The sequence below is a fragment of the Centruroides vittatus genome, unplaced genomic scaffold (genome assembly GCF_030686945.1).
Source record: "Centruroides vittatus isolate TY-2023 unplaced genomic scaffold, ASM3068694v2 contig_958, whole genome shotgun sequence".
NCBI lineage: Eukaryota > Metazoa > Arthropoda > Arachnida > Scorpiones > Buthidae > Centruroides > Centruroides vittatus.
The window spans coordinates 692667-794168 of record NW_027122637.1 but is presented as its reverse complement, the minus strand read 5'-3'; the positions used below and the strand labels follow the sequence as shown (position 1 = coordinate 794168).

Sequence of the window (101502 nt, the reverse complement as noted above, 5' to 3'; positions counted from 1 at the left end):
CAACTCAAATTAATATCAATCTTTTGTTATCTAATGATGATGATAGGATTGTTGATTTCAACAGCAGATTAAACAAGTAATATAAAAAAAAATTTTTTAAAGTCACAATTCCTACTTAGGTCAACAAAGAAAAATTTTATTCTAGTTACTTTTTATTAAATAATTACAATTAATATAAATATCTATATACATATGCTAAATATCTTATATAAGAGAATTTTTTTTCTCCCATATAAAATAAAATTAATTTAAATTTAATTAGTGAATTAATATTTGAAAAAACTGTATTAACATCAAGTGTCATCCACTACAAGTTTTAAAAAATGTATTTGAACTTGAGTGGATGAATAAAAAGTATTTTATTAACGATTGAAAATTTGAACAAGATATATAAATATATATAGGGAGAGTGTGAACTAATAGTAGGAATTTAAAAAACTGCTCTGCATTTATATAATGCCTATTTGTTAATCCAAATTATCATATAGCATAATCCAAATTATTTAACACTTTTTTTTTTTTTTTAATTACATTTCTATATATCTAGCAATAATTTGTTTTAAATTTAATTTTCTTTGAATATTAACTGAAAACTTTTCTCATATTTATTTTATACATTATATTGATTTTGCTATTTAAATTAAAACTTTATAGTGAATAATTGAGATAATTCATATATTTAATAAATATGGGAGAGAGAAAGTAAATGAACCAAAGATATTAGCTATTTAAATATTTTATAAATATAAGAAACTGAAATTAATTGTTTTGAGTATATAGTAAGATACATAGAAGTTTGATTTAGAATATAGCTACTATTTTATTTATTTTCATATTTAAGAAATTAATTTGAACAAATTAAGTAAGATTTTATGAAATTTCAAATTGTTGGCTAAACTGTTGCAAAGAAAAAATACGTTAGTAACGAACTATTGGTGTTGATTTCATTTTTTGGTCGTCTAGAGAAGGCACACCGGTAACAGGTAGAACATTTTGGTAAGAAAAAATATTTCTTATGTTATTAAAATAACTTTATGCAAAATTTAAAATTGGATTTCAATCAGTTTTCATCATCATCAGTGAAAAAAATGTAATCAACATATTACAATATTAAATGCATAGAAGTAATCACAAAAGTGTCTTTTTTTAAATCTTAATGTCCTTTTCACACTTCAGGAACTAACTGTTTTTATGGCAGAGTCAACCTTCCTTTTTAGGCTACTCTTCCACCTCAAGTTAGTTTCCAAAGTGTAAAAAGGATGTTAAGATTTAAAAGAAGACACTTTTGTGATTACTTCTATGCATTTAATATTGTAATGTATGAATTTTGTCCTGGCATGTTTTAATTATAGTTTTTTAATTCTAAATATAATCAACATGTTTAAATTAAAATCATTATCAGATTTAAAAAAAATTCCATTATAACTTTAAAATTCAATATATTTGCAATATTTTTGAAAAACAGAGAATAAATAACTGATTTTCTAAATAAAATAACACTTTTTTCCCTAATGTTGCAAAGATATTCTAGTAATTTTGTAGCTGCAAGTGATGTAGGAAAAATTTATTTCCTACATTTTATTCTATAACTTATAGTAAAAATTTGTGTTGTTAAAAGAGAAAGATTGTAATGTAATCAGTTTCAGAATATCAGTTAAAAATTCACTTAAAGAAACTTCATAAGATATGACATTTGTTCAATTTAAATTTTATAAATATGAAAGTAAGTAAAATGATGATGATGATGATGTAGATTATTATACTTAAAACAATTCATTACAAATTATAATATATGTGACATATTTCACATATAAGATGTACATACATACATGCATACATACATACATACATACATGTGTATATATATATATATGTATGTATGTATGTATACACAAATACCATCCACTAGAATCACAACACAAGTACAATTTATTTATAAATATGGACATAATAAACTTTCTAGTATATTTAGAAAATATCTGTAGAGACTTGATTGTAGATACAGTACAAATGATGTTATGTCTTGAGAGTAGCGAATTATATCGAACTATCGACACTAACACTTTAAAGAAAAAACATTATTGGGTAATCACAGTTATTTATGTATTTAGTCTTGCCAAATAATATAATATATTGTATAATAAGATATAAATTTTAAATATATATATTTGTAAATTTTAATAATTAATTGTATTGAATCTATAACATGAATGTTGAAAATGTACAAAAGATTTCATTCAGAAATGAATTTTTTATTTATTATAACAAATTGCTATTGTTTTTATTGATATATATAATAGAAAATGTGAAAATATTTAAAAATCAAGAAATGAATAGAATATAATAGAGATGTGCCATGTTTTTACTGTAATGGAAAAATATATAGAATAACCAAGTTTTTTTTTAATTTTCTGATTTATATAAAATATTGAAATTTCAAATAATTGGACTTCCATTGTTAAATTACAAGAAATTGTATTATAAAGATATTGTTGATTTATAAATAAAACTATAAATAAATTTTATAAAATATAAAATAGTGACTTTAATTATTTCAGTTTATCATTAACTTATCAAAAGTATTTTTAATAAAAAATTGTTTTTACAATTGTTTAAAATAATGGGTATCCTACTGATCATGAAATTACAAAGCAGTAAAATACCAGTATCAACATGCCATTTTGACAATATTGTTAACATTCCAGTAGTAATCACTCTGTTCTGGTGTTTACTTGAAAGTGAAATGGTACAGTACCTCTAACAGTTTATTATATGCTGTATATATAATTATGACATTGTTATTATTTTTTAAAATAAAAGTAAGCAGCAAAAATTCATAGAGTAGGGTATCTTGTCAAGACTACTGTTTCATTTAAAAATACAAATTCCCCACACACCTTCTGTGGGATTCAGGTTCAGAGCTGGATGCTGGCCATTTCAAGTAACAGGTCTTAAACTGTCAAGAAAGTCATTGACAAGTGTAGCCTATGTGCGCAGGTATTATTGTCAGGATAAACAATTTTTTTTAAAATAATGCATATATTATTAGCCTATGTTGGCATTTTCATGTTTATATGAAAGATGTTTTAAAACTCGAATTTATCATCGAACTATTTCTAAGAATTTCCTATCGCCGTGAAGCCTGCCGGTAGCCGAGTGACTAAAACCACCAAACGGTTAAGTCATGGGTTCCGCCTCGCCAGGGGCTGGCACGTGAATTTTTTTGGGTTTTTTTTCACATGTCTAACACTTTATGGAAAATTTGTCCCTGCTTAAGTCCTCTGTTTAGCATATCGCCCGTGTGCTGGTTTATACTACCAATCCAACCAATCCAGTGCAATCCTGTCGTGAAGAATCTAGATTCGAGCGCTTATCCTTCCTGGCAGAAAACAAAATCAATTGGGAGTCTGACTCATGTCGGATTGCTATGCGAAGAGTTTATTAGTCTGTAATAAATGGATGAAATTTGGCGACAGCAAAAATGATCAAAACGCTCAAAGGAATCGGAACCCATCGGATTTTTGTAAATTTTTCACCAATGGCCTATGCATGGAATTATAATACTGGAGCGGCAGCCCCTGAGAATCAAGTGAAGCTAGTATATGTATGCGCAGGACGGAAGTCGCCATTTTGAATGTGGAAGAAACGGTATGTTCGTTGCTTAAAGTTGTAATTCGACGAGCATTTCTATTTTTTATTTATTCATTTATTAAGGTTTTTGATTGACTTGAAAGCTTCGCGTAAGTATTACTCACCTCTTTGTGCACTAGATAAAGCTTTAAAATTAACAATACGAAATAAATTTTATATTTAATAAAGAAAACGTGTTTTAAATTTATTTTATTTAACTGACACGACACAAGAGTTGCAACCCAAATAAAACGCGCCGTGTAGCAGTACTATATGTTTACTATATTTGTAAATTTACATCTTTATTTTTATTTGTTAAATGCAGAAGAATGGCGTAAAGTTGTGCTGCCTACAGAAATCACAGGACTTATCAAAAACCAAATTTTAACGTAAATTACTGCCTTCGGTATGATTTCGGGCGAAAACATTTAGCATCTAAAAATCTCTTTTGATATATAAATCTCGTCGTAGAGCTAAAATTTTCATTCCTGACAATTTCTTACAATGCCACAAAAATTAACTTAGCCAAAACATTAGATATTGCAAAAATAAAAAAAAATAAAAAAAATGAATTTGAAAAATATTCTGGGAAAGGATATCATATTGAAAAATAGCCTTGATATTATAGTTCGGCTGAACCACATCAAATAAAAAATCTTGAGATGTTTAATAAGGTGTAATTCAACATCCGCTTAGCAAACACCTCCGAGTTGGAAAATCAGGTAGAGCATCAAAAATTCTAACAAGTTGCGTAACTTTCCCGGCTATTATGAGATTTTATTTTATTAAAAAATAACTTATATTATTAATTAATAATAATAATAATAAATAAATCTTTATTGATTTGACTTGCGTCTTTACAAGGGAGAAAAAAAAAAGACAAAATAATTGGTACGTGTATATACTGCATTTATGTTATATTTAATCATAAATAAAATTGTGTGTAGCGCCATTTGTTATGAGATTTTTATTATAAAAATCTTTTAATATTAATTATTACAAAATTTCAGAACGCTTAATTTTGAGGATAGAGATGAGTTTGATTTAAAAAAAAAAAAAAAAATTGTAAACGCTAATAACGAGTAAAATCGTCATTAAGTCCGATCCTTCTCGAGATATTTTACGTGAGTTCTCTCTATCTTCCCACGTTCTTGAACTTTTACCACCAAAATTTAATAGCCTTCAATCATTGCATCAATGCCCCTTATATACAAACTACCACGCCATATTTCCTTTCTTAATCATTACTCAATCCTCAGATATTAAACGAAATAGACACCAATACACACACACAACTGTAGAAAGGAACTATTTTGCATAGTTACTCTCTCCACTCTCTATAGTTACTCTCATCACAATACTCGAAAAAGATACAAGCTACTTTAAAATTTGGACCATCACTCCTTCCTCTGATTTCATCCCCCACAAATTGTTAAATCCTTTGATTTATTTGCACCAAATTTTGCATAATTACTCTCTGCCCCGCTGCGGAAAACATACGCTAGCTTATAACAAGGACAATTCAATCCTCTTGAGTTCCCGGCAACGCTGGATTTCTTTGATAGTTATATATGAAGGGTTATAACTCAATTATTATTTTAAGTTCCAATTTAACAATAAAGATTTTTAACGTTTCCGTACACAAATAGCAATAACTGAAGATAATTTATAAGTAACGTTAACTTTATAGATTTCATTTTTACGTAAAGGCAATTTTAGTAAGTTATTTCTTCGAAACTTTAAATAAAGTTTGTTAATCGATACTACACTATTATTTAAATATTTTATTTGTATGTATAACAGATCTCAATACGAATATAAACCCTTTTAAAGTGGAATTTGTATAATGAAAATAGTATGTTTGCTTATGGAATTAGTAATCGGCTAACTGGATGAAACTAGTCCATTTTTAAGATGGCCGAAGCGGCCTAATGCTCCGGGAATCTGGGATCGAATCCGGGCAAGTAATCTCAGGAAGTTTTCCGGGGATAGTTTCTCCCAGATACGTAGAGACCCGTCCATCACCGACCGGTCGATCTCGTTATGGACCTGGTCGAATCCATGATAAGCGTGGTAAAATAAGTCCTTTTAGCGCCCATGAGATGGAAAAAAAAGTCCATTTCAAAATTGAATGGTTGGTTTCTCTAAATAATAATACACCTATCCCTCGTTTTACACGGTATTCAAAGAAAAAAAAAAAAAAAATGTAGAAAATAAACTGGCTATGATCAAAAGGAACAATTTTTAACTCTAATCTACATCTATATTCCAATCCACCTTAATTATATGTTGTTGTTGATATTTAGGATACTAGGTGACAGTTTTATTTCAATCCGTCAAATAGTAACCGATAAACCGATATAGGGTATTCCTCCATACGCATGAAGTTGCATTCATTGCACATAGTTTTAAACCAGAAAATTTTAATTTTTCATATTCATAAGTAACAAACGATTACATTATTTTTAATTACATTACATTACACAATTACATTACATTTTTATGAATCTTTCAGATTTTATTTTATGTTCCTTCGTACTTTGTATTTAATTAATAAAAAAATATATTTTTTTCCCTTTCAATATTTTTGTTTGATTTATGTACCTTTAAAAAATTGAAAAAAATTCATAATTAATAAACAACGAAATTATGTGTTTCTTGCATACTTTTCGATTTACACGGTTTTACATTCAAAAAGATACAAATTCGATTTACACGTTTTTCTCAGGAACCTATCTTCCGTGTAAGTCGAGGGATAGGTGTAATATATACAAGTTATAAATCTGTTAAAAATGTAACAATAATCTATATATCGAGTTTATTTTCTAATTTTTTATTTATTCAATTGTCTTATAATTTTTACTCTTTTTTGATTTAAAATATATACTGGATCGCCTAAAGGTAAACGATTTTATTTTGTCATCGATGAAGTTGGCAACTTTAAATAATAAAACGATTTCAGTGCCCCTAGTGACAATGTGTGGTGATTAGACTTTTCGTGGTTGTCGTTTATTCGGAAGCCCTTGAAAATGGATACGGATGCGAATGATTTAGCATCTATAGAAGTTTATCAACAGCAGCTTCAATTAGTGGAGAGTGCTTTAAGTTCTTGTCAAGACGACGAACAGAGAGATGATTTATTAATGCTTAAATCAAATTTGATCGAAGTGATACGTCTCAGTAAAGAAAGTATAGGATTGAACGAAGAAAATTCTTCCGAAAAACAAGATGTAAATAATGAAAATCCTTGTCAAATGGATATTGAATATATGAAGTTTCAATCCGAAATGGCAGAATTGTGTGGTGATACCGAAGGACCGGACGAAGCTCAAATAAACGAGGATGAAAAGCTAGACGAAGAGTTGACGGAAACAATCTCGAAACTGGAGGGTGGGAAATGTAGAGCTCCGTTCAGTCAAACGTGGGGTGAAAAAGACTATCACAATGCAATTATTTTATCTGTCGAAGCAGAAAATTTGGAATTACCCAAAGAACTTGTGGTTAAAGTTTTATTCTGCAATCCTATTTGTGATGCTATGAAACCTTGTCCTTATTTCTTGGATGGAAGATGCAAGTTTTCGGATGATAAGTGTCGGTACTCGCATGGTCACGTCGTAAAATTGTCGGAATTGCAAGAGTTTGTCGATCCCGATTTTACTACTTTAGAAAGGGATTCTCTTTGTCTCGCTAAATATTCGAATGACTTGTGGTGTAAAGCGAGGATAGAAAGTTGTTTAAAAGATCATAAATATCTCGTTAAATATTTACAATATAATGATACTCAGACAGTTAATGTAGAAGATATTCTTCCTTGTTTTGATACTTTGATCGAAGATAGTGAATTGCAAGACAGTGATGATGATTTTTGTAAATCTTTAGAGAGTGAAAATCGGCCGGAAGATTTTGTCAACTGGAGACCTATCGATCCGACGGCTAGACAGTTTGGCGAATGGGAAAAGCATACAAATGGATTCGGTTCTAGAATGATGGCACAGATGGGGTATGTTTGGGGTAGGGGTCTTGGCAAAAATGGAGAGGGTCGTACTGAACCCATTGAGGCGGAAGTGTTGCCCAAAGGGAAATCGTTAGATAAGTGTATGGAATTAAGAGAAACATCTAAAAATAAAGACTGTTTTTCTATAATAAAAAGAATGCAAAAAATTCAAAAGAAAAGGGAAAAAGCTATAATTAAAAGATATAAAGAAACAGTTCCTAAAGGATCTGTATTTGATTTCTTAAACAAAAAAATTGGAGTATCAAAAAATGATGTGAAAACATTGAATAAAGGTCAAGAGATAATGAAATCTAGTGACAAGAATTTAAATGTGCAATCACTCAAAATAAATGAGGATATCAAGAAAGCAGAAAAAGAACTCATTCATCTCCAGCAAGCATTTAATAGAAATAAAGAAAGAAAATATAGAGTTATGCAACAGCAGTTAGAAAGGCGTATTGAAGACCAAAAAAATACAATATTGAATCTCAAGGAACAAGAAAGAAACTTGTATAAGGAACAAAAGTCAAGAAAAGACCATAACAAACTTACTATATTTTAAAACTAAATAGGAAATTATATTATCAGAAAATGATGCTTCAATTACAGTATTTAATGAGCATCACTAAAATCAAATTTTAATAACAAAAAAATTTATGTAGGATAAAATCTAATGTATTTACTTTTTATAATCTATAAACTCAATAAATTATGGATAGAAAAATTTCATAAAATATAGTAATATTTAATGAGAATTATGTGAAATATCAACCACACTAAGTACAGTACCAATAAAAGAAGAGTTTTGAGAATGACACAAATGATTTGAGTCACAAATAAAACATTTTCTAAAGCTAAATTTTAATTTATAAATTAAATGTAGCAGTTTCAGAAAAGTTTGTTAATTATATTCTATAGATATTTAAGACTTTACCATTAATCAAAACATTTCTTTTAAGACATTTTACACGTAAGATGTAAAATTGTATTCTTTTATGACAAAAGTTTTAAATTTTTAAATATGGGAATTGATTCAAAAAATTGGCTGAAGAAAATTCACTAAATTCTCTTTGCATAAAATTTGTTGAGAAATTTAAAATATGTATTATGATTGTTGTCCACACAATTATTTTCCAATGTATTTTTTTATTGTAACCTTATGCCAGATTATTTCCAGTTCATCTCTCACAACTTTGTAGTAGTGTATACTTTATTTGCAGGTTGAGTTGTGTCTAACTTTAAATTATCATTATTAAATTGTAAATACAAAAAAAATTTTTGTTGTTTAATTGTTACTCGTTCTTCTGACATCCTTTAGTCATAGCATAAATTTTGCCAACAAGTCATACAAGATAGACACCAGTATTTGACTATTTCAACTTCATTATACAAGGGGGATAGAAGGCCCAAATACAAAATGCATTTTGGGCCTTCTACCCCTCGGTCCTTTATTACATATCTTTGACTGTTTATTAAAATTATGTTAGTGACCACTGGATGTTCAACTTTGTATTCATAAGATGATAAATAAAATTAAGTTAACATAAGGCTATGATAAAATATTTCCTATTAAATTAAAAATGCACAAAAAGGGTTATGTACTGTACCTGTATAAAACTGAAAAGTTAAGTTTTTATAAAGGTTGATTAAAAATTAAAAAAAAATTAACAAAAGGTTATGATCAAATTTAAAAAAAAAACTAAAAGATGTGAATAACTGTGTAAAAATAAACATAAACACTATAAAATGTTGATTGAAAAAAGGAAAAGTTTTCATAATAAAAGGACATTAATCACTTTAAAAACTTCACTACACTGTATATTCATCACCAAATTTATATTTACAGATACAGTACATTATAAAATGGGGTGGAAGGGATCTACAATGGGCTTGTCTAATTATGTATTAATGGCTGCCAATCTCACTAATGACTATTCCTGTGTTTAAATTCATTCTGTTTAATTTTAATGATTTCTAAATGCACAAAGTTTTCTTTTAATATGTATATTTTTCAAGAATTTTAACATCATTCAGTGAGACCTTGTAACCCTTTTGATTACAATGTATGGTGACTGTGAAATTGGCATTTGTTCTTACCTGCATGAAGATGTTCTATAATCTTGGTTTTTAATGTTCTTCCTGTTTCACCTACATAATATTTTGGTTGACAAGTATACAAAACTTTGTATACTACATTGTTATTGCATTATGTCTATTTTCTTGTTAATTGATTCTTTAGTTTTTAACATGTTTTTATATTATTAAATGGGGCAAGAACAGTATTGTATGTTTCTAATAATTTTATCTTTTCAAATACTATAGGAATATAATCAAGCTTTTTATAGATTACTTGTATTGGTGGCATAATTGGTTGTACTATATTACAAGAGATATTGTTATTTTGTAATGCCTAATACTAATAAATACCCTTTGATGTTAAAAACTATTATCTACAATATTACAAAATTTGCATTTTGTAATATTTAACTTATAAAACAGACCAGTGCTGTGTGTACAAATACTTTTTTGACATGCAAAAAATGCTATTTTACAGATATATTTCCTTGGATAAGGTAATAAATAAAATGTTTGCAGATATTAATTGTAAAACTAATTCAATGGTTAAATTTATTTTGTTATAGCTGCTTTGTAACTTTACTTATGCAAAATAATGCCAGTGTGCAAATACTGTTTTTGCCCACTGTATTTTTTAAAAGACAACTCATAAGATCTCTGGACAGTGATGTCTAAAAAATTTAACATTCCATTATTTTCTTTTTCTAATTCAAAAATTATTATGGATATTAGTATAGTCGAGTATAATTTGGGGGTTGATTAAACCTTTATTGTAAATAATAAAACTGTTATCCACATTTCTATTGTAAAAAATTATACTGAAGAGGTTTTTTTAATTATTTGCCAATTTTTATCATGCATAATTCTGCAGGTTTGATCCAATGCATAAGTCCATGAAGATACCTTCCATTGTCTAAAAAGCTTTGTTACAAATAAAATAATCATCATCTAAAATAAACTGTACCAGTTGAATCATCCATTTGTTAAATAATTGGAATGTAACAAATGGATGTAACATGTACTATTAATTTCTTTATATATAGGTGAGTACATATTTTTATCCAGACTCAACATCCTGCTATTTTCATTTATATTGAGCTTTTTAAGGTTTTTAATGAACTGATCTGTATTCTTCATGTTATTTTCTGAGTTGTTATATTGATTTAGTTTGGTTTTCATAAATTTTTCTAAATTCTATAATATAATACATAGAATTTTGTGTCAACTAATGGTTTATATGCTGTTTATTTTATGTCTTTACTCTGATATTGAGTCTGTGTATTCTTAAATTATAACAGTAATTATAGTCTAAAATTATAAATTAAAATCTATTCTTAAATTATAGTCTAAAATATTATTAAAATCATTTATGTTAAAAGTTGAAAAAAAAAAAAGAAAATTAAGTATTTTTTCTAAATTTTTGCATATTTTCCAGTAGGGATTTCATTTAATTTGTTATATTGATGTGATGAGATCAAGTTTTGCATTTATATATTTTTCTTTATTCATTGTTACTATTAGTTTTGTTTTATCTGCAGATAATCTGGTTTTATTTGCATTATAATTCAATATTTGTTAACTTGTGTTAATTATATCAAATTTAAAAAATATACTAATATTATTTCTATTTTTTAGTTTTATCTTCACCTATAATGTTTGTAAGTTTAATTCATAATTGCTCTTTATTGTTTGTATTTACTTAATATATACTTTAAGTTAACTACAAAATCCTTAAATTTTAATGGTTCAACAAAACTTAATTGTAAGTCTTTATTTAAAAATGTTTTAACAAAGGTTTGTATTATACAGGTCTACAAAAAAATCAAAGTGAACACTTTTAAGTGTGATTGTTGTAGAGTAATGAAAGTGATTTGCATAATGACGTGGGTGACGTTTGAATCATAGAAAGTCTAGCAAGTGCATGTGACCAGAACAGTTTCCTTATTTGCTATTTTGTCCTAGATAAGTGATAAAACAATTGGAATAATTAGGACTCTTTAAACGTGGGTGGTCCTTCAAACAAGTTGAGAAGAATTTAAGGATGAAAAGACAATGTATTTGAGGTCTGTTTTTGCAAAAACAACATATGTCAAAATTGGACGAAAATGGGTTTTCATTACATCTGGCAACACCCTAATGATGGGTGACTTACCCATGAAATATGCAATAGCAGCAAATGCTAACAGAGATATTCTACATGAAAGATTTTGAGGTTTTACAAAACCACAATGTCAGCAGGTAATGTCAAGATTTATTCACAAAAACAGTAATTATTGGGAACATTGTTTTTGTGAGAAAGGTTGATTTACAAGGTGGCCAAGTACATTGAAAGGTATTCTGGATTGCAGTAATATCAACATCATTTGAAGATGTCTGATATTGATGGGTGTTTTGCAGCCAAGAAAGAAGAGGAAAGAAGATTCCATATGTTTCTAAATTCAACACTTATATCATCAGTGTTCTCCATTGAGTCTCTCTGCTAAATGATCTGATGTCATGTTTTGTAGAAAAAAGAAACTTTGCATTGAGAAAGCACTTTTCATGATTTCAGTATTTTTTCAGTATTTGCTAAATACTATTTCTGAAAGTAGTAAGAGACGTACGATGTTTTTTAAATTGAAGGAAGAAATGTCTTCATTTTCCTTCTTTGACCAGACCAGATTAGAAAATGTATATTGGAGTTAAAGAATAAGAACTAATCTGGTCACCTTTTTAATTGTGGTGTGCTAAGTCCTGATTAATTAATAGCCAAATTGGTAGCTATATTAATAGATTGTATCTTAAAATTCAAGGATTAAATATTTTTCTGTGTCATAGCCAAATTGGACCATCACAGTGATAGCCAAATGACATAATTAGAATATTTGTCTAATATGTATTATAACTGCTGTGTAATTAACATGTAGGAAAGTATTGTAATGCAATAAAATTTGTATAAAGAGATTAATAGTAACAAAAGTGACTAATTGTAATCTCTGTCCACCTCTGCTAAGTTTATGAAATGGATGAGAACTACAGTAATAAAATATTTATTACATTAACATACATTTGGGTGACATATTATGCATGTGATAATTTCCATAAACTATTAGTAAATAATTACATTTGATTAAAAAAAAAAGATACTCTAAAAACAATGTTTAGAGTTATACTTTTCGTGTAGAGAACAATTTTTTTTGTATTTTTTATCAAAAAGATATTGTCTGTGAGCCTTTGCAATATTTGCACTGAGTTATTCTGGGCATTAAGTTTAGTTCAAGATTATGTACCAAAATCCAAGTAATTGAATATACTAACATCCTAAAAAAATTCCCTTTGAAGCTATTATATTTCTAGATAATCCACAAATTAAAGAAAAAAGCAACATTATAGTTACAAACAAACATGTATTTATTTGTATAAAATATGTACTGTACATAAGCATTTCCAATAAGTCCTTCCTAACTTGAAGATTTTCTTCTTTCATTTTTTTTGAAATCTCTTCAACATTTCTCTTCTCTTTCTTCTTTATCTTCCACATACTTATTGAACCATTTGGCAGTTCTTTCGATAATCTTGCCTTTTTGAAACCTTGCTTATCAGATGATGTGGAGGGAGAGTTATGAGAAGAAAAAGTTTGTTACAGAAGTTTTAGAAGAATCATCTGGAGAATTTGATGATGAAAGCTGTTGGGAGCAGATAGAACTAGGAAGAGAAGGCAACAGTGTATCTGCTTGTGGGGATATATCAGTTTTATGACCATATTTTTCATCTAAAAGATATGGCCAGGCGATGCAGCCTTCACTCTTTCTAGCCCTGTCTTTGTTTTTCTAATAAGTCACCACCAAATTTCTCCACTTCATAACACAATCCTCTGTGATTAAGTTATAACCTTGGGATTTCAATATCCCATATTTTACCCATAAATTTCTGGCTTTCCAAAAATGATTACTAATTTCTCAGTGATTGGCAACTGACAATCTTATCATGGCATCTGTCCATATATCTGTAACATTGGAAATAACAAAAAATGTCCTCAAGAATAACTACAGATATCCCTTGATGAACACTGTTAATTAATCCCTCAATGCTGCTGTGTATGTTAATCAAATACAGTGGTACCTCGGTACTCGACCAATCACTGTACCACTGTATTTGTATTAAAATACACTCAGTATCACTGTATTTGTATACAAATACAGTGGTACCGAGTGTTCACTGAGAATATCATTTGCTTTGGCAATGGTTTCTTCATGTTGGGATTTTGAAGCAGAGAGTTTTTTGATTATTATCATAGATATAAGTTTATAACATTATTTTCTTTAAATCATTGAGTTTACAAAATACACACATCATGAAAAGATATTCATTTTAGCTCATTGATTATTCTAGGATCCTAAACACCCAGATTATTTTAATTCAATTCAAAGAACTAGTCTCTTGAACAAACTCATAAAAATTATCTTACTACTGAACAACTTATTATTATTTAAATAAATGACATTTGATTTCTTATGCAATTATAAACTGTAATTACAGTTTATAATTGCATAAGTTTGTAATGTAAAGTTTTAAAGAGAGTTAAGTTAAAAGTTTATAAGATATCATTCACTAATAAAAAAATTATTATATTAAAAAAATGGAAAAACCTTAGAACTACACTAAGGAGTTGGAAAAAAAAAAAAAAACTAAATTAACATCTGGATCAGCAGCAAATGCTATTTATTCATCCAGAGGGCATCGAGGAAATGATCATCTGTGACGAAAGTGCAGATTCGCTTGCTATGGAACCATTGCAAGAGGTAAGTAATAAACAAGTGAAATTATTATTTAATAATAATTCATTTCTTAAAAACTCTTTAAATATCAGAAATAAACACACTTGAAAAGTTAATTTACAAAGGCAGGTTACAATGTGGACTTTACAGATTTCAATAATAATGTTTCTGTGGATAACTCTTCGTATGAACCTTTATTGAACAAAAAAGAGAAAGTGTACTTCAATTTTCTTGAAAACATTTGAGAAGTTGAGAATTCTGTGACTTATGAGTAAGTTTTGTTAAACCTTTCATGATTCAATGGCAGCATACCTTATTCATAATTGCAAAATTGCTGATTTGCATCCTAATGAGCAAATTACTTTTTACTTAAAATAATTGTAAATTACATGGGTTTATACATTTTGTTTGTTTATTTTGTATTAAAATTTGCATTTTCTTCTTACCAATTCCAAAAATGAATTTACATTTGTTTTTAACAGATTGAAAAGTATATTACATTTGGAATGTTAAAATATGAATAATTTGACATTTTAAGCAATTAAATTATAAATCAATTTTTAAACTAACTCCCTGTATCACATTAAATTGTTATACACGACAGTAAACAATCATCATTCAATGTCACTTCTATAGTTTATTATTGTTTATATCACAAAAATATTCCCTTTTTCATAGCTAATAAAACAAGCAGGCTGTAATAGTAAGTTAAAGTTAAACTGTAAGTTAATAAAATCATAAACTATAAAATAATTAATTATTCCAGTTTTAAAAGACAGCAATTCCAAAAATGAATTTTCAAAGACAAACTGTACTGTACATGAGAATGATGATACACTTTTCTTTAATCACACACACATAGCAGGGATTTTCATTCATTATACAAACTGTAATTAATCATGGCTTCTCTCCCAATGAAATTAAAGACCTTATTAAAGCAGATGTTGATGGGTATGAACAGGGCTGATCTACGAAAAAGCAGAGCCTGGTACAAAACTGTTGTGCAGAATCTTTTAATAATAGAAAAAAATAGTTTCAAACAACAAAATAATATTTTAATGGTAAATGTACCCTCCATTAAACAGATTAGTGAAAATTAGTTAAATTAAGGAATAATAAAATGATCAATTTTTAAATTTCACAAGAGTTTGATCATGCAGGATTGGAGGGCCTTGTGTGGTTGTGCTGTTTGCAGTGCCCTCGGGCTGGCTCTGGGCATGAAGCAGGACCAAAAGATGATAAAAAAAGCTAATCAGGCAACTAAAAGGAAAATGTGCATAGTAACTGGCATAAAGATTGCCCCTATCATAATGGATCAGGAAAGAAGCAATGATGTTACTTTAACTCAGTGTTTTTCACCCACCAGTCCACGAAAAATATTTGATCATACTAATGCTGATGCAGCTGATTATGGGTGACATTATAGTAGTTATGTACAGTAACTCTAGATAAGCTTATATAAGCATAATAAACAAACATAATTCATGGTCATGTATAATTTACTGGTCCACAATGACAAAAAGGTTGAGAAACACTGCTTTAACTGTTATTCATCTCCCTTCTATCATGCACTGACAAAAAAAAGATAAAACAAATGGATATATGGATAATGCAGGCATATAAGCTTAATAAAGAAGAAAATACTATTTAATACATAGGACAGACATACAGAATGCTATGGCAGTGTTATGTATTTGTTATGTATGTAAACCTCCAGAGGATAACCCACACCGAATTGCCCCTTGACCTAGTTAGGCGACCCCGCACCTCTGACCTTTGTCTTTGTCGTGCTTCTTTGTCTTCGGGCAGTCGTGCGTTAGCTGTTGTAACACTTAGACCTGGAGGCACAAACGTTACGTTGTATTACCCGCCGTTACGTTCTATTTTAATAAAGTTGTTTATATACGTTAACAGTAATCGTTTATTTTACGGACACAACAATTGGCGACGAGGATAAAACTGATGACAAGGATAAAATTGGCGAGAAGAATAAAATTGACGACAAGGATAAAATTAGCAACGAAGACAGAAAGGATATAAAAATGAGTGAACTTACGGAATTAATTTCAACTCTAGATGTGTTTATCAAGAAACTACAGAGTCAGTCAGCGGAGACAAAACCAGAACTATCAGTTCAACGAGTTCTCCAAACGCAAGCCTTAACCTTCGAAACTTACGACGAAACGTCCGAGACCTTTGAAAACTATTCCCAACGACTGGATAACTTTCTCAAAATCAAAGGACTAACCGGAACTGACGCCATTACTGAAGAAGCTAAGGTAATGATATTAATCAATTGTCTTGGACCGAAACATTATCAGCTACTGACCAACCTAACGGCACCAGAAATACCCTCTAGGCGAACCTTTGCTGAATTAATGAAGTTACTACAAAATCACCTAACACCCAAACGAAATATCCTAACAGAACAGCATAAATTTTTGTCCAGAGTACAACATAATGGTGAGTCCATTTCAAATTACGTGACTTCTTTAAAACAACTCTCGAAAAGCGCAGATTTCAAGTCTAGTTGTAACAATGCGGACTGTATAAAATCCGTCATAGATTTAATGTTAAGAGTACAATTCATACGTGGTTTACGAGACGCCGACATCCGTGAGAAAATTCTACAACAAACTGATCTAACCTTCGAACAGACGCTAGAAATTGCATTAGCCATAGAAGCTTCCAAAATCGAAAACGACGAAGTATATAAAAGTAACCACCTTGTTCACAAAATTACCAAAAATACTCAAATAAAACGACGCTCACACCCCCAAATACAACCGTCAAATCGGAACAAAAGCAGAATAGAAGGTCGCAGTGGAAACCCACTTATACTCCACGAACTCCATTTAGAAGGACTATGCTTACATTGCGGGAAAAACAACCATAAATCAGTAAATTGTAGAGTCAAAGACCAGTTGAAATGTGAACGATGTCATAAAAAGGGCCACACGGGGAAAGTTTGCATATCATTCTTAAGGAAACAAACGTCAACAATCAACAGGAATCATAACGTCCACAATATTAATCACGAACGTGTAATTGACTTTGATATAAACAGCGTTCTAGATATATTTGTTAATACAACAGGAACCGATGACAGACTCCTCACAGAAATCTACGTTAACGGTAAAAAAGTCCGTTTTGAATGTGACACTGGCAGTCGCGTCACTCTCATCAGTATCGACGAATTCAATCGCTTACAATTGAACGCACCTATAGCAAAAACGGAAGTGACTTTTCGAAGTTACACAGGAGATATTTTCAAACCTCTAGGAGTAGCAAAAGTGAAAACAAAATATGATGATAACTACAGTATAGAGGACTTGTATGTCGTTCCCTTCCAAAAAAATGCAATAGTAGGAAGAGATTGGATTCGGAGCTTAAGGATTGACATCAATGAACTCAGTCACACAACTACAGTCAACAACATTTCGTCAACAGAAGCAGAAACATCCATTTCAAAAATCATAGAACGCTACTCAGATGTATTCACTCCCACAGTTGGCCAAATACCTAATTATATTTGCTCGTTAAAACTGAGAGATGGTGCCAAACCAATGTTCTTAAAACCACGCCCAGTTCCATATGCATTAAAGGAAGAAGTGGATAAGGAACTAGATAAATTAGAAAGTGAGGGTATCATCGAAAAAGTGGATTATTCAGAGTGGGGAACACCCATAGTCGTTATTCCAAAACCCAATGGGACAGTACGAATTTGTGCCGACTATAAGGTCACAGTCAACAAACAGTTGCACGACTCACGCCACCCAATTCCACGCATTGAAGATATTTTCAATAAATTACAGAATGGATCTTATTTTTGCACGTTAGATATCCACAAAGCTTATCTTCATCTATCAGTTGATGATGACAGTGCGAAAATACAAACAATCTCAACACACCGTGGAACCTATCTAGCAAAACGATTATTTTTTGGAATTAAATCTGCACCAAACGAGTTCCACAAGTTTATCGACCAATTCACCCAAAATCTTGAAGGAGTGGTGGCTTATTTTGACGACATCATAATTCAAGGAAAAACTTATAAAGAATGCATGAACCGTTTACTGAATGTCTTAGACAAGTTGAGAGCTAATGACTTACACGTAAACATCAGTAAGTGCAAATTCTTTGAAAGAAAAGTACAATATTTAGGACATATAATTAGTGCAGAAGGACTACAAAAGTCTCCAGACAAAATAAAAGCCATCCAGGATGCACCTCGCCCGAGAAATGTGGAAGAATTACGCCAATTTCTAGGACTTGTTAATTACTATTCCAGATTCATAAAGAATGCATCAGACATTTTATATCCATTAAATCAACGTTTAAAGAAAAACGCTCAATTCCGTTGGACAGCAGAGGAGGAAACAGCTTTCATTCGTGCAAAAGCTGAGATTATCAGTGATAGGGTACTAATTCCATTTAACTCTAAACTACCAATAACATTAGCAACAGATGCCAGCCCATTTGGACTCTCTGGAATATTGTCACACCAGATGCCAAATGGAACAGAACGGCCTATAGCATTTGCTTCCAGATCTCTCACATTTGCCGAACAAAACTATAGCCAACTGGATAAAGAGGCCACTGCTGTGTACTGGGCTTGTAAGAAATTTTTCGATTATATCTATGGAAGGAAATTTACTCTTATAGTCGACAATAAACCCATGATGACGATACTACATCCCGACAAGAAGCTACCTGTTTTGACAGCTACAAGAATGCTACGATACGCGCACTTCCTTTCCAACTTCGATTATACCATCAAACATAGGAAGTCGATTGAACATACAAATGCTGATTACCTGTCACGGAATCCTATACCCATAACAAGAAAAGAAGCCCAGGCAGAAGACCACGATGATACTTATCACGACACCGTTGTTAAACATATCTCAACTGCAACTATCACCGCCAAGGACATTCGAAGAGAATCATCAATTGATAAGGAACTATCACAGATCAAAAATGACATTGTCAATGGCCATATGTACGACCCAGAAATATCCACACACAACGGAATTCTGTTTAGAGGACACCGTGTAATTGTCCCAAGAAGTTTACAGCCAGCAGTCCTGCAAGAGCTACACTCTACACACGTAGGAATCGTTCGAATGAAGGCTCTAGCCCGAAATTACTGTTACTGGCGTAATATTGACTCTGATATCGAGAATATGGTTAAAAGTTGCAAAGAGTGCTGTGACATTAAGAAAAACCCAACAAAGGCCCCAATACACAAATGGGAAACGCCTACAAAAAACTGGCAACGTATACACATCGATTATGCAGGACCATTTATGAATCATTATTTCTTTATTGTTGTTGATGCCAAATCAAAGTGGCCAGAAATATTCTATACAAAGAAAGCACCAGACACATCCATCACAATTCATTTTCTACGTGAAGTCTTTGGTCGATTTGGTCTACCTGAGATTTTAGTAAGTGATAATGCAAGTATTTTTAAGTCACAAGAATTTCAAGAGTTTTGTTCGAGAAACGGAATCCGTCAAAACTTAATTGCACCAGGACACCCAGCCACAAATGGCCAGGCTGAAAGATACTGTCACACCTTAAAAACACACCTCAAATGTATGAAGTATGAAAGTGGTACTCTACATCAGAAGCTCCACGAACTACTATTCCGGTATAGAGCGACTCCCTTATCTAACGGGAAAAGTCCAGCAGAAAACTTGTTAGGACACAAAATAAGAACAAAATTAGATCTGCTCAAACCTCAGGCACAAGCTTCCCAAAGGAACGTAACCGAACAACCGAAATTCTACAAATTTTATCGTGTGGGAAATCGTGTACAATCCCGAAATTACACAACGTCCGGCCCTTGGAAATATGGTATTGTTGTTGAACGACTAGGTCGTGTACATTACTTAATTGAACTCGACGATGGATACGTAATTAAAAGGCATTACGATCAACTACGCCCATGTGAAATCAACAAACAGACAAATCCTATTCAAATAAGATTCGACTTCAACAAAAAGGAAATTGACAAGTGTAACGACATAGCTAACAGTAGAGACTCATCCCCAGCTAGTGCTAGTCCACACCCAAGCACAATTAGCTACGACGAAGGAACTGTAACGACTTTACCCAACAAAAAGGAGACAATGACGAAAACAACTTCCGAACAGCCCCTAGAGAAGGAGGAGGGAGAGTCTAGCCGAACGATGACAAACTCAAATGAATCGGAGCCTCGACGATCAACGCGAATACGAAGGCCAGTACAACGCCTAAATCTGTAAACGAACAAATTTTAAACATTTTATTAAGCGTGGGAGAATTGTTATGTATTTGTTATGTATGTAAACCTCCAGAGGATAACCCACACCGAATTGCCCCTTGACCTAGTTAGGCGACCCCGCACCTCTGACCTTTGTCGTGCTTCTTTGTCTTCGGGCAGTCGTGCGTTAGCTGTTGTAACACTTAGACCTGGAGGCACAAACGTTACGTTGTATTACCCGCCGTTACGTTCTATTTTAATAAAGTTGTTTATATACGTTAACAGTAATCGTTTATTTTATGGACACAACAGGCAGAGTCTTAGGGAACATTATGACTATACAGAATAAAAAGCACATGACACAATAAACACTAGATAAGGAAGTACAGGATTTATGGAAAAGCCACAACTATTAACCAACTAACAGAACAGTGCTAAATACAATATGGTACAATATAACTTTTTTCACACAAAATTAGAGTAATTAATGCCCATGACTCTTTTTTATCTTAGATGGACTGCCATTCTAGACTCTCAAGATAGTTCTTTGAATAAAAAAGTTACCCTTTCTAGCTTTTTCTAGAAGCAGCATCAAAAGGCAGCGGTGAGATATTTGTTAAAGGTCATAAAGTGTGGCGGTGAGTCTGTGTATAAGATTATATTTAATACTTGTACATCTTAGCCCAGGATTATTTTAATTAAATTCAATAATGAATTTAAATATATTTAAATTAAAACATGAAGTAAACATAAAAGTATTATCTTGATTTTACTTTGTTTTATTTATTTTTGTATAATTATAATTTTCAAACATAAATGTATTCATTCTAAAGAGCTTTGTAATTTTCCAGCTGATAATAAATTTTTATTCAGAAGCATTTTTGTTTCTTTAAAAAGTCATTTTAGTTTCTGAAGTTAGCATTTTTTCTCATCATTCAGTAGAGAAAAGTTTTTTAAAAAACTAAACATAATATACTAAAGTTGATGTTAAGTATTATGATTATCTGCAATATCATTCAAATACGTAAATTTTATTAGTTTCATTTAATGTAATTATTGTTATGAAAGTTAGATAAAATCAAAAGTTTTATGATAATTCATGGTTAATTCAATAAATTTATAATTTCACTCATATAATAATAAATTTACTGCATAGGCATAGCATTAATTTTTAATTGATTCATTTTAGGTGGAATTCCTCTGTTAGGATTATGTGGTATTGTTTTTTCAATCATTTTGATGCAATCAATAATAGGACAGACAGAGAGACAAAGAGTACATCCTGTGCAAGCATCTGTCACCTTAGGAAGATGTGTTTCTGGATCAAAGATGATTGCTTGATAACCTGAATCATTACAAGTCATATAGCATTTTCCACAATTAATGCACATCTCCTAAAAACAAAACATTGGTATAAAAATTACATATTATAATTCTATAATAGAATACAGTATAATCCCAATTTATGAGTGTCCTAGTCCAAGATTGGTTTATTAAAACAAATTTTAGCCAACAGTGTGTTCTGAGATGATAAATGACATTTGGAATGCTGTAGTCAGAAGCCGCTGAAAAAAAGTTAATTCACCACGGAGTTAGGAATTTCTTATTGTTTGTGTTGGAGAATACTGAAAAAGAATTTAAACATGTTTCTGTATAAAATATAAAAATTAATTCTGGCCACAAAGTTGAAATAAGTGGCATTCGATAATGACTTTTCTGACCTCATTGAAGAATGACCAGAGATCTTAGATAATCTGTTCTGCTTGGATGAAGTTTATTTGCATTTAAGCAGTGATAGTGATATCAACAAGTAAAATGTTTGATTTTGGGCAACAGAAAATCCTCTTGAAGTCTTCGAGACAATCGTATCGAGAAAGATTTGGTTTGGTGCGTATTCTTTAAGCATGGGATTATTGAGTCCTCCTTTTTTGATGATTATTTGACATTTAATAACTGAATATGTTTCAGGAATTATTCATTCATATGTTAAAAAGAAAACAAATTCCAGTGTGAGGCAATGATTTCAACAAAACAAGTGCATGGCCCTATACAACGGAAGAAGTCCTCAACTTCTTGCATGGTAAAATAAAGTTATCACAAAATATAAGGGTTTGTAAGGTAAAACTAAAGTTTACTAAACTTCTCAACCATATTAGAATGAACGGTGTTTTCCTCAATGACCAGAGACTGGAATCTGTCATCAAATTGATCATGTTTCAATTTCAATCTCATTGCCTTCATAATATCAAATATTTTGTCTTGTAAATGGGAAAGATCGCCAGAAAAAAAAAACTGGTCACTGTACTGAATTCTTGTATATCAAGTAATCGTAAGTTTCACAAAAACCTTTCACTCTTTCTCTAGCAGTTTCTTAAGTCCATTAGGTAGGAGAACAAACGTTTTCGGCCTTCTTCAGGTACTATAACATTGGAATGTCAGTTAGCAGATATACGAATGGTGTCATTGTTTACAAAAGTTTCTTCTTTCTTATGACGTTGTAGTTTAAAACAAAAGTTTAAGAGACAGACATGGATAAAATTGAAAACAAAATAAAGTAAAATGAGTTTAACGACTGTAAAACAAATGACAATTGCCACTAAGATTAAAAAATTAGATTAAAAAATTAGATTACATTTCTCTCAAGTTTTTTTCTAGTTATTTAATCTAATTTTTTAATCTTAGTGGCAATTGTCATTTGTTTTGCAGTCGTTAAACTCATTTTACTTTATTTTGTTTTCAATTTTATCCATGTCTGTCTCTTAAACTTTTGTTTTAAACTACAACGTCATAAGAAAGAAGAAACTTTTGTAAACAATGATGTCATTCGTATATCTGCTAACTGACATTCCAATGTTATAGTACCTGAAGAAGGCTGAAAACGTTTGTTCTCCTACCTAATGGACTTAAGAAACTGCTAGAGAAAGAGTGAAAGGTTTTTGTGAAACTCATTTAAAGAAGCTCTAGCTTTCTATGTATGGATTTTCAAGTAATCATAAATTGGGATCACACTGTAATAAATTTTTAGATTTACCTCATCTATTACAGCCACAACTTGTTTTTCTAAATCCAAATCTTTAAAGGCTCCAATTTTAGTGATAGCTTTAGCTATTATATCCTATTTTAAACCAAAAAAATAAGTTAATGTTTATCATAAAATTGTTTTATTTACAGTATATATGTATATACACATACCTTAATTTTTGGCACTTGTCTGTTGTTAATTTTTGAAATCTTTGGTTCAGAAACAATTTCATTTAGTAAATTAATGTTTTCCTTTTGTCTAATAATTAAATTTTCCTTCTTTTTGAGATAGGGTCCAAAATTTGGAAGATTCTATATGTAAAAACATTTTAAAATAAATAAATAGTTTCATCTTCTATAAATTCAAACTGCTAATAGGTTAAGAAGTCCTATTGTTTTTATTTTGATAAAACATTTTTTGAGACAAATTGTCTTATTGAGATGTACAGTACTAACTGTCTGTTCTGATTTGAACATATTGTACCAGCATTCTAAAGCCTTTAGTTAAATTTCAATCTTACTTGTTCAATCCTATTCTTCCAAGGATTGAAATTTTAACTTAAGGCTTTAGAATGCTGGTACAATATATTTAAATCAGAACAATTTTTGATCTGATGCTGAGATAATTTCTCAAAAAAATGTTTTATGAAAATAAAAATAATAGGACTTCTTAACTTATTAGCAGTTGGACTTATTTTGTTAAATTAAAAATTTATTATTTTTACCTTTCCAATTAAATTTGATAATTTTGGAACAGGTTTTCCTTTTTGATGTTGGGGAGTAGGAGGTGATTGTCCATCCCAGTCTGACATTTCTGGTATGTTTTGAAGATACAATAAAGCCTTAAGACCAGTTATGTAATCATCTATAACTGTAAAATCTTGATTCTGTATTGCACTGCATACCTATTGTTAAATAAATTCTTAGTTTGTTTTTAAACATTAATATAATACAAATAATCAACAACAGCCAACCTGTAACATAATTATAACATTTATTAACATATTAATTAAACATTAATATAATATATAGTATGATAAATGAAAAAAATCATAATACAGTATAACCTCTGAACAATGGACATTGTTGGGGCCGAGGTTTGTCCATTACTTAGAGGTGGCTATATTGTATTTTAATCTTGTCATTATAAAGTGAAGAATACAATAGATTACTAAAACATCAAATTTTCATTACGAATGTGAAAATATCAAAAAGTATACATAGCATATCTGATTAAAATATATATATAGTATATTCTTTCTTTTCAGATGTAAAAATCACATTTTAATTGAATTCTAAATAGCAAATAGATTGTATAGGATATTTTAATTAAATGGAAACATAAAAATTATGACAAAATGTAAACATTTATTAATTAATTGTTAATTCATCAAAAATGACCTGAGTGGAAGAAATGAAAAAGAAAAATGAAACTGTTATTATGAACAGAAGGGGTTAGGTGATGAGAGTTGAAATGTCAAGTTACAAAGGTGATTTGCTAGCCACTTCAAGGGGTAAGAAATGTATTTGACATTCTTGCATTTATAATGTCATTTATAATATAAGTGACTAATAAAAATCAATATAGGGATTTGTCTGCTTTATAGTTAACAAGTAGGTGTAATTTTTTAACATTTTTGCTTTATTCAATAAATGATTTATTAAAAATTACTTTAGCCACCACAAAACTGTTAAGATACATAAATGATGTCATAAATGCAAGAAAACTGAATATCTTCCTACACTTTAAAGTGGTTAGCAAATTGCCTTTGTAACACAATATTTGAACTTTCACCAAATAAATGCTATTGTTGTAACCTTAAAACTTTTTTATTACTATTGTACTACAGTTCTTGTCAAATGAATGAATAACTTTGGAAAAGTTTATGCTTTCTTGGTACCATACATTTAATTCCAACAATAAGACAGAAGTTTAACAACATTAAATATGTATGACAATAAATGGTGATTGACAACTTAACCAGATTAGTCTACTCTAACAGATAATGAATATTGTTTGGCTTTTTATAACTAGCCTTCCTCCCCTATTCCTATTTTAAGCCAATCTTTATTCGATACCTACAGTCAAACTTTTTCCTCTGAAAGAGTATTTGAACTGATTCTTTGTGTTAGTTTTAAAATATTTTGTGTGATTAATTCTTTCAGAATATTGAAGGCAGGACTTTTTGTGGGACTAAGGTAGGTTACAGATGACGGCATCTGCTATTTAGAGGTAAATATAACAGATGTCTTATTTGAAGGGTCTTTGGACTGTAAAAATGTCCATTAAGTAGCGGTGTCCATTATTCGGGAGTGTCTGTTAATGGAGGTTTCACTGTATAATTTTTTCACTGCTGAAAATGGAAATCCCAATACCAAGGAAGAGTTATACTAGGTAAACAAAAATTGCACATACATGAATATTCTGTGATTGACATTGATATGAGTTTTGAGAATATAACTTACAAAATGTATGTGCAGCATCACATAAAAGTTCAATGTCATCCATCTCAATACCCACTGTAGTCACCACCATGTTGAATGCAGTCATCCAAATGTGCATGCATTCAATCATAGTAGTGCTGGATGTCATCCTGTTGGATGGCGTTCCACATCTGCTGCACCTGTAGGGTCAGATCAGCAATAGTTGTTGCTGGTTGTGGATGAGTCTAGATCCATCATCTAATCATATGCGAAGATAAGCGTGAAATGAGTTAGAAAGATATGTTATAAAATTAATATCTTTATTTCACATACAGTAAAACAATTCTTTGGAATGCCAGCTCCTCTCAGTCCCAATATACAAGTATATAACCTGAGCAGTACAAATCTAGATATAACAGGTCATTATTGACTATTATCGCAACATTACAAATTACCGAATATGATATATTTACAACAAATATACAACAAACTATAATTAGGCACTTACTCTCTTCTTAGATTTAGTTAGTTGTAAGTAGATGGAAATCAGAACTAGTAAGGAGAGAGGAAAGCGGGTACCCAATTTTCAATGGAGATCTTAGGGTGGTGAATTTTCAGAACTTTTCTTTCTTGGGTTGATGGATGGTCCTGGCTGATCGTCTTGGTGTTTCAAAGGTCCCTCTTGACTAATATTCTTTCTTAAGTCTTCTTCTGTCTCTATACACTGCCAAAATGCATTAGAGAGCACACTTGGTCTGTCTGTTCCTATAAAAGTCCACACCAAGAATGACCCTCATTCTCCCAACATAGCCCTCAGGACTTCATTCCTTTCCTTTGTTCTCAGGATTAGTTATCACCACCCAAGCATAATGAGTTAAAGTAAGAACATTCTAGAAAGGATAGACAATGAAACAAAGAAAGAAAGAAAACTATACAAAATTATTATAAATATATATATACAATATGGCAGAATGCCACACGTCATGCACATACTCTATTGGTGAATGATATTGAGATCTTGCTGGCTGGGGTAACATGTTGACATCTTGAAGAGTATGTTGGGTTGCAGCAGCAGTATGGGAATGAGCATTATCCTGTTGAAACTCCCTCTCAATACTATTCATAAATGGTAAAACAACAAGTTTGATTATCATTCTGATGTAAGCATTTGCTGTCATTGTGTTTGGGATAACCACCAAGGGGGTCCTGTTATCATAAGAAATCCTTTCCAATACCATAATGCCTGGAGTTGGACTGGTAAGTTGATGATAGATGCTGCTTACCAACAGATATTCTTCCAGACATCCTCCTCCATGTGAGTCCATGACAGAAACAACTTTTGTCTGTGAATACTATAGAATCCCATTCTGTACTCCAGTGAGGTCTTGTGCAGCAATATTGAAGACACATCTGACAGTAGACAGGAATGAATGGCAGACATGCCACAGGATGCCTGGAGCAGAAGTCACTCTCTAGTAGACTGTTCTGAACAATTCTTGTGGTGACATTGAGTACCACTGCTGCTCAAATTTCTGCCACAGATGCCCTTCAATCCACCAGGGACATTCTGATTATGTGCCAATCTTCTCTCCCCAGTAGCCTGAGAGGATTTGGACCTCAGTCTTCTGGTAGTAGTGCCTTCTCCAGACCATTGATGCCAACAGTTGTACACAGCAGAAATGATTCAACCCATTCTTTTTATGATCTCATGAAATAAACATTTCCTCTTGTAGCCTACCATATGGCTTTGTTCATACTAGGTTAATTGCTGATATACAGTTTCTTGTCATCTTTAAGGCATTCTTTACATTGTAGCTAATGTCACTATAGCTTTTCATAGTGACACTAATGCTTATAGCCACACATCTATTGGAAACTTCTAATTTGAATTTGCTATGATACTGTATGTGCATTTTGTGAGTTGTGATATTCAAACTGCAATCAATTTAATAAAATCACATATATAAATACTCTGTAATTTTCTTTCACCTAGTAAAACTCCTCTTCAGTGTTGGGATTTCCATTTCTGGCAGTGTATTTATAATAAACACGTGTTTGGTAATTCTCAATTTAAAAAAATGATGTTCATTGTAAAACCAACAGAATTCATAGTAAGAATGCAATTTTTAGTAAAACAAAAACTATTTTTGATTTATTATGAATGATTTTATAAGAATAAAAGTTTTTGCAATTAAAATGCTTAAATTGCAGAAGCATTAATAAATTTTAGAATTTATTAAAAGTAACATATCAGAAAAATGCATTAACATTTGAAAAGCAAATACACCCACAACTGCCATAAATGATTGGGTTAAATTTTGAATAACTGTTTACAGGAATAAATTTGGTACTAGAGCTAGGCATTAGGTGCCATCTCTTGTTAAAACTAGTAATTATAATAATTTAATTTATAATAAACTGGAAGAAAAGAATCTACCCGAAGTGGGATTCGAACCTGCAACTTCTATTTACCGTGCAGATGCGTTGCCAGTTATGCTACCCGGACCTTCCTTCCAATCTCCTCTTCCAGTATATATAAGCCTAAGACATAACCATTGATGGCTATTACAGTGCCAACTGGGGACGCACCTGCTCCCATGGCCCGCAACATCCACTCAAGGCATAGGCTTATATATACTGGAAAAGGAGATCAGAACGAAGGTCTGGGTAGCGTTACTGGCAATGCGTCCGCATGGTAAGCGGGAGTTGCGGGTTCAAATCCTGCTTTGGGTAGATTCTTTTCTTCCAGTTTATTCTAAATTAATTAAATTATTATAATTGCTAGTTTTAACAAGAGATGGCACCTAATACCTAGCTCTAGTACCAAATTTATTTCTATAAACAGTTATCCAAAATTTAACCCGATCATTTACGGCAGTTGTGGGTGTATTTGCTTATGTTATTGGGTTTCATTTGTTGTATTATTTAACATTTGAAATTTAAAAGAAAATGTTCATTAGATATTTTTTATGCAAATTCATTTAATAGTGTTATATTTGCAAAAAATCTTTTGGTATTAAAAATCACAAGAATAAAATAACAATTAAATCAAATTAATCACTTTTTAGTGTTTAATTATGAAAAATTAAATTTAAAATTAGATTAATATTTGCACAATGACATGTTGTTCTCTTTTCCTAGTGCTTTTAAGCTAATTATTTTAAACAAGTAGTACGGATGCTGGCTTTATAAGTAGTTTATTTTGAAGGTACTTTAAATATTTGTACTACTAATTTAAAAGAAGTTAAATTAAAAGTTCAGTTTATTTTTGACTTTATCATATATTTATAAATAAAGCATACGAATTGTTCCTTTTAGCAAAATTAATTTTTATAAACAAAACTATAATGAAACAAAAATATTTGCATATTATATAAATATTTAATTTTTAGGGAGAGGGCGTATCTCAACCATCAAGACTGTTGGCGACTTTCATCAGGCACTTCGATATCCGCATTAAGTTCAAGTGCTGACCATCTTTGATTATCTAAATTAGTAAAAAGGCTATTATCTCTTTAAAGTAATACGACCCGAGGAAAATTAATATTAACAAAAATGCAATGATCTCCAGCAAAGCATGGAAGATCACCTCTAAATCGAACTAAGCCAGAGGACAAAAGAAATCAACCACCCTCAACAACTTCCAAGCTCATAACAGACTTTAATCTATACCAGGACAAAAACTCACAAGAAGAAACTACAGAGGTAGTGAATCCCAGTCTGAATCTATTACAACAAAGCCCTCACAGTTTCTCAGGTAAGTCAACAAATTCCTCTACAAATTGTTAATGAAATAAACTATTTGGGAATCACCTTTGACTGGAATGTAACCTTTAAAGCACATATTTCTAAAATTAACAACAAAGTAAAGCTATCGATAAAAATAAAAGGTTATGTTCTACCTTGAAAACTCATATGAAACTATATAATTCTATAATCAACCCAATTATTTTCTATGCAAGTCCTATTTGGAGTCTGGATTACTTATACAAACTGGAGTCTTTTCACATTTATTTTCTGCATAAATTATTCCACTTAGAAAGAACAGTTCCTGGCTATGCTCCTCAACATGAAACAAATTGCATTTGGTCCTATCCTTTTTTGTTAAAATGAATAATTAAAATCTATTATAGACTCAAATTTAAAAGTAAATTTAAATAATATAACTTTCTTATACCATAAAAATATCAAGCAGAGCAGTAACTTAAAATTCAAACAGTTATGGCATCATAAGCTATGTAAAATTCTAAACTCATTTGGCATCTCAGAACTACTATTCAAAGACAATATCCAAGATTGGAAATATGGTTACACTTTTATTGGACTCTGCTGTATCTCAATCCTTAAACAAAGATCAACTCTCTTTAAGCCATAGTAATTACCATTCCTGGTATACTGTTATATTTCAAATTCCTTCTACTCAACCATATATGTCACAATCACAGTCAATTAATTTGAACATAAAATGCTTAATAATCCAACTTTGCCTTAATAAATATTCTCTCTTTATTAATAATATTTATTTAATTTTTCAAATATCCAGTGTGTCCTGTGCAGTTCTGAAGATTTCTCACCATACCACTTATTATACAATTGTCAAGAACTTATAAACTTGCATGAACAATATGAAATTGTAACTCGCCTCTTGAATTTAAAGCAAATCTGAATAACCTCTATAAAATGGACATGTATAAAATATTCAATTACTTTGTTAAAATTGTGGAAAAAATACAACAAAATTAAGTCAATGTTCCAACTAAATAAAAAAAAAATCCTTTGCAAAATCTAATAATTCAATATAACTATTCCTAATAAACTTGTATGTGTCTTTATCGCTACAACATAAGATTTACTATAAAATGAATGTACGGATCTGTTGACTGTAATTGGTTTGCATCTGTTATAAAATTTCTATAAAGTAAAATTGTAAACTAAAATTATTAATATGTATTACCCCCTGTAACAGGGAAATTATTCCCTTTTGCTAATAAAGATGATGATGATTATTAATAATAATAATAATAGTAAAAAATATATTTAATTTTTAAGTAAATCAGATAATATTTTATTAATACTTGCAAAACAGAAGCTCCACAATAGATAAATTGAAGCCCAGCTTCAGCAGAATCAATACCTCCAGTAGCAAGTATTGGAAAACCAGGAAGAACTTGGGAAATGGCTGAAACTGCTCTTAAAGCTACTGGACGAATTGCATTTCCAGAAACTCCTCCATATGTTGTTCGTTTTTCTAATCCAACTGCTGGCCAAGGACTAGAATCATTTTTTAAACCCATAAGACCAGATAAAGTATTGGTTGCTGTTACTCCATCAGCGTTACCTAAAATAATTTTATCTTTTTAAATATTAAATATAACATAAAACATATTTTACTAATTTTTGGTTTTTATATCATTATTATTTTATAAATTGTTAAAGATGCTTGGGACAATAATTAACCTGAGATTAAAATACTTTAATTATTTATAATATATAATACATCTGTTATTATATAAGTTATCACTCATATTTTTATAGTTTTAAATTAAATTTAAACAATTTATAAAAAAGAGAATGTGAAAAAAATTGTTGTTAGTAAAATTACAGAAAATAAGATGCTATAATGATTATTTTTTTATTACCTTCATAAGCAGCTCTTGCTATTTCTACAATATCTGTTACATTTGGAGTTAACTTTACAAAAAATGGAATTTTTACAGCTTCTCGTACCCAAAGGCTAATATCCTTAACTAATTCTGGTTTCTGTAAAATAAAAAATATTTTTACTTATTAAAAAGATAGATACTAATAGAATGTATGACTTTATTTAATAAAATATTTATTTCTTGAACACCAAATCAAATTATCAGAATTAATTTATTAAACATTTAATTTGATTACAGTCAAACCTGTTTTTATGCGGGGGATAGGGACCGCATTAAAAGAAACGCATAAAAAAAAATCCCACGAAACTTCACGAATGGCTGTAAATAATAGTTTTCGCAACACAATTAAAAAATATTTTTTTTTATGCGGTCCCTGTTGACCGCATAAAAAAAGTCTCGCATAGAAAATAACTCAAAACCGTACGAAATAGAATTTATTGACAACAGATGTCAGCACTTGACTGCATCGTCTGGTCTATCGTCTGTTTTACATATTTTTGTCCAGGTGGTGTTTTGTTGACTTAAAAAGTAAATTATTTCATTTTTCGCATATTCATGCAATAATATTACTATAATAAGTGCATTTATGCTATAATAAGTTTATTTAGCTATGATAAGTCAACGTGAGACATGACGAATCGCACGAGACTAGTCGCCAACTATACCGCACAAATTAAAAATTCGCATTAAAAAAATCACACAAATAAAAATCGCACATAAAAAGAGCGCATAAAAACAGGTTTGACTGTATATTTTTAATTTCTTAAATATTCTCTGATCTGACATTAATTTGAAAAATTAAAATTTTTCAAATTAATGTCAGATCAAAGAAATTTGTGTTAAATAATAATTTTGTAGTTAATACTTTAATTAATGTTCTTAATAATTTTTGAAAAGTAGAATCGATGAAAAAATAGCCATATACAAATGATGCATATTAATAATCTATTTTAATTAATATTAATACTGTAATATTTAATATGCATCATAATCAAAGAAATTTACAGCTTATGTCCTAAAAGTTCATGGACTGGTTTGGAAAAATATATTTATGTAATAAAAAATTTAATTTCTTGAAGAAATTATTTGAAACATATTTAATCTACAGTAATACAATTTATTTCAATGACCATAAAACTTTCGAAAGATTGCTAAAAATCCTTCTTTGAAATAGCCTGCAGAAAGTTGTTGTTTTTTAAATGCTTTTAAGTTATTAAAACATATCTCTTTCAGTTGCAGATTCAGTATAGGAAAGGAAAAATAGTCAAAAATGATAAATCAGATGAGTAAGAGGTGATTAAAAACAATATCATTTTTGGATGACAAAACTTTTGGATATACTGTAAATGAGGGTACTATCATGTGAGAGTAAACAATTGCCTTTTTCTTAATAATATGAGTAAACTCTTCTCATTAAACACTTCAAAACTTCCTAGTTATATCAGAAAACATTAGTTAAATGAGCAATTATTTATTGTGACATCATCACAATGCCAGACTGCAATTTTTAATCATAGCCACCTCAAATTAGTGGTTGCTTGCCCCTGTACATCATACTTTTCCTTTAACAAGAGTTGTGCTAGGTATCTATTAACTGATTTCAGGGGGAAGTTTTGAATTGAAATAACATGACTTCTGGTTTACATCAGAAGTTCATATATAGTTAATTGGGGCCTCCTGCCTCTAAGGATTTCATATCTGGTCTGAAATTTCATCTATCTCCATTCTTGAGATTAAGGAAAGACAGATGACAGTGGGAATTTATAGGTCTACATTTTTTCAAATTGCAGCACAATAATGATAATACTAATCAACAGATGGAGTCAATGCAAAGAACTATCATACAATATTAACAACATAAAAACACGTAAACAGATAATAAAAATATCTTCTTTACTCACCATGTCCAATCACCAGGAACAAACTATTCTCTACAGCAGAAACGATCTTTCTCTAGAGGCTATGCCTCGGCCAAATTATGTAAAACAGTCTAAAATGTCCACAGGTGACAATCCCTTCACAATTAAAATTATAAAATGTCTTCGTAAAATAAGGCTGGCTGAAATACAGTATTAACAATGTAAAAAACATGAGTAAAGAAGATTTTTATTATCTGTTTACATGTTTTTACATTGTTAATACTGTATTTTGGCCAACCCTACTTTATGAAGAAATTTTATAATTTTAATTGTGAAGGGATTGTCACCTGTGGTCATTTTAGACTGTTTTACATAATTTGGCAGAGGCGTAGCCTCTAAAGAAAGGTCGTCTCTGTTGTGGGAATAGTTTGCTCCTTGTGATTGGACATGGCGAGTAAAGAAGATATCTTTATTATCTGTTTATGTGTTTTTACGTTGTTAATACTGTATTTCTGCCAGCCCTATTTTATGAAGAAACTAGTATACAAGCTCCATCTGAGCTAGTATTTATCATTACAATTGTCACTGTTATAAGTTTATTAAATTCAGTTTATTGCATTACTAATCTGAATTTTAATATACTGAATGAAATCATAAATTTAATAGTTATTTAGATCACCAACAAATGAAACCAGCTTTTAGGCCCCTGATTGATATAGTTATCCAGTAGATTTCTATCTGGAAAGTTTTGTGGACAGAATATATATTTAAATATGTTTTGTATTGTACAAATACAAAAATAAGATATTTCACAAGATAACCTTTACAAAAAGGCTTGAAAATAAGTTGATTGCAAGAAATGTTTCACATACTTTATGAAATGTTAAATAATAATAAGTATTTTTGAAATTATAAACTTTTAAGAATTAAGGAATTGTCTATTATAAAAATTCAATCCTAATTATATTCATGATTCATTTTTATGCATCTATTCAACTCTTCAATGGTACTTTTCCTTTTCTATCAATTATAAATATTTAACATACAAGAGTAATTGTACTAACTCAGTTAGTACAATTACTCTATTATTAAAATTTTCAAATTCTTATCATCTCTTCATGAAACAAAATTGAGAAAAAACAGATATATCCAACATTCTATTTCTTAAATATTTGATTCTAAATAAGCAATGAATAAAAGTTAAAGTAGTATTAACTTAATAAAAGACCCAAAATAAACTTTTAAATGCTTTCAGTACAAATAAGTATAAGTAATTCTTTAACCTTTCTGTTTTATTATAGTTTTTATAATGAAATAATATATCAAAACTGAAACATTTTATTTACTTACAGAAACATTTGTGTAACTGGATTGATTTTTGGTAATGTTGGAATTTAATGGTTTCATGTGTTTTTTTTTTCCAGGCTTAAATCCTGGCTTAATTTTTCCAGAAAGAATGACAGGAAGTTGCTGGAAACTAATTATTATTATTCTAATACAACCCTCATGAATTGATTTAGCGTGCTTTGGTTAGTTAATTTATAATTTTAAAAGACTATGAGACACATTACCAAAAATTGGCTCTAGTCCTATAATATTTAATTGACTTGCCACTGTTTGTTTTGATTGAAATTATTGGCATTTAATTTTTTTATAAGTTCTAACACACATTTAATACATTAGTTTTATTAACTTTTAAATATAGTAAATGAAAGTAAAGTAATGCTTGCAAAGCAAACAAAAACGAAAAAAATTAAAAGATTTTACATTTGAACACTTAAGATCATGAAACATTGTACAATGTACTGTACATTATAATCATTATAATGAAATATTATTAAATTATATTTTTATTTTAGTATTCACTTATTGAAATTGTAAGTTATATAACCAATCCATTAATACATATGTAAATAGCACTTTAAATCATGTTTCTTTTTAAAAAAATCTCTATTATAGAAATGCATTCTGTAATGAGGAGGGAATGCATTTCTATAATAAAGAGATTTTCCTAAAACTAAATAACAGTCTTCTTATGAATCAAAAGCACTCTCTTCTGAGATACTGCACAGAAATTATTGTGAAATTGCAAATGAAGAACTAAAACTAACAGTAGATTTAATTAATATTATATCAATAGTACAAAACTGAATGAAACAGTTTAAATCTTTATAAATAATTAATTTTTATCGATTTTGCATCAATTTTCAATTAAATTAAAAATCAATATTTCCAATTTAATCTGTGTTAAAAATATTTCACAAATTTTTCCACAATTTCAATCCTGACAAACCATTTATACTATACCTGACCACATGCAAGACCCATTCCTCTTTCTCCCATTCCATGAGGACAAGACAAATTTAATTCTAATGCATCAGCACCAGCATTCTGAAAATAATTGTAAATAGAAAAATATTTTGATGTGTCATAATTTTATAAATTACAAAATCTATGTTTAAAATTACACACTCAATTATACTCAAGTTTATTTATTAAAAATCTTTTAATAAAGCAGGCTGTCCAGGAGCTCCTCTACTTACGAATGTTCAATTTACAATTTGACCGTATGTCTAAAATTTAAATTTCACATGAATTCTGAAGTTCTCTTGCCAGTTGTGGGGTAATGTTGAAGTCAATTTTTAGCCAAAATAAATTTTTAATAAATAATTAATTGATTTATGTGGATTTATTTCTATTGCATGTTGTCATTTTTCGTTTTCATGTGAATTCTGACATTCCATCGCCACTGGTGAAGTGGCATTGAAGATATTGGATTAGCAGCATTTTTCGCTATTGTTTGCAATTTTTATAAACTTTTACCATTAATATTTCAAAAATGCATCCAAAACATAATAGTAAATCTAGCAGTGAAGATAAATGCAAGAAGTGTGGCTCCATTACCATGGAAACTAAATTTGATATAAAACTAAGTGCATTAGGTGGGAAAAAAACAAGTTTAAAACAACTGTTACTAACCAGTTGCATTAACACTAACAATACATGATTATTCGGTGTATGAATGTTCTTTCTAGATTAAATTCAAGGTTTTGTCATATATTTAAAATTAATCTATTTGTAAGTAGAGGAGTGCCTGCATTACAAAATTATCTAGCCATTTATCTTTAGCTACATAATTTTATATAGAATATATCAATTTTAGAAAGTTTCTGTAAGGTAATTTTCATGATTTTAAAAATGAATCTCAGGCAAAAGGCTCTTAGTAAATATAGAAACAAAAAGCAGTATTTAAAAAAAAAATGTATTAATACTATTTCATTAACATTGAAACAGTTGTTATAATTTTGCCATTTAAGATATAGTGAAAAAATTAGGTAAATATATTTATCTTTTTACATATCAGCAATATTTGCCTATTATAATGATCTACTCTACTATTTATTTTATTAAAATAAAAGTACATTAATATTAAATATTGCATAATTTAATATTAATGTTCTTTATAATATATCTTGGATTCATAATCAAAATATATCAAGCATATGGAGATTTTTTTAAATTATTCTTTTTCTTAATAAAGGATTATCAAGGATTGTCAAAGAAATAAGATTACAATATGTGATATTGCATCCGATATGTGAACTCCATTGCCACCAGGTGGAGCTAAGAAAATTACAAAATGCAGTTTGAACAAGTGCCTATACCTTTTTTCTGTTCTGGCTTCATCTGCTACGAACTGTGTAACTGTAACTGTAACTAAACTTTGTTGGTGATAGACAACCACAGTTATATTGTAATTATTTTTCATGTACTAACTGAATAATACTAGGATTCATATTTTTTGTACTTTTACAAATTTTATTAATATTAAATTTTTATAACCCATTAATTAAATCAAATTAACATTTTACCTCTGCCATTTTTGCTAGTTCTGTCCAATCATCTTTATTGTATGAGCACATAATACTTGCTATAAGTATCTGGAAAATTGTATATAAAATTTATATGTTGCAATTTAATATCAAATTATTATTTTGATGCAAAAGTACTTTTGAAGGAAAATCTCTTTTTAGTTCTGATATACTTTGACACCAATATTCAGCTGTTTTTTCGCTAATAAGTTCAATATTAAGAAATGATCCTTGACCCGGTCCAAACAGATGACCCGACGTTGTTCCTTTTACAATACGAGGAGAAACATTTGTTGATAAATCCTAAAAGAAAAAAAATTTAATTTTAAAAATATAAAAGTTATAAATCCAAAAATTATCCATGTTTTTAAATAATACATCATAAAACAATATAAATGTGAAAAATAATGATATATCTAACTTTTAACTTTTATATCATGTTCACAAAATTTTAAATGCTTTTAAAAAAGACAAATCTGAAAAATAAAATCTATATTTATTCATTATGCATGTATTGAACAGGTATCAAATTGATTTTATACAAGATTTTTTAAATATTTGTTTCTGATGACTCCAAATATTTTTATGGGGTATTATGATACTTAAAATGTGTTAACTTTTAATAATCACCTAAGTATTGAAATGTATACAAATATTTTATACCATTTTTTTTTTCATGATATCTAGAATTTTTCTTAAATTGATGTCAGTTTTAAACATAAATATCTATATTTATCGATACAAATAAATAATACAGTAATCATAATAAATTTTTATTACTATAAATTACAAATAACTAAGTTAATTAATTTTAAATAAAATCTACTCTTTCAGAATTACAAAAGAATCAAAGATTAAATTAACTAATAACAATAATGAATTTCAGAACCTTAAATTAAAGCAGAAAATAAGAAATTAGAAATAAAATCAGTATTTACATTACATTTATAAACATGTTTAGAACAAATGTAATAATTTTTATGGAATAATTACATAGAATGTGGGACTAATCATTAAACCACCATATAATAATAAAATTTACATGTGCATTATTTACTGATACATGTAGTTGAAAATTTATGACTAAACCGAGAGTAGGATAGATTTAAAAAGCTTTATGTATATAATATTTATTCAGTTTCTGTTTAATAGAAAAATCTGAAAAATAATATTATCTTTTTGATTCACTAACACAAGGTGTGTTACCATTTCAACACTTAGCGGTATTTCATCTTTATTTAGTTGAACTAAATAAAGATGAAATACTGCCAAGTGTTGAAATGGTAACACATCTCATGTTAGTGAATCAAAGAAATTAAGACAAGAAATTCAAAATCAAATCAAAGAAATTAAGACAATTCAGAAGATTAAAAACATTATTTTTCCTGACTTAATTAAAAATCATTAAAATTAAAAAGATAGCATTCTATGCATAGTGCCAAAGTATTTTAGTACCCAAATAAAACACAATTATATTCAATTACTGATTAATAAATCAAAAAGTTAATTTAAAACACTAGACTTTATTAAAATATCTTTAGAAACTCAAATTATAAACTAGAAATGAGCTTGCAAAAGATAACATACAAGGCCGTATCAACAGGTCCAATTGGTCCTTCTATGGCCAATCATGTTTGCTGTCAACATTATAAATACAATTCTAATTTCAAATCACTTACTAGCTCATGATACTGTCAAACCAATATCTCCCCTAACTCTGGAAAATGTAACAATAAACACTGTGCATGTACTGTACAGTACATTCATAATTTGATGCTGCATGTTTGGATTTGTCATTGGTGTATGGTAGGGATTATTTTGTACTATAAAAATATATCCATTCTCCCTAAATCAACAATGTAATCCTTTTATACAATTTCATTAAATGGGCACAACTGTGTATTACAAAAAAAATTTCTTACAACTAACTTAAAACTAACTTATAACTATAGAGATGAAGTGGAAAATTAAAATAGACAAAGGAAAGGTAAAAGAAAAGGATACCTGTACTTGGTTGATTCCTTTTTCACACAGACGATTACTTTCGATGATTCTCAGTGAAATTTCCTTGTTTGTCCTTTTTGGGGAGGTAAATGTATCCTTTTATCAGGGATCAAAGAAGAATGTATTCATCAACAATTAATCGAAGCTTCAGGATTTTTGTAGCCTTCAAGAAAGTCCCTTGCTATGGTCAGAATCAACCTCTCCTCTCCACTGTCTCGCCCAGTCTCAACTCTCTTTCCTGGTCCGAAAACAGTTACCTCTCCCCTTTAGGCCCATAGGCATTTTTCTCCCCACGGGACAGTTCAGAACATCAATCATCAACCAAGTGAAGTAGAAATGAGGATAAAAGAAGATTCTAGAAACAGGAAAAGACAAGAATTGAGGACAGAAGCTACAAACTAGAATATTCTATTAAAACTTAAAATTATGGCATACAGCCACATAGAACTTGGTAGATCAACATTTCTGAACAAACCAAAACATGAAAAATGCTGTGCAATTATTCTTTCATAGGTAGAGCCCAACATTCTATGCACAAAGAGGTGGGTTGTGTATCATATCTTTAGAGGGGATGAGCTTAATGAGTAAAATCTTCATTAACATTTACAATCTTTTTATAAAACTCATCTCGACCCTCAAAATTAAGCTTTTTGCCATTTCATAATAATATAAAAAAGGTTTTTATAACAAAATCTCATAACAGATGGAACCACACAATTTAATTTATTATTATTAATATAAAAGTTATATTTTTAATGAAATCTCATAACAGCCAAGAAAGTTATGTGAAGATCCTGTAGTGTATAGACCTACGAAATGAACAGAAACAATCTGGACAAACAGACAAAGGAAATTTTAATTTTTCTTTTGACAGTTCACAATAAACCACTGACAGTCACGCGAGTATACAATAGTCCACGAGAGGCAGTACACAAAAAAAAATAACATTTATTATTATTGTTTTTTCATGTGATTAACAATATACAGGATTCTTTCAGATTTCAACTCTTAATGTTATACAATATCCCAAACTGGGGTGAGGAATTGAGTGAATACAGAACAAAAGAATGTACTCTCATGACAAATAAGAAAAGACAGACTTGTAATTTTACGACTAACTTACACTAAATTATAAACTAAAAAGGAAAGGAAGAATAGCAAGAAGTTTTAGTATGATAGAGGAGGTTATAAGGAATACCTGAGTTCTCTGTTTGGTATTAACACTTCTGGTGGGGAACCACTCTAAATTGTTTCTTGCTGATCTTTTTCAGATCTCTTTGAAGATTCTCCTTATACAAGGGACATTGTCTCTTTCTCTCTCTCTTTACGTTAGCGGGGCCCTTTCTCTTTCTGTAGGCCGCCATCTCTCTTTGTCCTTCTAGATGACGAGCAGGAGTGTAACCTTCGCATGTCTACCTTCACCGAGAGTCTGACCCAAGAATGAACCTTCTTATCATTCTAGTAGCCTCTAGTAGCCATTTCACTTCCATTGTTAATGTAGTTCGTGGAAAGGGTTACCCCACCCACAAGAAGGAATGTTAATAGAAAATTCGAGAAAACAAAGGGAGAACAAAGAAAGAAAGAAAACTTAAAATTAAACTTATATCTAATATATACATTAATATGGCATATTGCACACCACTTATCATACAATTCACCTTCCCATTCATTCGTCTTTTCAAGGGATTTTCTGCATACAACATAATAAACAGGTTGCCAGTTAGCTACTTACATTTGTTTCTTTCCCAACAACTTTTATTTCACCAACAAAGATAACAACAACTGAGTTTACTTAAATACTAATCTTGAGATATGCATGCATTAAAAGGAAACAAAGGGAGATGTATAAGGGTAAGTTATTGAAGCAGAGTAAGAAGAATGATATAAGGGAGGGAGTTGTGATTCGAGATGTGTTGTTTGTTAGGTTAACAGATTTAACTTACTTGAATGCAACAAAAAACTAATGTCCTCAGATGACACTTCCTTCTAGTATGTACACCTCTGGTACCTATTCACTCAATATTCAATAGTCTGATGGGGACAGATTCCTTCATGGTGATCTTCTCATAGCTTCTGATCACTCTCACTAGTCTACCTTCCTCCAATCGATGCATAGCTGTCTACTCTTCCAAATGCTCCTGCTCCTCTCTCCCAACTTCAGATGGGAAAACAAACAGGAAGAAAACAAAAAAGGTGTCTCATACACAACCTCCCAGCATTTTTATACTTTCTGGGAGGATATCTTTCCTCCCCCACATGACTCCCATTGGCCAATCCAGATGCCAATTTCAAATAGGCCGTTGAAAAGGTGATAGCACAAAATGAATGAAGGGATAGAGGGGAAAAAAGGAAAATATACATACATTGGGAGCAGTACACTTATGCAACTTTTTGTTGGATTTTTTAAATCATTTATTCATTCAATCAATATAAAATTTTATTTTCCTATAGTAAGAAAAACATTTTCTAATTTGAAAAAATAATATAAACAACAAAATTTTTGCACATTTTGCCAATATATGAAAACATGACAATCAGAAAAAAATTATTGCAACAATTCTTCTAAATATACCAAAATAAAAACTAACAAATCTATCTTTAGTAAGGAATAGTAAATAATATTGAATCCCTTGGTTTTAAGAAATATTTCAATTATTGTAAATATTTATTTTTTGAATTAAATCATTCTCTCTACTACCTCTACTAGAATAAGTTAAAAAATTTACAGAAAATATATCTTTAAATTAAAATTTTATTTTAATTATTTACCTTATCAAGAGAAAATGTCTTTGTCAAAGCAAATCCCCATCCTGCTTCAAAAGCTCGACGAATCATCGGTGAACTAGTTGTTGGTGGTGCACTGGCCAATCCAAAAGGATTTTCAAATTTTAAACCACACATTTCCACACTTATATCAACTAAATCAATTGGAGTAAAGAATTTTGGAAGAGATGGTTTAAAAGGAACGATTTCATTATGTAGAGACTGTAAAATAATAATAATAAAATTTGATGAAATTTAATATTCAATAAATAATACATAGTATATATAAATACAAGTATTCCTTGTACAACAGGGTATTCCTAGAACATTTTGAGGATTGGGGAAATCCCAACATAAGATTTCCCCAATTTTGTTCTAACGTGGTTTTAGAATTGGAGATAATCTCTTATAAAATGTCACAATTTTTAAGTACAACCAATAGCACAGTTTCTTTTTTTTTGTATGATTTTTGCCATAATACTTCTCAAAATTTTCATGTTATTTCATTTAATACTTTACTGCTTTCATAAATGTGCATAATGATTTGTTAACAATTTTGATAAAATATTTGTAATATGTTAAGAAGAGCATTTCTAATGTTATAATTTATGTTTTCATACAAAATTTGGTCTTCTAATTAAGAATCTTATGAATTTCTTTTTGAATTATAACTAATTAATTTATGTTAAAAATAAATGTTGAAAATTATAATTTCAAAAATTAATTTAATGCTGAAATATTCTCTTTCAGAAATACATATTCATTATATAAAATTGTATTATATATGCCATCATTAATTGATTATATGGCATATATAATATTAATTTTATTTCATAGTTCAAATAAAATTTATAGGACTATATTATTAATAAATGTTAAAAATATAATATGTTTAATAAAAATAATAATTTTAATAAATATAATTAAATTTAAATAATGAAACTTGAAAGCAATAAAAAGTATATTACTAACCAAGTTTCAATGTTATTTTAACTCTTGTCAACTTTACCTGTAAAAATCTATGCATATACCATGATGCAATTTTTCCATCATTAACTGATTCAACTGTTGTCTCAGTTATTCCTGTTATATCACCACCACAGAATACCCAGGGTTCACTAGTACACATTGTAGAAAAATCTAATTCTGGAAATCCATTTTCTTTGAACTTCAATGGAAATAGGGCTTCTAAGACTAACATAAATCAAATATAAAAATTTTTATTAATAAAAGTCTATTTAAACTTCTGATACGAATTTATAATTTTAATAATACAGAGAAATAATCTGTTAATTTAGGTCCTTTGGTTATTATTAAAGGACTATAATAATGCTATTAATTAAATAAAACACTACACATACCAACAAGAAAAACTGCAAGAAAGCAAAATTTTCATACATGTTTAATGGGTATCATCAGCCTAACTTCTAGCCTGATGATGCCAGTTAAATACATGAAAATATTTACTTTGGTTATATGTGTTTAGATAATTAAATTATTTTATATGTTTTAAGGGTAGGCAATTAGGCCAACATCTTGTGCTAATAATTATACTAAAGTAGTATTAGCTTTTTAAACTAGGACACAGACACAATTATGTTCATTTAATAAAAACCTTTTATTAAATTACCATGATAAGAACAAAAGTACTACACTCTACACTGTCCAAATGACAATAGATAAAAACATGAATTGGAGCTCTCACTTTCTATACAAGTATTGGTTTTAAATATCAACATTTGTCAGAATATCTCCAACAACTATGTAGAGTGTAATATTACACATGTATAAAAATGAAATATCTTGTATTCCAAACTTACTGTTATTATGAAAATGGTTAAACTTTATGAGTTTTTTATTATTTCTGTGTCATATTTATTTTCTTTTCATTCATAAATTCATAAGAGTAACAAACATGATATTGACATAATCAGAAATAATGATTTTTTTATGAAATTTTACTGTATAGAATTATGTACTATGAATTTGTTTTCTTATAAAACAAATAAAAATAAATACATTTATATTGTTTTAAGAAAACAAATTCATAATTTCCATTAAAATGTACTGATATTAATTGTTAATAACTTATCTGCCATTCCTTTTATTACATTTTTATTAGATAATATACATATTACTTTTATTTATTAAATCATAATTTTAATATAATTATAAGCACTCATAATTTCTTTAAAGTTTAAAAAATATCTATGGTATATATGTATATATAGATATCAAAATAATGGATAGGTAAACAGAGCACTTCTGTATATATATTTTTGGGGGTGATCTGTTTGAATGGGGATAATTTGAAAGCTAGTCTATAAAGAATATATTAGTTGTGTAAGGTTCAAATTCTGCCACAATGGTGAAGTAAGGAAAAAGTTTCATTGAGTAGTTTTATCATGTGACAAAAGTAAAAAATGGCACTGATCATGGATTTTGATATAGAGAATTTGAGTGTGATGGCTGTTAAATACAAGTCTTCTCATGTTTATGGATTCAGGAAGGTGCGTAAGCAGGGTGTCAAGAGAAGCTGGTGATTTCCCCCATGCCCAGAGAAAAGTTAGGGGAATGTAGTGATCCTAACCTTATAAAATTAATATTATTTTTTAAGTCTTTAATAAAATAGCATTTTACATATTTGATTTCATCAAAAAAAAAAAAAAAAAAAAGAATGTTAAAGAGGCCTGCTTTACTTCCATGCTCCATAGGCACAAGATCTTAACAGTCCTGTGCCTAAGTACAATGTATAATGTGTAAGCCTTTGAAGAAACAAATTAATCATAAAGTCGCACTTCAGTAGTCATAAGCATGATTCTGAGAAATAAGCCCATGTTTCTGCTGCATTTGTATGTAGTCCATTGTCCTTAAGAGTTGACTCTGCCATACAAAACATGCCAATGCATTGTTTGATGTTACCTGAAAATGTACCCATAGAGCTTGTAGACCTACATGGTGTAAGGAATATGAGTACATTTTCAGGTAATGGTGAACAATGTATTGACATGTGTGCACCAGAATCAACTCCAAGGACAGTGCCATTTCATTTTTGTCAAGTGATAAAACTACTCAATTAAACTCCCATCTTACTTTCTTTTTGTGGCAGAATTTAAACTTCATACAACTGTGAGGCCACAAATTTTTAAGAGAAATTGTAAAAGTTAACATTAATCATTTTTTCGACATGTAAACATCCTCAATAGAAAAAATGGAAAATCAGATTGGAGGTCACTGGTTGTAATAACACATCAGTGGGAAAGTTGACACTTAGCTGTCAAGAATGCTCCGTCATCATCAACATTTGACGATCATGTGACCCCTTTCCCACGACAATGATATAAAAATGAGAGCTACCAGAAGCTTGGGGCAATCACATTTGGAAGTTATATTTTATGATAGTGCCACCTCAACTCTCGGACCTCCATACAACAGACCTGATTCAGTCCTAGGAGAAGACATCGAGGAATTCTACAGCTTCCATGCACGCCTGATCATCGCATACTGCTCTCCATATTCATCCTTAGAGATATTTCGAGGCTACACTTTGTAAACTCTCTCTCCGATATGCAGAGTAGGCACACGACATAGCTTACAGATTAGTCACCAATTTTGTGTAAATAATATAGCTCATAATTGCATTTAACCTTAGAACTTATATGGCCTCCTGTAATCTAGACTTAGTTATTCAATAAATGCTTGTTTTATTTGTTAAACCTCTCTCCTGTCACTCCAGAAACATGGACATCTGCCAACTTGCTCAACCCCCTTGCCACTTGATTTAAACCCATCCAAAAGACAAAGTGAGTTTTACCAACTCGACATGTTAGTGGCAATTAGGGTACTGACCCTGTGCTATCGTATTCTCACACAACTAATGTGTTTATTATGACAGCTTTCACGTTATCCAACTCAACTTTGTATATCCAAGATAACTAATGAATTATTTTTTAAAATATGACAGAAATTAAAATTAATAGTTTTTTATTTTTATATTTTGTAAAATAAAAATATTTTATTGGATTCAGTAATCTTGCAATTATATTTAAAATTATTTTGGAAATAACAACTTGATAAATCTTCTGTTCAGTTCTGAACAATTCTTCTTTAAAAATTTTAAAGTTATTAATAACTGATTTAATTAAGTTGTAGCATTATTTTCATACAAAAACCAACCTTTTGAATCATTAAGAGTAGAACCAAATGCGGAGATGATGTAGTTGGTTTTCAATTTTACAACTTGTTCTTCATCATCTACCCAATTTCCTTCTTCATCTTGTTCTGTTCTGTGAAATTCAATTGCCACAATATGACCATCTTTTTTCAAAACTTGAAAAGGATTAAGAAATGGCAGAAATTCACATTTTTCTTCTCGTGCAAGGTCCATCTAATTCAATATTCATAATCAACATTGTTATTCAATAAGGAAGTTAAGAAGTAATTTTAATTTACCTCTTCAGGTACAGCTCTTATATTAGTAAAACCTTTTCTGAAGACAATGTATACTTTTTTAGCTCCACATCTTAATGCAGATGTAGCACAATCAAATGCAGTATCACCAGCACCCAGCACAACAACATTCCCAGAAAGTTTTGGCAAGGCATTTCCACAGTTACACATACCTGTTAAAATTAAAGAATGTCATTACCAAATAAAAATAAATTAGTTTCAAAAAAATGCTTTAAGAAAGTTTTTTTTTATAATCATTTTTAATAATTAAAAACAATAATAAAATTTGTTTTTAAGAATTAAATTAGAAAGAGCACCCAATTATCTTATGAGTTGGCTCAAATGATAATAATGGAACTGTGCACATTGGCTGGCATAAAACTTTCTTAATGTAGTAACTGAAGTTTTTAACAGATAGTGGTATTATGATCATAAAATCAGGGCTCCTACCAACAAAGAAAGAAAAAGTAGGATAATTTTAAGAAAAGCAGTATTTCAGTATCATATTTTCTTTAAAATGTTAAAAGTGCCACTGACATTCAATTCTTATAATTTTTTTTTTTTTAATTTCAACTTTCTTCTTAATTTTTAATGCTATCTGAGTAATTAAAGACTGAGGAGTAATTAGGTAGTTGATATGCATTTTAAAGAACAATGAGCAATTATTTTATTGTGACATTGTCACAATGCTGGGCTACAATTTTAATCATATTTTTTAATTTATTTAATTTAGAATATATGCTCTTCACCTTCAAATTAGTAGTGTCTTGCCCCTGTACATCATACTTTTACTTTAGCAATTGAGTTGTGCCAGTCATCTATCTAACTTCTTTCAAGGGAAATTTTTGAATTGAAATAACATGATTTCTGGTTTGCATTGGAAGTTCACACAGTTAATTGGAGCCACCTGCCATTAAGCTTTCCATACTTAGTCTTGGCTTTCATTTATCTAACTCCATTCTCGAGATTCAAGGACAGATAGTCAGACGGATAACAGTGGGAATTTATAGGTGTACAATTTTTTCAAATTGCAGCCCAGTAAAATTTCATTGAATCGAGTCATGTTGATTCATAATCTTTAGTTAAAAAAAAAAAAAAAACAAATTTATTCTTCAGATTCATTATTGACATTATCATCATAATTTCATCATCATCATGTTTTGTATTGTCACATTCAGCTTCTAAGATATAGAGCACTTGCTCTATCTTAGAAGCTAAATGTCTTATAAGTCATCAAATATAATAATTATAAAGTAATTTATAAAATTTACTATAGATTTTATAAAACATACCATTAGTAAAACATTTATAAAATTATATTGTTTACTTACAGTATGTGAACTCGATTTTTGTGAAGCAAATCACCCACCAACCACCCACTATATATTGCAAAAACTTGTAAAAGAAAATAAAAACTAAGACAGGTTTTTATCCTGTACGTTGTGTTTAAGTGAACAGTCAGAAAATTCCCTTAAAATGCCATAAGTTGTTATATTATTTGAACCTCATATATGTAAAAAATTCCAATAAGCAAACATTCCAATTTTCTCCTGGTGGTCTTGTACTTCTTAAGTGTGCTATAATTTTCCTAATTATCTTGAGACAATAATAAGTGCCTGGTTGATTTTCTGTTGTCAAATTTTACTCCTGGAAGCAAAGTTAAGTGAATAAAACTAGCAAGAGTGCAGAATTTTCTTAAGTCTTGAAAGTGAAATGAAAAGCAGTTGTGTTTGTCACATTATAGTGACAAACACAACTGTTATGATATTTTATTAAAAATATTTTTATAGTGCCACCAAATGTTACCGGAAAGTTATGCAACTCATTGCTGGATTTTTAATCTAATCTACAGAATTGCAATTATATCTACTAAATAGTAACAATTCATTGTTAAATTTAAGGATTTGAAATTCACACTTTTAAAGAATGTTATAATTTAATTTCCTTTCTGATGAAAGACATCTAATAAAAATTTGTTTTGACATCCATATTTCATAAGTAAAGAACTTAATGAAATAGAAAAACTATACTTCCTGTGTTATATTTGTAAATATATCCATATTTTCTATATCTAATATAAATAACTAAATCAAAAACTAAAATAAAATAAATTAGACAAACGTTAAGTTGGACTGAATAAAATGAGATAAGATAAAGTAAATTATAAAATATGAAGAAAAGTAGAATGAAGGGTTGAAAAAGTTCTTAGTTTTTTATAATTCTATCTAATTTAAAAGAAAGAAATATTACAGTTATTGTTTTAGAATTCAATTTAAATAATAAACATAACAAAAATAAATTTATATTTCTTATTTTTATTAATTTATAAATGGCCTACCTGGTTTACTTGCTCTTGCAACCATAGGAAGAAAATCCTTTGATGTATAAAATCCTTCTTTTATTGAGAGTTTTTCAAATATTGGTATCTTCTTTGGTTCTGGTAAACCTAAATTAAAAACAAATTTATATGATTTTAGTTGTAGTTAATTCAAAATCATTCATTAATAATGAAATAAATTAATGAAAATGAAATCTAATTTTTCAATGATTATATATGAAATTTCAACAGAGCTTTTTATATAAATATAAAATTTTTTTTAATTCAAATTTTAATTTTTTAATTATATATAATATAATATAATATAATATATATATATATATATACACACACTGAATTATATATATCATCCTTAGTAGAAAACAGCATTATATTCATATTAATATATAAGGAAACAATTACACTCATCTATTTCTGAGCTTCAAAATAATTAACATTTGAAAAAAATTTACCCTTTCCTAACATTTTATAAGAACAGTTGTCAAATTTTATCTTTTGCAAATCAATTTTAATTGATATTATTAAAAGTTATACATATTTTAATTATTTTACTAAACTGTTTACTTTAGTTCTAACTTCATTTCAATAATTTCGATAATTTGGATATGATATAATGGATGAAAAGAGAATAAGTGTTTGTTTGATTAAAACTAATAATAAATATTCATCCTCTCATCATTCATTATATAATGTCCAAATTATTAAAATTCCAAATGTTACAAAATCTTCATATGATAAGATCATTTGTTTTTCATTTAAAAAAATCAAATTTTACTCAGTTACACAAGAACATATTATTCTGATGTTCTTATATAGCTGTGACAAGTATATAATATCAAAGCAAAAGTGCATTAAATTTTTTGTAATGGGACATTGAAATTGCAATTTATATAGTGATCTCATACATTCTTAAAATTAATAATATTTTATGCTATTTTTGAGTTTTTAAATCAAAACAATATTTCTGGAAGTTTAAAGATAATTTTAAAAATATGCATAATATTTTCAAATTCAAAATTTCATTCTCAGAGCTTTAAATAAAAATTAAAGATTGATATAATCTTTAATTAAAGATTAAAGATAAAAATTAAAGATTATATCAATCTTTAATTTTCATTAAGAATTCTGAGTATGAAGGTTTGACTTCAAACTTAAGAATATTCTTTATTATTTTTAGGCCTATACCTTCAGAAGTTGCAATATTTTGTTAATGATGTTGTTATAAAGCAAAAATAATTAGTTTATCAAATCTAAAATCAGCTTTTAGTCATCTTTGATAAACTAATTCTAGATATATAAACATATTTTTATATATATATAAATATCTTTTCACTTTTGAAATTTCAAAATATTGAAAAACATTTCCAAATAAATATTATTCATAAAAAATATAAAAGCTCATAATTTTGCGGCCACATGATAAGAATGTCATTAATATAACATGCCTACAGGTGATGCATTGGCTACCTTGCATTTCAACTTAAAATTGACATCCACTTTGACTGTGCACGCCTCATACATAGCATAACATAAGAAACAACTCAGGTATATGGAGCAGTTGGAGATATACAAGGCCACCAGAAAAATGCCACTATAAACTTTTGTGACATAGATTTCTTCCACCCTGCATGGAAATCGATCTACAAGTTGTAATCTTACAACCCTCTCCCCGTCCCTCTCTCTTTCTTATGTCACCCCTCTCAACATGTGTATGGTAATTCCTTTTGTTTTAACAGCTGTGGTGATCAGTTAGCCTGAATGAAAACATTAGCTTACATTTTAGCTGTCTTACATTTTTGTACTAGATATTGATTTATTTCATCTTGTTTAGTAAGTTATGATGTCACCACTTAACCAAGCCATACCATTCAAGTTGGATCAGTGTTCCCACAATGTGGTGCTAGTCAGGGCCGGATTTACATAAGGGCATTTGGGGCCTGTGCCCAGGACCCCCACAAAATAAGGGCCCCCACAAAACTAAAAAAAAAATTATGTTTAAACATAATTTTTTTTCTATTACCGCGACAGCCTAGTGTGGCCTAATCTTGAGGGCAACAGGCAGAGAAAACCAAATCCGGGAAAAAACCTATGAAACATCGGAAAATTTCGGGAAAAAACTTTCACATGGGTATTTTTCAGTTAAATTAAAATAATTAGTTTTACACAATAAAATATATGTATGTTTACAATAACCTTATTTTTAAATGAAATTTACAACTTCCTAGTTCAAATCTAATTGAAAGTACAGTATTTTGTGTAAATTTTCTAAATCATCAAATTTGCCTACTCTTAAAGGGGGGACCCCACCGAATTTGTGCCCAGGGCCCCTGGATGGGTAAATCCGGCCCTGGTGCTAGTTGCACTAGGGGCTAATTTGGCCCCAAAAAAAAGAATGTGGCATTGGTAACATACAATGAACAAATACGTAACTGCATAAAAATAGTTGCCTAGAGCAATGGACAAATCATTAGTTTATTTTATATTCCCAGAATAGGATAGAAGTCATGAATTTTCTGTCGTTTGTTGATAATGAAATTGGAGCCCCTTGGGATTAGGAAAAGGGCAACAAAGATGAAAAGGAGGAACATTCCCCAATGTACAGGCATCCCTGGATCAATGTTTCTCAATCTTTTTCTCATCACAGACTAGTAAAATTATCCATAATTTTACATGGATTAGTAATTATGTGTGATTATGAATTTTGCTTATATGCATATCTTACTGTTACTGTATGTAACAAAGTATATACAATAACTCTGGATTACTATTTATTAAATGTCACCTGTAATCAGTGGCATAGCATAGTGGGGGCGGCATGGGCGGCCCGGTCTGGACGGCACTTTTAGGGGCGGCAAAATTTCACAATAAATAATAATAAAATCTTGTAAAAATTTGAACCTATACAATACACAATAATGATGATTGTTCTTGCTGAAAAGTTCTTTACAATTACTGTATATTTTAGTCTTTTAAATTGAGATACCTAAATAAGGGGGCGGCTGACAGCCACACTATGCCACTGCCTGTAATCAACTGCATCAGCATGATCAAATATTTTTCTGCAGACCAGTGAAACTTTTTGTGGTGTGGCAATTGAGAAACACTGTTTTAAATGATATTGCTAAACTAGTTAGTCATTCCTGAGCGATAGTAGGGCATGCATACATTTTTATAAGTTTTAATTTTGAAAATCTCCTTTCTGAACTTACTATTGATACTGGCAGTGTTACAAAAATTATCAGAGCAATAAATACATTTAGAACACTATTTTCTAAATTATTTTTCATGTGTATGACAGGATTGGACATGTAATGAAGTATTTCTGGAATTTGTCTTGCTATTATTTCTGAGAATATATAAATTAAATTAAAATACTAAATATATTTATTTACAGTTTTGATATATATTATATATATCAAATAAAATTTATTTAATATTAACTTAGACCATATTTTTCTAGAATTAAAAAAGCAACAAGATTCAATGATTATCTTTTCTTTGTTTATGAATAAAGCTGGTATTTCATATCTTGGCATCCTGAGGCAATCATCTAGGTTGACCTAATGGTAAAAGCAGCCTTTGCTGTATCAAAGCACAAAAATACACCCCCTTCATAAAATAAAACTACTTTTATTAAATTCAACTAGGAATAGTGAGTGTAACATGAATTTGTTAATGAATGAATAAATTTATATTTGCATTAAAAAATTTTTTTTAATAGTATCTGATAAGTAATCTGTGGACACCTGCCATCAAGTTGTATCATAATTATTTATTCAAGTAATGAAATATTAGTTTTATTAGTTAATAAAGCACTTTAAGCAAGGATTTTAATTTAAAAGTATTGTTTATATTAAATATTGTTTCTACTTCAAAAACTAATATTTCAGTTCTATGTATATTATACCAAAGTATTGTACTAATATTGATGTATAAATTCATCAACATTCTAATATATAGTTTTTGTAAAATTGTAATATAAGAAGGCTTACCAATTCCAACAAAAACCACTTTAAAGCCATCATTCTTTAATGAAATTAAAGAAAAGTCTCTGCCTAATGTTTTATTAGTAATAATCTAAAACAATAAAACTAGATTAGTTGATTGATATATTTAGTAAATACTGTAGTTCCTCAATTCTTTAAATATACCACAAAAAATAAGTAAATATGCAACAAATAAACTAAAGATAATTTTTACATTTACATTACTTAATTTTCTGTGTTTATGATAGAAAATCATTTGAAATTATATATTTTATTGAATATTACTACATTTGGAGAAGTATATAAAATATTTTTACCTTTACACCAAGATCTTGAACTAATTTTAATTCAAATGCTACGGCATTAAAAGGTAATCTGTATTGTGGAATTTCTGTGGAACTAGATTAAAAAGTAGATATTTAATGAAATATGTTAAAAATTTTAACTGTATTCAATAAAGATCATCTATTTACATCTATCAACTAAAAACATTCTAAATGTATTTAAAAAATACACTAAATTAAAATTTTATCTTTCTATTCAAACTGATCATCTCATTATCATTTTTTATAATTTTAAACTTATTTATTATAATAATTTTAAGCTTCTTTTTATAATATACTTATATAAAAATAAATTAGAAAAATAAAATAAATTATTTAGAATTGATTTTTGTTGTTATTTAAGCAATGGCATTTTACTTGTAATTATCAGAGAACAAATATAATTGATTATTACATTTTATTTTAATTAAATTAAGAAAATTAATTTTAAATAACTATTATGATAATACCTAAGACCACCCAGACAATCACTTTTTTCAAATATTGTTATATCTGTGTAACCTAATCTTGCAATAAAAGTAGCACAACTCAAGCTTGCAGGTCCACATCCAATTAATGCAATTTTTGAATTATAACTAGTGGAATTCACAATGTCTGGAGATACTATTTGAGGAACATTCATTTCTTTAAAAACCTAAGTAATAATAAAAATATAAAAAATTATTTTTACCAACTAATTGCATTACAGATTGAATAAAGAATTTAATGTTTCTAAAATATAAATATTGAAAATTTATAAATTCATCACATTAATAATATATTTATTTAATGTGATGTCTGTTTTCATAACTAACATATAAAAATATTATAAAGCAATATATAAAAATCATATCACAAGTACATATTGTGATATCATTCTAATGCCAGGCTATAATTTTTAATCATATTTTAATTTAAAAAATCATATGACTTATGGTCCAGACCAGAAGTTTGTATACAGTTAATCGGAGCCTTTGACCCCTAAGCTTTCCATATCTGGTCTAAGTTTTCTTCTAAATAACTCCATTCTTGAGACTGAGGAAGAATGGATGGACAGATGAATAGATGAACAACAGTAAGAATCTATAGGTCTGCAATTTGAAAATTTCAGTCCAATAAAAACAATCCTAATGAATCAAAATTTTGAAAAGATTGCATTTAAAATAAGTTTTGTTCCTATGAGCATCAAAATTCAAAGTTAAAAAATAAAATAGTTTGATATCAATTTTATTACCTCTGTAGCAAAATGTTGTAATCCACCAATATTGATTGGTCCTTCTTCTGAAGCATATAAATTGCAACCACCTACACACAGATCACTAGTTGGACATACCATACCACAAGTAAGTCCTAATGGGTTGTCAGAAAGTATGGCTTTGGCAGCTCCATAATAATTCTGTTATAATGAAAATAGCAAGTAAATTTAAAATAGCAAAGTTTTACTATGTGTATGAAGTGTTAATTACACTTCAATCCAAAATTCATAAATTATGTTTTTCTGAAAAGAAAAAATAAAGATATTTGATCAGTTGTAACTGGATTTTTTGAGTGACCAGAGAGACCTTGCAAGAATTTGGCTTACAGGGTATATTACACAATAAATTATATTGTGATTCCCCATAAAGAAGTTTAAAACCTTAGTTATGATAGTTTTGAATATATTTAGATTATTATAAATAAAAAAATTTTATAAAATGATTGTGATATCATTTTACTGATTTTCTCCTTTATAATGTTATTTATAACATTTATTAATCATTCTTTATAAATATTTAATTTTTAAATAATATTTATTAATTATACTAACTTACTAGCAATTCAAATCAAGAGGTCCAAGAAAGTTCTCTGTTCAGTTAAATGTTTTTAGGACTGTTATGTTCCATCTTCAGACCAATTGAACATAACATTAAGAACAATGTCCCAGAATTCTGGAATGCTTGTTCTTAATGTCATCATATCTTATGTTCTTTTTCTGTTCTTACCGTATTTATATTTAGACGTAAATATTTTAATATAAATTTATAAAAAGTTTGAATACTTACTTTTGTAGAAATACTGCTAATAAAAGCTTTTATATCAATTTGTGTTGGGCATCCTTTTTGACAAGGTGCATCAGCACATTTCAAGCATCTATTAAATAAAATTAACTTCATTAAGTAAAATAGAGCTTTTTTATATATTGCAACTTTTCTTACACATGTGTATTATGTGTAAAGAAAGTAATGATTTAATGCTTTAAATATAATATGGAGAAATAAATTATTTTTATAAGTTCACTAATCCTTAAAATATAAAACAGACAAGCTAAGTTAAAAGAAACAGATCACATTGAATATAGCAATAGCATACACAAACTCACTATTAAATGATAAAAGTTTAATAAATTGATATAATTCACAATTTCAAAAATATTCTGATTTTATATTTAATACTTCAGTGATTAATATTGTTTTAATTAAACTTTCAAATGTTGAATTTGTGTGTGGGTATCAAGCATAAAACTAAACATATGGCTCGGTATAGTTGCATAAGCTGTATTAAATTTAGTATAATGACATGTTTTTCTATTCTATCTTGTTCCTGAAAACTTTCATGTCTTCACCAAAATGAAAGTTCTACTAAAAGACAGTGACGTAGCAAACATAACTGGCACCCAGGGCATGACACTTTATTGGCGACCCCTCCCCCTCCAGAAACACATAGTTTGTCTTGGAGACCATTTGGGCGCCCCTCTGCGAGTGGCACCCGGAGCATGATAGACCCCCTTGCCCCCCTCGCTACACCACTGCTAAAAGGTCAAAGATTCAAATCAACAGAAGACTGAAAAAGGGTTATGTCAACTGCACTTAAGTGGCACCTTAAATGCAGTTGATATAACTGAATTAAAGGATACTTAAAATGATTAATGCTACCATTCTCAAACTTTCATTCCACCCCATCCCACCAAGAAAAGTAAAATTGAATGACTTTTTAGTTAATAATAACATTCATACTTTTTAGACTTAGTATGAAAAATATAACATTTAAATCAGACTGTAAACATTTGCAAATTTTAGTTTCATTTAGAATTTAAAATATTAAGTGGCAAACAATATATTTCTATGGGGAAGAATATGGATTAATATGTAAGGATAAGCATAAGCTTGTGCAAAAATCCATCATTTCCATATAAAATACAGCTGGTGAAAATGAAAATAAAGGATAAATTGCATCCTTTCTTGATTCAAACAACATAAAATAAAGAACTGTCCTTCAACATAAAAGATGTCTGGCCAAGGCCATCTAGAACTGGTACATGACCCAGGGGTAGAGCAGGCCCCTTTAGCCATTTTTTTTTTTAAACAAATGAAATACATAGAATGATGTTTCTTTATTAATAAAAGGCAGTTTTAAAGATATTTTATGTTAGTAAAAATAACATGAATTTTATAGAGGTAGGAACCACTACAGGGCCCTAACTTTTTTCTGGATCTGGGGAAAAAATCTCCAGCTCCCCTCTTGGCAGCACTTTGTCTGGCAACCTTAATAACTATCAAGAAAATAATGCAAAATGGGCTGTATGACTGTGGTATGAACACTGGCAAAATATATAGCTGCAGAAGATGCTTCTTTTGAAGGTGGTCTTCTGTAAATATTTGTTCTATTAACATAATAAAAGATAGCATCATAAAATAAAGCAGACTTTGAATTAAGATATTTATATGATTCATTAAAAGAAAACCAGTCATCAAAGGGGACAAGCCAGCCTCATTAGGTGTCAATCCCAAGTCCAGGTAAATGGTGAGAGTTGATGTCAAGAAGGGCAACTGGCTGTAAAACTAATTGGAATAATGGATAAACCAAAGCCAAGATGTGAGACAAGATGGAGAGGATTTAGGAGAGAGGACACCCTGAAGAGAAAGTAGAGAAGGCAGATTAAAGATGGAAATGCTTACCCCATATAAATATGGGAAAAAGCAAAGACAAAGAAGATATGACACATTAAAAGTCATCAATATGATAAAAGATATAAAATAACAGGTGACATAAGTAATAAAACAAATTAATTGTTTTAACCAATAAATTTAAGTAAATTTAATTTATACATTAATAATTTTTTCACTTTTTAAACATTAATTAAGATATACCTTGCAGCCTCTCTAAGTGCTCCTCTTTCACTTAAAGTTGTGTGCTTTATATCATCAAAATTTTTATATAAAGATCTGTATGACTAAAAAAAATATTTAAAAAATAATTTATTTTTGAAATATAGAGTTTAAATTTATAAATTTCAGAAAATATTCTTAAGTATTGTATATTGATATTGAATTCTCTTGTAAAATTTAAAAATGTTACTTACACTGCATCGTTTATCATGATTCCTTTTCCAATGAGTTTTTGCAATTTTGGTTTTGGCTGTAGGTACAACATTAGCATATTTTGGTGTTTTTGGATTGAGAGCAAGAATACTCTGAGAACAAATTTTGTGAGTACTTTAAAATTTATTACAGTTATATGCTATAGGCTATTGTTTTTTTAATGAAAAGTACAAAAAGTTTTAATCTAAATTATTTTATAAGCCTATATAAATTAGTTTTATAAATTATTACCACTAATTCATTTCATTAAACAAATAATTGTAAAAGATAAATTTAATGAATGACATTTAATAAATTGATTACCAAAATTATTTACTTGAAAATTACATAATTATGGTAATCAATTTCACCAATTGTAATCATTTGATCCTTTCAAAACATAACTCTAGGCAACAAAAGGGCCTTTGTTAGAGCATTGTTTTTAGTTTACAGTATGTTTTGGTTTACCAAAAAATAATAAATACAGCTGGTATCTGATATATATATCTATTTGACTGGTCCTTTGTTGTGTTTGTGTTTGAGATCCCTGTTTTAGACAATAACAGCTTCAATTAATATATCAAGTTAATTATTTCATAATTAATTTATAAATAACTAAAATAGGGTGTACTATAGATTACCCCCTATGGAATTTCAGGACTTTGATTATATATTGGAACTCAGGGGACCGAAACGAGTTCAACGGTACCCTACTTTTGGACCGGAGACGAAAAATAAACAAGTTATCATACTTTTTCACTTACCATACTTTTTTAATGCTCTCATGAAGACGGCACCATAGTTGCTAGTACTGCCATCTTGCGGTAAAGTCTGCAAACCATGACGGTCGGAGAGCTACGGCGACTTCCGATCATCGCGCGATCGCCATTTCGGTTAATGTTACTTATGGCAGCGAACATGGCGGCCCGACTGACCTCTCGTATGGGCGCCACCACACGCCGCCATGTGCTAAACTAGTGATCGATTCACGGTAGTTCTTGAACAAAGTAAAAAAAGAGGGGAAACGTCTACTAAAGGCAATTTTAACGGCAAGCGACGGGACTCCCGATCGCGATAGCGAGGCCGACTTAGCGGAGAGCGACGCGACTCCCTATCATCGCGCGATCGCCGAAAAAAGTATGATAACTTTTTTATTTTTCGTCTCCGGTCCAAAAGTAGGGTATCGTTGAACTCGTCTCGGTCTCCTCAGTTCAGATATATACTCGAAGTCGCGAAATTCCATAGGGGGTAATCTATAGTATCCCCCTAAAATATAATATAAAATATTGCAAATATGTTTTTCACATTTCTAATTATGAAGCATATTAAGTAATAGTAACCAAAATTACCTCAATATCAGGTGGATCTTTACTTAATTCGCTTCCACAAGGCATTATCTTCAATAACGTTCTAGAAAAAATTGAAGGCGTTTATTTTTTTATCTCTCTAAATAGATTATTATTTTAATCAAGAACGAAAGCGTTTGTTATAAGTTTAAAGGTCTAATTCGTCTTTACATTACGTAACTTGAAGAATGAGTCATTTATTTAAATTAATTTTAAAATATTTTTTATAATTTAATGTCGTAATTTGTTATTTTTGTTAAATTCGAGTAATTTAAGTAATTATAAAGGTTTACGTGTCTTGAGATTAGCGAGGTTGAGGCCAAAGTTTTAAACGCGAAAACCTGTACGTCGGACGTTCAGCGCCGCTTTCCTGTAAGCCTAGAAGTTTGACAATGGCGTTTGGAAAGTCAGTGGAATCATGCTCGACATTCCAAACGCCACTGTCAAACTTCTACGCTTACAGGAAAGCGGCGCTGAACGTCCGACGTACACGTTTTCGCATTTAAAACTTCGGCCTCAAGCTCGCTGTTACAGTGGCGTAGCGTAGTGGGGGCGGCAGGGGCGGCCCGCCCCGGGCGGCACTTTTAGGGAGCGGCAAAATTTTACGATAAATAATAATATCTTGTAAAAATACCTAAATAAGGGGGCGGCGAAATTTTCCTCCGCCCCGGACGGCTGACACCCACGCTACGCCACTGCGCTGTTATGTCTTTGATCTAGGCCAGCGATTCCAACCCGGGGTACGCGTACCCCTGGGTTGGGAATCGTTGGGAAAAAAGTTAGTTATTATGGCAGAAAAAATAATATATTATGTATCACAAATTAATAGTATTACAAAATTATTAGGTAAAAATGTTCCTTGCAACAATCACAGACTTTATTATACATTTCAAATGCAAAAATAGAAATAAAAACTTATGCTGCCGATTGTACTGTACAATGCAACAGATCAATAAATGTTGTGCAGTCGGTCAATAGTAGTGGGGATACCATTATGCGTGATTAGTGATTATGCTACGGACTTTTGATGGTGGGGTGTGTTACCGTTATTATTATTATTATCTTTCAACAATATCCCCACGTGTTGTTTGAAAAAAGTATTTTTTTGTTTATAAAAAGTATTTTTTATTGTTAGCAAGGAAAAAGAAGACATAGCTAGTTTCTCCGGATTTTCTCTACAAGCGGTAATTTTTTTCATTATTTATTCAGTATTTTTATTATTTTGTTATTGGCAAGACTATGTCATGTTTATAAAATCGTACTGCCTGCTGTGTTACCAGCATAGAGGTATAAAGGAGTACATGTCAGAAGTTGCAATTTGGCACAGAGTATTAAGTGCCCAAATCACGTGCGCAAAAAAGAAAACCAGACTTGTAGGTACTCAGAGGACCGAGAACCGAGTCAAATAAAATTCAAAATGGCGACACTCTCTACAAACAGGAAGTGCGCGAGATTTGCGCATCTGTTGCTCGGTGGAAATGCCACGGGGGTACGCTAACGAAAAAGGTTGGGAACCGCTGGTCTAGGGCAACATTTCTCAACCACCGGTCCGCGGAGAATTTTTACCGCTCTGCGTTAAAAACTTTTCTTATTAAAAAAAATGATAATAATAAACTTTTCATTTATTAAATTATGAAAAAAGATATTTTATGCGAATTTCAAATTTACGTAATTTATGTTTACCACGGCACTGAAAACAAATTCGGCAGAAACTTAACGCTTAGCAAACATATGATTTGGCGAATATAGGCAGTGTTTTCAACCGTGGCGACTTGTCGCCACAATAGCGACTTCTAGAGGGACATACCGACGTAGCGGCGACTGCAAACAAATCAGCCAAAAATAGCGACTTTTAAATTTTTTTTTATTTTTGAGAAATATAAATTTATTTTTATAGTTTTCAAATTTACAGACTTTACTCTGCTTTATAGCACTCTCTGGCAACGACTAATATTATTACAATAGACAAAATTGTAATTCTAGATTTTTCTACTGTGTGCAAAACTAAAAATCTGTAAAAGCAAAATTTTATAACAAAAATAAATCTGATTTATTTTTGTTATAAAATTTTGCTTTTGCGAACAATATTAGAACATTCGATTTTCAAATTCGATCTTTCTTTAGAAATACTTAGTTTGTTGATGAAATTACTTTTTTTTTGTGACTATAACGTAATAATCTTAATCTTCGCTATCGTTACTTTTGCTTGAGCAACGCCGGGCCTACATGCTAGTTTGTTATATTTTTAATGGCCGCCGCCATCTTGAAATATAAAAGTATTCTAGAAATGAAGAAATTGTTTATTTTTATATGGATATTTCTTGTAGAAATTTAAATAGCGAAACATTGCGTAACGTAAAAAATGAAATATTTTTAATCGTAACGTTCGACAGATAAGAATTTGTTATATTTTTTTATTTGCCGTTTCCGTTTCCGTTTTAAAACGGTTTCCGTTTTAAACGGAAACCGTTTTAAAATGAAAAGTTATTTTTTACGTTATTTTTTTTAATACATGTAAAAATTTCTGTTGCGTAATGTACGAAACGAAATATTCTTAACCACAGATAAGAATTTGTAATATTTTTTATGAACGCCGCCATCTTGAAATAGAAAATTTGCTAGAAATCACAGGATATTTTCTATTTATATCGATACTTTTTATAGAAATTTAATTAGTCCGCGTAACGTAAGAAACGAAATATTTTTATTCGTAACGTTCGACAGATTAGAATTTGTTATGGTTTGAATGGCCACCGCCATCTTCATATTGAAAGCATTCTAGAATTTTTTTATTATAAAATAATATTATGAATAATGTTGAAATATATATTTCTATTGTTCCCTTCTTTTTAATATATTTTTATAAATTTATTAATTTTTATATAATAATAAATAAAATTGTTACATGTGCAAGAGAAAGTTCCTAAATGAAGAAAGTTATTATCTCCTGCAAATACTTTAAAGAGTTTACTTTATATAGCATGTAAAAAGCCCTTTTTCGATTGTTCTGTCATTGCAGAATAAGCTTTAAAAAATAAAAATCATTAAAACGAAAATAAATTCAAAATACGCATTGAATTAAAAATAATCAGGTATTTTTACTAAATCGGCTTAATCGTTTGCGAAACGCAACAATATCGGCAACAATACATTTTTCCATTGTTTCACTTTCTTTGTTGTAAGTGGGCGATTTTCGAATGAGAAAGAAACTTTTGCGATTTTTTGCTTTATTTCTTGAGAATAATTGCTTCAGATATAAATGTGAGTAATATTTTGGCAGATTACACAATATATCGTACAAATATTTTGATAAATATAGAATTAGTTTTATAAAAATAGCAATATTATTTATCGAAACGTTATACAGATTAGAATTTGTTATAAACTGGCGGTGTCCATTGGCCACAGCCAGTTTAAAGTTGAAAGTTCGCTAGCAAATAATAGTTATTTTTTTCGAAGTTTTTATGTTTCTTGTAAAAGTATTTGTAGCGTAACGTAAAAAACGAAATATTCTTTACGTTACGGTAAAGAAAATTTCGTCAGATAAGAATTTTTTATATTTATAATCGCCGCCGCCATTTTGAAATGAAAAGCTCGCTGAAAATTGAAAGTTATTTATTTCTTTATTTTAATATTTCTTGTGAAACTTTTTAACGTAACATTGCGTCACGCAAGAAACGAAACATTTTTTATCGTAACGTTAGACATTCCAAAATTTGTTATATTTTCAATGTGCGCTGTTATCTTGGAATGGAAAGATCGATAAAAATTAAAACTAATATTTTTCGCTATTTTCATATTTCTTGTAAAATTTTTTTTAGCGTAACATTGCATCACATAAGAAACGAAATGCTTTTCATCGTAACGTTCGACAGATTAGAATTTGTTATATTTTAAATGGCCGCTGCCATCTTGAAATAGAAATTTTTCTAGAAATTTGAAGTCATTTTTTTCGTTGTTTTCATATTTCTTGTTGACATTTAATAGCGTAACGTGAGAATAAAAGAAATTTTAATCGTAACGTTTGAAAATTAGAATTTGTTATATTTTTAATAGCCGCCGCCATCTTGAAATAGAATGTCCGCTAGAAATTAAAAATTATTTTTACGCTATTTCGATGTTTGTTGAATTAAAAATAATCAGGTATTTTTACTAAATTGGCTTGATCGTTACGCGAAACGCAACAATACATTTTTCCATTGTTTCACTTTCTTTGTTGTAAGTGGGCGATTTTCGAATGAGAAATGAAGCAAAAAATCGCAAAAGTTTCTTTCTTGAGAATAATTGCTTCAGATATAAATGTAATATTTTGGCAGATTACACAATATATCGTACAAATATTTTGATAAATATAGAATTAGTTATTATTATATCGAAACATTCCACAGATTAGAATTTATTATACAGGCTCCACTGCCATCACTTTACGACCAATTGAGTTTCGATCTGCAATTCCGGGAATTCCCTTTCTCAGCTTCAGTGTCGGATGGTGACATGCGCACTTAGCGTACTATAATAGTCTTATAGTACTTTTTTTTTTAAACTCTTTCCGCCCTGTGGGCACTAAGAGGGCCTCTTTTAGTAGGCCCATTATGGGTTCGGCCAGGCCCACAATGGGGCGACCGGGTAGTGAGGGACGGGGCCCGACATATCCGAACGGACCACCCCCCGAAAAATTCCTGGGGATTTTTCGACCCGTTCGGATTCGATCCCGGGTCCCCCAGAGCGGTAGGCTGCCACCTTGACCGCTCGGCCATCCGGCGCCAGTCTTATAGTACTATAATAGGCTAATAGCATACTATATTTGTCTTTTTATCAATAAATTTGAAGTTTGTGGCATAATTTGTATAACTTTACAATGATCCTATATTTCTGACGCAAGCTCCTCGCTTAACGACGTAGTCGTCGGATCGGAACTTGGTCGTAAAGTGAGGAGTACCTGTAATTCCATTGGCCACCGCCAGTTTAAAGTTGAAAGTTCGCTAGCAAATAATAGTTATTTGTTTCGCTATTTTCATGTTTCTTGTAAAAATATTTGTAGAGTAACGTAAAAAACGAAATATTCTTTACCGTAACGTTCGACAGATAAGAATCTACATATATATTCGAGACGAGTTGATAATAATAATAATCAGCGCAGAGCCCAAACGGTAAGGAGTTGAAAGTTGAAATTTGGTACACAGGGTACGTCACGAGAACGCACACTAAGAAGGGATTTTTCGAAATTCCTCCCCACGGGGGAGAGGGACAGCATTAAGGCTTAACACTTCCATCAACAATGGAACCAAGCCTTACTGTTACGTAATAATGGAAGTGTGACGTAACAATGCAATTGTTGAAAGCGACGTGCAAGACGTTTATAACATAAAAAGAACAATTTTTTATGTTATAAACATATTATTGATATCAATATATACAAATTAAGTGTTATGTAAAAACAATTAAATCAGGTACAAAATTTTTTTAATATTTTATATATTTATTTTTTTTTTTTTTTTGTATTTTCTCACAATCCATCCTGCTAAATATTGTAATCCATCATTTTTTAATTCTACATTTTCCTGAGATATCTCACATAAATCATCATCATTTACATTGCATAAATTTTCAGATATTCCTTGTTCTTTAGAACTAGACATATCTGAAACTTCTTGCAGTAAATCTGCCTCTTCAAACATTTCATTTATTAAATAATTTTCAACTATCTGATCGTCTGTGTTTAATTTATTTTGCAATATTCCTGGTGATTTGCCTAAAATTATCATTCTTACTCTATATATTACTTCGAGTGGTCTAGGATGATCGCATAAACCACCTCGAGTTTGAATCTGTGAAAATAGGTTTTCTAAAGAATCCTGATTTACTTTACATGTTAAGATATAATGGTATTTAGGAAATTTTGAACTAAGGTCGAAAAATAAATCTTTGATAGATTTAATAGATATAAGCATTCTTTTTTGAAATGTTTGAAGTGATTGTTTAGATACAGAATAATTGAAAGTATGAGATGTGTAAGTATTATCAAGTATATTATTTTGTTCAGTTATGTTAATGCCATAAGCACATTTGGAGGGATAATCAATTTTGTAATGAAAATTGGGTGTTGAACTATTCATAACATCAAACCATGCATTAACTGATGATATAAATTCATAAGCTGCTAAGGCATTTTCAGTTTTAATATATCTTTTAATAGCAATAGCTGTAGAGTTAGAAAATAGTATATATTATTTCCATTAGATGGATGTATAAATTTAGTATTGAATATATTTATCCCTAATTCCTTCCATAATCCTATATTTTGTCCACCACAGTCACTAACAACAGCAACAACAGTAAATCCTGCATCAAAAAGTTTTGAAATAACAGTAAATAACAGTTTTTTTTTTTTCATTTTAACATCAAAATCCAAGTAAACTGGTTGTTTCCATGATGCAAATAGTCCTCTTGCCATCATTACTAAAACTTGATTATTGGGTCCAATAAATTTATCCTTCACTTTATCATATTCATATATAGACTCCTTACCTGAAATATCAGTAAAATGTTAAAACAGAAAATTAAAATAATTATTGAATTATGTGGTTTTATCAATATGAGTACAGTATATACAGTATTTACCTTCATCTCATCAAACTGAAGAACTAAGTTTTTCCTCTTCTGAAAGTTCAAAGCCTTTAATTTTCATGATGTTTATAACATCATTTAATATGCCTTGACAAAGATTTATTTTTGAAGCCCATTGTCGAAGTGTCGAAACTGCAGGTAACGGGATATTCATTTGATTTCTTAAGTATAAATATGATCTTATGCTTAAATATCTCAAAGTAAATGCCAAATTCATATCTTCTTTCTTCCATTTAATTTTCTTTTTTCTCTCCAGCAGATTATATATTTGTGTTTCTGTAAAGGTACCTTTCAATATTGATATAACAAAATCTTTTTTTATTTTTTTCAATTTTTCATGTTCTTTTTGAATGATGACAGTTTTACTTTTCAACAATTTCAGATTTCTTTGGATTGCTTGCATTCTTATCTCAATATGTTTAATCTTCATTTTTAAAATAGAATTTTCATGTTTAAATTTAAAATTAAGATCTTCTAAAGTTTTACAATTGTTACATTTGTTAAGAGATTCTTCTGGTTTATCCTGTTTATTTACATCTAAAAGTTTTTCTATCAGGTTTTTTCTTTCTTTTTTTTTAATAAACGATTCTTTCTTTCATTTGACTGCTTAATATTTTCATTTTCTATATTTCCTAAATTTACTGTCGGTAAAGAAGTTTTCTTTAGTTTAGGTCTTGCCAATAAACCTAATAATTCGGCTTTTAAATTTCTCTCAAAATCATTTTCTGTGAAATGATCAGAGCAAACATGACAAGAATCAGGATTAAATTTATCTTTTCTTTTACAATTATGGATCCATTTTCTCCTTATTATTGGATCTTTAGGAAATGTAAAATAACTAACTTTCCTGTTTAATAACTTTGTTTTACAATAGCTTTTATTACAAGTTGCAACAGCACATGTTGCTCTTGGCATCTAAAAGAAATAATAATAAAATTTAGGTATTTTTTTATTTTTCCAAATAAGTCTAAGTTTAATTAAGATATAATATTCTAAAGTGGTAAAAAGTAGTATTAACATTTCTTACATAAAAATTATTATACGAATAAACAACACTACAATAAATTTATACTAAATATATAAAACATTTTGGTATTTTGCATTTCTATAGACATCAACGTATTTTCTTTTTAATTATATTTATAATAGAGACATACATGCTAGACATGTCCAAAACACATCGAATATATGAAGGGCAACTCATTTAAAAAACGCTATAAACAAAAAATCATAGGACTACTTACCGACTGTGCACCGCCATCGCTTTAGCTTGTTTTGGTCGTGGAGCTACACATTGGAGGGCGGACGCGCACACAGCGTGTCACGTGACCTGGATTCGACTTCAGTCGCTCACGTGACTACAACTCTGACGCGTTTCCAGACAACTTTTTCTTGTGGCGGAAAAATTCGTTCTGTTTGCACTATACCTCGCAGGCGTCACGTGATAGAGTAAAGACACCCTACGGTGCCCACATTAATTAATAGCGGTGGCTCCGCCGGGCCGCTGTTTGTAGACATTTGCGAACGATGGTGAAAAAAAAGAGACGTCCGTAATATCGTGATCTATAATTTTAAAATATGCGTTTTTAGAGAGAAAATTTAAAAGATGGGTTCCAATAGCATCCAAAGTAGCTGCGAAAAAAACTCGAGACGACACTTATATATATTGACGTGCGTTTTCACAACTTGTAAATTTTCATTCATAAAACTACATAATGGACACAAAAACCCGCGTGGACAGCCCGCGGACCAGTTTGATGAACTTTGCTTAGTTACGCTTCCGTAACACCGTAACATTCTATAACGAAATTCACAAGCTAAGGTTTGACAACGACGATTTATTTTTCGAGATTAACTTGTTAAATAGAGGACAATCAAATTACTTTAAAATTCAGATTAAATGTTTATAACTATAAATTTATAAACACGTATGTTTTACATAGCCTAACTAATCCTTTAAATTTAAAAACGTAAAGTTATATAACAATAATTTATATGTAAGATGTGGATCAATAGGCTACTACATAAAGACTTTTCTGTTTGGTAATGTTTTGCTTAAAAACAACAGACGCAACACGCGTCAGAGCGAAGTTCTCACACCCAGTTTTTTTTTCCATTCCAATACCTCGCGGACCAATACTTTTGTGAATTAAAATAAAAGTAATGATAAGGCGGATCACAGTTTGAGTACGTCCAGTTAGACCGCGAGCGACTTTCTTTTAATTTCTTTTATGAATCGCATATTATAAAATAAGTTATAGTTATCATAAACAAATCAATTTATGATTGATAATGTTAAAATTAAAGATGTATAAATGAAATAAAAAATGACGACTTCCTGAATATCGTGTAATTCCTATTCGACTGATATAATAAGTCTAGTTTAGAACGTGGATAAGAATATGCCGACAATAAAACTATTTCGTTACTAAACGGTACACCTTTATATTTCACCTAAAAAAGATAAAAGTAATAGGAATAAAAAATCTAACCATGGACTAGCCCAATGAATATTGTAATTAATATCTTTGTTTGGTAAGATACAGCTTCACTCACGGGAACAATGCATAACGAAATTTCATATCGGTGATCGAAAAAATTACAATTTTGGCTAGGAAAAGGTGGAAGGAGTAAAACTCACATTTTTATTTAAATATCATAAATAAGCAAAGTAATTAAAAACTATTTCAAACATGTATTAAGTGGCAGACAATACACGACTCGAACGTAAGAAGTTACACGATACTGTTTGTTATAATCGTGCCGTCAAACCAAGAAAGCCAAATCAAGATGCCTTTCCTATTAGTTCAAAATCAAAATACGTATATGATACTTTTTTTATTTCAAAGGATGACAATGACGAAGAGAAATGACTCGTCAACACAGAATTATTTTTAAAAGAGCGTCTTTTTAAAAACACGTTATTTTATAAAGTTTAGTTATTTAAAATGCGCAATATAGATCTTTCTCGCTAGACTTATTATACTATCAATTAGAAACAGGACAAGCTTTAGAAAATCACATTTTTTCCCCTAGAGTATGCATTTTTCGAACTTCGAGTCCCTTATCAACTCTGTCATGTAACTGTTTAGTTGCACTGTTACAAAATTTGTAAAATTTTTTAACTTACATGGTTATGAGAAGCACAGAAATGGTGACGATTGATAAAATACAGATGATAATTATTAATTTATAGGTATTTGTTATCGCAATAGTTAAAATGTTAATGATTTACAAGAACAAACATGCTCACGAGAATTACGTTTTTCTGTTATTCAGAGGTTAACTAAAATCCCATTCGAGGTCTTGCTTAAACGCATTCCTAAGCTTGTAAATAAAATTATTTTTATAAAATTTGACCATATGGGAAGTGTTTAATGTGAACATTATATTGTAATTTATCTTCGATCGTTACGTATACAGTATTTGTTGTCAGTTAATTCTTTGATGAAATTGGTATCAGAATATTGCGGGTGTAACTCGTAATAATAATATCGTCTGCTTGGATTAATTAAAATATTTTCTTTTGAAATTATTTGGAAAAATAAATTTGTTTTCTTACACCCCATAGCTACCTGTCAATCTTCATTACAGACCCTTTATAACGTATGAGTGGAATCCTTTGAAGGTCCACTGACAGTTTTACAAGTTCTGGGAATTTGAACTCGACTAATTAGACGCGTAAAATGTGTAAAATATTTGTAATACATCAATTTCCCAGCTTAAGGAAGTATGCAGCAAAAATTCCAACGTTATTTTCTACAACTTTTGCATGTGAATAGTTTTTCGTAATGAATTTAGTAAGAATTAAAACAAGAAACCGGCTAGCAGACACATCGAAAATAATTTAAAACTAGCAGTGACTAATATTTAACCAAATATTTCTGATATATTACGTTTACATCATTTCTAGAAGCTAAATTAAGTACAGTATATGTTTATTTATTTGTTTATTTAACTAAAACGACACTTATGGCCATTGGCCTTTTCCAAGTGTCAACAAAAATACATATACAGAAAATAAACAATCAACAAAACAAAAAAAGAACAACAAAAATAAATAATACACAAAATTAGACATCGTTCAATTTTTTAACAACTTGTTTAAATTGCCCATAAGTTCTCAGATCTTTATATCCTTTTAAAGAATTCCAGTTATACATCAGTTGATAGATCGGTGCATTTCGCCAAAACAGTGCTTAACTCTTGGTAGAATCAAATTCTTTATTCCATTGACAGTTATAGTTAGAGGTCCTAAAGTGTTTATTTAACTTATCACTTATATAATAAGTGATGAGTTAAGATTAAGAATAATATTAGCTAGAATCTTATACTAAGCTTAAGATTAAGAATAATAACTAATAACTAAGCTTCTTAACTGTAATATAAGCCAAACATTTATTTAAACTTCAAAAAAATGTTTGAAATATGAATATATATAAGATTCTTTCCTGCCAGCCAGAAGCAGTATCCCATACGGAAATACCATATCGAAGTTTGGGTTCCATACAAGCGTGATATAAACGCAAAACAGTCTCAAAATTTATGAAACTCATTATTCTTTTCAATATTCCAATAAATCTAGATAAAGACAATGTTAGATTATTTATACGATTGTTCCATCGTAATTTATCATCAATTTCAATACCGAAATATTTTATGGTATTAACTCTTTGAATACGTTTATTATTAATTCTTACTTGTATATCATCTAAGTTGACTTTTTTGTTCTTATTTGATAAATAAATATATTTTGTTTTATTCTCATGTATTCTAAAGTTATTATTCACTATATATTTAATTAATTTAGCCAACAATATATTATTATTTTCGGGAATGGTTTCTATAATATCGTTTATAAAAATATTAAAAAGCGGCTATGCTAATTTATAATTACATATTAATAAATAATTGTGATTTACTGGCATTTCTTTTTTCTCTCGTTTGGGGTTCACGTTAGTTCAAAAGTTTTTAAATACGGCCGTTACATAGAAAAAGGTTGCCCATCCCTGATTATACTAAATGATTAAGTATAAGAAGCGCGTATCAACATATTAAAGTACGAACTTAGTTTTATTTTATTTCATTCATTTAGAAAATACCATTTTAGTAAACTGAAGAAAGTACATTTACTTCAGAAGGAGAAATCTTATTTCAGATAGAAAATGGTTAAGAAAATTTATTGAAACATAAAAATAAATACATTTTAAAACAGTTTTAGACGTTACTAGTAAAATTTCATTTCATAATATAATACTGTAAATATTCTTCGATACAACTATGTAAAATTTTAGATTAACACTGTTTTATTTACAAGTTTAATAAGGGCGCTTTCGTGGATATCTGATTAATCACAATTAAGTGTTGAGACTTTGAAAGCCATATTATGTGTGAAATATAATTTAAACTCTTGCGAAAAATTTAATGACATTTTAAACGACAGCAATCTACTAAAAAATTCACTCGACTGAGAAATATGCGAAAAAAGAAGTTTTTAAAGATTTATAATAGTATATAAATTTATTATATTTGTAAATTTTACATACATTGAAATTTAAAAAAAATATAACAATACAATTTTTGCGTTCTTTGATAATAAAATTTTGATCTAGAACAATTTTTTTCAAGAAGACAACTTCCTACTCCCCCGTCAATTTTGTCCCGCTTCACAAATGTTAAAATCTGGTCACCTTAAAGAAAATACAACTTAAATTTAATTACTTTATACTCTATTTACACTCATTCTGAAATAGATCCCCTGCTGGACTGTAAATGGTCAGCTACTCCTACCTAAAGAGAGAATTACTGTCATGTGTGTCATATGTACTGTACAGCTAGAATAGTGATAGCTGAAGAAAATACTTTAATTAATCCAAGCAGACGATATTGTTCCTTGTTCATTTAGTATAAGGCCTACAAGTTTACTAACATCATTAAAAAAAAAATATTTTTCCCTCAATGTATTCTCTATGTTTTGCTTACGAGCAATTCATGAAAATGTGTCATTTTTGTTATTTCCTGAGTCTACACAGTACAAGAAAAATTTATCTGCGCAGTTTTCGAAATGGACTCGCATTACGGTGCTTGTATATGTAAATATTTATGTAAAAATGAATTATGTAACATAATACATGTTTTGCGTTACTTAATGCTGTGTTTGTATTCCTTTCTTAAACGTTTAACCGTTAACAGAAATATTAAAAATATACACTACTTTTTCTACAAAATTTCTTTTAAAAGAGTAATTCTCTAGAAAAGATTTAAGGATGCTACAACCACAAGTAAATTATAAGATTTTACTGTTTTTTTAGGATTGATTGTCGCTTAACGCGTTCAGAAGTCTTTCATTTATCCGACTTTATTCGACTCTAAGCAGTAGGAAAAATTTCCAAGTTTAAAGATTTGTTTTTAAGCCGGCGTTACTAAAAAATGAATAACCAAACTTTTTTAGATATCGAGCACAACTTTTACCAGGCAAACGTTTTCGTTACATTAGGCATTAAGAATTCAGCCAAATATCTAGAAAGGTTACGTTATTCGTTCTTTAAATACATCCGGGTTGGCAATTTTCTGTCGACTACGTTACTTCCGATTTCTTTCAATATGGAATCATTTTTGTATACCTTTTGGTGTTAAAAGCTGCAGATATTTGCGTGTTTAATTGAAAAGTCTGATAAGAAATAAAATTTGTGCGATTCATAAAAGAAATTAAAAGAAAGTCGCTGGAGGTCTAACTGGACGTACTCAAACTGTGATCCGCCTTATCATTACTTTTATTTTAATTCACAAAAGTATTGGTCCGCGAGGTATTGGAATGGAAAAAAAAACTGGGTGTGAGAACTTCGCTCTGACGCGTGTTGCGTCTGTTGTTTTTAAGCAAAAAATTACCAAACAGAAAAGTCTTTATGTAGTAGCCTATTGATCCACATCTTACATATAAATTATTGTTATATAACTTTACGTTTTTAAATTTAAAGGATTAGTTAGGCTATGTAAAACATACGTGTTTATAAATTTATAGTTATAAACATTTAATCTGAATTTTAAAGTAATTTGATTGTTCTCTATTTAACAAGTTAATCTCGAAAAATAAATCGTCGTTGTCAAACCTTAGCTTGTGAATTTCGTTATAGAATGTTACGGTGTTACGGAAGCGTAACTAAGCAAAGTTCGTCAAACTGGTCCGCGGGCTGTCCACGCGGGTTTTTGTGTCCATTATGTAGTTTTATGAATGAAAATTTACAAGTTGTGAAAACGCACGTCAATATATATAAGTGTCGTCTCGAGTTTTTTTCGCAGCTACTTTGGATGCTATTGGAACCCATCTTTTAAATTTTCTCTCTAAAAACGCATATTTTAAAATTATAGATCACGATATTACGGACGTCTCTTTTTTTTCACCGTCGTTCGCAAATGTCTACAAACAGCGGCCCGGCGGAGCCACCGCTATTAATTAATGTGGGCACCGTAGGGTGTCTTTACTCTATCACGTGACGCCTGCGAGGTATAGTGCAAACAGAACGAATTCTTCCGCCACAAGAAAAAGTTGTCCGGAAACGCGTCAGAGCTGTAGTCACGTGAGCGACTGAAGTCGAATCCAGGTCACGTGACACGCTGTATGCGCGTCCGCCCTCCAATGTGTAGCTCCACGACCAAAACAAGCTAAAGCGATGGCGGTGCACAGTCGGTAAGTAGTCCTATGATTTTTTGTTTATAGCGTTTTTTAAATGAGTTGCCCTTCATATATTCGATGTGTTTTGGACATGTCTAGCATGTATGTCTCTTATTATAAATATAATTAAGAAGAAAAACGTTGGTGTTGATAAAATAAAGTAATACCAACATTTTTATATTTTGCATTTCTAAGCATTTTACGTAAATATGCATATTTTAAAAAGTTATATTAATTAATAATAAACAATATTTCTTTTTTACACCTCGAGTTATCTTAAAAGTGTCACCACCCTGTTACGGGGCCAGCTTATTATTTGTAGTCGTCGTTTCATCGTGCAGATACTATTTTTATACATGCAGAAAACTATTCTTAGTATTTTTAAGTATTTTAGTAATAAATATATTTTATCCGTAACCATATTCTGTAATTTCTACAGAACGAAGAGTAAAGACAACAACAGATTATCAAACAGTTCTAGGAACACTTTTGTTACTTCCGTACGATTTTTATCGACATAATTATGTTTAATAATAGTAATAACGATAGATATATTTACCTTCGAAGATTGTGCAGTGTTTTAACACTGCATAAAGTAACAAAAATAGTGAAATTTCAAAATTTTCTTCCCTCGCTTACTGTGGTGAAGCAGTCGCTCGACCACGGATCGACTAGGGATGACGTATATCCGGAATCTGGCAGGAAGTGGCTAAATCGGCTGTATGAGCTAACCTTATATTCTAGGACCTTGGTTTGCACGTTTCTTTTAATCTTGCAACAACTCCTTTAGTAATACCGGTCACGGTAGGTGCACCATCAGTTGCGAGACAAACCAACTTTTCCAACGGTAACTTATACTTCTTCAAAACTTCCATAAGTGCGTCAAAAATATCAGCTCCAGTGGTTGTATTATGCATAGGAATGATTTCCAAAAGTTCTTCACTTATTTTTAAATTAACATCGCATCCGCGAATAAAAACGGCCAGCTGAGCGATATTTCGAATATCTGTACTTTCATCAATTGCAATAGAGTAGGCTTGAAATGTCGATATTGTTGAATTGTGCCGATTTCTCAAATTATCGGCTATTTCATCAACTCTGCTAGCTACAGTATTTCGACTTAAACTTACACTTTTACATTTTTTTTTTTTTTGTGCTGGACATAATACTTCCGCCGCTTTAATTAAGCATTCACTAATAAATTCCCCTTCGGTAAATGGTTTCGATCTGCTCGCGATTAAATGTGATAATATATAACTAACTTTTACAGCGGCTGTATTGTCTTCAACAATTTAGTGAATACACTTTGTTTTTAAAGGAGTGATTTCAATTCGGACAATTTGTCTTCACGAAGTTTTGCAACGTATTTCTTACCTTTTCTTACTCATTGTTCTTGAAGTTAGTCAAATTTGAAATACCTCTTTTCAAATTAAACGAAACGTTTATGACAACTATTGGCGTTACATGAACTTACAAAGTTTACGAGATTTACAAATCACAAAAATTACGACGTTTACAAAGTAGATTCACACAAACAGTCAAAGTTCCAAAAGTCACTATTCCTGAACAGATCCGTCGAAAAGACACCTTGCGACGTATACTTCGGATACAGTTACTAGGAACATTCCTCCCGCCACTCGTCACGACAATAGTAGACGAAACACCTTACGGTAGAGCACATAAACATCTGCCTTGAAGTTCCAGCAAAAACTTGACTTTCGCGCCAAAACCTTTCCTTTTATACGGATTGTAGCAATCGCTGATGGACCAATCAGCGCGTAGCAGTCTTCCACGACGTCCGCTCTCGTACGATGTTCGCCGGCCAATCATCGTTCGTAGATTCAAAGCCGCGGCCGTTATCCAACCGTCTTTCGTAGCGTCGACCAATTTGAATTGGTTGGACGAAATACGGAACGAACAAACACAAAAAGGACGGGAATCGTACAGTTCAAAAAAGTTCAAACTTTCCAACTTCAAGCGTCAAAGCTTGATATTTAAAAATTTTTAAAAAGTCTCGGCGGGCCGCAACCCATGTGTTGGCGGGCCGCGTGTTTGACATGCCTGCTTTACATGATCGAGAGAAGATTGAATGAGATAAACCCCGAGAAAGATGAGCCGTTTGGTTGGGACATTACATTACATTTCCATTTGATTCTTAAAATAGCGCAGATAGTTCCTTCACAGATGTCTTACAACATCTAGCTTCGGGTGATTTCTCTGATACAGATCTGAACATTCTTACGACAAGAAATCGAGCCTACTTGATCTGAAATTCGATAGCTATCAGGGACCTTTCATCTATGGTAATCTGTTTTCAATAATCCCCAGAACACGTTCTTCGAACGATGGCAGTATATTGAGATCTCGTAAACAGTTTCCCCTTACCTTAGCATACTCTTAGGATTAACTCTTCCAAAAAATCGATGTAGAGAAAAAAGAGACAGCTATCGGTCTTACTTATGTTACATTGAGTCGAGTGAAAGAAATAACTGACTCAGTATTTTTAAAGAGTTACAATAAAGATCGCTAAGAGTCAATCTGTAAGTCCAAGGCCCGTAGTGAAAGCCAGAATTTCGTGAGACGTTGGCATAGCAATTAATTAATGGCTTATTCTGATTTTATATTTGTACAGTACCTTTAAATGATCCAATAGAAATCAAATATATTGTTGAGGACGAATGATTCTTTGTTTCTTTTTTCTTTCATAATCTAGAAAATAAAGGTGCAAGCAGCTTCGTTCCGACTACACGCTGATACAGCGTTACTTAACTAGTTTCTTATATTTATAATTGTTGCCGTTATTTCGAAATGAAAGGCTTGCTAGAAATTGAAAGTTATTTATTTCTTTATTTTGATATTTCTTGTGAAAATTTTTTAACGTAACATTGCGTCACGTAAGAAACGAAATATTTTTAATCATAACGTTTGACAGATTAGAATTTGTTATATTTTCACTGGCCGCCGCCATCTATTTTCATAATTTTTGTAGAAATTTAATAGCGTAACGTAAAAAAATAATTTTAATCGTGACGTTCGACATATTAGAATTTATATTTTTAATGGCCGGTGCCATCTTGAAATAGAAGGTTTGCTAGGCATTAATAGTCATTTTTTTCGTTATTTTCATATTTCTTATAGAAATTTAATTAACGAAACATTGCGTAACTTTACAAATGGAATATTTTTAATCGTAATGTTCGACAGATTGGAATTTGTGGTATTTCCAGTGGCCGCCGCCATTTTGAAATTAAAAGTTTGCTAGCAATTAAAAGTGATTTTTTTTCGGTATTTTCATATTTTTTGTAGAAATTTCTGTAGCGTAACGTAAAAACCGGAATAGTTTTAATCGTAACGTTCGACAGATTAGAATTTGTTATATAAATTTAATGGCCGCTGCTATCTCGAAATAGAAAGTCCGCTAGAAATTAAAAATTTTTTACGCTATTTCGATATTCGTTGAATTAAAAATAATCAGGTATTTTTACTAAATCGGCTTTATCGTCACGCAAAACGCAACAATATCGGCAACAATACATTTTTCCATTGTTTCTCTCTTTTTGTTGTAAGTGGGCGATTTTCGAATGAGAAAGAAAGTTTTGCAATTTTTTGCTTTATATTTTGAGAATAATTGCTTCGGATATAAATGTGAGTAATATTTTGGCAGATTACACAATATACTGTACAAATATTTTGATAAAAATAGAATTACTGATCTAGAAATTTATCGTTGAGTAATCATAAGGTTCTTCAAGTTGAGTAAGAGCACAGAACTAGAATAAAAATATCCATTTAAAGATAAATTTCAGTATTTTAAACTGATTTGTAATATTCCAAAACTGTTTAAAATATAAAAATTTATTTTGCATTATTATTTTTCCTATTTATTATCAAGGCGATTGGCTTTATTCAAAATTTACTGTATTCGTCGTCTGTGTATATTCTAATATTGAGTCTTACTGTCAAATCTGCATTAACTATTCTTATGGATGAACTTTCAATAGTTTATTTTATTTGAATGTTTTTTCTGAGCTTTTATTAATGAAACCAAGTTTAAAAAAGTAATGTTTGGGAACGATCGACCGTATAACAAAGCTTTAGTTACACCGCTGCCATTCGAACGCCCTCTGGCGGCGTCCCGGACTAATAGTATTATTTATGTTTCGTTGTGTTTTATAGCCTGTAGCAATTATGCACGAACCTCACATGTACATGAATATTTGAAAATAATTTTTAAATAAAATTAGTATAAACATAATAGTATAATAGAAACAAACAAAAAAAAAAAAAAATTAAATAAAAAGGGGATTCTACGCAGGTAATCCAACCCACAACGTTCAGGCCTGGAACCTGAAGTTGGACGGGCGCGCTGCTACGAGCCACCAGCCAATCAAGAAAAAAAGTGACAGTTTGAGCCTTTTAAGTGATTGTCCGATTTTCAACTTTTAGTTTTCGGCGTCGCATTTCATACTTGGTACATGTCAGTCGTTAAGGATGCAAAATAACCTAATCGAGTTTGATCCAAATCAATGACCTCGACGTCAAACCTCTTTACATATCATTTATAAAAATTTTTTCTGAATATTACTTCTGTTTCTTAAGCTGTTCCATGAATCGTTTTCGAAGTGACACACGTGAATATGTAGCTTGAGAACTGCTATACTACTGCTTTTTAAACTCAGACCGTAACGATTGTAACGTGTGTTGCTACTTCCGGTGTTTTGTAGCACAAACTTTTTATACATCGTTTTTATAATTTTAAAGTTTAGACTATTCACAAAAAATAATAAAATATTTTTGAGTCCATCATTAATCCTTTAATCCAACCACAGGAGTTACAGCAATAATGGTTAGAAGAATAAGCTTCTTTAAAAACAAGTAAACGTAGGTAGAAAATTTACAAAGTTAAAACCGATCTAGTGTCAGCCTTTTATTGGCGTTTACTTGTTTTTAAAGAAGCTTATTCTTCTAACCATTATTGCTGTTACTTCTGTGGTTGGATTAAAGGATTAATAATGGACTCAAAAATATTTTATTAGTTTTTGTGAATAGTCTAAACTTCAAAATTATGAATAAAATATCCTGACTCAACATGAGAATTGTACATCGTTTTTGTTTGAAAGTTATTTTTTTTCGCTATTTTGATATTTCTTGTATAAATTTACATAACGAAACATTACGTAACGTAAGAAACGAAATATTTTTAACCGTAACGTTCGACACATTAGAATTCGTGATATTTTTAATGGTTGCCGCCATCTTGAAATTACAAGTGTGCTAGAAATTAAAAAAAGTTTTTTTGCTATTTTTATATTTTTTGTAGAAATTTTTGTAGCGTGACGTAACAAACGAAATATTATTAATTGTAAGGTTCGACAGATAAGAATTTGTTATATTTTTAATTGCCGCCGCCATTTTTAAATAAAAAGGTCGCTAGAAATTGAAGGTTATTTTTTTCTTTATTCCGATATTTTTTGTGAAAATTTTTTAGCGTAACATTGCATCACGTAAAAAACAAAATGTATTTAACATCGTGACGTTTAACAGATTAAAATTTGTTAGATTTCCAATGGCCGCCGCCATCTTGAAATTACAAGTTGGCTAGAAATTAAAAGTTATTTTTTTTGCTATTTTCATATTTCTTGTAGAAATTTTTGTAGCCTAACGTAAAAAACGAAATACTTTTTATCGTAACGTTAGACAGATTAGAATTTGTAGTATTTGTAATGGCTGCAGTTATCTTGAAATAAAAAGTTCACTAGCAATCAAAAATTATTTTTACGCTATTTCGATATTTGTTAAATTAAAAATAATCAGGTATTTTTACTAAATTGGCTTGATCGTCACGCGAAACGCAACAATATCGGCAATAATACATTTTTCCATTGTTTCATTTTCTTTGTTGTAAGTGGGCGATTTTCGAATGGGAAAGAAACTTTTGAGATTTTTTGCTTTATTTCTTGAGAATAATTGCTTCAGATAGAAATGTAAGTAATATTTTGGCAGATTACACAATATTTTGATAAAAATAGAAATATTATTCATCGAAACGTTCCACAGATTAGAATTTGTTATAATTCCATTGGCCACCGCCAGTTAAAAGTTATTTTTCAGCGTAAGGCCGCGACTCCACTAGCCGTAAAAGGGCCGTAAAACCCCTCACCGTAAAAGCTTTTACGCCCGAGCAGGTCGTAAAATATCATGGTCACGTGATTAAAAGCTTTTACGGTGAGGGGTTTTACGGCCCTTTTACGGCTAGTGGAGTCGCGGCCTAACGTTTAAAATTTTTGGTAAAAATTTTTTTAACGTAACATTGCGTAACGTAAAAAACGAAATTTTCTTTACCGTTACAGTAAAGAAATTTTTTATCTTAAGAAATTCTTATCTGTTCGACAGATAAGAATTTCTTATATTTATAATTGCTGCCGCCATTTTGAAATGAAAAGCTCGCTAGAAATTGAAAGTTTTTTTTTTCTTTCTTTATTTTGCAGTGGCGTGCCGTGACATGACATTTGATGATAGGGAAGCTGTGTTTCTGTAAGAAGCCGACTTTCAGGGGCAATCAATTAATTGCACGTCAGGGCCCGTTCGTATTCGTTTGTTCGATAAGCCAGTAAAAACCGTATACTTCTTTAAATGTATTTTTAATAGATTATCTGATGTACTTAATAAATAAAAAAGTTCAATATAATTACCTCCGTTATTAGATTCAATAAATTTCCTATGCCCTCTAAATGCCAATTCTGGCTTTGAGAAAAAACATAAAACATCTATTAATTTAGATATATCTATTAATCGTAATTATCTTGTTATAATTTTCAATATTTATTTTATATTGTCTACCAATGTTAAATTCTATTCCTCTTCGATTTCCAAATTGCTTCAATTTTACGAAAGAATCGTCATTCGTCATAAATTTTATCGTCAAAATGTCGAAATTTTTTGTTGACGTATTTATATTTAATTTAGGCATTGGTCTTTCTCTTTTAATAATGTTTTCTTTTTCATTATATGGTCTTGAGCCAAAACTTTTTTAAAATAAATTTTTGAATCACTAGCCACGATATAAGGGCTAAAATTAAAATTATCAGAAAAACTTACTTGGTAAAACAAAGTGTGGCGAATATACATACCTAGTACAAAAAATTCTTCAATTGTACGAATATACTTTTAATGAAACTTATAATTAAATATAACTTTGTGAAGAAACGTACTGTACATAAAAATAACAAAATATTCTTTACTTTTTAAATCTTAAGACAATCCACTTAGTGAAATACTGTAGCTCCCTACGAGTGGCTAATGAATGGAATCAGAGACAGTCCAGGTAGGTGTGTCCGTGCCAAATCCCGAGGGTGCCGATACCGGTCAATGTCAAATGCCTCTTTTGTCGCGTCACTAGTATATATCAAAGGACGCGACGGTTTTGTTGTAGATTTTAAACGTTTCTCACCATAGCTGTAAAAATCTAAATATGTTAAACTTAACAGATTGTCCGTCGTTCGTTTTCTAACTAATTCGTTTTAGGATCGAGTGTTCACGGAAATTTCCAAAATTTACAACTTTTCGGTCACTCTCATTGAACTGGAGAAATTTGTCTTTATTACATCTAATATTACGAAGAGAGCAGACCCCACTGTACTCGGCAAGAGATTGGTTCGGTTAAGCTTCTGTTTAAGTAAAATTTCGGCTCTTTCATCGGGGTTTTATTTATGTTTCTAATTCCCTAATCGCTTAATTATTTAACTACTTCTTAAATAGAAATAAGTCGAAACCGGTTACTTTGTACTCGAATATCTGTAGTCTTGGGAAAGAAGTGGAAAGAAATTTTTATGACAACCGATACATAAATCGTAAATTTAAGGAAAATAAATTCTAGAGCTTTTTTTGTACCATTGTACGTCTCATTTATTAAATTTGGTTGTAAATGATGCAGCCAAAGTAACAGTTAATTTTTTTATCACTGTACTAGAATTGTACACGTTTTTTCTGCATCCCCTTACAGATGGGACATACTAAATCGTAATATCACCGGTTTAACATTGAAATCCGTAAGTAATATAAGATGGGAGAGCAGAATAAACGCGGAATAAATGTATCAAATATTTTAATGGATTTTTTTTAAAACTCCTGTCAACTATACAGAACTATCATAAAAACATGCCAGTAAATTCCTATCGGTTGGGTTAAGTTATAAATCTAGTCTACGGTGGGCAACCCTTTTTATAACATGGGCCAGAATAAATTTTACGTTTTTTTTCCGCGGGCCGTAGTAGTTAATTGACGCTTTCTTGTGACTCGTAATTTTTTTAGTCTGCAAATATGAAATAAATAAATAAAAAGTTAATTACTACATTTATTTCTCTTATCGTTTTCGAAAATTACAAAGAATTGGAAAAATAACTATTAATTAGTTATTTTTCCAATTTAATAATCTATTAAAGATCTCGCGGGCCGGATAGAAACTTTTCGCCAGCCGTAGCTGGCCCGCGGGCCGGGGGTTGTCCGCCGTTGATCTAGTCTGCTCATGATTCACATAATCAGGCGAGGGTGGCCGAATATCTAGCAGGCGGCTAACAGCCCACAACCGCTCTGGGATATAAAGTCGGACTCTTTACGCGTGTGTCGCTTCTACCAGCTAAACCGTGACGTTGGTGCTCTGTAAAGCGCATGCGCCAATGCATATAATCTGGCTGCTTGGAAGTTGACAGGCAGGTGGCTAACAGCCCACAACCGCTCCGGGATATAAAGTAGGACTCTTTATGCGTGTGTCGCTTCTACCAGCTAAACCGGGTGAGGTTGGTGCTCTGTAAACCGCATGTGACAATGCCTATATAATCTGGCTGATTGGAAACTGACCCGGTTTCGACACTCCTTCCGCCACCGAATCATTCGAATATACAATAGCAATCTTATCGTTTTTTTCACATGTAGTATAGAAATTTGTAAAAGATACATAATGCAGTTATAATAAAATATTAATTTTAATTAATGCAAAGTACGTTAACCCTTTCCCGGCCAGGTACCGATCTATCGTTACCCTATTCGTTTAGCAAAACGGCCAGGGTACCGATTGATCGTTACCCTGTTAACAATCGATTTTTATAAAATTTATTGACAACAGATGTCAGCACTTGACGGCATTGTCTTGTTTATCGTTCATTCTACATATTTTTGTCCAGGTGGTGTTTTGTCGACTTAAAAAATTTTAATTATCGGTTATTTTTTCTTAATTTTTCATTTTCTGATAATTTTTTATTTTATTTTTAGCATATTCATGCAATAATATTAGCTATAATAAGTTGATTTATGCTATAATAAGTTTATTCAGCTATAATATGTTAATATATCGTAAATATTTAAGTTATGACCTTCAGTTCTGATATTTTATATATTTTTTTTAATTTTAATTTTTAATTTTTTTTTAAATCTAAAATATTAGCAAATGTTACATCTATTGCTATTGGTAATCGTATGTTTATTACAAAAATATATAGTCTTGTTTGATATGAAATGAATAAAGTATATTAGTTAATTATATTAGATGAAAGCAGAATAAAGTTCAGATTTCAAACAAATGTTTGATATAATGTGCGATAATTTCACAACGAATAAACGTACGTGCATAAATGTAATATCAAATTGTACAGAACAATATTCTACGTCATTCTTGCTCAGTGACAATAAGAATAAAGTAACCAGACAATGTTAATTTTGACAAAAAGTAACAAATTTTCAAGTTTGAATGTCAATTATCATATATTATTTTTTTTTTCTCATAAATTTTTCAAACAAACTTTATTGAAAAATGTCGTATTTAAAACTAACTATATTGGTAAATATATGTGATTTTTTTCATATGAATCAAATAATAATTTAATTTTTGGTGAATTTTTAAAATAATATTGCCTGATTTACCTATTTTGACCTTGGCCGTTTTACAAAATAAGGGGGCGTGGCAGACGGCAGGGAAAGGGTTAAAATATGAAAATTTATATGTTATAAAATACAAGGGAAGGTCATTGGAAGGTGGAATCGGCGCTTCCATCGCTTCCAATGACGGCACGCCACTGTTATTTTGATATTTCTTGTGAAAATTTTTTAGCGTAACATTGCGTCATCTGGAAACAGGGAAAACCCAATTCTTGCATAGAATATAGAATACACACTTCTTTTTAGCTTCTCATATCTTGCCTATGTTCTCTGTACATCTCATTAGAATTATTTCACACCCTACAGGTATTCCGTTATTAATTTTATAAAATTCTGCCTCTTAATATTCACTTAATTTTAGATTTAAGCTTACCCCTTTTTTATTTTAACACATGTTATACTGCCCTAATGTGTATAAGTATGGAACCAAAGTATTTTTAGTCCCAATTTCCCCTCCTTTTTTCAACTACGTGTATATCTTCTTACGAGTCATGTTGGTTTAACTGTCACTATCTCAGGTAATTAAGTTTATCTTATAAACTATTGTACGCGTATCCTAATTTTTTCAATGCATTCTGTAAATTTGTAAAGCTGTAATTAATTTGCTGATAAATATGTAATAATAGGACTGAAGAGGGGCGTTAAGCCCGAAATGCATATCCGTTCACACCAATAAACCAACCTTATTCCTCTGAAAGTGTTTCCTGTGTGATATGTTCTCAACGACTAGATTGTGCTAAGAAAATACGTATAATAGAGAACAACAAGCGACCAAGATATAAAGAAAGGGATTAAAGGTCAATTGATAAATAAAAGTAGACTGTTAATTCTACTTCTACATATAAGCTACTAAAGTGACAGAGATATGCTGGGCCGTGGTTCTAGACACCAGCAGAGCAACACTTGCATGGGGCAGCACATTTTAGGGAGGGGCCTTTTTATGCTCTCTCTTGAGTGGTAAAGGGCCTTAAACCACAAAAAAAAAAAAAAAAAAAAAAAAAAGCACATTTTAGGGTGTAAAACTTGATGGCCGAGCGGTCAAGGTTGCTACCTTGACCGCTCGGCTACTCGGCAGTTTGTATCGCGAGATGGCTGTAATGGTTTAAGAGCAAGACATTTGAGGCATTTAAGCGTGTATCAAATGGATTAGCTTTATTTGCATTAAACAAATTAAAAGTAGATTTTATATTATTTGAGAAATTTCAAACTAATCCTCTAAAAATAATTTAATTTGTATAGGCAGCTACCAGGTAGTAATTATTAGGCCTATATTTCACTTGATAAATTAATTGAAAGTGAAAAAAAAATTAGAATTCAAAATCTCTGATGTAAAAAATACAATAAAATGTTTAGAAAATTCTCATCCTCAAATCTCTTTAGATGCTTTTGAAGATCTAAAAATTGAAATTTTAGAACAAGTTAATAAAAAACTTGCACCACTTATACTCTATATTGCAGAATATGCTTCATTTAAAACTAGCCAAAATGTAACATGTAGTGACTGCATTAATATTCTAATTAATACTGATACAATTAAATATGAATTTTCAGAGGAATGTAGATTAATAGATGAACTGGATAGCGATTATTTAAAAAACTAACAAGCTCCTTTAAAAGTAAATAAAGAATCTGTATTGATGTATTTCAAAATTAATTATAAAAAAGAAAAAATATATTAAGGTAAAATCAAACACTATAAACTGATTATTGACTTGATATTAATATTGAAATACAGAAATTAAAAGCAAATTAGGTAGTAAATAAGGACAAACTTAAGGTAACACAACTTTGTCTCCCACTGCCATATAATTGAAATTGCACACTACATTCACAAACATACATTGCACAAAGCGTGCGGCACGCCAAGTTTAAATTTGCATTTCCGTCAGAAATTGATTCTATTTTAAGTTTTATTTAAAATGTTATTTATTCGATTTTTTCCAGTTGCTTGAGTTCCGGTTAACGGAGAGTCTACTGTATTCGTGTTTTTAATATTTTTTTTTATAAATTAATTTTCAGAGTGACGAAGTTTTTAAATCGTCAATTCATTTCCCGTCTAATTTGCCCACTTGCTTCGGAATTTATGCTCGTAAGCTGATAAAATGGCTAGCATTTTAAGTAGCTCCAACCTACCTAAAATATTACTTGCCATATCACAAGTAAGTTTTAATTTTTTTAATTTTTAATTAAAAAACTGTTAAAGATTTAAATTGATTTTAAAAACAAATTCGAAAACGCAGAAAGTTTTATTAACTACAAATTCGTCATGTGAAAATTTGCAGTTAATAAAAATACTGTTTTTGAATTTTTTTTAAATTAGTTCATTAATATATAATAATGATTATTATTATTATATTAAGGCTTATAATTTTATATTAATATATTAGAAACAGATAAATTATTAACTCATAATAATTAGAGGAAATTAAATATATTTTATAAGAATAATTAATTTGTCACTCATATTATTTGAAAAATCAGCTTTGATATTTCACAATTTCATAATCTTTAAATAGTTATCTCTACCTAAAATATATACAATATATAATTTATAATATATATGCATTTTAATTTTGAAACAATTTTTAACAGTTGATAAATATAACTATTTTTGGACTAATTATTTCGATCCTAATTCATCCTCTCCTGATATATTACCTTGACGCTAATGGAAAGTACGGTAAAGCAGACTTCTGTTGTTATGCATTCCTTGCAAGTTTATATATTGCAATAGCTTTTGTAATTGTTTCATTAATTCATACTATTTGTGGAATAATCGGAAATATCGAATGTGACAAAATAAAAAATTTGGTAAGTTTATATTAATTAATTTAACTTTAAAATTTTCAATTCAATAGTATACAGGGTGTATACAAAAGCATTACATCAGACGATATCTTGGTTCGGCTGCGTATTAGCTAAATACAAGTGCAAAAAGTATAGATAATAGGAATTTGCTGGCATAGTCATTACAAGGCTTTGATCTGCGAAGTTTTGAAATATTTCTTGAGTATTTTAACCGATAAAAGTTGTGTTATTCCAATATTGAAACTGTACTTTAAACTAAGCAGCTATTTTTTATATGAGCCGAAATAGGATTTGGCTCTGAGAAGGGGATAGAGGGTGCACGATAAATATGCCATCAAATACCGATTATCTTTACTTTCGCCCTTGTATTTATCTAATACGTAGCAAAAGCAAATATAGTCTTTAATGTTTTTGTCTACACTTTATAAAATATTATATACTATATATTTGAAACACAAATTCTTACTGAACAACTCATTAAAACAGCATGTGCTATAATATACTAGTATTTTTTATTACTTAAAAGTTTTAAATATAAATTCTTTAATAATTTAAATAAATATTTTAAAAATTATAGTATATTTTCAATACTTCACTTAAAATAAACAGAAAAAATAATTTAATTAAATTTATAAAAATTCTAATTGTTTAATATATTACAATTTAAGAAAATTAATAATATTTATGTTTATTTACAAATTTAAATTAATCTTTAATTTCAAACAAACAATTGATTTTAATTCGATTTTAAATATTTCAATAATATATTATTTATATTGATAAATTTTCTAATTTATAATTAAATATTTATAGATGCTGTTTGGTTTTGCGCTATTAATTATCTTAAATTTGTCTGCAATAATTTCCATTGCTGTAGAAAACGATTTAATGGTAAGCTTTGTTAAATATTGAAGTTAATACAGTTAAATTTCGATATCGCGCCATCTTAAAAAGTGCAACTCTCGTAAACTACCAAAGAATACTTATGAATGTAACTTTGCATAAATATTACAGAAGTCTTCCATTTCTATGAATTTCTAAATGTACGATTTTGCATTACAAACGACATTTTTATTACCAACTTTCAAACTTCTAAACTGAAAGTTTTTAAATATAAATCTCGTTGAATGAGATACTTTAATTTAGCTCCAAACTCGGTTTAGTGCTAGCTGCAGAAGCAAACAACAATTGCGCTAAATCGAAGTTTAGCTATATACAGGTTGAAGGCTTTAGATTATGAGAAGTCCTTCGGAAAGCATGGACTTTCCAGTCTGTTTTGTAAAATTTAAATATATAATGTGAATTTCTTTTAGAGAAATGTATATAAAAGGACTAGTTTGATACGGAATCCTGGACCGAATTTATTCGAAAAATTGAAGTCCTCACTCAAATAGTAAGCGCGTTTCGTTTTTAAAGCTTAAAGTAATAACCTCCCCGTAATAGAATCCGCGGCTATTACTCAAGGATTTCTGAAAACTTGGGAAGCAACTTAAAATTAATAAATACCGTAACCTATATAAGTAAGTATCGTATTTACCTTCCTCGTGGCAATAAATATATGGGCTAGTTTCCATTAGAAAGTCCTCCTGGAACGCAGCTCTCTCGGACAGCGCCCACGAGTCGCGTTGCCAAACGATAACTACCTTCGATAAATATACGTGCGCCCCATTCATGGTGCTCGAGGGCGCTGTGCCGAGGAAGCTACCATCCAGGAGGACTTTCTATCGGAAACTAGCCCTTATTTAGGTGTTTAAAATGTGAAGAAAACCGGAAAACGTCATGTCGTATTTAGTTAACAAACTTTAATAGAAAACGAAATATGTAAAATGTAAATTATAATACACAATTAAGTGTATTTTTAAGTAGGCTATCAATATTTTCTTATTACTGGTGTATAAAAGTGACATTCATTATAAAGAAAGATGCCAGTTGCATTTCAAGTATAACTTACTTTCAAAATCACACTTTTATCAATAAATCTTTAAATACTTTACTGATAACAGACATCAAATGGTTTTGCTATATGCGGAAATGAAATAGTAACCGCTCACCAATAGTAACCACAAAGAAAATTGCAATTTGAAATAGTAATCGAGGAAAGTGTTTGAATAAAATCGGTACATATTTGTGCGTATTTGAGCCCTTTAAAGACCAGGTTCTAGGCAAAACCTAGGTTGCCTATGCGTTAAACTTCCACTAAATGAGTCCCGCACAATTTTCTTAATAGTCATATAAAATATTCATTAATGTTTGTACAAATATTGAATGAGTAGCTCGTATTAAATTCTCTTATGCACAAAATAATTAAGATCACAACTTATATTATACATTTATGTTGGTAATAAAAGTAAATATTAATTAATTGTGGATTATAAATGATTATACTCAACTAATTAATATCGTTCTAAGTAAACCATTGAAATTACTACGTATATAAACTATAGAAGTTACATTGCATCTTTTGTTATTTGCAAATTCGTTGTTTGTTAATTATTGTTGTTTATGTCATTGATATTACTTGTAAATTTTATTTCAAAATAGTGATCTGTAATGCTGTAATATAAACAGAACAACTAGTTATACCAATTATTTTTGCAGCAAAATAATGTTTTGTATGGTAATGTTGTGAAACAATGCCAGATTTCCAAACTAAATTATAATTATAAATTTACTATAGATCGTAGTAGAGTTATAGTTGCAATTTATATCAGATATTTTATCATATTCATTGTTATTCTGGCATGTTTGTTTTTGATTTGTTTTAAATTTTGGATGAAGAAGGACACAGAAATCCGAATTGTATACAAAGATAACGTTAATGTATTGTAATAGAAAATAAATTTGTATGCCTAATATCTGTGTTTATTAATCTATGTCAGTTTTCAATGTGATAAGCTCGTACTCTGATAGCCATGTATTTATACACTTTAAGGTGAAATATTGAATAGTCGTACTGCGAGCTAAAAGCTATAAACACAAATAGTATGGTTGAGATTACAAGATGATCTCAATTTATTCTATAACTACTTACTATTGAGACCTGGTGGATAATTATTGCTTTTAGAAAGATGTTTTATTCAATAACATTCTTTTTACAATAATAATTGTTATTGGTAACTATCACTTATTAAGGCTAAAAGCTAATTGTCATTGTGAATAGTGTACTTTGGTGGTCAAGTAACAACTGATGAGAAGTGGCTCTAAATGTATATTACTCGAAAGAATGTGTTGTACATTAAAAAGTTAAATAAAAATGGTTTTGAAATCTGATGTAGATAAACTGAATTGCGAATTGTTTCACAGAATAGTCATTGTGTTTCGTATTGTCTATTTATTCTATTATATTTAAACTCTTCCTGAGCAGATAAAAAGTTATTTGTTTTTCTGCCATGATGTTGAAAATGATAAGGTATACGCTCATATAAATTTTTGCTACGTTTAACAAATTTATCTTTAACCCATAGGCATTTTGAAACAGTGATGTCTTTTGATCGGTACCATATGGGTCTCAAGAAATAAATTATTTAAAAATTTATTATTATTTTTTTATAGATATATAGTATTACTTATTTTTACAAAATAAAGAACAATGGCTATTGTTAAGCATTTTATATTACAATAACGCGTAAAAAATCAAATTGTGGGATGATCTCTGGACCCCTGTGAATCCTGGACCCGGGGAATTTTATACTATCATCTTCCATCTCGTCGTCCCTGAATACCAGAAGAGTCGAATTCCATCTGCAAATATAAAAATTGTTTAAAAGTTTTTCTGGCATCAAATTTTTTTATTTTTTATTTTTAAAAAGAAAAATTTATTACTTTTTTTTAGAAAAGTAACCGATTACATCCGGCTAATATTGCTAATTTTTAGCGTCTTATTAAGAAAAATTGATAATGAAAGAATGACTTTGCTAGTGATCCATATTTAATTATTTGCAGGTGTAAGATGGTAATGTTGTCATCACTTTTGAATTTTAGTCGATAATAAAATATAATTTTGTTAATAAGTCGTTTTAAAAAGAAAGGATAAGACTATATATGATTCGTTTCGTGGCGTATGGCGTAACCGGGTATCGTTCTCTCCAAGTGAAAAAGTTTGCGGAGGAAGTATATGTGAAAGCTTTCTGGTTTATATAGTCTAAGCCCCAGATTAAACTTGCATAATAAATGATTGGGTTGATTATCGAATTATAAAGTTTTATGTGAATAAACAAGTTTGAAGTTTTTAAAAATAGAGCACAAAAATAGCAAGTTGTCGATGGCTGATTTTACTTTGTTGTTCAAAGTGGATACGTGTGCTTTAAATGTAATATTCCAGTCGAATGTTACTCCAAGGTAGTTTACTTCATTTACTGTCTGCAGTAGATTATTTTCCAGATACAACATAGATTCTTTTTCCGAGATTTTACTATTATTGCGAAATATAATAACTTTCATTTTACTGGGATTTATTGTTAGATGTATCGATTTGAAATTTAGATTTAACTGGTTGATTTTCCTTTCCAAGGAGATTTTTGTAAGAGCCACAATTACCAGATCGCCTGCAAATAGGACATAATGGAAGATTCTATTGCCGATTTCGATACCGTCAGTAGGTTCTTGGAAAAGATGAATGGAACTCTAATATACTTTTTGATAGTATTCGTAGGTGTGCCCGTACTAAAAAAATCATATAAACATTGATTCAATTGTTAATTCTCTTTTCACAAATGAAATCTGTAATAACACCATAAACATAGCTTTATTTATCATGAAGAAAAAAAATTATTTAAAGTTAGAACAGCGCTTTCCAACGTGCTGAAGGTACTTGTTTAGAGATTACACACAGCAAAACATATCTAAACAGCGTTGATAAAATAGAAGACACTAAACGGGATAGAAAGTGACACATACTTAGAACATTACCTAGCGACTATATCTTGACTATTTCGTTTTTGTCCCTATTGTGCTTGAATAGTTGTGAGTAGACGCTTAGAAGACTTCAGAATGTTTTCGATATTTAATCTTTAGATTTACAATTTTTACCAATACGACCCGTCCAGAATTTTTAAAAATTTTTAATTTTACAGAAAAAATTTCTAATACTTTTTTCGTTTTTACAAACTTATAATATTAAAAAAATATATGTTGTTAAATAATTATACTGTACTATATTAATATACTGTACTTAATTTACTTAGGCTTAATATTTAATAACTTATTTATAATAATAATTTGTTGAAGTTATCATTAATAAAAAAATTAATCATACACTGCATGTAAAATATACTAGTTTGAATATATATAGCTATTACTATAAATTATTTAAATTGTTTCAGAATGAAAAGCAATTAAGCGATGTAACACACGAAGAAATAAATAATTACATCTATTTTAAACATTCTATCTTTTTGGATACTTTGCATACTCAGGTAAGTCTTATTTTTCATTTTTTTTTCTTTTTTTGCATTTTTTCCGCCCAGTGGACACCAACAGGGTTTTTCTTTTCATACTCATCGTGGGTTCGATTGGGCTTACAATGGGTCGGCTGGGTGGTAGGTGGTAAAGGCGGAACCCGATATATTCGGGACAAACATCCATTTAGATTGCTGGAGTTTCGCCCAGATTCGATCCCGGGTCTCTCAGAGTGGTAGGCTGACGCCTTAATCGTATAGTGGTTAGTTAATATTCTCAGTTTATCGACTGAAATGTTCATAAACTAAGAATATAGACTATATTTATATTTATAGACTTATATTGAAGGTTTCACGTCAATTTATTTTTGTACTTTTTTTTTATTAAACTCTATTAACAATTAATACTACTATTCATGATTTTAAAATAATTATTAAATTTGATTAGAAATACGACGTTTTTAATTTAAACTTTTGACAACCAATTCACATTTTAAAATATTTTTTATTGTTGTACTGAACAAATACATCGCAATCTCACTGGATACTTTTGACACCACAACTTCTGCAGAATAAAATGAAATAAAATAAGGCCTAGGCTTAATTAAACCTATACTAAACAAATTAAAAACTACTCAAATTGATGAATATAAGCATATATTAATTAAGCAGGGGAAAACTTGTCACTAACTATAATAAAATGCAAGTTGAAATCATGTCTCAAATAAACAAGTGATTGAAAATAATTAACATACCAGCTCTGTACTCTCTAAGCTCCCATGCAGTTAACGTTTGCCTAACATTAGAGAAAATGATATAAAAAGTTAAAAATCTATAAAATATATTAGTAGTAAGTATATAAGTAAATTAAAAAGTAGACAAATTTAATTAATGTTAATGATAATAATACAATACAAATGTTTGACGAAAACTGTTAAAAGTCCGGCTTTCCAAAAATGACTGCTTATAATAGGTAGAGAGAGGCCTTATATACTTATAGGTTGCAAACAGTAGTAGTTGATGCCATGTTTAGGCCAGAATACCGTAATGCGATGGTATAAATCGTAATGTCTTCGTTTCAAAATCAATATTTTCACATTTTTATTCACAAAAAACTTTCGATTTTTTGAAACGTTTTTATAGGCTAATTAGTAAATTTTATATTACATGAAATTTCTAATAAACATTAATGGATAAACAAAACTTATCTATCAAATATATTTTAAATTCTAATTTATATCAACAGTTAAATTTTTATTTAATGTTAATAAATATTTTAGTGAATTTTCATATAAACTGTATTGTTTTTAACAAGAATGACTACGTTAACTGAGACATTTTAATTCGCTATATGTTGACTTTTTTAATCAAATAATATAAAAAGTAGTCAATAAATCACTTTATAAAATATTCATTTTACACTTGCAACGAGTTCTCTCATTGCTACACTTTTACTAGCTTTAGAACCACTTTTTGAAAGCTTTTTAGTTTATGGTTTCATTCGAAAAATGACAAAATTACTTAAAATTTGTTTTTAACATCATGACAATTTGGAAGGTAGTACTCATTTTAAATTTTCTTTGAAGGAAAGGAAATATTTTACATTTTCATAATTGATGAAGTTTACGAAAATATTTTTCACACATTAAAAGCATTTCGTAAACTACTGTTGTAACTTGTGTGACTGTTGTAACTGGAAGTGACGTCACGAAAACTTTAGCTGCGAATATCTCGCGGACAGTCACAATTAGAGATATGATTCTTTTGACTTTTTGCTTGTCTTGGGAGCCTAAAATTCTGGGGATTCATTCCAATTGCATCATTGAATCCTACCAATTATACACAATGTCCATAAATTATTCATTGGATTAAGAAATTCGAAAAAATCCTGAAAAGATATCAAAAAGTTTTCCGCTGTATTTTATTTTGTAACTCAAATATTTTTCTGTTTTTTCTTTTTTTTTTCTTTCTTTTGGAAATGATTTAGAACATGACGATTATTAGTACACTTTTACATGGGCATCGTTAGTTGCTCGGATAATAACTAGCCTATACTCAATTTCTTTTCATATATTCATAAGCATTTGCGAGGTCACAGTGCCAATTTCTTGAATAATACAGTCTCGCAATTCTGTTAAGTTGTTTACTTTTGTTGTGTACACTGTTCGTTAGGTAACCCCAGGAAAGGAAATCCAGCGGCATGACCACGCATAGATGACATCTATACATAAAAGAATTTTTCTTTGCATTTGTAGCAACATTGAAAAATCGCTTTTATCTAGCATTATGGCAAAAATGGCCGATGGATTTATCAAGGTGCACTCATTGTAAAGGGTGTCCATAAATTGTTCATCGGATTAAGAAATTCGGTTGAAAAATATTTTCTCAATATCTTTTCCACATTGAGAAAAGATTTATAGCAATTTATCCGATACTTTGTTTAAATCTTGTCCCCATGTTCTGTATTATAAATAAAATGAAATCCGATAGCCGTCAAATAAAATATATGGCTGCTATGGCAATTCTCGCGTGAAATTTCAAAAGTCGCACTAAACTGTTTGTTTAAATTCTTGGCTCAGACAATTAGCGATTTTCAATGCTATCTGGTGAAAAAATGGATTAGCTCCCTTAAGGCTGCGTTACACGCGCGAAAAGAAGAAAAAACAGGCGAAAGAGAAATCAGAATCCGCTCTCGCGATTGTGAAGTTCCAAAAACGGATTGACATTAGACATTTATTATAGTTATTTGGTAAAATGAAACTGGAAAAATCGTCCATTGTTAAAAAACAAGAACCGATCAAAGATCGGATTACTCGTGCTAGTCATTTGAAACCGCGACGAAAAAAAAAAAAAGATGAAAGGTAAAAATGCTTGATGTCAAAAAGAATTGTAATGATTAATAGTAGTAGACGAGTGTCCGCCAGTAGAGATGGACCTTTGACAAGTCGCTCGTATACGAAATATTAGATCATTGAAATTAGGAAAAAGGGAAAGGTTAATAATGAAAAGGAACATCGCGTCGAATCATTAAATTTCAAAAATATCTCAGACTAGACAACAATGGTGAAAATATGAGCGCAGGTTTCTAAGTTCCATCAAATCTTTCCATCCAGCGTTAACGGAGGGTGTCAAGTAGATTCTTCGGAGCGGCTCTTTCTCGTGACTCGAACAGGGGTCGTTTTTTCTCTTAGAGACAGGCGAGGGACCAATCGAGAAGCGGGAAAGAGGGGGACAGAGGGGGGCTGCAAGGACAGAAGACTTTTTCTCGGGAAAACCAGACGAAAGGGTGCACCTGCATACGGTCGTCAACGTACAAGGACATTTTTTTGTTCGTTCATCGTACCCAACAGATAACTTGTGCCACTACGAACAAATCGCCACTGACGATCTCCGAATCTCCTCACCTGCTGCTGCCCTGGGGCTTACAGTCGAAGACGACGGAAAAACGCCCTCAAGAAACTGGGACCCTTCGAACCTGTAACTGTTTGAAGAATACTGTACTTGGTGTAAGTTGTCTTATATTAAAATAAACGGATTATTGTGAGATACTTGTCATCTATGTCTCCTCCACCACACCCACACGCGAACGACCCTAGATCATCCGGACACGGGTTAACGATCCCCCCTAGAAGTCGGCGATCTTACACGATGCCATTTATGTAGTAGAGGGAAACGGAGTTCTCTCGCATTACACGCGAGAAATGCACGAGTTTCTGCCATTCTCGAAAGTTCTACCTACTGAACTTTCTCGCGTATTTCTCTCTCCTTTCCTGAGTTGGCGCAGGCCAACATTTCGGTAGCTTCGCTTCTGCTCAACGAAGTCAATAAAATGGAGCACGGCAATCTGTGGAAGGTGAAGAAAATGGTCCTGGAAGTCGCGAAAAAACACAGGGATGCCATAAATAAAAGGAAGAAAATGTTAATAGAATAGTTTCGTTAATTTTTCTTTAACTTTATGATATTTTCTTCATTGAACTTTTCTTTTCTGCTTTTGCATGAACGCAGCTTAAAACACAAAAAATAAGCAAAAAATATGAAATTAATATAAATGAAAAACTATTTTAATTACAATGCTTTCAATAGAACGATTTTAAATTTTTGTTTCTATGCTTTTAGTAACCTTACTAACATTCTCTAATTCTGTTCGTTTAAGTGAATATAAGAATCATTTGTTAGATAATAAATAAACAAATTCATTTAATGTAAAACACTAATAATTATTTATTTCTTTGAATAATAAATAGTTTGATTGTTGCGGAGTGACTGGTTGGGAAGATTTCGTTATAGAAAATAAAAATCTGACACCAAAATCATGTGTAAGTTAATATTACCTTCATAACGTTTATTTTTCATTCTTATTCATTTATAAATTTTGAAATTCTCAGAGTTTATCTTATTAAATATTTCATACACTTCTTTTCCGTAATTTTAAAATTATATATATATATATATTTATTTAATTAAAGTTTTTAATAAGTTTTATTATGAAATTTTTTAGATAGAGCCTCATCTAAATACTGGATGCATTACAGGTTTAACTTTTTTCATCAAAACTAAACGCAATGTTTTAGTTTCGTTTTACGTTTTATTTATAATTTTTCAGGTAATATCTTTAACGGTTAATATCGTAAAAATCATTTAAATTATAAGATTTTAAAAATTAAGCTAATTACACGTTTATAATTTTTTTTTTTTTTTTTTTTTTTTTTGATTGGTTGAAATACAATAATTTAAAATGTTTTACACTGAATGTAAAAGAACTATTCGTATCTTATTGTAAGATAATAATGCATTTATTTTAATAAAATTGCAGATAATCAGTTTGATATCGGTATTATATCCCGGTTTTAAACTTAAAAGAAAAACTGAATCAGAAAATAATGAGCTTCAAAACCAAACTAATAATTCATAAGAAAGTATTTTCGGTTTGTTTAAAAGGAAATTTAAAATTACACCTGGTATTTTATGGCTTATCATTTTTATGTTTATGTAATTCTGAAATTAATTGTTATGTAATTCATTTATCATTTGGAAAACTCGTGTATTTCTGGAAGAAAAATAAACTTTTTAACAAAGTAAGTTGTTAAGTGGTTAAGTTTTTACTACAAAGGCCTCCTGAGCGAAATTGTGTCGTTATGAAGTTAAAAGATATAAAGCCAAAATCATGAAAATGTTTTAAAAATATGCAATATGTATAAAAGCCAACTAATATGGTCGGCGTTGTTATAAATATAACAGTATGCTGAAAAAGGGCATTGTTAAAAGTCGGTCAGCCATAGATCATTCCAGTCTTTTTAATAAGTGGTGCGTGTGACAATTTCTTTCGTAAATAATATCATATCATGTTCGTGATTGAAGCGCAATAACATTTAAGATACTTCATTTAAATAATAAAGTTTTAAAAATGTAAAATTTATTACTTTTCGCTAAATACTGTTTTCTTACTTTTTCTTTTCTATAGACAGAGATACTTTTGGTAAATGTCGATCTAGATAATGATAATGCGATAGAATCACTGCCAAGTCTATTAAGCATTAAGTTAGAAAATGATTTATATTAATATATAAACCATTTTCTAACATATATAATATAATGAGAAATATAATAAATATAATAAGAAATTCGATTCAAAAACTCGAAGAAACTTCTATTATAGAGTATGTATTATAGACTATAATACGAAACATTAAAAATGCTATCCAGTACAAAGGAATATAAAACAATGTGGTCTTTCAAAACGGTAAATGATTGTAAATGCACTAAATGATGATTTTTCTAACTACCGGTAATTTGGATGTTATTTAAAAACTTAACGCAGTACAAATAAAAACTTCTAAGAAATAATTAATCCTTAAATAATTAAAGCTTTATAAGAAGTCCAAAATATACATCGAGAATAGTTAAGTTTTTATTGCATAAATATTAATAAAATTTTGACAAACAAATGGTTGAAATAAAATCAATCCAATCCATCAATTTCATGTTTATGTTTATTTGGTTACGGCAACGCGACACGTGTTATACCAGACTCTAACCAGAAGTGTACACGTACTTTTTATTAACTGTCCGAGTGATATCTTACCTTTAGCGAGGTTGCGGCCGAAGTTTTCAACGCGAAAACGTGAATGTCCGACGTACACGTTTTCGCGTTGAAAACTTCGGCCGCAACTGTCTTTTGCCTCACAGATAGTAAACTGTGTTGCTATTGACTCCATTAAGACCCGATCCACACTACCAAGCCGTTTATTTTCCTATCAAATATTTATCAATTCTGTCTTATGTAGCAGACCGTAAGTTGAATGAAAGGCCGCGTTACTTAATGCAGCGAGTGCGTAGTGAAAATGACGCCACGAGCAGTTATCGCTACACGTCGCTGCAGCATAGTTTAGAATAGGATATCAGAATATCTATGTACTGTAGTTTAGAAACGCTTTCCGCTCGAGCGAAACATGGACGCCGCAATCTATCCTTTAATTCCAGTTACAGCTGAAAGTAGTGCTTTAGTTAAATAACTACAATATTTAAATAAAGAGATATAAAGAATTGAGAATTTATCTTTCCAAAAACGTGAACAAAGAGATAGGACATATATAATTATATTTAAAATATAATACAGTATTTTCTTATTCTTTAGATAACTTTCAGAGTCATTTTATAAAATTTAATCCTTAATCTTTCTATAATATCAACAGTCACTTCGACTTTTCTACTTTTACAGCATAATATCGTATTATACTCGTACACACAAGCGTCCATTTTGCTTTGGACGTAAAAGCTGCTTTATCTTTGCTGCAGCGACTTCTTGCAGTAAACGTTTAGAAACGGTTCGTTACATTGCAGCGCTGCATAAAGAAACGCGGTCGCAGCTAAAAGCTTGTAAAATCTTGACGCGATTTACGGTTGGGCCGACAATCTTGGTCTACGGTTGGGCCGGCACATGATCTTGGTCTACGTAGCGATAAAGTAATAAAATAAAATAATAAAATAAGATTATACACTTATACAGTTAGTCCAAGAAGAAATTCATTTGTGAATTTTTTTAAAGTTTGTAACTAAGCGATCATCGAAAACTACCTCGAAAAGCTTAACTCTCATTGGACGGATCATCAGAATAACATGGTCCGCATTTCATAACACGAATATTTAAAATATAAAATTTGAATTATTTTATTATTTCATTGAATACAATTACGAGAATTATTTATTAATTTAAGTGTTAATGAAACGACAATAAATAAATTAATATAAACGGCGGGAGAAGACGTAAAGACGGCGCTAGGAAGCCGCGAAGTGCAAAACCAAAAGAGACAACGCGGATATTTTCTTATATTTATAAAATAATGGCGACGATTCGTAAGAAATTTGCATTGAGAGCTATCGTGCGAATAAAATGCGAAAACTTTTTGTAAGTATCGACGAATAAACTAGATGTTCAGTGCGCTATTATCAATAAACGGTGGCGTCCACCATTACTTTGGAAGGCTTCGATTAGTCTTCCCGCCTTTTTCCCCCAATTACTCCCTAACGGCGATGCCCTCGAGCCGGTTTGAAACATTGCAATTACTCGTATGGTTTATCTTGATCGAAGAATTATGATTTTTTAAATATTTTAAGTCGATAATGCTAAGAGGTGGGTAACTTGACGAGTCCAGAGGAAGACCTGTTTCTACTCTTTTGGCTCAGTTGCAATCGTGTTGAAGTGCTCAAAGGTTAACTTGGAAAAAATCCCTTTGGTTGACGTAATATGATAAGTTTTCGTGAAATATTTCTTGTAGTACTTTTCTGCTTTTATTATTTTATTTTAAAGAAATGGGGGATACTATAGATTACCCCCTATGGAATTTCGAGACTTTGAGTATATATCTAAACTGAGGGGACCGAGACGAGTTCAACAATACCCTACTTTTGGACCGGAGACGAAAAATAAAAAAGTTATCATACTTTTTTCGGCGATCGCGCGATGATAGGGAGTCGCGTCGCTCTCCGCTAAGTCGGCCTCGCTATCGCGATCAGGAGTCCCGTCGCTTACCGTTAAAATTGCCTTTAGTAGACGTTTTCCCCCTTTTTTTACTTTGTTCAAGAACTACCGTGAATCGATCACTAGTTTAGCACATGACGGCGTGTGGTGGCGCCCATATGAGAGGTCAGTCGGGCCGCCATGTTCGCTGCCATAAGTAACATTAACCGAAATGGCGATCGCGCGATGATCGGAAGTCGCGTCGCTCTTTCCGCTCTCGTATCGCGTCTAAACACGCGATACGAGAGCGGAAAGAGCGACGCGACTTCCGATGACCGTAGTCTGAGTCATGGTTTGCAGACGTTACCGCAAGATGGCAGTACTAGCAACTATGGTGCCGTCTTCATGAGAGCATTAAAAAAGTATGGTAAGTGAAAAAGTATGATAACTTGTTTATTTTTCGTCTCCGGTCCAAAAATAGGGTACCGTTGAACTCGTCTTGGTCCCCTGAGTTCCAATATATAATCAAAGTCCTGAAATTCCATAGGGGGTAATCTATAGTACACCCAAGAAATGCAATTTATTGTCCTTATTTTTGTTGAGTTTTTAAATACAGAACTTACGATTCGGTTGAACTGATACCGGGTTCCCGGCTGAATCTCATCGTTGGACCAAATGGTACGGGGAAAGTGTACTATCGTCTGTCTGATATGTCTTGGACTGGGAGGAAGACCGAATATCATGGGCCGTGCCAGTCGGGTATCGGACTATATCAACGTAAGTCTTTTAAAGGAAACGAGTTATGAAGGTACTATTCTTAACATAAGTCTTTTAAAAATGCAGTATTCTTTTTATCTGAATTCAACATTATACAATTCTACATCTATATATATAATCGAGACGAGTTGATAATAATAATAATCAGCGCAGAGCCCAAACGGTAAGGAGTTGAAAGTTGAAATTTGGTACACAGTTAGGGTACGTCACGAGAACGCACACTAAGAAGGGATTTTTCGAAATTCCTCCCCACGGGGGAGAGGGACAGCATTAAGGCTTAACACTTCCATCAACAGTGGAAGTGTTACGTAATAATGGAAGTGTCACGTAACAATGAATGTGCTACGTAACAATGCAATTGTTGAGAGAAAGCGACGTGCAAGACGCAGATTCAGTTTTTTTCGTTTTTGCGGGAAATCGAACATATTTTTAGACCCATCTAAAAATTTCTGGAAACAGGGAGACCCAATTCTTGTATTCTGTGAAAACGGGTAAGGTTGACTGTAACGTAATAATCTTAATTTTCGCTAAAACGGTTAGGAGTTGAAAGATGAAATTTGGTACACAGGGTACCAAATTTAAGTACCAAAGTGTTAAGTAACAATGATAGTGTTAAATAACAATGGAGAACAAGAGAAAGCAACGTGCAAGATTTACGGGCTCTGGAAAAAAAAGAAAAAGAGTAATATGTTAGAACACATTCGATTTTCAAATTTAAACAGATTAGTTCGGTTTTTCTCGACCTTTCTTCTTTAGAATATTCGATGAAAATCGAAGGATATAATCAGAACACGTCGTGAAAATCGAACAATATTAGAACATTCGATTTTCAAATTTGACCTTTGTTTAGAAATACTTAGTTCGTTGATGAAATTATTCTTTTTCTTTTGTGACTATAACGTAATATCTTAATCTTCGCTATCGTTACTTTTGCTCGAGCAACGCCGGGCCTACCAGCTAGTTTAACAATACAAATGAATATATAAATAATACATTCTAATGTTAAAAAATCATATTAAATTAAATTTTTTAGAATTTATCTCATGTATACTGTTATTATTTTCAGTTGTTCTTTGAATGAAACAAAGTTTTGAAGAAAATATTTTCCAAGTTTATAGAAAAATTTGATACAGTAGAGCGTCGATAAGTGGAACGTCGGTAAGTGGAATGGCCGGAAAGTGGAACGATTTTCAGTCGGACTGTGTCGTGCTGAATCGAATGTTTTTGATACTAAATTTACTTC

General features: G+C 30.3%; 3 protein-coding genes across 3 annotated transcripts; 2 read left to right on the top strand and 1 right to left on the bottom strand.

The window, feature by feature from the left end:
• The first annotated feature begins 6606 nt into the window (after positions 1-6606).
• On the top strand, positions 6607-8427 carry LOC136985285 (zinc finger CCCH-type with G patch domain-containing protein). Its single transcript, XM_067282530.1, has one exon. The coding sequence runs from the start codon at positions 6660-6662 to the stop codon at positions 8184-8186; it is 1527 nt and encodes a 508-aa protein (XP_067138631.1). The 5' UTR covers positions 6607-6659; the 3' UTR covers positions 8187-8427.
• A 13268-nt stretch (positions 8428-21695) lies between these two features.
• Positions 21696-59223, bottom strand: su(r) (dihydropyrimidine dehydrogenase su(r)). The gene is made up of 22 exons (XM_067282547.1): positions 59096-59223; positions 57749-57859; positions 57537-57619; positions 55452-55539; positions 54644-54805; positions 53880-54064; positions 53404-53485; positions 53093-53177; positions 49101-49208; positions 46766-46935; positions 46490-46700; positions 43323-43507; positions 42320-42535; positions 37685-37849; positions 37547-37615; positions 35982-36065; positions 31792-31912; positions 31228-31490; positions 24454-24633; positions 23900-24040; positions 23739-23822; positions 21696-22101 (listed from the first exon to the last, which is right to left on the bottom strand). The coding sequence occupies exons 1-22, from the start codon at positions 59138-59140 to the stop codon at positions 21853-21855; spliced, it is 3087 nt and encodes a 1028-aa protein (XP_067138648.1). The 5' UTR covers positions 59141-59223; the 3' UTR covers positions 21696-21852.
• LOC136985300 (23 kDa integral membrane protein-like) lies at positions 58866-96590 on the top strand. Its single transcript, XM_067282550.1, has 8 exons — positions 58866-58883; positions 85341-85480; positions 85914-86132; positions 86943-87020; positions 91451-91543; positions 95770-95841; positions 96024-96128; positions 96339-96590. Exons 2-8 carry the CDS (start codon positions 85424-85426, stop codon positions 96435-96437), a joined length of 723 nt encoding a protein of 240 aa, XP_067138651.1. The 5' UTR covers positions 58866-58883; positions 85341-85423; the 3' UTR covers positions 96438-96590.
• The last annotated feature ends 4912 nt before the right edge of the window (positions 96591-101502 follow it).

Coding starts and splice junctions, on each gene's coding strand:
- LOC136985300 (XM_067282550.1), top strand. CDS start 85,424: ATGGCTAGCATTTTAAGTAGCTCCAACCTACCTAAAATATTACTTGCC. Junction 86,133..86,942: donor GTGACAAAATAAAAAATTTG/GTAAGTTTATAT, acceptor AAATATTTATAG/ATGCTGTTTGGTTTTGCGCT. Junction 96,129..96,338: donor TTTTATTTATAATTTTTCAG/GTAATATCTTTA, acceptor ATAAAATTGCAG/ATAATCAGTTTGATATCGGT.
- LOC136985285 (XM_067282530.1), top strand. CDS start 6,660: ATGGATACGGATGCGAATGATTTAGCATCTATAGAAGTTTATCAACAG.